The sequence below is a fragment of the Pelophylax lessonae genome (genome assembly GCF_965119305.1).
Source record: "Pelophylax lessonae genome assembly, chromosome: 9".
NCBI lineage: Eukaryota > Metazoa > Chordata > Amphibia > Anura > Ranidae > Pelophylax > Pelophylax lessonae.
The window spans coordinates 32,808,758-32,952,936 of NC_138776.1; the positions used below are offsets into that span (position 1 = coordinate 32,808,758).

At 44.4% G+C, this 144,179-nt stretch overlaps 3 protein-coding genes across 3 annotated transcripts in view; 2 read left to right on the forward strand and 1 right to left on the reverse strand.

Moving 5' to 3' along the window:
• Positions 1 to 2,293: 2,293 nt before the first annotated feature.
• On the reverse strand, positions 2,294 to 73,438 carry LOC309563289 (transient receptor potential cation channel subfamily V member 6-like; the record flags this gene model as incomplete). The annotated part of the gene is made up of 15 exons (XM_082267693.1): positions 2,294 to 2,756; positions 6,673 to 6,779; positions 6,936 to 7,204; positions 14,587 to 14,653; positions 14,899 to 15,064; positions 16,258 to 16,334; positions 16,955 to 17,041; positions 17,568 to 17,780; positions 20,166 to 20,312; positions 24,947 to 25,119; positions 26,017 to 26,115; positions 45,287 to 45,424; positions 54,722 to 54,844; positions 61,632 to 61,729; positions 73,371 to 73,438. The coding sequence occupies 15 exons, from the start codon at positions 73,436 to 73,438 to the stop codon at positions 2,294 to 2,296; spliced, it is 2,295 nt and encodes a 764-aa protein (XP_082123819.1).
• LOC309563290 (uncharacterized protein) lies at positions 64,762 to 66,099 on the forward strand (the record flags this gene model as incomplete). Its single annotated transcript, XM_082267694.1, has 3 exons — positions 64,762 to 65,008; positions 65,612 to 65,746; positions 65,825 to 66,099. The coding sequence occupies 3 exons, from the start codon at positions 64,762 to 64,764 to the stop codon at positions 66,097 to 66,099; spliced, it is 657 nt and encodes a 218-aa protein (XP_082123820.1).
• Positions 73,439 to 100,240: 26,802 nt separating the features above from the next.
• Positions 100,241 to 144,179, forward strand: part of LOC309563655 (transient receptor potential cation channel subfamily V member 6-like) — a gene marked incomplete at both ends in the record, with an annotated part of 65,027 nt that continues 21,088 nt past the window's right edge. Inside the window, 10 exons of the mRNA XM_082268229.1 lie at positions 100,241 to 100,332; positions 117,130 to 117,227; positions 118,851 to 118,973; positions 124,617 to 124,757; positions 128,505 to 128,603; positions 131,905 to 132,077; positions 136,730 to 136,873; positions 137,107 to 137,319; positions 140,380 to 140,466; positions 143,837 to 143,913. Of these exons, the coding sequence (XP_082124355.1) occupies positions 100,241 to 100,332; positions 117,130 to 117,227; positions 118,851 to 118,973; positions 124,617 to 124,757; positions 128,505 to 128,603; positions 131,905 to 132,077; positions 136,730 to 136,873; positions 137,107 to 137,319; positions 140,380 to 140,466; positions 143,837 to 143,913 (1,247 nt within the window). The remainder of the gene's footprint in view (positions 100,333 to 117,129; positions 117,228 to 118,850; positions 118,974 to 124,616; positions 124,758 to 128,504; positions 128,604 to 131,904; positions 132,078 to 136,729; positions 136,874 to 137,106; positions 137,320 to 140,379; positions 140,467 to 143,836; positions 143,914 to 144,179) is intronic.

The window sequence follows — 144,179 nt, forward strand, 5'->3', positions numbered from 1 at the left end:
ATTCGGCACTGCGTGACTTTAACGGACAATTGCGCGGTCGTGCGATGCTGTACCTAAAGAATTTGGCGTCCTTTTTTTCCCACAAACAGAGCTTTCTTTTGGTGGTATTTGATCACCTGTGCGATTTTTTGATCACGCGCTATAAACAAAAAAAGAGCGTCAATTTTGCAAAAATAGCAATATTTTTCACATTTTTTTATATGAAATTCCCCCCAAAAAAATGTAAAAATCAAAATTTTTTAACATTTTCGGCCAATTTGTTTTATGCTACCTATGTTTGGTAAAAAAAAATCGCAAAAAGCGTATTTTGATTGGTTTGCGCAAAAGTTATCGCGTTTACTAACAAAGGGAAAGATTTTTGTCATTTTTGTTGTTTTTTTTTTAACGCGTAATGGCGGCGATCTGCGATTTTTTTTGCGGTACTGCGACATTGGGGCGGACAGATCGGACCCTTGACTGACATTTTTGACACTTTTTGGGGTTACCAGTGACATTTCTACAGTAATCAGTGCTATATATATGCACTGTTACTGTAAAAATACACTGGTAGTGAAGGGGTTAACTTTATTTGGGAGGGAGGGGCTGTGTGTGTCCCTAGGGGCGTGCTTTCTACTGTGATTGGCTGTGGCTTGAGCTGTAAGGACACTGATCAACGGATCTACATAGTAGATCCATGTGATCAGTGTCTTTACAGCGAGGAGAATGACAGGTCGCTTGTTTACACAAGCTGCCTGACATTCTCCCTCTCCCCCGCCGATCGCCGAGTGGCCGGCGGACATCGGGTCCGCTGGTCACACGCGCGGGGGGGTCCGTGACCACGCGGGAGCGCGCCTCCGGCGGCGCGCGCTCGCTCCCTAGACCCTCACAAGCAAGCAACGTAGCCCTACGTTAGTTTGCCTGTGAGGGGCTGACCGCCGACGTAGATAGTCGTGCGGCGGTCGGCAAGTGGTTAAGTAGCAACATTTTTTAAAAAACTACTTGCAATACTTAAGTACAAAAAATTATGAATACTTTAGTACTTCTACTCAAGTCACTTTTTGATCGAGCACTTGTACTTTTACTCAAGTATGGGTTTTGAGTACTTTATACAACTCTGCTTAATTTGCAGATGTACACAGCCTTTTTAAGCAAGGCGTCGTGTCTGTGGTTCAGCACTACTTCCCCTGGAGATAAGCTGCCACAGGAGCAGTAGCTGTATGGAAAGACAATAGGACAGGATTAACCCTGACCTCAAGAAGAGGTATCCGATCTGACCAGGTTTAGGCCTGAAAGTGATATTAACCTTCTTAGCAGTATTCCCGAGCGTGGCTCGGGGTTAAATTTCAGAGCCAAAAGCGGTAACCCCGAGCCACACTCGGGGTACCGCCAGAAGCATGGCTGGATCCTGTAAAAGAGGTTTCTTACCTTGTCACCGGGATCCAGTGATGTATCTCAGCGGTGTGCGTTGGCGGATCTTCCTCCCGATCCTCTCTGTGCCCCGGCTTCTGTCTCCTGCGACGTGACGTTCACGGGGGGGGGTGGAACCGGCGGCAAATTCAAATGTAAAACACACCAAACACACTGATACCATACAAAATAAAATAAATTCACATTAGATTGCCCCCCAGTGCCCTTTCCTGCAGTTTTACTATACTTTTTATGTATATATATATATACGTGTATGTGTGTGTGTGTATATATATATATATATATATGTATATACGTGTGTGTGTGTGTATATATATATATATATATATATATATATATAATATATACTGTATATATATATATGTATACATACATACAAACTTATTTATAGTTTTTTATTATATTATAATTTATGATTTGTGTCTCAAACTTTATCATACCCGAGATGTTATAAAGAAGAACGCACAGTAAAAAAAAAATCATATGTAAATAGTTGGTTTGGGCTGCTCATTCACAAGAATTACATGCAAAATAATGGTACCGCTTTCAGCACCTAAAATCGGAAAGAATCATACCGCCAGGGAGGTTAAGAGACTGTGTGTATCTAGGCAGGATCCTGTGCAGCCCCAGCCCAAGTTCGGCAGAAATGCAAAAGCCAGGAGGCTGAAAATGTATGTTCTGTTGTTGTGATGCTCAAAACCTCTGCAAAGATACCCCAGTGAGTTGGTTTCAACTTTATTTTTTAAATAAAAGTGGCTCACAAGCCTTGAAAATCTACTTCCCTGGCTGGACTAGAGTTTATGCAAAACAACACATACTACATTTCAATGAAACCCCCACATTAGATACAAAGTATCTTTTAAATGACTCCAATGAAATTCAAATATTAGACATGGTGTATGTCCTCCTCCTTGTCACTGCGGATGACTTGAGAGGTTTGTACTTGTAATCGTTGTAAGGGAATTGACCTTAAGAATTTCCAGCCACGTCCACTGGCCTTCCTAACCACTGGCACTTCATGTTCTAAAGACTGAAGCCCAGGCCTAGACGGTTCCATGCTTCCTTGTGGTATGTTTAAGGGAGCCATATGTGAAGCACTTTGTATCCTCGCTGTGTCCTCATGAAGCAACCCACTTGGTGTTTGAGAAGTCTTTATTTGCTCGTATGAGGTACTCGGTGGTTCATCTGCCTCAGTCACCATCAATTTGGGCAGATGTGACTTTACAGTTTGGTCTTCCTTAAAGTCATTTAGTGTTTCCTTGTCCAAGTATTTGTTTTCTTCTTGCCCTTGGAAAGCTTCGACATAACGACGGATCTTCTGTTGGTTGAGGTCCTTTCTTACCACCACCCTATAGTACCAGAAGATAAGGTTAGAGTGTGTTGTGTTTTGAAGAAATTTGGTTAAGTAAAGCCCCGTACACACGTACCGATTGTCGGCCGTAAATATTCGGCCGACGACCGATCGGCCGATTGTAGGCTTGTTAGTATGATGCTTCCAACAGCCGACAGCGCATTTTCGGCCGAACAGAATCTGTCGTGCAGGCATTAAAATTTTTGTTGGCCAACACCAGAACGCCCGATTGTTCGCCAGTCAGTACAGATTTCGGCCAACAGACAGCAGATTTGCAGGACTGGGCATGCTCAGAAAAGAAAAAAGACAAGGAAAGTTAACCATCACATGACATCACTTCTGCAGTCGGCTGTTGTTGGCCTACAAAATTCGTGTGCAGTCTTTTGCACTTTTCAACAGACACGACAGCCCTGGACAAAAGACGGCCGATCGTTCGGCCGACGATCAGTACGTGTGTACGGGGCTTAATTCTACAATAATTCGTATAATCTGTTCTTATAGTGCACTTGTCTACAAGCAACTAAATATGTAATATCTCTGAGTATGGTTCTAAAACCAAGGCCATGTAGCAACCCATACCTATCAAACAATATGTTTTTATTTATTGGTGTATTGAATATATGTTTAGGCGTAGAGAGTGCAGAAACCCCTGGCACCGCAGCGAAAGCAAAGCTTTCAAAATCGAATACTCCCTCAATAAATCTTAAAAGGGGATTTCATGTCGTACCTATAGACTTAAATGACTGTAAAGTATTTTCTCTGGACTGAGCAATGATAATATTACAAATTCAAAAAATCCCCAACCACGGTTATAATGTGTGGATGTATGCAAACATGTGCGCCAACATCTGGAGTAACACCCAAAGAAGTCCTTCTAACAATGGCTTTGGAAAAGCAGAATATAGGGGCAAAACAGCATTATAGACAATATCACATTGTCATAATATCATGTCCAGAGATGTATAGTAACTAGGTAGAACTACTTCACTACTGTACTTAAGTACTGAAAGGCGGTATCTGTACTTTCCTAGAGTAGAATTTTTTTCTCCTACTTCCACTTTTACTTCACTACATTTTTTCAATGATTTCAATACTTCTACTCCGATATTTTTTTTTTGTGCTGCATAGTTACTCGTTACAATTATAAAGATTACCACTGCCAGAACAGTAGATGGCAGGTTTCATGAAGCTCAAAACATGTGTATTATCAGCGCATACGAAAATAAATGCTACTGTATGTATAAATAAAAGCTGCATTTGAAATAATAAAAAACAATACGATGTTCAAACTTTTGACTTCTTTTTTTAATAACTACATAACACAGTACTTGTACTTTTACTTTCAGTACTTGAGTAGCAATTTTTTTTTTCAAAACTACTGGTACTTTTACTTTCAGTACTTGAGTAGCAAAATTTTTAAAAAAACTACTTGCAATACTTAAGTACAAAAAATGTTGAATACTTTAGTACTTCTACTCAAGTCACTTTTTGATCGAGCACTTCCACTTCTACTCAAGTCACTTTTTGATCGAGCACTTGTACTTTTACTCAAGTATGGGTTTCGAGTACTTATACAACTCTGGGTTTCCGTCTGCTTATCGGTGCGGTATTTCTGCCCACAGTATGTCTATTGTTCGTAAATTGTGTGCATGCGCAGTAGACGCCGAAACCAAGGTCGGAGTCTCACGTGAGCACGGGGCTGACGTCCAGCAGAGGAAATGACGCAGCCCCGGCATAGACCCTACATTATTCCGGCAGCATCATTAGCTTGCCGGAAAATCAGGGTACACTGAGCATGCGCGGGTGACGTCATTGACCAGAACGATGTAAATAGAAAGAGAACGGCTGAAGTGACAGGCACTTTTTGATCGAGCACTTGTACTTTTACTCAAGTATGGGTTTCGAGTACTTTATACAACTCTGCTCATGTCCATGATGTACATCCGTAAGGTTTTATTGTAAAGACATTTGCGGAACACAGAAAGCATGGTATTAAAGAGAACCAGAGAGAAGCTGTATTATATCCATCACACTCCTTACAAGCTTGCTCAAACTTTGTGTATAGCAAATTAGTGAACTGATGGCACATCTATGCAATCATAGGAAAATAAGGATCTTTACCAGCACGCCTTGCAATTGGCCCAAGCAGCAGAAAGAATAAGAACAGGGATGAGAAGGTTTGTAGGTGCAACATTTACTAATACCAATCCCCTGTATCTTCTTTCTGCAGCAGCTGAATGCCAGCGGCAGGGAGAGGAGGAGTAGCCAGATTTCAGCTGCTGCAGGAGGACATTACAGGGATCAGTTCCAGGTAATGCCGCCCCTCCAGGGGTCAGCAAGGAAGGATGGGGGTCTACATGTCACTTGCCACAATCTACAGGTGAATTGAGATTGATGGGTTGCCAACCCTGGTTTACTGTTAAATGTGAATAAGGGGCCTAGATTATGTATAGCGCAATCAACATTTCTTTATTATGTGAGTTTACATACCTATGTATGTGGGGGTGGGGCAGGCTGAAAAATGTTCTTTTTTTTGGGGGGGGGGGTTTAAGAGCTTGGGTGTACCTTTTTTATACTTTTTTTCCACTTATCATTATTGCAATCACATAGGTGACCAACAGCCCACAGCATCTCTTTATTAAGTCATCAGGGGTCTATCAGGCCTTGATGTCTCCCCTGTACTCCACGCAGATCACATTCCATTTGCTTCTTCCCTGGCCACAGCGGCTAGGGAAAGTGACCGCACTAACTAGAAGTGATGAACGAAGATCCTTGGGAGATTGATGAATGGACATTTGCTAGTTTCTCTCCACTCTACCTGGTGACACCAACCATGATTGTTTCAGGCTGGTGGGTGGGATGGCCGCTGGATCACTTCCACCTGAAAGCCAAACGGCATGCAAAATTTATACACACACTCTTGGCTTCTGTAGCAGCCGGAGTGTGTAAAATTTCCTGCTCCCACCATTTGAAGAGTTAAAACACACTGAAGATCTCTGTTAAAAAGAAAACAGTCAGTGTGACGAGACCCTTGCTCACTCTGTCCGCTCTCCCGACACTCCTCTGTTTCTAGTGAGTCAGCTTGTAGATCGCAACGTCTGAAGGTTCGGTCAACCAAGGATCCGGGATCCGAACTACAGCTATGTGCCGTCCGGAATCCATTAGAACACACACCAGGCAGGCTGTATGTAAGTTCAAACAGGAAGACCATTTATTGGAAGAACACAGCACACTTTTATACAGAATTTGGAACATCCTGCCCCCAACAACCGCTTTCCTATTGGTCAATTGTAAAGTACCTGCAGTTCCCCTTCTGGTCCTCCTTAGCCATGCAAATGAGGAATTGAAAATGAGTCAGCAGTGATTGGTCAGATAGCTTGACCAGAAGGACTGCCATGTGCAAGAAGACAGAAGCCCCCAGGGGGCAATCAATGTACACAATAGCCAGACACAGAACAATGGTTCCCTAACGAGCCCTCAATACACATTACTCTGAGTGTCAATACATCTCTTAGCAGACAGCAGGCAAGTTCATTAGCACACCCGACAATAGGTGAATGGAGAGCCACTTTAGACAGTCTGTCTCCTTATTGAACTTCCTGGAATGACCATATTAGGAGTGGTACTTCCTGTCCAGAGACCTCATACTATACAGGGAATAACATCGTCATTTTACAAGGGAGACATTATTCCTGAATGTGACTGTCCCATTTGTAGTAGTCCAAACCATATTTTCAGTGTTCACCACCCTCCTGGCCACCCTGCATCCATAACAGATGCAGGATGACTTAAACATAAGAGAGCCCCATAAGGCTGGGCATGGTGCCCCCCGACCTCTCTAAAGGAATTTGGGGTCCACAACCCCCATGCCCAAAGTGACTCCCGTCACAGTCAGCTACAGCAATTGAACTCACCGCAAGTACCAATGGTCTCCTAATCCATATTTTCTACCACAAAAGCCTGATCGAGCCCAGAGGAAACGTGGGAGCTTTCTCTCCAGCCTCACTGTAGTTGCAGCAACCTGATAAAAAGAGAGGCAAGATAAATATGTCTTTATTATGATGGTGATTTAACTTGTACAATACACTTCGATTAGATTTAAAAAAAATAATAAAACAGGGCACATATGTATTATACTGTATTTCCAAAGATCCTTAGCTATCAATCCTTACAGTACCTGAGCTCTCCACAGCTCATCCCTCTCCTGTGCCACCCTCCAGTGAGTGTCTCCCACCATGGCGATTAGCAGATTCAGCATCATGAGGTTGGTAAGGATGGCGAAGGAAAAATATAAAATATGGAACATTTTCGGAAGGTTCACGGCATAGTTGTTGGGGGAGTTGAGGACATTGAGGAACAACTCAAAGGTACTGAAAATAGACATGAGGTAGTCGTAGAACCATCCAAACTGGTCAGGATCTTCTGTCTGGAAAATGATGTAAAATGCTGCCAGAAAGAAAACACAAAGAGAACGATGAACATGATGACTTGCATAAAAATATAGAAGAAGAAACTTCATTTTTATAAAAACTGTTTTACAATATGGGCTTACATGCATTCAGGTGCATCAATGCATGGGAGCCACATTGTGGGAACACGGGTTGCAGCAGTCTCAGCCAAGCTCAGGCTCCTGCGGGGTTAGATTGGTTTCTCTGCAATTTTCTACCTTACTCTTCTCTTCAATTTTTATTAGTGCTAACATGTATTTGGGGGTTTATGTATCTTTTCTATAAAGATTCCAGACACTGGGGCATGTCCCTTCATATAAATCACACTTTTTTATATTACCACCCTCACCTTTCTGCTTCTCCTAACCTCTGCAGACATATCCCCAAACCCTGGGCCTTCATCATTTACCTGTGCTCAACACACCACTTACCCTGCACCCTCACTCAGCACAATCTAGTTCCCATATCTCTTCCTCCCAAGACCAGACTCCCTTTCTTTTGCACCCTTTGGAACGTCCGCTCTATCTGTAATAAACTCACCTCTCTTCATAACCTTTTTATCGCTAACTCATTTAATCTACTCGCCATCACCGAAACTTGGCTTCACGAATCTGACACTACGTCTTCTGCTGCCCTAGCCCAAGGTGGTCTTCTATGGACTCACTCCCCCAGACACAATGGACGCAAGGGAGGGGGTGTTGGGATCCTTTTAGCCCCACATAGCACCTTTCAGGTACTTCACCCACCTCCCTCTCTGTCACTATCCTCATTTGAGGTACACTGCATTCGTCTTTTCTCCCCTGTTTCTCCAAGGATAGCTGTGATCTACCGCCCCCCCTGGACCAGTATCGACCTTTGACGACTTCTCTGCCTGGCTACCCTACTTTCTCTCTTCCGAAATCCCCACAATCATTCTCGGTGACTTCAATAACCCTATTAATACTAACACTCCTGCCACTTCCAAACTTCTCAATCTAACCTCCTCCTTTGACCTGAAGCAATGGATACATGCTTCTACTCACCCTGAAGGCAATATCCTTGACCTTGTTTTCTCCAACCTATGCACTCCGCACAACCTTTCAAACAATCCTTTCCCTCTCTCTGATTACTACCTTATTCGTTTCACTCTCTCCCTCTCCTCCACCTCACAAAAGTGAGTAAACCCCTAAGCAATGCTAGCAGCACTCATACGTCTATTTCCCAAAGACAACCTCTGGATATGATGCTGAGCACGTGCACACAAGTTCTTTGGCTGACCATGGTTAGGCCTGTTCTGCATGGAACCTGTTCTGTTAAACCACTGTATGGTCTTGGCCACCGTGCTGCAGCTCATATTCAAGGTCTTTGCAAACTTCTTAAAGTCTAGGCCAGGGGTGTCATACTCAATTGCATTGCGGGCCGCATCAGCATTATAGTTGCCCTCAAAGGGCCGGTTATATCTGTAGGATTAGATGTCCAGAGCACCCCACACCCCTTACACAATTACATGGGATTTCAAGAACCACCACCATCAGAAGTCCTTCCTTTCATCACAATGCACCCCCTTAGCTTGTGCTGCTGCCAGGAAAAGATGCAGGTGGATCTGGGAAGAAGTGCAGAGTCTGGAAGAGAACCAGAGGAGAGCTGGAGTCAGCTGAATGCTGAGACCAGGGGGGCAGAGACAAGGTGGAGAGGTGCAGGATCTGCAGGAGGAGTTCTGCCCTCCTCTCTGCTGCGGACTGCTGCAAGGGGGGGGCAAAGATGAGCCTTTCTGCAGCTGCACTGAGGAGTGCAGGATCTGGCAAAGGAGTCCTACCCTCTCTGCTGCCGACTATAGAGACAAGGTGGGTGCCGCAGCTGCAGGAGAGGTGCAAGGGCCACATGCAATGGCCTGGGGGGCCGCATTCGGCCCGCGGGCCTTGTGTTTGACACCTGTGGTCTAGGCCATTTTTATGTAGAGCAACAATTCTTTGTTTCAGATCCTCAGAAAGTTCTTTGCCATAAGGTGCCATGTTGAACTTCGAGTGACCAGTATGAGAGAGTGAGAGCGATAACACCAAATTTAACACACCTGCTCCCCATTCACACTTGAGACCTTGTAACACTAACGAGTCACATGACAAAGGGGAGGGAAAATGGCTAATTGGGCCCAATTTGAACATTTTCATTTAGGGGCGTACTCAATTTTGTTGCCAGCAGACATTAGACATTAATGGCTGTGTGTTGAGTTATTTTGAGGGGACAGCAAATTTTCACTGTTTTACAAGCTGTACACTCACTACTTTACATTGTAGCAAAGTGTCATTTCTTCAGTATTATCACATGAAAAAATATAATAAAATATTTATAAAAATGTTAGAGGTGTACTTTTGTGAGATACTGTAAATCTGATGTCTTTTAGACCCCAAATCTCTCTTCTGGCCTCCAATGAAGCCGATCAAACAGAGATCGGTCTAATCGGCTGCTTTCCTGGCCGTTAGCAGTCAGGTAAATAGAGAGGCGGAACCAGGAGTGATGAAAACCCAGGAGGCGGGTGTTTTATGCACTGGTCCAAATAATTTAGTGGAGGGGGGATTATGGTGTGGGTTGTTTTTCAAGGGTTGGGCTTGACCCCTTAGTTCCAGTGAAGGGAACTCTTAAGGTGTCAGCATACCAAGACATTTTGGACAATTTCACACTCCTAACTTTGTGACCTCTCCCTTTTCCAACATTACTGCGCACCAGTGCACAAAGCAAGGTCCATAAAGACATGGATGAGCAAGTTTGGGGTGAAGGAACTAGACTAGCCTGCACAGAGTCCTGACCTCAACCCAATAGAACACCTTTGGGATGAATTAGTGCACAGACTATGAGCCAGGCCTTCTCGTCAACATCAGTGCCTAACCTCACAAATGCGCTTCTGGAAGAATGGTCAAACATTCCCATAGACACACTCCTAAACCTTGTGGACAGCCTTCCCAGAAGAGTTAAAGCTGTTATAGCAAAGAGTGGGCCAACTCAATATTGAACCCTACGGACTAAGACTGGGATACCATTAAAGTTTATGTGCGTGTAAAGGCACGTGTCCCAATACTTTTGGTAATATAGTGTGTGTATGTAAGCACGTGTAAGGTGTTGGTTGTAATCACATAATATATTAGTAGATGGGTCACAAAAAAACAAAAACAAAAAAAATGTACAAAGGAAAAAAGAAAAAAAAAAAAAGAAAGAGAAAAAGAAGTGTGTCACTGGTATAAATTGTGTATAGTAATGGCATAGGAATTCCTGTGATAAACTTTCTGCTGTTAGGTGAGGGAATAATAGATAATACTCAACAGTCACTATATACGGCAGTATGCTACATATGATAAAATATGTAGAGAGACATAAAAAGAAAAAAGGGGGAGTCAAAGGTATTGTTGTCCCTTCCAGGCCAGTGGGGCTCCAAAACATATTAAACTGTCCCTAAGTCCCTGTTCAGACAGATTGATTCGCTCCTGCTGTCGTTCCTGTGGCATAGAAGATCTCCCAGAATAGCATTGGAAACTTTAAAGTTACCCACACAATTGGCTGGCCTAGCCTTCCCTAGCTTCTACCACTACTACCTGGCGTCTCAATTGGTGGTGGTTCATGATTGGCTGCATCCCTCCTCGCACAATGCCTGCACCACCACCGAGGCGGCCATTTTCACCTCTCTCGAATCCCTCCATAACATTGTCTATCGTAGGCAGGTTCCGTCTGGCCTTGGTACCTTCATGCCCTGGACTATTTTATCCCTCTTTCGCCTAGTGGTCCGGCGCTTCTCCTAACAGTCCACTTTGGTGCAATCCTGAGCTTCCTGAACTGCTGTCTTTCCCGCATTCTCAGTTTTGGATAACTAGGGGAGTTAAGTACCTCAACCACTTATATAGTACCCATGGGTTTAAGTCCTTTCAGCAACTCCGTGAGGAATTCGGGCTTCCCTCTTCGTCCTGGTTTTACTATCTCCAGGTCAGGCATGCCTTGCGGACTCAATTTGCTTCTCTTCAGACTCCTCTGTGCATGGCTCCCTGGAGAAACTGCTTCGGGACCCTGGCATTGCTAAATTGATTTCCCAATACTACTCCTTTTTGATGGTGGACTCTAACCCCAGATTTGCGAGGGCACAGACTCGCTGGACAGACTTGGGCATCGACCTTAGCGAGGATGAATGGACAGAGTTTTCCTCTACTTACCCTAAGTCCGTTCTGGCCTTCAGTGACTGCCTTATTCAGCTTAAGGTATTTCATCACAGTCATCTCACTCCTAGCCAGCTACACAAGTTGGGTTTGCGTCCCACCCCTGACTGTTTTCGGGGTTGTGGGATGCTGGCCGATTTTCTACATTGTTTTTGGTCCTGTCCGCTGGTTTCCAAGTTTTGGTCTGACGTTGACTCCTTTTTTCTCCACAGTTCTTGGTATCCCTGACATTCTTCATCCGAAAAATTGCTTACTGGGTGTGTTTGGGGACCTATCGGTTTCTGGGCACATGAAACGACTACTTCGCATCCTGTACTTCTATGCTAGCAAGGCAATTCTCCTGAGTTGAAAGGGGTCCACGAGACCTACTGTTACGACTTGGCTTCAACTGATCAATGGGTGTCTTCCTTTACATAAACTTACCTTTGATCTGAGAGGTCGCTCGCATGTATTCAATAAAATTTAGAATGGCTGGATTTCCAGTCCTCTCACTTTAACTCCTCCGAGTTTGGGGGAGCAGGGCTCCGATACTCCTCCTGATTGCCTCTGACACTTCCCACTGCCGTGATGGTGATGCTCATTGTACTGTATACGACTGTTTATTATGCTTTGCTTGTGACTATTTCTCTCTACACTGTAGTGATGTTCTTTCTACTGTACAGAATGTGATGGGGGGGGGGTGACCTGGAGTGCCAACATTAGTACTTGTATTGTTTAGTTACTTGTGACTGTGTTTTTATTGTTTTGTATTGTTGTTTGCTGTATTTGTTTGCAAAACCAATAAAAATATCTTTAGAAAAAAAATTAAGCTGATCACTAGGACATTTATAACATCAAGATATGATGTTGTAATTCTGCCATTATGTCCAGTGGACCGTGAGAGTTTATGGGTTAACAGCAAGGATTTTCAGTCTTCCAATCAGATGGAGAAATGGGTATACCAAGTTCTTTTTCCCATTTAGATAGAAATCATGAGGCCTGGGGAATGGGGATTAAGATCTTGAAGAAGCATTTTAAATAACATAAACAGTACATGGATTGGTTGCTGCTCCTGTAAGAGAAGACTCTCAAATCCAGAAAGGGATCTTTGAATGGCAGAGATCGATTTAAGAGAGTGAATAAATGTATAAAGCTGATGCGGTTGCAACCATAGAGACCTTCCAGGTACCAAAGCAGGAAGCAAAGATTATAGAAAGGGAAACTCATCAATAACCAATGTTTGACAGTCCTAGTATTGTCGGTTTTTTCAAAGTTAGAAAGAATTGAGACTGTAGTGCTGGAGGGAATTCAGGGTTAATTGGACCAATAAAAGTAGAGAAAATCCCTTTTACTAAGAAAATTGTCCCACAATTTAATTATTGAGGATATTAATATAGGCATATCTTCTGGTTTTGGATGGTATTCAGGGCATACCAAGGGCATTTAGGTCAGTTTTAAAGAAAAACTATCATATGTATACTACACATGAAACCTAGGAAGCTCAACTTTGTACATAACCCGTGCTTTTAATCTCTAAGGCCTCATTGATCTTCTGTGACATACAGGCTGGGTCCTTAGGATACCCCGTGCCATAAGTTGGACCCAGTATTGAGGTTCTGGGCGATAGTGAAAGAGCCTAAGCACACAAGCTCCTTCACTACAAGGGCCCTCCATCACCCTTGCTAAGTCACACAACTTCCCGACCGGCTGGTTGCCTATGCATTCAACACTAGTACTGTAGTTATTGGAAATGGCAATACAGCCTCCTCTACTTCACTTTACTGCACGTTAGACATATGTACTGCATCTTCTCTATCTCATCTTGTCCATGGGTGTGAACCCTGTCTTGTGATATGCCAAGCTTGCATGCATACCTTTAAGATTGTCCTGAAGTGGCGTCAGACCAGGCAAAGTTATATAACAACAAAATTATTTACTGAAGTTAGTTAAAGTGTTTGTAAAGTCAGAAGGTTTTTATCTTAATGCATTCTATGCATTAGGATAAAAAGCCTTCTGTGTGCAGCAGCCCCCCTCAGCCCCTCTAATACTTACCTGAGCCCTGTCTGAATCCAACGATGTTGCAGGAGTGTTTCGGCTGCCTTGGACTCCCCTCCTCATTGGCTGAGACAGCAGCGTGGCGCCATTGGCTCCTGCTGCTGTCAATCAAAGTCAGTCAGCCAATGTGGAGAGAAAGGGGGTGGGGCCAGGTGTCTGAATGGACACAGGGAGCTGTGGCTCAGCTCAGGTGCGCCCTTAGCAATCTGCTTGCTGTGAGGGCACTCAACAGGAGGGAGGGCCCAGGAACACCAAATTGGGACCTGAGAATAGGAGGATCTGGGCTGCTCTGTGCAAAACCACTACACAGAGCAGGTAAGTATAACATGTTGGTTATTTTTAACTAAAAAAAAGAGACTTTAGTTTCACTTTAAATATAACAAATGAACAGTTTAACATGCTACACATTCCTGTATGAGGCCTTCTAAGTTTCCCTTGGTGCCCATTAGGTATTTTCCTGGTGCCCCTGTCCCATGAGGTAGTCAAATTTTAAAAAGGAGTGAAAGTCCTTTAGAGTCCACAGATGAAAAACACACCCCTAGAACCCCCGACTGGGCTCCTATGAGGAGTGGTTAAGGGGCAAGAAATGAATCGTGCAGCGTACTTGTTCCTTTGATGGGGTACCCTGGAAACAAGCTTCCGGCCAACTTACTAACGCTGGCACTCCCGAGACATAGTTACTCCTCTTTTTATGTGTTTGCCCCACCAGAAGGTGGTACTTTCCAAAAAGCTTGGGAAAACTTGACCAGCAGTGTTAACCCTTACCTTTCAGAGAGTACTACTTCAGCAGGGCAATACAACAACGCAATAACTGCCATGCAGAAGTTCAACCAACTTAAAAACTATACAACATTTTAACAAACATAACAAGACTTTACAACCACCTGCTTACACACCTGCTGTGTCCAGGTTCACTCCATCTCTGTTGTAATCTTTACTTTATTTTATTTAGAATGTAAAAAGAGGAACCCGAATACCCAAAAGTAAGAAGGAACACCCAAAGCTAATAGGGAGATCTCACTGTCGAAATATTCAAGACATACAAGAACCATTTAAGAGCTGACTCACCAGACTCTACCTAAAGGTATAATAAAAGGATTGCATGTACTGATCATTTAGGCCTTTATATCTACTGTATAATTATAACTAATCTTCAGAACTCTTTACTTACCAGTTGTATATCCGAAAATGACCACAATCATCAGCCAGCAAAACCGTAGCAAGTCTCCAAAAATCATCTGCAGAGACAAGAGCAGGAATTTTTTCACACGCCCAATACATTGAACACATATCAGTTCATTTAATGGATGTATTGCAAATGAAAGCGCTACAGAAAAGGGAACAATTTCCTTTTGGCAAGAACTTTCCCAACATCTTATCAATTCACAATACAACATGGCACTTCAATTAAAATCATTCACATTGCTTGGTCCTTTTAGGTTGTACATGTCCAGCCCAAAGCCCCATTCCCAAGTCAACTTACTTTTTGGATCATGATGGTGAATGGTCCAAGCATTTGGAATCCACGTGCAAAATACATGACATAGCACCACCCCAGAACAAGTAATATGCACATTGGCACCACCTCGCGATCTATGTCTGTCACTCGGAGAACGAGGGTCACAAGCACAAAACAAGGGAAGGCGATTCTGTTGGCAAAAAAATATTTTAATTGCTTTGCTCATATACACAAAATACATATCAAACCCAAGAAACAAACATGACAAAAAATGCAGCTACTGGTTATTTAAAGTAGTTGTAAAGGTTCCTCTATGCCTATCAAATGACTCTGAAAAGCTATCTGCAGCACCACTGCTGAACACAACCCACTGAAACAAATGGGGTCACACGGACACTTTGTGCAATGCATGCGGTTAAGATGCAGTGGTGTAACATTTACAGGGTTAGAACAGGTTTACTGTAAGATACTGTGTATATTTGGTGTATTTACTTGTTACTATAACTAGTGATTAACTGTTCTTTATTGTTATTTCAACTAAGCCCTGGCTGTTTAAACAGGGCCTAGTTGATTAATACTTTTTTCAAGCCTTCTTCTTAAGTAAAGTCAAGGTAAAGAGTTAGAACCTATCTGCATTGTGTCAGTGAGTCATTTAAAGGTATACACAACATGTCTGAACCTAGAGCGTCAGGAGGGCTGGACAGTTCACAGGGTCAAAGCGGCACAGAAAAACATACAATTACAAGCAACCCCCAAGGGCGCAGTGCTACACAACAGGCCAGAAGAAGGTGACACAATGTGGTGGGGTTTTTGTAAAACAGGTAGGTGATTGTCCCATCAAGAAGAAGCTTGGTGATCCAGGGTCCAAATGGTGCCAACAGCTAGCCAATGTGGGCCCTCCTTAATGGCAGATCTTCTGATCATCACCTCATATCTTAAGCCTCGTACACACGCGTCAAAAATCGGCAGGGAATTTTCGTCCGACGACCGATTTGCCGATTTTCGGCTTGTTAGTATGATGCTTCCGACAACCGACTTCGACTTTTCGGCCGAAAAAAATCTGGTGTGCAGGCTATAAAATTTTGTCCGCCGTCAAAACATGGCCAATTTTCATGCAGTCAGTACAGATTTTGACAGGGAAAGATCTAAGGAGCAAGACTGGGCATGCTCAGAGAAGAAAGAACACAAAGAAAGCAATCCAACACATGACATCACTTCTGAAGTAGAATTTTGTCGGGCGAGAAAATTCGTGTGCAGTCTAGGCACATTCCAACCAACAGACACCACTCTGGACAAAAGACGGACGATCGGTTGGCCGATAATTGTTGCGTGTGTACGGGGCTTAAGGCTAGTTTACATAAAATTATTCCCTGTGGTTCTTACATGATAAGTGTGAACAGTCTTCCATGAATAGCTTGTGTTATGTTTTTTGGATCTCTTATCTGGAACAGGTCCGGAATCTAAAGAGTTTAGAAAAAACAACATAATATATTGGAGATAAACATGACTGCACCATTTTCTGGATAATAAACAACATTTTATTTTCTTCTAATTTCTTATTTCACCAAATGGCACAGGATCTGCCACATGCAGTTTGCAGTCCTCTGATGTGCGCACCCACTGCTCTGTCAGCAGTTGAAAAATGTTTCTTAGTAGCTATTCTTTATTGGACTACATTGAGGCCTTATTAAAATTTAAAAAATGTGTTTTCAATTTTTCTGTCGGGTCCTATGGGGTGAGGACTGTCACTACCCTTCCTGTTTCCCCTCCCCTCTCTATTTCCCCAGCCTGGGATCAGCCTCCTACTTGATGATGTAGGTATGTGAGGCACATTGTACATGCACTGCAAAGTCTGTGATGCCTGCCCATATGCCATGCACACTAATGTCATATGTCATACCGCAGGATGGGGCAGGATGGGGCGGATTGTTGCCATGTGAGTGGGGAAAAGGTGGGGAATTTTGGATGCGGGCTTTGGTGGGTGGGAGGACTGCTCTGGGAGTTCTTTTATTGTACTTCCTCACTCTATCCAAAAGTAAAAACAAAATGGCTTGGCATACACTTTAAATTCTTTGTTTACCTTTAGAAATAAAAGTATGATTGCCCCAATAACACTAATGATCTCTCCTGCCAGGCGGAGGTGGTCTTCAGAAGTGAGGTACGATTCCTGGTGAGATGAAGAAGAAAATATTGAGAAGGTAGGGGTGACAGTCCTGAAACTTGCCAACATTCCTTCATGTACCAAATGGTAGATTTTCTATCCATTGCGACTTTAAGGGCAAATGAACATCCAAGTGTATATCATGAACCATGTAGTTTTTATTTTTTTTTTATCAAAATACATAACATCACCTAAAATCATACAGCAGCTGACATATTGTACATCAGATGAAATACATTCTTTGCACAACTTGCAGTATACTGGTGCTTTCCCTGAAGGGATCATACATAAAATTTGTTGTACTTGATATGTCTGCACAGATCACCATATCAGGACAGGTCAGTCTCAAACAATGTCTACTACAGGGGTTATGGGTATACGGTATATACTCCTGAATAGGACGTAATTCAAAACGCTGCAGACCTGTCCCGATGCGGAGATCTGCGCAGACAAATCAAGTATAACAAATTTTAACATGTGTACAAAATATAAAAAAAATTGCCCCAATAGAAAAAGAGTTTACGTTTCTTACATTTAGAGGTTTTTGGATCAACAAGGTGATGTCCCTTGGATTAGTTATGTTGTCCAGTCTTGGTTTAAGGGGGCGGTTGGCACAGGCAAGAGAGACAACAATCATGTAAAGGATGTAGATAAAGGCCAATGTCCAGAAATATGGCCGACCAAACCTCTGCCATTTTCTGTTGACCAACTCCTGGACTGGAGAGAGATCCAAAATTCGACGAGCCTAAGAATATATAAAGTATTGAGTCAATAAGACGTGAAATATCAGCTACTACATGCTAGATAAGCAATAAAGAAAACAATGAATTTGATTGGCCCCAGTGTAAAGGGACAATTTTAAAGCATTATATTGGCAGGAGGGATAGAGTTAAAGTGTATGTAAAGATAACAGCAGTTGTGTCGCTGCTTGAGCTGGTCTCTATATAGCAGCTATAAGAACTGGCATATTCTTAGTAACAGTGTTGGGGCCTGTTGCTGCAGAACTGGATGTGCAGACTAGCCTGGAGCATGCCCCTTTTGGGCATTGGGCTCTGCATGGTAGGGCTTTCCAGATTGAGTATGTAGCTTAATTACAGAGTGGTTTCTAGGTGAAAAGCTGAAGTGCAGCCTCTGATAGGAACCTGTCTCTGCAGAATCAGAGAGTAAGGGTGGTGAAACTAAAGCATCAGGCTACATCACTGCTGCACCACGCTTTCAAAATCTTCCCTACTGCTAGTTGTACCCTAATAAGGGTTAAGGCTGATGACCCAGTGATGACATCATCTACTAGGTGCAGAGCTGCACATGTACTTTGCACTCTCATTCCTGCTATTAAGCCCAGAGGAATCATCATCCCACTGCTGCTTCTGCTCTTGAAGCTTTACGTGATCTCTGGTCTTCAGTACTGACCCACTGCCCACTTAGGGCGACCTGGGTTTGACTCACATTGGGCCAAATTGCCTACTACTGTGGGGTGCAACATGTGCATACAGAGAACAGTCCCACAGCCACGGATGACCTCAGCCACTACTCTTCCAAAGGTTCTGCGGATGTTTATCTGGTGACCCCAAGGGGTTCAGCACCTGTAATAGAGACCCCTATAGTTGTAAGGTCATCAATGACTAAATCTCCTGCAGTTCCATTGGGTAAGCGTGGACCTCTGTATCCACTATGGATTTCCTATCTGTGCCCAACTGCTGCAGCAATCTAACTGAAGATACTCCAAACCTGTCCTAGCTGTATCTTTAGCAGAGTCTCTGACCCTTATAAGTTCCCAACTCAAAACAAGCCTGAGGGCCCTGGTATCAGATCAGATTCAATGTCCCATTAGTCTACTACTGGAGAGGTTAGTTTTGAGCCACCTGCAAATTATGCAGATTTGTAAGGGGTTGTTTTAAACCTGACTGTTGCAGTAAATTCTAACCTACATCTGGAGGATCATCCTGCTGCCACAAGCCTTTGTTAATTTAGAGCTCCTACAACGGGTTACTTCCCCCATCTTTGGAGGGCTTCTCTAGCTGCTGTGTCCAAATACTTGGGAATTTTATCTAGTTGTCAAGAAGCGATAGTTGTTGGGATATCTTCCACAAAGAATAGGCTGATCTCCATTCACCTCCAGGTAGGTTTGGGGCTCTCCCTGTGACGGGTCAAGCGACTTGGTCCATATACTGGATGATGCAGACTGTGCAACTCTCAACAGCACTGTCACTACTAGAAAAAAGGTATCATTCATTGGATCTGCTTAACTGAGCATCTCCACTTTGAAGAGTATCTGAGCACCCCTCAGTTGCTGCCAGGCAAAAAGTATTTATTGCTGTATGGTCATGTGCTTCCCTGGACTACCAGCAGGCAGACTACACTAAAACATTGCTACAAACATCTCCTATGGGGGATAATGTAAGTCTAAAAGCCTTTTGTAGGACACCAGGTGATAGGTCTTCCTTCTGTGACTGAGTAGCAGTCTCTTGAGGAAGTTCCTTTAGATTCCATCCTCATTCCTGTTCCCAATCAGGTAAATTTTCTTGTGACCAACATTTCTAACACTTGCTCCTCAGGGGAGGCTATAGTGCTGCTCTGAGGCAGGTTGGATGATTCTTGGAATTATATGTTAGAGCACAGTAAAGCAGATTTGCAATGTTGCCTACCATATCCTAGGAACACTCTTTGGTGTTTGGATGGTAGGTACCCCACTCATCCTGCTTCTGTGCTCATGTACCAGAGAAGCACCCCCAAGGTGGGTCAAAAAGAACCACCCCAATCCATGCCATAGACTGATGGGTGGCACCTGGGACTTCTTAGTCAAAAGAGACCATCTAGATGTCTTGTCCGAAGTCCAGGCTTCTAGATACAGAATCATAGGTTTAAAAGGACTGAGAGTCCCCACGAGAAGGGGAGACTATGCTAGGGGATAGCATGGCAAGATTAGAACCCCCTGCCAGATTTTCATTGCTCTTTGTCCCTGCTGCAGATTTCCATTCTCGAACAGAGCCCCGGACATTAGTAAGAACATGAAAAATGTTCCAATCCTTACCCTATCCAAAACTAAAAAAAAAGTGATGCAGATGCTGTGTGGCTTTTACAGAGATCGAAAGGGGGTCACTCATGAACACACAAATATTTCCATACACACCTCTCTTTTTTTTGCAGAGACCACCAGATCCAGTACAGATTTAGGATCCCCCCATACATCGATCTCCGTCAGGTCATAAAGATAGCAACTAATGGGACCAAATGTCCACTGGAGTTGTCTCCTCTTCTGTACAATGTGCTGGAACATCTAGGGCGAACATAATTAAGTCAGGCTTATTCAATAAAGCAATGCAAAAAGCACTAAATGTACAAAATGATACCACTCAAAGCAACCATTCACAACTAACCTTATTATAGTCAGATCAATTAAAGATTTTTTCTTTTTTATACTGCATCTGTTCTGAGTGGCAGGCCCATGAAAATAAGGGGGGCATTAGGAGCACATGCCCTGGGCACAGTGTTGAGGTGGAGGAGGGGACCTGATAGCAGGGACTACAGTGTCACTCCTATCAGAAGGAGCAAGACCTGATTGCTGCTGGAGAGATGATTATGCTCTCTACTTCCCCAAATAGGAGCCTGCTGTGGATGAAAGAGGTGGTCACCCAAAGAGGACACTTCCATCCCAGTACGGCACCACTAGATAGTGAATGGTGAAGGCAGACTTCCCTTCTTTCTGTCTCCTCTTGTTATGTGGCATATCACATGACCAAAGATGGGAATCAGAAGAAGCCACCTTCATTTCCTGTGGATGTCATGTTGAAGGAGGTCTGTACTCAGGAAACTGAAAAGAAAAAATGCAGAGGGCGCACCAGCCTAGAACATTACCTTTAAAACTATTTATTGTTTAAAAACATATGTACATCATACTCACAAAAATGCATAAATAATAGGCACAAGGTACGATGATAAGTCCACCGAAAAAGTCCATTGGGCGTAGTTTTCTAGTACAGACTGTGATAAGATGTAGACCTTGAAATACAGCTTACGCATTTTGGGGGTGTCCCCCCTTCCTCAGAGCCTATCTTATCACGGTCTGTACTAGCGAACTACGTCCAGTGGACTTTTTCGGTGGACTTATCATCGTACTTTGTGCCCATTATTTATTTGTTTTTGTGAGTATGGTGTACATACATTTGTAAACAATAAATAGTTTTAAAGGTAATGCGCTAGGCTGGTGCGCCCTCTGCATTTATTGTTTTCTTTCAGTAACACCACCAATGATGGGACATGTTTTTCTTCCAGTGACACCTATGATGGCGAGACATTTTTTTGCTGCCAGTGACACAATTGATGCAGGGGCTTTTTTTCCTTTAAGTGACACCACCAACTCAAGGAAATAGTTTTCCTTCTCCACTGTTAGCCCCAGATTTGTACACCCATATTAACAGCTTAAGAACTGCCCCATATACATATACTGCGGCCTTAAGCATGAAATCACGTACCTGTACGTGATCTCCTTCTTCAGGTCTGGGGCACGCGCATGCACCGCCGGTGACCCGCTTCCGCTATGATTGGACACAGCAGGAGCCAATCAGCGGGTTCGGTGGACCCGATATTCGCCAGCATCCGACGATCTTTACCAAGACAGACAGAACAGCGATCTCCCAATGTAAACAAGGCAGATCGCCGTTTTGTCAGTGGGGAAGATGGAGATCCATAGAAACATAGAAACATAGAATGTGTCGGCAGATAAGAACCATTTGGCCCATCTAGTCTGCCCAATATATCCTGTGTTTTCTGCTAAGCATATGTATTCTTCATTTGTTTTATGTATGTTATTCATTTGTTTTATGTATGTGGTGACACTACTAAGAATTGGCTGCTAATCTTTGGCCCTGCTCACACTTTATATCTATTTTCTATCTATTACATCTGGTATATGGTCAAGCGCATTGGTTTCTTTACTTTCATCTCTAGGCAGGAACACGGATCTCTGTCTTCCCCCAGTCAGAGCACCTCCCCCACAGTTAGCAAGCACTCCCTAGGAACACATTTACCCCTTTAATCGCCCCTGATGTTAACCCCTTCCCTGCCAGTGTCATTAGTACAGTGACAGTGAATTTTTTTTAACACTAACCACTGTATTGGTGTGAGTGGTCATCAAAAAGTTTCATGGGGTGTCAGATTTGTCTGCCGCATTGTTGCAGTCACGCTAAAAATCGCTGATTTCTGCCGCTACTAGTGAAAAAAATTAAAAAAAATAAAAAATGTATCAAAAATATGTAGCAGAATACATACTGGCCTAAATTGATGAAGAAATTATTTTTTTTACATTTTTTATGGGATATGTTTTATAGCAAAAAGTAAAAAATTATGTTTTGTTTTTTTTTTTTTTCAAAATTGTTGGTCTTTTTTTGTTTATAGCACAAAAAACAAATAAACCCCCCGAAAAACAAAAAAACACAAATGTGATCAAAAACCACCAAAAGAAAACTCTATTTGCGGGGCTGAAGTGGTTAAACTCAGTTTGCAGAACCACAACTAATGGTACAATTTCAGCGCATGAGACAAAACATTTTGTGCATACCTCCTTTAGCCCCATCATGCATCATCTTCTCTCTTGACAATAAATGAACTTGTCCCCACACTGCCAAGTAATACTCCTGTTTGGTCCCTATGCATTCAGGAATGTATGCCTGGAATGCAGATGCGTTCTAGGTTTACATTCTTGAACCCATATAATGCAAAAAGCAAGTACCACTCAGCACTGTCCCTGCCCTGTCAAGCCGAAGCACACTTCAGGCTGCAAAAGACTTTGACAGGCTGCAGGCAGTGGGGCAAGACCCTGAACCAGTGCATCTGTGCATACTAAAATGTCGGCATAGGATACACAAGGGCTAGATGCGTTGTGTGCTAATAGCCGAAGCCAAAAATTATGCTGCCTCTCACAAAGCAAAATCATTGGGAATGTTTTTAAGTGTATTTGAAGCCCCTGCTCCTGTAATGTTTGGCAGCCAACTATGTCAGATTTATCAATGCAGAGACAGATTTTTCATACTAAAAAGACACACAGTTAAGCATTGGTCAGGGTCAGGCTGCATTCGGTCATAGAGCAAAATCTGTAGCTTATACGCTTGCGCAAGGCTGAAGGGAAGGCTGGAGGTCAGCTTTAATGTGGATAAAAAGAAAGTACCTTTGTTATTTGGATACATTGTCGACCAGGCTTTTTTTGGCACCTTTTGTTTACAAGTTTAAACAAGTATTTTTTGCTTGAAAAGAACTCCCAAATGTTATACATTTTTTTAAGCAGAGACCTTATGGAATAAAATGGTTATTGTTGCATTCCCCAATGTTGCACTGTATTTGCGCAGCAGATTTTTAAACGCAATTGTTTTGGGAAAAAAAATAATTTTAATTAATTAAAAAAAAAAAAAACACACAATATACAGTATCTTACAAAAGTGAGTACACTCCTCACATTTTTGTAAATATTTTTGTTATATTTTTTCATATTTTTTCATGTGACAACATTGAACACATGACACTTTGCTACAATGTAAAGTAGAGAGTGTACAGCTTGTATAACAGTGTAAATTTTCTGTCCCCTCAAAATAATTCAACAATCAGCCATTAATGTTGAAACCGCTGGCAACAAAAGTGAGTACACCCCTAAGTGGAAATGTCCAAATTGGACCCAAAGTGTCAATATTTTGTGTGGCCACCTTTTTTTTTCAGAACTGCCTAAATCGTCTTGGGCATGGAGTTCATCAGAGCTTCACAGGTTGCCACTGGAGTCCTCTTTCACTCCTCCATGACGACATTATGAAGCTGGTGGAGGTTAGAGACCTTACGCTCCTCCAACTTCTCATGCGCCCCTCAACTTCTGATGCCCCACAGATGCTCAATAGATTTTAGGTCATGCTTGGCTACTCCATCATCTTTACCCTCAGCTTCTTTAGCAAGGCAGTGGTCATCTTGGAAGTGTGTTTGGGGTCGTTATCATGTTGGAATATTGCCCTGTGGCTCAGTCTCCAAAGGGAGGGGATCATGCTCTGTTTCAGTATGTCACAGTACATGTTGGCATTCATGGTTCCCTCAATGAACTGTAGCCCCCCAGTGCCGGCAGCACTCATGCAGTCCCAAACCATGACACTCCTACCACCATGCTTGACTGTAGTCAAGACACACTTGTCTTTGTACTCTTCACCTGGTTGCCGCCGCACACGCTTGACACCATCTGAACCAAACACGTTTATCTTGGTCTCATTAAACCACAGGACATGGTTCCAGTAATCCATGTCCTTAGTCTGCTTGTCTTCAGCAAACTGTTTGCGGGCTTTCTTGTGCATCATCTTTAGAAGAGGCTTCCTTCTGGGATGACAGCCAAGCCATGCAGACCAATTTGATGCAGTGTGTGGCATATGGTCTGAACACTGACAGGCTGACCCCCCCAAGCATTCCAGCGGCTAATGAGGAAGTCAGCCGCCGGCTGCAGAAAACAAATACCAGGATTATGTCTGATATCTTCTGCCATAATCCCAGTAAACCCCTTGCTATATATATATTGCGGCCGGCAAGTGGTTAAAATACCAAAATGTTATACTGGTAAGATATTTTATTAGTAATATCTCTTCTCACATCAGGCTTCCAACTGCAAATGGTGTCTCTATGCCCAGTGAAGTGTAAACAGGTCATCCCTAAATCGCTGTGCAGCCCATTACTATATTTAAATTTGGTAATAATATTCCGAATATCTGCCTCTTGTGCTATAGGAATACTTTTTAATGGCAGAGGCCCATTAAACTCTCACCCCATTCTACAATCCTCCCCCATCAGGGTTATATTTTGCTGTTGACCATGCATCCACTCCACCATTTTTGCAACCCTATAATACAAAAACAATGAACATTTCTGCTCTGCAGGACCCTTCCGTATACATACCACGGTGTTACCTTCCCTTGCCGCCATCTTCAGTGGGGTCAGCCCATCATTGTTGGTGATCTCTTCTAAACCGGGCCCAAACTTCTCCTTGTGATGGCCCAAGATGAGGTCGTACATCTGACAGGCAGACATTTTGTTGGATTGTAAGGCCAGAATATGGAGGATGGTGTTCCCTGCATGAGAGGGAGAACAAAATTGGAAAACTGGGATTCTAAATGAATAGTTCAAATATTTGGGATATATACTGTACATTAACATAGTTATGGTGGGCCTTCACCCTAAATTACCCCTTGGTACCCAAGGGTAAAACAAGTTAAATGAAAGACAAAACCAGCTCAACTCACCAACCAGTCTAATTACCAACCAAATTAACCTATCCAACAGTATGCGTTAAGAACAGGGGTTTAGTTCCCCTTCACAGCACCCTGTATTACCTGCAGTCCTACCCCTTCTAAATTTATGAGAGTCTCCACAGTGGCAGCATTGCATTCTAATGGATAGATAAGGGGCAGGTGGGCCTGGAGGTAGCCCAAACCTCCCTCACTATAGCAGTGATCTACTGCTGCAAAGAGATCCAGGAAAAAGCTGCAACAAAGTAAGTGTCATGGTGTCACTCACAATGTCACATAATTTCCAATGTAAGTACATTGCAAAACCATTGTATATATATTGATCTGCAAGATCAAAATCCCAGGAGCTGATCATTTCTATTCTTGAGGATACCCAGCTGTCACTGACAGCTGACAGTTTTCAGCCTGCATCCCAGCTGGGACCTGAGAGTACTGCTGATTCCTGGTTCTTGGTACCCTCCTATCCTTTATAGCCAAGGAAGCTACCATTTTGGCCTCTCACATGTGATCAGTTATGACACCAGCCATTTAATAGCTCGCAGTTTGGTTGACAACAGAAGCAGCTGTGATAGTTATCATACACCGCATGCCTTGAATTTAACTGTTTTGGGTAACTTGCTAAATTGATGGGTTTAGGTCCACTTCAGGGATTCAAGAACAGAAAGACGTATAAGTAGTGACAGAATAAATTAATTTGTGCAGCAGAGTAATAAACCTCACCGTGGGAATCTTTGGCCTCTGCATCTGCTCCATGTTGCAGTAATATTCGGACCAGCTCTGCATTCCCCACGCAGGCAGCAAAGGAAAGAACGTGTTCTCCTGTCATATACAAATAAAGATCTCTTTACTTCCAAAATTTTAGATTATTACTGGTCTTATTAAAGTAGATGTAAACCCAACCACAAACATCCCATATAAGATGAACCATGTTAATGTAAATTCAGATTTCTTTAAATTTATTTATCATTTTTAATATATTTTTTTTAAATCTGCTGATTTAATTAAAATAATAGGTGCTTCTGCCATGAAGGTCCTCATTCAGATTTTTCCTTTTGTAGGCTGGCAGCGCTAAGCTCCAGTTTTCCAATTTACTTCCTGCATTGCCCCCCTGTCTCAGGCTTTCAATGGAGACTTTCAACACGCATTACACAGGTATGAACCACAGTTGGCACCATCAGGAAACCCTCCCTGGGAAATGCTATGCAGCCATTGCTGAGGTGCATGCAGGCAGGACGTGGCTACAAAGAAGATGTTGCAACAAAGGATGAAAAATGGTGAAAACTGTATTTTATTAAAAAAAATGGCAATGCACAATGCTTCGGCAAAATAAATAGTATTAAAACAGGGTTTACACCTAACTTAAATTTTTTAAAGAATTCACAACTTAATGTGTCAAACGCTGAACATTGGTGAAACCAAGTCCCTCCCTTGCTGTTCAACAGTAAAATGTCAGAGTTTTGGTGTGCAGTAGATAATCCAGTATTTGGCAGTTAAATTATAGGATTATGTCTTAGTGTTAAGAAGTGCTTGGCTAAACCTTTACTTGTGCTAGCTCCATGCACAAACTTTTGCAGGCTCCATGTATAGGCTAAACCTTGACTTTTATAGGCTCCATGTATAGGCTAATCTTTGACTTGTGTAGGCCCCATGTATTGGCTAAACTTGGACTTGTGCAGGCCCCATGTTTTATAGTTATATATTCGGTAAGGTTGAAAAAAGACACCAGTCCATCCAATTCCAACCTGTGGTGTGTGTGTCAACCACGTATTTATGTCAATAGTAAATCAAATAATCCCTGCATTTTGTGATTGTTAAGATGCCCATCTAATAGTTTTTTTAAACTATTGATGCTTCCTGTTGATACCACTGCTTGTGGAAGATAATTATACATCCCTACTGCTGCATACCCTCTACGCAGATTAAGGTTAAACTGCTTCTTTTCCAATTTTAGTGAATGGCCACATGTCTTTTTAAACTCCCTTTCACTGAATGCTAGGGTCAACAGTAATGTATTTGTATATTGCTATCATATCCCCTCTCAAGCATCTCCTCTCCAGAGAGAATAAGTTCAATGCTTGTAGTCTTTCCCCATAGCTGAGACCCTTTATTAGCTTTGTTACTCTTCTCTGAACTCTTTCCATTTCCAGCACATCCTTCTTGAGGACTGCTGCCCAGAACTGGATGGCGTACTCAACATGCTGGACAAGAGTCTTGTAGAGTGGGAAAATTATAATTTTATTTCTGGAGTAAATCGCCTCTTTTATTGCATGCTAATATTCTGTTGGCTTTGTTTGCAGTAGCTTGGCATTGCATGCCTTTGTTGAGCCTGTTATCTACTAGGACCCCCTGGCCCTTTTCCATCCTGTATTCCCCCAGAGGTTCTCCTTCTAGCGAGTAACTTGCGTTCGTATTTTTAGCAACCAAATGCATTACCTTACATATTTCAACATTAAACGTCATTTGCCATGTAGTTGCCCACAACATAGGCTAAACTTTGACTTTAGCAGGCCCCATGTATAGGCTAAATCCTTACTTGTGCCAGCTCCATGTACAGTAAAGGCTATACCTTCACATGTTCAGTCCCCATACCTAGGCTCAACTTCGACTTGTGCAGGCCCCATGTATATGCTAAACTTTGACTTGTGCAGGCCCCATGTATAGGCCAAACCTTCACTTGTGCAGGCCCCATGTATAGGCCAAACCTTCACTTGTGCAGGCCCATTGTATAGGCTAAACTGTGACTTGTGCTGACTCTGTGTATAGGCTAAACCTTGGCTTGTGACAGCTCCATGTATAATCTAAACCTTGACTTGTGACAGCTCCATATATAGGATAAATATTGACTTGTGCAAGCCCCATGTAGAGACTAAACTTTGACTTGTAAAGAACCCATGTATAGGCTAAACCTTAAAGTGGAATATCAGTCAAATTCTAACTAAGCCTAAATCTACTCCCACCCCCACTTTAAGACTATCTACCCTGTAAAAGAAAAAGAGTTTTATACATACCTATTTTGAAGCTGCTCCGGTTCTGTCTCATGAATGGGTCCCAGCGCTGGTTTCATGGTAGAGGAAAGGCAGCAACAACGGCTGCTGAGCCTGGGCAATGACGTCAGCCATAGGGTTACTATGGGGCAGCTGTTGTCGACTGTCCCTTCTCTAAACTGAATTTGGCGCTGGAAGTCGGTCATGTGACCAGACCAAAGCGTTTTTTTGTTTTTTTTTACAGTTGACTTGTGCAGACCCATGTATAGACTAAACCTTAATTTTTGCAGGTCCTAAGTATTGCCTAAACAAACCTAGGATCCATTAGAACTCCACATGGATCTAAAAAGTAGCACGGATATCTGTAAACCCTTATAATGAACTTCACATTTTTGTTCTCATTTGGTCAATTAAATACTCCATTGGAAGTTTTTTTAATTATCTTCTTTTGTTTTGGGGTAATGCAGCCACTATATCTAAAGACAGAAGTGCAGTAGAAGTAAGTGAAGGGTTTTATTTTGGAAACATAATCCCATACAATGAAATCTGCCCACATCTTACAGAGTTTTTCTTTTCTTTTTTCCATGGTGGCTAGACTTTCTGATAACTGATTGAGTGACAAAATATTTAGCTGCCTTTGTAGCCAATTCTATTTTTCTAAATTCCCCAAATTCCTGATACATTATACAATGTTGCATCCCCTATGTCATAGACCTGTGAAAACATCTGACATGCTTCAGTAAGAACAACATGCAGAACAACAACTAAATGTTAAATATTCTGTCATTTGGCAAAATCAGCAATTTCTTTTCAGCAAAATATTTTTGCTATATATTTTTTTTTTTTCGTACAAAATATGCTGACTCACCTCCAGATCAAAAGTCTTGAAGATTAAGGGCAATGAATGGCTTTAATCAGGACGGAGGGCTTCTAACAGGATTGTGTTTTACACGTAAAGCATACACCCAGTAAAAATGGATTTTTGTTTTGGATGGAGAAGGGTGGAAACCTCTGTCAGGCTTTTTTTTATGGTTCAGCTTGGACCAATGTAACCATTCATGGTATCATTTCTGGCCTATTCCAGCCCTCTGGAATCTGGAGATCACCGTAGTGGGCACCCCTACTCCAATGATCTCCACTAGCTTCGGGATTCTGTGCCAAGCGGCTGCCCTGTCACATTGTAAACCAAGAAGGTTGCATGGGCATCATTCAGAAAACGATTGGTACACTCTCTTTGGTTGCAAAGCGTTCTCAGATTGAATGAGGTGGGGAGGTAGGACGGTGATGTTACAATCTCTAGCTTGTCCAATCAGAGAATGTTTTGCATTCATTGGCAAAAAAGTGTTCTGTGAATGGTATCTGTGTTGAGGAGGTAACCTCCTGTGTTCACCATGTAACAGGTCAACAGCTCGGCTCGGAAACTGGAAGCTAGTGGAGATCAGTGTAGCGATGTCTACTACAGTGATTTCCAGATTCTAGGTGGATCGGCCAGGTATGATATATGCATAGTTACATACATTGGCCCATGAAAGACAATTGTAAGTACATAAAGATGTCCATACCTGTAGTCAGTCAAGAATAATACCAAATGAAAATCTTGAGAGTTCAAAATCTTTAATTGTCTTACTGGTGACAGCAAGAAAAGTAAAGGACATCCAACACATTTCAGAGGCCACAATATCTCTCTTCATAATGGGTGAGTGGAGCAGCACAATATTTTATGGACCTGAAAGTGCTCCTATGCAGATTGGTCAGCAGGCAGGGGATATTAGAGAGGACAATCAGTGGTCACGTTCACACCAAAATGACAAGGGACCCTGATCTACATAGGATCACTTTTGAATAAATCTATAGTATGTAATATTCTGCTCTTCCACCCAGCCCTAAAGAAGAGCATTTTGTGCCCCCCAAACATGTTGGCTGCCCTTTGCTTTTCTTGCTGTCACCAACCAAACAAATAAAGATTTTGGACTCATGATTTTCACTTAGCACTTTTATTGACACTTGGATTGCTCAGTTTAGTTGAACCCCCTCTTCTAAAGGGTCCCTCCTTTGTGGGGAACTGCCAAGCCCAAGTCATCAGACTCAAGTAATAACTTTGTCCACCTTTTAAAAAACAGTGAAAATTTATGTTCAGCGCCTCGCAATCACATTTTCTTTTTAATGTTCTCTGCGCCCCTAATGTGAAAGTTTCAACTTACCTCCTGTCCTAGTGACAACCTGCCATCCATGGTATTATCAGAAAAAATGATACAGTCATTAGTAAAAGCCTGAAAAAAAGCGTTTAGATTGTCAATTTTAAATGCAAGATAGTAATGGTGAATCTGTGGTCATGGAAGAACAAGAGAGTTAAACTCCGTCCCACTAAAGTAATATTTTATGTTATAGCAATTTGTGGGCTAATTTAGTTTCTGAATTCTTATTTCTCTGGGATAAGCAGGCAGGGAGTTTTGGAGGCACCCATTCAACTTTTGTGTCTTCCAGTTCCTCATGTTACATTATTTATGATATACTGTATATATAATATATGCTGGAGAATATAAGATGATAAAAATCCATTAGGGATTGTGGGAAACCCTTATAATGGGCACAGAAAGTGTGCAGACCCGGAAACTCAGCATAGGGATGGTGGGGGCCCTCATAATGGCTAAAGCAGGTATGCAGACTCAGGAAATCAGGATGGTGGGGAACCTGCATAATGGCAAGCGGTTGTTCAAATGCAGGAACTTAGTGCACGAATAGAGTTTCCTAAAGATGTTAGAGACTGTCAGGTTGGTTATCTCTCTATCATCTACTAAAACAGAAGTATACATTGTTTGTGGACTGACCCATGAATTATTTTTTCCATCAGTCATCCTCTTCTATTCCACAGGATGAAGTCAGAAGGATGAGTTTAGAATGCAGGGCTTTCATTACAAGTATGCTCACAGTATTTTTAGAAGCTGCTACAGGCATGTCAGGAGTAGGGATGGCCTTGCGGTTCGCGGCATTGTTCGCGGCGGCCGTATTAGTTTACATTGGGGAGAACTTTGACCCATGACACAGCCATCAGGTGGAACAGGACAGCCAATTGAGACATCTCAGCACATGGACATACCCCCTACCTTATAAACAGACCTGACCTGGCGGCCATTTCACATTCTGCTTTTTGTCAGTATAGGGAGTAGGGTTGAGCGGACACCTAGATGTCCGTGTTCGACGGGTTCGGCCGAACTTTAAAAAAAAGTCCGGGTCCGTGTCCCGGACTTTTACCGAACTTTTCCCGGACACCGAACCCCATTGAAGTCAATGGGGACCCGAACTTTAAGGCACTAAAATGGCTCTAAAACACCAATGGAAAGGGCTAGAGTGCTGCAAATGGCAGCAAAACGTAATTAAGAGCATGGCAAGTGCTCTGCAAACAAATGTGGATAGGGAAATAACTTAAAACAACAAAAAAAAAACAGAAAAATAAAACAATGTTCTTCATCTCTGAAGGACGAGGCCCATATGGAGTAGGAGGGAGGTTGAGGTGGTGGTGGATGTGGCGGTGTCATAGGCGTGCGCACAGGGTGTGCCGGGTGTACCTGGGCACACCCTAATCACCTAGGGCACATAGCATTATCGCTCTGTTTGCCAGTGAGGAGATGGGAAAGATCTCCCTCGGACCTGCTCTGCTCTATTTCTCTTTGCCAGCAGGGAGAGTAATGTATCGGGGCCATGTACATGTAGGCAAACACATGCATGTGTATTTCAACTTTGGGGTGCACACCCTAATGCAATAGGCTGCGCACACCTATGGGCGGTGTAGGTGGAAGCGGCGGTGGAGGAGGACCAGGGCCGGATTAAGAGCATCATGGTCTTGGTGCTGAGGATTTTGAAGGGCCTTAAGGGCCGTGCCTTGGCATGCACCCAGAGGAGGAAGGGTGCAGCCATGCATGCCTAATTCAACATGGGATGCTGTCTCTGAAGCCCATAAACACATCCATGCATCGGCAACTGTCCCTCCTTGTCAGGCCTTCGCGCTGTGTGGGGAGGTTCTGAGGGAGCTGCCTGGGGAAGCGAGCATAGAAGCCAGACTTCTGTGTTTACAAGTGACAGAAGAGCGGTCACAGTGAATATGGCCAACCCGGGGCCTGTATAAAAGGTAGGGGCCTGGAGCTGCAGCTCCAATAGCCCCTACGTTAATCTGGCCCTGAGGAGGAGGACGAGGTAGCCAACACTGCTTCTTTTCACAAATTTTAAATGAGGGTACACCCCAAAAGAGTGAGAAAGAGCAAAAATGGAACAATGGGTGGGTAAGGTCGGTATCCATTGCTATTCTGCACAAGGTACAGAAAAGTCCCGTGGGATCCATGCCTGGTTCATTTTAATGAACGTGAGCTTGTCCACATTGTCTCTGGACAGGCGGCTGCGCTTGTCTGTTATAACGCCCCCAGCCGTGCTAAATACCCGTTCAGATAATACACTGGCTGCAGGGCACGCCAGCACCTCCAAGGCGTAAAGGGCAAGCTCAGGCCATGTGCCCAATTTGGAGACCCAGAAGTTGAAGGGGGCAGACCCCTCATTCACTACATGTAGGCGTGTGCACACATACTGCTCCACCATGTTGGTAAAATGCTGCCTCCTGCTAAGACGTTCCATCTGAGCTGCTGGTGCTGCTGTTTGTTGTGGCGTGCTGACAAAGCTTTTCCACATTTCGGCCATGCTAACCCTGCCTTCTGAGGTGCTGGTGGTGCCCTGGTTGCGTTGGCGACCTCCTCCTCCTCCTCCTCCTCCTCCTCCTCCTCCTCCTCTGCCTTGTGCTTCCACTGTGGCCCCGCTGTCAGATGGGAATGCCAGCAGCATTGCATCTACCAGCGTGCGCTTGTACTCGCGCATCTTGCGATCGCGCTCCAGTGAGTGAATTAAGGACGGTACGTTGTCCTTGTAACGGGGATCCAGCAGCGTGGCCACCCAGTAATCAGCACAAGTTAGAATGTGGGCAACTCGGCGGTCGTTGTGGAGACACTGCAGCATGTAATCGCTCATGTGTGCCAGGCTGCCCAGAGGCGACGAAAGGCTGTCCTCTGTGGGAGGTGTATCGTCCGTGTCCTCTGTATCCCCCCAGCCACGCACCAGTGATGGCCATGAGCTGGCCTGGGTGCCACCCTGCTGTGAACATGGTTCCATCTCCTCCTCCATCTCCTCCTCCTCATCCTCCAGAACTGTGCCCCTGCTGGACAATTGTGTCTCTGGCATTTGTGTGTGCAGGAACCCACCCTCGGAGCCCCTTGCGAATGACTGCCCTGAAAGCCTTTGAAATGTTACCTCTTCATCTTCCTCCTCCTCCTCCTCATCCTGTGCCACATCCTCTTCCATCATCGCCCGAATTGTTTTTTCAAGGAGGCATAGAAGTGGGATAGTTAAGCTGAGAACGGCGTCATTGCCACTGGCCATGTTGGTGGAGTACTCAAAACAGCGTAACAAGGCACACAGGTCTCGCATGGAGGCCCAGTTATTGGTGGTGAAGTGGTGCTGTTCCGCAGAGCGACTCACGCGTGCGTGCTGCAGCTGAAACTCCACTATGGCCTGCTGCTGCTCGCACAGTCTTTGCAGCATGTGCAAGGTGGAGTTCCACCTTGTGGGCACGTCACATATGAGGCGGTGAGCGGGAAGGCCGAAGTTACGCTGCAGCGCTGCCAGGCGAGCAGCAGCAGGGTGAGAACGCCGAAAGTGCGCACAGACGGCCCGCACTTTCTGCAGCAGCTCTGACATATCGGGGTAGTTTTTAAGGAACCTCTGCACCACCAAATTCAGCACATGCGCCAGGCAAGGGATGTGCGTCAAACCGGCTAGGCCCAGAGCTGCTATGAGATTTCGCCCATTATCAAAGCTTCAGAAGTATGAGATGAACCCCAAAAACTTGGAAAGGTGGATCTCACATGTACCGACACAGACTATTCCGCAATTTAATTGATCCCCAAAGGTTTTTATTGAATAGCGGAATAGGAAATATGATCAAAAAAAAGTGTATGTTTTTCACACGTACAGAAGCACACTAGGCCCCAATTACTATTGTTTGTACCCCTAAAAGGACGGATGAGGAGGAGGAGGATGAAACAGGCAGCACCCTCAAATCTTCAGAAGTATGAGATTGTGTTCACTGTACCCCACAAAGATTGTGTTCACTGCACCCCAAAAGGATTGTCTTCACTGCACCCCACAAAGATTGTGTTCACTGTAATCCACAAAGATTGTGTTCACTGTACCCCCCAAAGATTTTGTTCACTGCACCCCACAAAGATTGTGTTCACTGTACCCCACAAAGATTTTGTTCACTGCACCCCACAAGGATTGTCTTCACTGCACCCCACAAGGATTGTCTTCACTGCACCCCACAAAGATTGTGTTCACTGTACCCCACAAAGATTGTGTTCACTGCACCCCAAAAGGATTGTCTTCACTGCACCCCACAAAGATTGTGTTCACTGTACCCCACAAAGATTGTGCTCACTGTACCCCCCAAAGATTTTGTTCACTGCACCCCACAAGGATTGTCTTCACTGCACCCCACAAGGATTGTCTTCACTGCACCCCACAAAGATTGTGTTCACTGTACCCCACAAAGATTGTGTTCACTGCACCCCAAAAGGATTGTCTTCACTGCACCCCACAAAGATTGTGTTCACTGTACCCCACAAGGATTGTCTTCACTGCACCCCACAAGGATTGTCTTCACTGCACCCCACAAAGATTGTGTTCACTGTACCCCACAAAGATTGTGTTCACTGCACCACAAAAGGATTGTCTTCACTGCACCCCACAAATATTGTGTTCACTGTACCCCACAAGGATTGTCTTCACTGCACCCCACAAGGATTGTCTTCACTGCACCCCACAAAGATTGTGTTCACTGTACCCCACAAAGATTGTGTTCACTGCACCACAAAAGGATTGTCTTCACTGCACCCCACAAAGATTGTGTTCACTGTACCCCACAAAGATTGTGTTCACTGTACCCCACAAAGATTTTGTTCACTGCACCCCACAAAGATTGTGTTCACTGTACCCCACAAAGATTGTGTTCACTGCACCCCACAAGGATTGTCTTCACTGCACCCCACAAGGATTGTCTTCACTGCACCCCACAAAGATTTTGTTCACTGCACCCCACAAAGATTGTGTTCACTGTACCCCACAAAGATTGTGTTCACTGCACCCCAAAAGGATTGTCTTCACTGCACCCCACAAAGATTGTGTTCACTGTACCCCACAAAGATTTTGTTCACTGTACCCCACAAAGATTGTGTTCACTGTACCCCACAAAGATTTTGATCACTGCACCCCACAAGGATTGTCTTCACTGCACCCCACAAGGATTGTCTTCACTGCACCCCACAAAGATTGTGTTCACTGTACCCCACAAAGATTGTGTTCACTGCACCCCAAAAGGATTGTCTTCACTGCACCCCACAAAGATTGTGTTCACTGTAATCCACAAAGATTGTGTTCACTGTACCCCACAAAGATTTTGTTCACTGTACCCCACAAAGATTGTGTTCACTGTGCCCCACAAAGATTTTGTTCACTGCACCCCACAAAGATTGTGTTCACTGCACCCCAAAAGGATTGTCTTCACTGCACCCCACAAAGATTGTGTTCACTGTACCCCACAAGGATTGTCTTCACTGCACCCCACAAAGATTGTGTTCACTGTACCCCACAAAGATTGTGTTCACTGTACCCCACAAAGATTTTGTTCACTGCACCCCACAAAGATTGTGTTCACTGCACCCCAAAAGGATTGTCTTCACTGCACCCCACAAAGATTGTGTTCACTGTACCCCACAAGGATTGTCTTCACTGCACCCCACAAGGATTGTCTTCACTGCACCCCACAAAGATTGTGTTCACTGTACCCCACAAAGATTGTGTTCACTGTACCCCCCAAAGATTTTGTTCACTGCACCCCACAAGGATTGTCTTCACTGCACCCCACAAAGATTGTGTTCACTGTACCCCACAAAGATTGTGTTCACTGTACCCCCCAAAGATTTTGTTCACTGCACCCCACAAGGATTGTCTTCACTGCACCCCACAAGGATTGTCTTCACTGTACCCCACAAAGATTGTGTTCACTGTACCCCACAAAGATTTTGTTCACTGCACCCCACAAAGATTGTGTTCACTGCACCCCAAAAGGATTGTCTTCACTGCACCCCACAAATATTGTGTTCACTGTACCCCACAAGGATTGTCTTCACTGCACCCCACAAGGATTGTCTTCACTGCACCCCACAATGATTGTGTTCACTGTACCCCACAAAGATTGTGTTCACTGCACCACAAAAGGATTGTCTTCACTGCACCCCACAAAGATTGTGTTCACTGTACCCCACAAAGATTGTGTTCACTGTACCCCACAAAGATTTTGTTCACTGCACCCCACAAAGATTGTGTTCACTGTACCCCACAAAGATTGTGTTCACTGCACCCCACAAGGATTGTCTTCACTGCACCCCACAAGGATTGTCTTCACTGCACCCCACAAAGATTTTGTTCACTGCACCCCACAAAGATTGTGTTCACTGTACCCCACAAAGATTGTGTTCACTGCACCCCAAAAGGATTGTCTTCACTGCACCCCACAAAGATTGTGTTCACTGTACCCCACAAAGATTTTGTTCACTGTACCCCACAAAGATTGTGTTCACTGTACCCCACAAAGATTTTGATCACTGCACCCCACAAGGATTGTCTTCACTGCACCCCACAAGGATTGTCTTCACTGCACCCCACAAAGATTGTGTTCACTGTACCCCACAAAGATTGTGTTCACTGCACCCCAAAAGGATTGTCTTCACTGCACCCCACAAAGATTGTGTTCACTGTAATCCACAAAGATTGTGTTCACTGTACCCCACAAAGATTTTGTTCACTGTACCCCACAAAGATTGTGTTCACTGTGCCCCACAAAGATTTTGTTCACTGCACCCCACAAAGATTGTGTTCACTGCACCCCAAAAGGATTGTCTTCACTGCACCCCACAAAGATTGTGTTCACTGTACCCCACAAGGATTGTCTTCACTGCACCCCACAAAGATTGTGTTCACTGTACCCCACAAAGATTGTGTTCACTGTACCCCACAAAGATTTTGTTCACTGCACCCCACAAAGATTGTGTTCACTGCACCCCAAAAGGATTGTCTTCACTGCACCCCACAAAGATTGTGTTCACTGTACCCCACAAGGATTGTCTTCACTGCACCCCACAAGGATTGTCTTCACTGCACCCCACAAAGATTGTGTTCACTGTACCCCACAAAGATTGTGTTCACTGTACCCCCCAAAGATTTTGTTCACTGCACCCCACAAGGATTGTCTTCACTGCACCCCACAAGGATTGTCTTCACTGCACCCCACAAAGATTGTGTTCACTGTACCCCACAAAGATTGTGTTCACTGTACCCCCCAAAGATTTTGTTCACTGCACCCCACAAGGATTGTCTTCACTGCACCCCACAAGGATTGTCTTCACTGTACCCCACAAAGATTGTGTTCACTGTACCCCACAAAGATTGTGTTCACTGTACCCCACAAAGATTTTGTTCACTGCACCCCACAAAGATTGTGTTCACTGCACCCCAAAAGGATTGTCTTCACTGCACCCCACAAAGATTGTGTTCACTGTACCCCACAAGGATTGTCTTCACTGCACCCCACAAGGATTGCCTTCACTGCACCCCACAAAGATTGTGTTCACTGTACCCCACAAAGATTGTGTTCACTGCACCCCAAAAGGATTGTCTTCACTGCACCCCACAAAGATTGTGTTCACTGTACCCCACAAAGATTGTGTTCACTGTACCCCCCAAAGATTTTGTTCACTGCACCCCACAAGGATTGTCTTCACTGCACCCCACAAGGATTGTCTTCACTGCACCCCACAAAGATTGTGTTCACTGTACCCCACAAAGATTGTGTTCACTGTACCCCCCCAAAGATTTTGTTCACTGCACCCCACAAGGATTGTCTTCACTGCACCCCACAAAGATTGTGTTCACTGTACCCCACAAAGATTGTGTTCACTGTACCCCACAAAGATTTTGTTCACTGCACCCCACAAAGATTGTGTTCACTGCACCCCAAAAGGATTGTCTTCACTGCACCCCACAAAGATTGTGTTCACTGTACCCCACAAGGATTGTCTTCACTGCACCCCACAAGGATTGTCTTCACTGCACCCCACAAAGATTGTGTTCACTGTACCCCACAAAGATTTTGTTCACTGCACCCCAAAAGGATTGTGTTCACTGCACCCCAAAACGATTGTGTTCACTGCAGCCCACACACAGAAAAATGGATGTGGATCACTGACACCTGCCTATCTCCTATCCCACACCACACAGCAATATCGATTGTAGTTTGTAGAACACACTGACCCTATAATTCAGCAGACTCTATCCCTAAAATGCCTACAACTCGCCCTGCCTAAACACTCCGACCTGACCCTAATTTCTATCCGGACACCAATTCGTTTTCCCTGCCTGTCTTTCCCTAATCAGCAGCCAGCACGTATGTGTGCTCTGTCCCTAAGCTAAGCAGCAGAATGACGCCGCTGCGGCTGCCTCGAACTTATAAAGACTTGGTCACATGCTTCAGACGGCCAATCACAGCTACTCATACATTTGCAGGCATGGCTGGGATAGCTTAAGGCACACCAGTTAAACGATTGTTGATTGGCTGTTGAAAGCCCGCCATGAAAAGAGCGCCAAAACATGCAAAACCCGGAAATAAAACGACCGAACACGGATTTTTTACCCGAACATACAGTAAAGTGTCCGTGTCCGTGTTCGGGTAACAAAAATCCAATTATTCGGTACGAACACGAATAATACAGTCCGTGTTCGCTCAACACTAATAGGGAGAGGTTTGCTGTGTGCACCAGGGACAGATTGTCAGTGACACAAATCGCTCTGTTAAGGTCCACAAAAGTCCTTTTAAGGACTAGTATTTGGTATAGGTGTACTATTCTTTGGTGTGCAGTGCACTATATAGGGGTGTAATACACTTATAATATACTTTCTAATATAGAAAGCATATTATAGTGGATTTGTATTGCGCACTGTGCAGCATTGTGACTGGTGTGGTGAGCGTTTCTGCAGCAATACTACATTTACAAACAGTAACAAAAGCACTTTTAAAAGTATTATAACTGGTGTGATAGACCAGTGGCCCCCCTAAATGACAGATTGAAGCGAGGTGTTATCTGAGTATACTTTTATAAGTGTATTTGTGTCCTGCAAAAATATTGCCTCTTTTGCTGCATTATCTCTGCTAAACACAGTGCCAAACTTACTGGCTAATTTTTTGTACAACTGGTGTGATAGACCAGTGGCCCCCCAATACCACAGATTGAAGTGGGGTGTTATCTGAGTATACTTTTATAAGTGTATTTGTGTCCTGCAAAAGTATTGCCTGTTTTGCTGTGTTAACTCTGCCACACACAGTGCCAAACTTGCTGGCCAATTTTTTGTACAACTGTTGTGATAGACCATTGGCCGCCCAATACCACAGATTGAAGCGGGTGTTATCTGAGTATAATTTTATAAGAGTATTTGTGTCCTACAAAAATATTGCCTCTTTTGCTGAGTTAACTCTGCTACACACAGAGCCAAACTTACTGGCCAATTTTTTGTACAACTGGTGTGATAGACCAGTGGCCCCCCCAATACCACAGATTGAAGTGGGGTGTTATCTGAGTATATTTTTATAAGTGTATTTGTGTCCTGCAACAATATTGCCTCTTTTGCTGCGTTAACTCTGCTACACACAGTGCCAAACTTACTGGCCAATTTTTTGTACAACTGTTGTGATAGACCAGTGGCCCCCCAATACCACAGATTGAAGCGGCGTGTTATATACCTTGTTCCACATAAACTGCGCTTCTCTAGAGACTTTTGTCACAGGGTAATTTAAAAAATGACAGGCAGAGGAAGAGGCAGGCCCTTACGCAGGGGTGGTAGGGGTAGGGCAGGAGCAGTAGGCCGGAGCCAAAGTGTGAAGTTTCAGAAGGTGCGTTCGATTACGTCAAAGGATGCACCAGACTTGGTTGAGTGGCTCACTCAGCCTTCCTCTTCTGCACCTTCCTCCTCCTCTCTATCTGCACCCTCTTCACTCTCTGCTGTGTGCACCCTCAAAGACACCACCACCAACACCATCACCACCATATACCCTCCGCTTGAGTCACTGGAATTATATTCCAATCCATCACAAGACATTTTCGATGCGCAGCCATTGTTGGCATCGGATCAGGAAGAGGAGGTAGCAACAGCCGCCACTCAGCAGTCTGACGACAGTACCCAGATCAGCCCGAGGAGGTTGGTCCCCTCTGTTGCTGCCTACTCCTAGATTTCTAATGTTAATGGTGGGGAAGGTGACATCACACGTGCGCCCACAATAGAGGTAGAGGAGGGGAGTTCAGAGGGAGAGACGGACCAGCAGATAGGGAGGAGTAGCAGGCAGAAGTTACATTGCACAGGAGGGACAAAGCAGACTGCTAATGTATCAGGAGTGAGCCATCAACCATGTACAGTCACATCTGGCGCTCCCAGGACGCCGGCACATGGCTCCGCAGTGTGGGCTTTTTTAAATGTGTCTGTTGCTGACAATAGTGTTGCCATGTGCAGCCTTTGCAGTCGACCCATAAGTCGCGGTAAGCCCAACACTCACCTAGGGACAACCGCCTTAAGAAGGCACCTGGACTTCCATCACTGAGCCCAGTGGGAGCCACACCTTCAGAACCCACAAAGCCACACTCCATGCTCTCCCCGTCCAGCCTCTTCTCCTTCTCCTCACAATTGTCCTCCACTCCACCTTCCATCATGCCATCCTCACGTTGTTCTGGAAAAAGGCAGGCTTCCGTGGCCCAAATGTTGGAGCGTAAAAAAAAAATGATTAAGCCGGATAACCCTCTTGCCCAACGGTTGACTGCTGGCTTGCCGGAACTGATAGCCCGCCAACTACTGCCATATCAACTGGTGGAGTCAGAGACCTTTTGGAAATTTGTGACCATTGGAACACCACAATGGAAGGTCCCAGGCAGGAAATATTTTTTACAGAAGGGCATTTTAAAGCTGTATGGCCATGTTCAGCTGCAAGTGAATGTATCTCTGGCACACAGTGTCAGTGCCAAGATACATCTGACCACAGACACATGGTCTAGCAAACACAGGCAGGGAAGGTATATAACTTTTACTGCCCACTGGGTGAACTTTCTGACGGCCGTCAAGCATGTAACCCGCGGCACCCGTGTAGATTTGGTTTTATCGCCATGGATTGCATGCAGGCCTGCCTCTTCTTCTCCTCCTCCTACTCCATCCTCCCTCTCCTCCTCGGCTGACTCCTCCTTTTCCGCTGCTACCGTCTCTTCCGCTGCACCACCCAAGATCCCCAGAACCTATTTTACATGCCAGGTGAGACGTTGCCATGCTGTGCTGCGTCTGTTGTGCCTGGAAGCCAAGAGCCACACTGGTCCTGCACTCCTTTCAGCTCTGCGTTCACAGGCAGATCAGTGGATGACACCGCTGAATTTGACAGTTGGTAAAGTGGTGTGCAACAACGGTGCCAATCTGCTGAGCGCGCTGAAACAGGGCAAAATTACACACTTGCTATGCATGGCACACGTCCTGAACTTGGTCGTGCAGCAATTCATTGCCAAATACCCTGGGGTCCAGGACGTCTTGCGGAAGGCCAGGAAAATCTCAGGCCATTTCAGAACATCTTACACAGCCATGAGATTCAGTAGCGACACAACCTGCCCCTCAGGCGTCTTATTTGCGACGCGATGGAACTCAACCTTGTATATGCTTGATAGGCTGCTCCAGCAGAAACATGCAGTTAACGACTACCTGTACGAACTCTGCGGCAGGACAGGTTCTGGGGAGCTTGGGTTTTTTTCACCTTGCCAGTGGCTGCTTATGCGCGACGCATGCAGACTTCTGCGGCCATTTGATGAGATCACCAAACTGATCAGTCACGGCCAGGGCGCCATCAGTGACATCGTACCTTACGCCTTCTTTCTGGAGCATGCATTGCGTCATGTCATTGATCAAGCGGTCAAGGAGCAGGAGCAGGAAGATGAGGAAGTCCCAATGTTGGATGAATTCCCAGGGGATGCTACTCCATCTGAGACAAGTCAACAACAGGAGTCTGAAGAGGAGTTGGAGGAGGATAGTGCCAGGGCGGATGAGGAGGAGCAAGAAGAGCATGCTTTAAACCTTTCTGGGATCGCTGGTGTTGTCCGTGGATGGGGGGAGGAGAACGAGGACGACATTATCCTGGATGATGAGCTGGAGCCAGGCCACTACACATTTTCCAGTTCAGTGCGAATGGGGGCCTTCCTGCTCCAGTGTTTTAAGGGGGACCCCCCTATAAAAAGCATAAAGGGCAAGGACCAGTACTGGATGGCAACGTACTTAGACACCCGGTACAAACAAAAAAATGGCGGAAATGTTACCACCATCACAGAGGGCGGTCAGAATTCAGCACTTCCAGGCCTTGCTTCGAGAAATGCTGCATTCTGCTTTTGCATGCGCTGGCAGAGGAATTTCCACTCACAGAGAAACAGTTGTGGGTAGCAATCCAACAGCGCCTGCAAGAAGAGGGCGGTTTGAAGATGTGTTGGTCACTTCAGATATGAAATCATTCTTTCAGCCGACCCAGCGACAGCTGTACTCCTGATCCAGGATCAGGAAACGCCTAGACCGACAGGTGTCAGACTACATCGGGTTAACGGCCGATGTGGGCGCTCTGAGGAGTGATGAACCCCTGGACTACTGGGTGGGAAGGCTTGACCTCTGGCCAGAGCTTGCACAATTTGCAATGGAACTGTTGGCTTGCCCCCCATCCAGTGTCCTGTCCGAAAGGACGTTCCGCGCAGCTCATGACAGTGTTGAATACCTCACATTTGTAAAAATGAATGAGGTATGGATCTCTGAGGAATTCAACACATGTGACCAGTAGACCATGTTTGATTACAATTCCTCATGACAGGCCAAACATATCTGCCAGACCGCCATCCACTCACAACAATTCATGGTCCTTGTCTTCGGTAAATACAGCGGCATAAAAGGCATTTCATGTCCATTGAATGTCTAATTTTTGGGGCCTTTCATGGCCGAAAATTATTTTTTCTGTCAATGCCTAATGTACATCCAGCCACAGAATAGAACGTTCTTAGCTGTCAGGTAAACGCATGTGGGCTAATTTGTGGGGCCTATACTGGCCGACACTTACTTCTGTATCCTGTGAATGCCTAATGTACCTTCAGCCACAGAATACAACGTTCTTAGCTGTCAGGTAGACCCATGTGGGCTCATTTTTGGGGCCTGGAATGGCCGACACTTACTTCTGTATCCTGTGAATGCCTAATGTACCTTCAGCCACAGAATACAACGCTCTTATCTGTCAGGTAAACCCATGTGGGCTAATTTGTGGGGCCTATACTGGCCGACACTTACTTCTGTATCCTGTGAATGCCTAATGTACCTTCAGCCACAGAATACAACGTTCTTAGCTGTCAGGTAGACCCATGTGGGCTCATTTTTGGGGCCTGGAATGGCCGACACTTACTTCTGTATCCTGTGAATGCCTAATGTACCTTCAGCCACAGAATACAACGTTCTTAGCTGTCAGGTAGACCCATGTGGGCTCATTTTTGGGGCCTGGAATGGCTGACACTTACTTCTGTATCCTGTGAATGCCTAATGTACCTTCAGCCACAGAATACAATGTTCTTAGCTGTCAGGTAAATGCATGTGGGCTAATTTTTGGGGCCTGTACTGGCCGACACTTACTTCTGTATGCTGTGAATGCCTAATGTACCTTCAGCAACAGAATACAACATTCTTAGCTGTCAGGTAAATGCATGTGGGCTAATTTTTGGGGCCTGTACTGGCCGACACTTACTTCTTTATCCTGTGAATGCCTCATTTTTCAGACTGGAATTGAAAATCAATGGGTCTGTAAACGTTCCGCCAAATTGTGGAAGGGATGCGGACCCATTTTACAGATGTGTGAATGGACCCTATATGTATTTGACATGTTTTTACAGGCTGCTGTCAGTTCTGGCTGATTTAGGAAAAAAATAAAATTTAGGGCAGCTTTTCCAATAGCAATACTTCTGTTATGACAGTGTCCATGTGGTGGGACTATTTGTGCACAGCTAGTAAGTATTTTGTGGCTGCAAATATGACCTAAAGGTTTTTATAGGTCGCCTCCCATTAAAGTCAATGGGGCCCGCCGTGAACATTTGAGAAAGTTTGTGGCTAACGTTTGCGAACCGCCTTCACTAGTCAGGAGCATATTCGCTCCTGCTCTGTCATAGCTGCTGGTTTCAGCATCCTGGTTTTGGCTATGGCATTCTCCTTGTTTGTCTGTCCACCTGCAAGGTGATTGATTGTGGCCATTCTATGGGTGGAAACCGAACCTGATTTCAGTCAAACCTGCAGGCTTATGCTTGTGATAGAGTATGTAATACCTGATCAAGCTGCCTGTTTGTCTTCCCTACTCTGCTAGATTGGATTTCCCTGTGTATGACCATGGATCGGATAATGACTATTCTCTGAACTCTGCCTGCCTTGTACCTGGACTTTCATTGAACCACACTGCCTGTCTGCCAACCGCAGGTACCTGTTTGCTTTGCTCAGTTTGCACCAGCCCTGGCGTAGTGGCCAGGCACTATAGCATTGTGTATAAGTCGTGGGGGCCACCGAGTATTGGTAGGCCTGCTTGCCATATAGGAAAGGGGGCTGCTATAGGTGAAGAACACAGTAGCCAGCTATAGTGTCTGACCACATACGTTAAGGGTAAGCATGACAGGATACAGATATAACAAATCATTATTTATGGTATATTTTTTAGACCAAAAGGGAGCAAAAAAAAAAAAGTTCAATGTTAGGGTTTACATAGTTTTTGGATCGCTGTCCATCCATAAATGAAATATCAGTCTCGGGCAGAAAACAGGAAAGCATACGCAACTCACCAAAATAGAAGGAGTTAGATTTGAGCTGGAAGTACGTTCCGACTGCCCTTGGCACAGATACATTGGCACCATTCTGTATCAGCTCTTGCACAACTGCCAGATTCTGATGCATTACAGCAATGTGCAGCGCTGTCTGACCTGCCAAGACACAAGAAAGGGGAAAGCTATGAACACAAAAGGACTGATATCCTATTCTTCAGACCTGTCAGTGAGTATTTGGTGGATTTCCTTGCAGGGAAATTACATTTAAAACTTCAGACAACACATTTTTCCCTAGTTTTGGAGAGGTTGGGGTTGGTTTAAAAGTCGCTTCATTTTGTTGTCTGTGTCCCCCATTGAAAACATTTTCCCTAATTTCTTGTCCCAGAAATATGTTAAATAAAGAGGCATTACTATAGATCACGGGGTCCAATAGGAACATGTTGATGGGCCACCTAGTGAGTTTCTTACTGTCTTTGATCTTAACGTTAGGATGGGCCACCCCAGTAACCTCCCTACTTTCTTTGATCTTAACATTAAGTATGCCTAAATCAAGGACAGGTAGATTGAAGACCTTCCTTGGCTTCCTGTGTATGGGCAGAAGGCCTTTAGCAAGGATCTACAGGAATACTAAACAACAAGGTTGCTTGATGCCCCAGTGCAGTAGTTCCAGACAAGATCCATCAGAGGCTGAATACTCACCTGATCCAAACACTACAGGGTCATGGGTTTTCCCAGGACAAGATTTAGAAAGGAGACCTGTCAGAGCTGTTACTCCTTCTCTCTACCACTGCCAGTCCTCTACCAAAGCCAGTGTCCATACTTATGCAGCTGTATGATGACTTGTTGGGCCTCCTTTGATTACCAGCAAACAATCACTTAGTATACAGTTCACACATTCATCCTTACTCTCAATGGCTTGTTGCTCAATAAGCAGTCCATGGGTGTTGGTTTTTAGTATTTATTTGTGGAACTTGGATGGGAGAAGGGAATAGTAGGATATTCTGACTGGAACTATATACATTGGATAAGGACAACTCTCACTTGGACTCATCAGGTTGCTTGTGGAAGCAGTCTCACTACTTAAACCATACTGCCACATATATGGAAAGGGTTAAGTGTCCTTGCTCTTTCTCCAGCAATAGACTTGGTGATCTACTTTATCTTCAGGATAATCTCTAGCATCCCCTTTACTGACACCCATCCACTGACTCTTCTAGCTGCAGGGGTGGCCCCCCTCAGGTCAGGCCACTTAAAACAGATCTGTACTCACTGTAGTGCAGAATCAGAGCCTTCCAGTGTCTCCCCTCCCACTCAGCTTTACATGACCTTTGGGTTCGGTTCCTCTCTAGCTCTTTAGGCCGACCACCTGAGGCCGCATGGCACCTCTACAGAGGAGGAGGCAGCAGCCCCCTCCCTCCAAGACTTCTCTCTCCAGCTGAAAGACCCCGAGCACATGTGCTCCTGGCATTTATACAGTATCCCAGCATGCACAGATGCATTTTCCTCTGCCAAATCACCAGGGCTGTACCAAATGCCTGTGCACACATTTGTAAGGTTTCCTCCCACTGTCTAATATGCCTCCCTATTGAACCAGTGTGAAACACTCTGCAGACAGACTGAGATGCACCTGAGCTCATTGAGAACACCTCACTAGCAAATCCTGCTCTCTAGTGGGCAGAGAATAATATATATGTACCTGCAATCCCTCTGGTAAGCAGAAAGGATACAAAACTCTACTCTCCCTCTAGCACTTACCTAGGAGGGTGCTATATCCACCCCCTGCCAAACTGAGCCATGTCCTCACTGGCTCTGGGCATCCTCCCCTACAAAAATACCTATAGAATATGTACATGGAGTATCCCAGATTTACAGGACCTCCAGATTCAGGTCCTCTCTAGCTCTTTAGGCCTTCAGGTTGACCATCTGAGGCCGCATGGCACCTCTACAGGGGAGGAGGCAGCCGCCCCCTCCCTCCAGGACTCCGCTGAAAGACCACAAGCACATGTGCTCCTGGCATTTATACAATATCCCAGCATGGACCAAGGCACTTTCCTCTGCCAATCACCAGGGCTGTACCAAATGCCTGTGCACTCATTTCTCAGGTTTTCTCCCACTGTCCAATATGCCTCCCTATTGGACCAGTGTGAAACACTCTTCAGACAGACTGAGTTGCCCCTGAGCACATTGAGCAGACCTCACTAGCAGATCCTGCTCTCTGGTAGGCAGAGAACAATAAAGATTTACCCTTCAATCCCTCTGGTAAGCAGAAAGGATTCAAAATTATACTCTGTCTCTAGCACCTACCTAGGAGGGTGCTACACTTACTTCTGGTTCCCCAGGTATAGCTCGCTGGAATGAGGAGGCTTAGTCTGCTTCTTTTTGGAAGTGTTCTTTATTCCTGCAACAGACATCATAGTCCATTACTTCATGGTTCGATCAGACATGGGTGGTTGGATACAGTGCCCACTCCTGGGTTTTCTCTTTTAAGGAAAAACAATCTTTGGAGCACAGGTGGAACGTAAATCGGCATTGCTGCTCTTTTAAACAAGCTTTTACTGATCGTCAACACTAAAAGTGTAATTTTTCAGTGTGTAATTCAATAAACCTTTTGCACTGCACTATGAGAGGCATTTGCTTTTCCTTCCTGTTTCTCTGTATGAGATCGAATCTGGAATCATGAAGGTTTAATTATTACTGATGGCTGATGTGACCAGCTTCTTAGCCTGGCCTAAGGACCATTGAGAGTGGTATCCCTAGATCACAAACTTGCTTTTTGTGACTACCTGTAATGGGGTCATACAGTTCTGGTGAGAGGGATGTGTGCCTAAATGTTAGTGAAAGAAGACACAGAAATATTCACATATTGGTGTTTGGAATTTATAAGATTTATTTTATGCTTGGTTGGAGACACCTGGTGGCTGTTTATGGACACTGTGCTTATAATTGTTATTTTATTGAGTTGTATTGCACTTGTTTATGCACTTTATTGATTTATACTTTTTTTGGGCACCTCCTAATTTTTACTGTTTTTAAGAGAAAGCTTTTTTTCCAATATGTTATTTCAAATTCAAAATGGGAGGGTCTGGTTCATTATAACCTGTTGATGCACTCATGATGAAGAAAGCTGTAGGATCTGCCTCCCTTTAGAAGTATTTTACCCATGGGTAGTATTAAGAGATAGAAATGGAAAAACTGGGAAAAAAACAGGTTTCTTTCCATTTTTTTTTTCCAGAAGTGGAAATATGTTCTTTTACAATGATAAATAATATATCTATGTCATTGGATTCAAACTATATAACACAAAGAACTTAATGAAAGATTTCTGAGACTTTATGTAAAGTCTTAAATTATTGCAAGTTCTAACAGCTGAACACCATCAAATCTTGGAACATAATTCAAGTAACACTGTAGTCACTGGAGTTCTCAAACAAGTGAAATATGCATTTTAACCACTAGGGGACACTGCAGGGTAAACGCTCTGGTTTTCTTGTGGGCTCCATCTTGTATCTGTTACATCTGGGTGATTGTTGGGATACAGTATGTAAAATTTTCTATCCTCTCAGGCTTTAAAGTGGAGCTCCACCCAGAAAGGGATGTTCTACTGTAAGGCCTCCTCCCCTGTTCCTACATAGTTACATAGTTAGGGAGGTCAAAAAAAGACATCAGTCCATCCAGTTCAACCTATGATGTGTGTGTGTGTGTGTTTGATGTTAACCGTACATTGTATACCCCTGTATGTTTTGGTCTTTAAGGTGCCCATCTAATCGTTTTTTAAATCTATCGATGCTCCCCGCTGATACTACTGCTTGTGGAAGAGAATTCCACAACCCCACTGCTCTGACAGTAAATAACCCCCTACGTATTTTAAGGTTAAACCGTTTTTCTTCTAGTTTTAGTGAGTGGCCACGTGTCTTATTGTATTCCCTTTCTCTGAAAAGTTTGTTCCTTTATGCTAGGGTCACCAGTACAGTACTTGTACATTGATATCATATCCCCCCTCAATCGTCTCTTCTCAAAAGAGAATAAGTTCAGTGCTTGTAGTCTTTCCTCATAGCTGAAGTCCTCCATTCCCCTAATTATTTAATTATTTTTGTTGCCCTTCTCTGGACTTTCTCCAGTTCCAGCACATCCTTTCTGAGGACCGGTGCCCAGAACTGGACAGCATACTCCAGATGTGGCCAGACCAGGGACTTGTAGAGTGAGAGAATAATCTCTTTATTTCTGGAGTGAATCCCCTTTTTTATACACGCCAGTATTCCGTTTGCTTTGCTTGCAGCAGCTTGGCATTGCATGCCACTGCCAAGCCTGTTGTCCATCAGTACCCCCAGGTCCTTTTCCATCCTAGACTCTGGCACCCAAGTGCATTACTTTACATTTTTCAACATTAAACCTCATCTGCCATGTAGTTGCCCACCCCATTATTTTGTTCAGGTCCACTTGTAAGGTTTCCACATCCTGCATAGAAGATATTGGCATGCTTAGTTTAGTATCATCTGCAAATACGGAGATTGTACTAGATATCCCCTCCTCTAGATCATTTATGAATACATTAAACAGGATTGGTCCCGGGACAGAACCTTGGGGGACCCCACTTTCCACACCCGCCCAATCCGAGTACTCCCCATTAATCACCACCCTCTGGACTCTCCCCTGGAGCCAGTTCTCTATCCAGGTACTCACCCTATGGTCCATACCTACCTTCCTTAGTTTGTACAGTAAGCGTTTGTGGGGAACTGTGCCAGGAGCATTTCTTTGCTCCTGGTGAAGAAATGGCACTGTTGGGGAGTGGGGGGCGAGCGAGTACCTGATTTTGACAGGTACCCGGCCCCCAATTCCACTTCGATCGCCTAGGGGATAAAAAGCAGGAGTTCTCCTCCCCCCACCTCCCTTTCCCCAGTCTTCCAGGACATGCGACAGGTCCCAGAAGACTATGGGACTATTCACAAGGTGCAGCGCCACTTGCGCACGCACAGTGGGCAGCCGGCTGTGAAGCCGCAAGCTATCACAGCCAGGTGCCCACAGTTAACATGCCGGCATGGGAGACAGACGACAAGAGGAAAGAACGGCTGGGGTGAGCCCACCACTGGATCATGGGAAAAGTGAGTGGCTGTTTGTTTATAGTCAGCAGCTACAGTTTTTGTAGCTGCTGACTTTTCATTTTTACACAGGAGCTGGAGCTCCTCATTATTTGACAGGTAAGAGGGTACATTCGTCTGTCAAATGAGTTTATCTTACTTAACCTTTAAATGACTCCTACTAATGTTCTCCACCATCACAACATAATGTTTCCCCATAGTCTGGTCAGTAAATAGTTTTTTCTTTTCCTCCTCACAGTAAAATTAGGAGATCAACATCTAGAGTTTAGAAACATTTCCACACTGCAATTTATGCTGAGAGCGAAGCTGCAATTTACAATTATTGTGAGAAGTAATATTCTTTTCCATATGCTACAAGGATGGCAAAACACATTCTGGCATGCCAGAGGTGCCCTAAAAATATTTATGGATGAAATAATGAGAACCAGAATGAAAGTACAAGGAGCTTTTCTAATGTAGGGCAAAAGGGGCAGCTGCCCTGGGCCCAGCCATTGTTGTGGGGCCCAAAATAGCTGCCGTTTGAGCCCACACTGCCTAAAAATAGTTAATAAGTGGATTTCGGAGGGCCCAAGAAAATGTTTGCACAGGGTCCAATCAATTTAAAAGATGGCAATGCTCCAGAGTTCTCATTCCAGAAACACTCTTTCTGCTGATAGATCAGCATCATCACAAATTGTTTTTTCACCAGCAGCATCTTCATGTAAGGAAGTGTTACAAACCACGGCCTCCCAAAAATACACAATCCCTACAGTTATAGAGACAATGACACCTGAAAAACAGGAGAACATTCATCAAGCTATATACTACAGTATGTGCTTCTGGACCAGGATTGATCGATAACTGAAAAAGCATATTGGCAGGAAGCTTTTACATTATTATGAGGGAAAGGGGTGTGGTTACCTGTTCCAATGTATAGGTGAAATATTTGTAACATATACAATCCTTGTTATTCGTCTTGTAATAAAAAAAATAACAATTTAAAAAGCAAGTTTTGTTTATTTACTGAATAAGCTATACTTTTATTTCAAGCATAATACTTTTATATAAACTGTATTTCACCTTCCCAGTGTAACAAAATGACTTTCAATTTCTCCACACTGATTTATTTATTTATCTATTTCCAAAAAAATTAATTTTCTTCTGGAAAAAAACAGGGGAAAAAGTGTTTTTTTTTTTTTTTTTTTTGCACATGGCTTCAACATTTCCAGAGATTTTGCATCTCTAGGAGTATCTCACCAAAACTGAAAATCCTATTGCAGGGGATGACTAAATTTGGCTTGTATCATAGTGCAGAGCAGTACTCTGTACTACATAGTACATCGGATAAATTCAGTTAGCCAATCACACAAGCAGGAAATGACATTTCAAGGGGCGTTCTGTACACCAACTGTATAGAAAATGCTTCCAGGTTGCCATATTGTGTTGAATTGTACAGAAAATTACAGCACTGCAGATTGAAAAGGAAAGGTAATTTTTAATATCATTAAACTACAATATGGCTTTTGTAGCAGTTGCTATGCATATACATTTTATTTCATTTGCAATTTTTTTCCCACAAAAATGAAGTTACCCTTTAAACATTAGGCTTTTACAACTGTAGGTAAGGAGTAAAGCTACCTAACTTCCTAAAAAGCAGACTAATTCATAATATTGTGCAATATTGCACATTTATTGATTTTAAGAAAATACAGTTTTCATTTTTTTTTTTTTTTTTAACCGTAACGAAGAAAGAAATTCTATATAAAACCACAAAAAGCTCACTATGTTAAATTTTGCATAGGCCCTTGCATAATTAACACACACCTCATCTTTTTTTTTTAACTTTGTACATAAGAGGGAACAAGGATGGTGATCTATCATCTCCAGCAGGCATGTTCCAGGATCACCAAACGAAGGCAACAAGGATGGTGATCCATCATCCCCAGCAGGCATGTTCCAGGATCACCAAAATATAGGAACTATAGGTAAAAAGCAGCATAGTCGACCCATGCAGTAGAGCAACTCCTGGATAAAAAAACTTAGCTACAGAGCCAGTAGGCAATGCTTCAAGTTATTACTACGGCCTTCCAGCTGTTGCTGAACTACACGTCCCATGAGACATTGGAAAACTCTGCCATTCACAGACATTACTAGGCATGATGGGAATTGTAGTTCCTGAAAAACTGGAGGGCCGAAGTTTGGAGACCCTTGGTTTAGCTCAAGGTTTTAATTTTAAATTGTGACTTAAACGTACTCTTAATGGTTCCTTTAACCATTTCCTGCAAACCAACGTACCTGTACGTCGGCTTGAAGAAATGGTTGTACCGGGGTGATGCCTGCAGCTAGAGGCATCACCCCGGTACCATTTTTTAGAACCAGCGGTTGGCTTTCGGGAGATAACAACACATGCGGCTCAGCAGCCGCTCGGCCGTTATCCCAGCGAGCGGGAGGGGATGTTTCCTCCCCTCCTGGCGCCTTCCGCGGCGCTGCCCAGGTCTCTTGTGTCCACTGGGAGACCCGAGCAACCAGCTGGCACGTCCAGTGTCGAAGTCCTCAACGAAGCTGGATTCAGCTGCGATCCGGTCTCCAATCATGTAACCCGGAAGCGATGTCACAACGTCACTTCCGGTTTCGGCTTCTAATGGCGCCGATTTAAAAAAGTGTCAGTATTCAAAAATTCAGATTTCGGCATTTTGAATACTTTGAAGTGCAGTGGAGGGGTCTGGGGTCCTATCACTGCCTATTACTGTCACAAGGGATATTTACATTCCTTGTGACAGCAGTTAACCACTTAAGCCCCAGAGGATTTGGCTGCTAAAAGACCAGGGCCTATTTTGCGATTCGGCACTGCGTGACTTTAACGGACAATTGCGCGGACGTGCGACGCTGTACCCAAATGAAATTTACGTCCTTTTTTCCCACAAATAGAGCTTTCTTTTGGTGGTATTTGATCACCTGTGCGATTTTTACTTTTTGCGCTATAAACAAAAAAAGAGCGACAATTTTGAAAAAATAATATTTTTCACATTTTTTTATATGAAATCCCCCCCCCCCCAAAAAAAAAGTAAAAATCAAAATATTTTAACATTTTAGGCCAATTTGTTTTCTGCTACATATTTTTGGTGAAAAAAATCGCAATAAGTGTATTTTGATTGGTTTGCGAAAAGTTATTGCGTTTACTAACTAAGGGAAAGATTTACTGTATGTCATTTTTATTGTTTTTTTTTAACTAGTAATGGCGGGACTGCGACATTGCGGCGGACAGATCGGTCCCCTGACTGACATTTTTGACACTTTTGGGGGTACCAGTGACATTACTACAGTAATCAGTGCTATAAATATGCACTGTTACTGTAAAAATGACACTGGCAGGGAAGGGGTTAACTTTATTAGTGATCAAAGGGTTAAGTGTGTCCCTAGGGGTGTGATTCTAACTGTCAAGGGGCGTGGCTTGTGATGTAACCACAGAGACATACGATCCTACAAAGCAGGATCGTATGATCTCTGCAGTTACACCAGGGAGAATGCCTTTCTCCTTCTCCAGCGGGAGATCGCGAGTGGCCGGTGGAAATCGGAGCCGGCGGTCACTCGCGCGGGGATGTTAGTGAATGAGCAGGGGCGGGAGTGCGCCTCGGGCGGCGCGCGCTCGCCTCCTAGAGGCTTGTGGGTAAGCGACGTACTCCTACGTCGCTTTGCCCAGTAGGGGCTGCACGGCACAGTAAATAGTCGTGCGGCGGTCGGGAAGTTTTTTTTACAACAGTGTTAAAAATAAAATAAAATAAATAGGAAGAAAAAAAAAATTTAATGCGCCCCCGTCCCCGTGAGCTTGCGCACAAAAGAAAACACATTAGTAAGTCGCGCTCGCAAATGAAAATGGTGTTCAAATCACACATGTGAGATAGCGCCGTGATCATCAGAGCGAGAGCAATAATTTTAGCAAAAGACCTTGTCTGTAACTCTGAACTGGTAACCGTTAACCATTTTTAAAGCATCGCCAATGGAGATTTTTAAGTACCGTCGTTTGTCGCCATTCCACTATTGTGCACAATTTAAAACCATAACATGTTAGGTATCTATTTACTTGGCGTGACATCATCTTTTACAATATGCAAAAGAAAATTGGGCTAACTTCACTGAATTGAAAAAAAGGAAACCGTAAAATGTATTTTTTGAAAAAAAAATTGCGTTTGAAAGACCGCTGCACAAATACCGCGTGACAAAAATATTGCAACAACGCCGTTTTATTCTCCAGAATCTTTGCTAAAAAAATATATAGTATAATGTTTGGGGTTTCTAAGTAATTTTCTACCAAAAAATACTGATTTTAACTTGTAAACAATGTGTTCAAAATAGGCTTAGTCCTTTAGTGGTTAATTACCTTTGTAAAGGTCCGAAGTCATGCGCTGGTTGACGAGCTCTGGTGTATGTTCCAGCAGAATCTTTACAGACTCCAGGTTATCGTGGAGCACGGCGAGATGTAGCGCAGTCTCTCCAATGGCACCTAGTAGAAAGCCCATCATTGTTAGACGGTGAGAGGAGTTTGAGAAGCTGTGTATGGCAACTTTTTCAACTTTTTTTCAAAGCGATAGAAGCTGATTGGTTGTATTGCACACCTGCTCCAGATTCTGCCTGCTCCAGTTTTGATAAACCCCCTTCCAATGTTTTATAATCTTATTGACATATAAAATGCAATGGGCAAGTTTTATAATCTTGAAGAACTTAAAGTGGTTGTAAAGGCTCAAAGTTTTTCACCTTAATGCATTCTATGCATTAAGATGAAATACCTTCTGTGCTGCAGCTCCCCCCAGACCCCCCTTTTTCTTACCTGAGCCCAATCCTATGTGCACAAGCTCCAGCCACTGTCTCTCTTCTCATTCAAAAGAATTGATAGCAGCAGGAGCCATTGCCTCCGGCTGCTGTCAATCAAATCCAGTGAAATGCCAGCGGGAGGGCGGGGCCGACTCCCGCTGTCTGTGTCAATGGATGCAGCAGCTGAACTCAAGAGCGAGCCCATACAGGTGAACCCAGGGAAAGCAGCTTCCCGATGAAGAGGAGGGGCCTAGAGCGCCAGCCGAGAACCTCAGAATAAGAGGATCAAGGTTGCTCTGTGCAAAACGATTGCACAGAGCAGGTAAGTATAGGCATGTTTGTTATTTGTATTTTTTTTTTTAAACAAGGGTTTACAACCCCTTTAATAGCAATAATAAACATTGCATTTTTTGTTCCATCTCATTTCAGTTTATAATTACCGTATTTAACCACAGTACTTCAGGCTGTAAGAATCTGGTACAGATGGGGATTTCCATTTAAACTGCAGGTGGCACACAATGGCACCACGTAAAATGTCACCACAATTCTTGAAGGAAAAGATCTACTTGTCAAATTGGGCCTCTTAGGCTAAGAAAATTTACCCAGGATGCCTTCCACCCCACGCCCGTCATCTATTTGGGCTACTCCTTTTCCTCAGAGGGACCGTCGGAGACAAATGGCGCTTTTCCACTGCATGGAACTGAACGGTTCGGCTCGCTTTTGTGCTTTTCCACTGCTGGTACCGCATGGTATGGTGTAGGAACGGTTCGGTACGGTATGGTACGGCGACGCTTTTCCACTGCATGGAACCGAACGGTACGGCTCTCAAAAACAGTACCACCTCGATTGTGGTTCCAAGAGGTACCATACCCGGTACCATATCCCACAATCCTTTGCATGCAGTCACTACTAGCCACTGATTGGTCAGAGAATCCCACCCACCCCGTTGTTATCCCACCCACTTAACTTTAGTACTACTTTAGTGGAAAAGCAAACCATACCGTACCGTACCGAACCGTTCCAACACCGTACCATGCGGTACCAGCAGTGGAAAAGCAAACCGGGCCAAGCAGGGCCGAGTAGAGCCGAGCCGGTACTTGCAGTGGAAAAGTGCCAAAAGACACGATCTCAGAGATCCGTCCACCTAATATAATTTCTTTGGAATTTGGATCTATTCCTACATCCAACTTTTCAGTTGAGTATTATGTCTGTAGGCATGTCACCATAAAGTTATTGAAGACTTTAGTATCTCGTAGCTGCAACCAAGTCTAGCTGTGCCCGCCTAGATGACCCTCTACTTTTCACACACAGCAGCCTAGAGATTAGGCCTTTGCTTGCCTGTTCTGGAGCAAGTGCCGAGGCTTTCTCACCAGTCGCGATTAGTCATTTCAACATTTTCTAACCTCCCTTTTTTTATCCTTTATATATAGTTGTGTTTTTACACCTCGGACTATTAGTGAGAGTTTTGGACTTTTTAATCCCCCTGCACCAAAGAAGAAATTCAAACCATGATAGCTTCCTTAAAGCCCTCTAAGGCTCCAGGCCCAGATGGTTTTTCGGCCTCATATTATAAAAAAACTCTCTAGCCACCTAGTCCCCAGCGTGAAGAACCTATTTAACTATATCCTTAAAGGTCACACCTTCCCTTATAATATGCTTATTTATTTATTTATTATTTATTTATTTCAGGTTCTTATATAGCGCTGTCAATTTAACGCAGTGCTTTACATATACATTGCACATTCACATCAGTCCCTGCCCTCAAGGAGCTTACAACCTAAGATCCCTAACTCACATTCATACATACATAGTAGGGCCAATTTGCTTATGGCAACTATGTCCCTGATCCCCAAGCCAAACAAAGACCCCACTCTCCCGCATCGCCCTTTCTCAGTTATCAACAATGACCTTAAAATATTTGGCCGTCTCCTGGCTGATAGGCTGTCCTCCATCATCACCACACTAATATTCCCAGATCAAACTGGATTTATCCCAACCAGACAGATCACGGACAACATTCCATTAGCTTCTAACATCAAGACGCTGGCCTATTTTCCCGTAGAGTGCTATTGCTGAGCCTTGATATCCATAAGGCTTTCAATAGTGTCCTTTGGCTTTACTTGGAATCTATCCTTACAAAATTTGGATTTCAGGGAGCGTTTGTGCATGGCTTCAGGGCTCTGTATCATCACCTGTGCACACGTATTAAACTTTCAGGTTGTAACCCTGAATACTTCACTCTTGGCCGTGGAATGAGGCAGGGCTGTCCCCTCTCGTATTTGCATTGGCTATTAAACCCCTGGCTCGCTCTATCTGTTTGGATCCTTACTTTAGGGGTTATGTGAAAGAAGACCAAGAGTTTAAGTTGAGCATGTATGCTGATGATGTTCTTTTATTTTTAACAGACCCAGTGGTCTCTTTACCTAACCTGGTCATTACTTTACACATTTTCCAAGATTTATCAGGCCTGGGGGTTAATCTCTCTAAATGTACTGCTCTTCCAGTCAATTTGCTGGGCAATTAACTGGCCCAATCTCCTACCAAGATGTACTATTTCAACTACCCACAGGTGTTCTACCGTATCAGGCAATTAATTTGCACTTGGACCCCGTACCACATCTCCTTCTTGGGAAGTGTTCAAGGCTGTGACGAAATTACGAAACTACACTTCCGAAATTACTTTTTTATTTTAGAGCCCTCCCCTTGTATGTCTCTCGACAGACAATAGGGATGTTACAAAGAGAAGTGAATAGGTTCATATGGTCTGATAAGAAACCCCATTTGGGCAAATTGTTGGTGTACAGACCTTGGGCTTTGGGCAAGCTGGGCTTGCCTAAACTATGGATTTACTATCTATCTAACTATGGATTTACTATCTATCTGCCAGGCTGGTTCAACTGGCGCAATGGCATGCCCAGCCGGCCCATATTTCGTGGCTCCATTTTGAAAACACCTCCATAGACCCATACTACCTTCCAGGTTGGATCTAGTCCACCCAAAAGACCTTTCCCCTCCTAATGCAGTGGTATGTCAATCACTCCATTTATGGTCCCAATAAAAATTCTCTCGAAATTCTCACTGGTACCTCTTAAACCTAGACTGGCCTCCTTGCTGGGAGACCCTAGATTACCTCTAGCCTTTCAATCCCCTGAGACTTCTCTAGATAGAGTGAGAATGGGATTGTCTACTTAGAGTCTTTGTCAAAGGGCGCCCTCTTTTTGCACTTTCTCCTCCCTCCAGCAGAGCTATGCTCTCCCCAGATCAGAGTTCTATAAGTATTTGCAGATCAGACATTTTTCTCCACACGCTTCTCCCTGGAGGCGACAGGCACAGAATTCACCTTTGAACATATGTACATATCCTCCTCTAGGGATAAAGGTACAATTTTTATTATGTACGGATTTCTTATTGAGAAGGATCTCCCCGCCCAGTCATTGGCGATGCTTGGATGGGAGCAGGAGACGGGCCAAGAGATTTCCTCTGAGGATTGGCTGGATATGATTTTAAATATGCATAGATGCACAAAGTCTATGGTGATTAAGGAAACAGTTGTAAAGCTCCATACCAGGTGTTATTAAACGGCAAAGCTTCACAGATTTTTCCCCTCAGTCCCAAAAAAAAATTTTGTTCCAGAGGTTGCCCACATAGAGGTACACTCCTACACACTTTCTGGAGTTGTAGGGCGATAAAGCAGATTTAGCAGAGTGTGTCTGCCAAAGTCGCCCTTATCACGGGAATGCAAGTGACTTTGACCTAACAAATGTGTCTATCTTTTGCGGAATTACCTGAGGTCCCTCCCCCAAATCAAAAATTAGCCCATACTCTATTTAACGCTGTCCACTGGGTGATAGCACTACACTGATGCATCCCGCAGGCACCATGGGTTCAAGTTCTAAACCAAATGGATACCATCCAGCTTATGGAAAGAGTGCACCATACTATTATGGACACTATGCCAGTATATTATAGGAAATGGGAATCTTGGTCCGCTTACGGTTTTGTGGGCATATGAATACATAAGATACAACAGACTCGTAATGCCATACAGATACTCTTGGTACCGTTGAGGATTTTATCCTTCCTATTTTTCTTTTTTTTTTTTTTTCTAATTTCTTGTTTTCTCTCCCTACTGTTTTGGATATAGATAAAAAATGGCCTCTTTGTTACAAGGTTATATGATGGACTTAGTGTACTATATCCCAAAAGGGATGTTGGCCATAGTTATTATTTATATTTGTACTAATGATGGAAATAAGCAATGTATGTACCTGTTCCATCTTGTAATTTATGTTTCTTTATATAAATCAATAAAAATCATTGGTAAGAAAAAAAAATAATAATTAGCATATTCATCGGCGTATAACACACACTTTTGCTCCCTGAAAATCGGGTGCAAATAGTGGGTGCATGTTATATGCCGATGTTTGCATTTGGCTGCCTCAGAGGGGAGGGGAATGGGGGGGGGGCGAGTGCTGTCAGATTACATAGAGCTCAAATCTCCTGTTTACTCAGCGACCCCTGTAATATGAAGTCCCGTCTCCTGGACCGGCATTGGACAGGTTTTCTGCCTATGTGTAATCTGGCATGAGGCTACAGGGGGGCACAGATCAGGCTGCAACAATGATGAGGCTGCAGAGGGGGCACTTATCAGGCTGCAACAATGGTGAGGCTGCAGAGGGGGCACGGATCAGGCTGCAACAATAATGAGGCTGCAGAGGGGGCAAAGATCAGGCTGCAACAATGAAAAGACTGCAGAGGGGGCACGGAACAGGCTGCAACAACGGGGAGGCTGCAGAGGGGGCACGGATCAGGCTGCAACAATGGTGAGGGTACAGTGGGGGCACAGATCAGGCTGCAACAATAGTGAGGCTGCAGATGGGGCACTGATCAGGCTGCAACAATGATAAGACTGCAGAGGGGGCACTAATCAGGCAGCAATAATGGTGAGGCTGCAGAGGGGGCACGGAACAGGCTGAAACAATGATGAGGCTGCAGAGGGGGCACGGATCAGGCTGCAACAATAGTGAGGCTGCAGAGGGGGCACGGATCAGGCTGCAACAATGGTGAGGCTGCAGAGGGGGCACTAATCAAGCTGCAACAATGGTGAGGCTACAGAGGGGCATGGATCAGGCTGCAGCAATGGTGAGGCTGCAGATGGGCACTGATAAGGCTGCATTGATGGGCTCTGACCTCTATTTTGCTTCAAAGTTCTTTAAATAAAATGTACGTTTTTTTTTTCCCTCAAAACTTCCCTCTTAAAATTAGGGTGCCTGCTATACGCTTGTGCGTGTTATACGCCGATAAATTTGGTATATACAGTACGTGAGATTTGAACTGACCCAGCCTTTTCTTGGATGGAGAAAACCAAAGTGTAAATCTGTTAAAAGTTCACCTTTTTTATGTGTATTATTGTTCTTACTTTAAAGTTTATGTCAATCCAAAATCTATGCATGTTTGGCATCATGACTTGTTGTGTACTGTACAGTTTCTCTAAATGCCTTAGTCCACCTTTTGCAAAAAGTAGCAACATTGATCTAATGATCAATATGCATTTCCTATTTCTTGCAATGAAGCTTGCAGAGCAATGAATTAATGAACACTATGGGGTTGATTTACTAAAGGCAAATAGACTGTGAACTGTGCAAGTGCAGTTGCTCCAGAGTTTAGTAAATGAGTAAAGGTTTCACTTTGCAAAGAATACCCAATCACATGCAATGAAAATAAAAAAAATAGCATTTTTGCTTGCACATGATTGGATTCTGCTCATTTACTAAGCCCTGGACCAACTGCACTTGCAAAGGACACAGTTTTTTGCATTTAGTAAATCCACCCCTATTTACAAGGTCTTGCAGTAGTCAATATTTTTCATTCAAAAAGTGTATTCCTGTAATTAAAATATGCTTAGGCCAAAGACCGTACAAAGAGCAGCATAGAAGGTGCTGCAACACATAGCACACACTTAGACCTCTTTCACATGGGTGTGTGGCTGGGCTGGAGAAGGTAAAAACAAGGGGCTGAGCCATGGCTGTATCATCCCAGAAAGAGCTGTTCACATGACGTGTCCGTGATGCTTTGTGGCCACTGCAAATTTAACACAGCATGTCAAACTGCCAGATGGTATGACCTCTCAAACTTGACTATTCAAGTCAATGGGACCCTTCTGTTACTATGAACTAAATGTCTGACTTGCAGTTGCAGAGCATTAGTCCCATAAAAATTGCCAAAAAAAAAGGGGCATTCAGAAGGCTACAGCGTCGCCACCTGAATGGCTGAAATGAGCTCCTAAGTTGCACTCTGCAGATCACTTTTCAGAAAATGCGTTAGTGTAAACTCAGTCTTAGAAATCCCTTTTCACCCATGTGATCACACTAAGTGGATAACACAAACACATACAGTACAAGTAACTATGGATTGTCGCTCTTTGTAGATTGCCATGTCAATTTTCTGGTCTTAATAAATAACCAGAAGGAAGTACTTACCTCTTATAAGTGGGTCAGTGGTCTCCAAGGCCAGCAGCTTCTTTAGAGCCTTTGTGCGATTTCTCTGTGCATACCTAAGGAGGGGCAGCTCCTGGATCCTGCGAGAACAGATTGTGTTATTTGTGTGCACTGGATATCTATGGTCGCTAAAAAGTATAGTAAAAAGTATAGAAAGGAAATGTACATAGTAGCAGACAATATTTTTATTGGGTTAAAACATTTTAGTCTCAACTTTTTTTTTTTACCCTGGAGGAACCCTTATAATAAATTTCAGGTCTTGGGGAAACCCTGCTAAAATATTATAATTTGAACTCACAATTCAGTATTGTGATCTGTAAGTTGTAGAACGTTTTAAATAAAAGACTAAAAAGAATGTGTTCCATCGAATGTAGTTATTACCCCCGGCAGAACTCTGGTCTGTACAACAAAATATATTCAGTAAGAACTTGAAAATGAATATAAATAACAGAAAAAAAATGTGGTATATCCTAACATTAGTGATGAAAATGCCCCCTTACATTGGTCGTCATTGTAAAATTTACCCCTAGCATTGGTGGCCATTGGCCAATAGAAAATTTCCTGTAGCTTTAGAGGTCAGTGTAGCTGTTACCCCTTATGTTGGTGGTCATTGGAAAATTGTCCCCTAGCATTGGTGGTCAGTGGGAAATTACCTCTTTTGCCTTTGTGTCTAGGAATAGAAGTTACTGTGGGAGGGTACCAGAACCAAAATAATTACTAAGTAGAAATAACTACTACAGTGCCTTGAAAAAGTATTCATACCTCTTGACATTTTCCACATTTTGTCATGTTAAAATCAAAAACATAAGTGTATTTTATTGAGATTTTATGTGATAGACCAACACAAAGTGGCACCTAATTGTGAAGTGGAAGAAAAATGATAAATGGTTTTCTACATTTTTTTACAAATAAATATGTGAAAAGTGTGGATGCATTTGTATTCAGCCCCTCTGAGTCGATACTTTGTAGAAACACACCTTTCGCTGCAATTACAGCTACAAGTCATTTTGGGCATGTCTCTTCCAGCTTTGTACATCTAGAGCAGTGACGGCGAACCTTGGCACCTCAGATGTTTTGGAACTACATTTCCCATGATGCTCATGCACTCTCCAGTGTAGTTGAGCATCATGGAAAATGTAGTTCCAAAACATCTGGTGTGCCAAGGTTCGCCATCACTGATCTAGAGAGTGACATTTTTGCCAATTCTTCTTTGCAAAATAGCTCAAGCTCTGTAAGATTGGATGGAGAGCGTCCATAAACAGCAATTTTTAAGTCTTGCTACAGATTCTCAATTGGATTTAGGTCTGGACTTTAACTGGGCCATTCTAACACATGAATATGCTTTGATCTAAACCATTCCATGGTAGCTCTGGCTGTATGTTTAGGGTTATTGTCCTGCTGCAAGGTGAACCTCCGCCCTAAGGCTCAAGTCTTTTGCAGATTCTAACAGGTTTTCTTCTAAGATTGCCCTGTATTTGGCTCCATCCATCTTCCCATTAACTCTGACCAGCTTCCCTGTCCCTGCTGAAGAAAAGCATCCCCACAACATGATGCTGCCACCACTATGTTTCAAGGTGGCGGTGGTGTGTTCAGGGTAATGTGCAGTGTTTGTTTTCTACCACACATAGCGTTTTCCTTTTAGGCCAAAAAGTTACATTTTTGTCTCTTCTGACCAGAGCACCTTCTTCCACATGTTTGCTGTGTCCCCTACATGGCTTCTAGCAAACTGCAAATGGGACTTCTTATGGCTTTCTTTCAACAATGGCGTTCTTCTTGCCACTCTTCCATAAAGGTCAGATTTGTGGAGTGCACGACTAATAGTTGTCCTGTGGACAGATTCTCCCACCTGAGCTGTGAATCTCTGCAGCTCCTCCAGAGTTACCATGGGCCTCTTGGCTGCTTCTCTGATTAATGCTCTCCTTGCCCGGCCGGTCAGTTTAGGTGGAGGGCCATGTCTTGGTAGGTTTTCCGTGGGACCATACTCTTTCCATTTTCGGATGTTAGATTGAACAGTGCTCCGAGAGATGTTCAAAGCCTAGGATATTTTTTTATAACCTAACCCCGCTTTAAACCTCTGCACAACTTTATCCCTGACCGGTCGGGTGTGTGCTTGGACCTAATGATGCTGTTTGTTCACTAAGGTTCTCTGAAAAAGAGCTTCACAGAACAGCTGTATTTATACTGAGATTAAATCACACACAGGTGGACTCTATTTACTAATTAGGGGACTTCTGAAGGCAACTGGTTTAACTAGATTTTAATTAGGGGAATCAAAGTAAAAGGGGCTGAATATAAATAAGTCAAAAATACAAAAAAATGACCGCGCTTGCGTCCAAAGGGAAAGGACAGCAGCCAGCACAACACTTGAACCAGTGTAAACAATGTATAGATATAGAAATGTGCAGCGCTCATAGGTAATTAACATATGATAATCAGTGAAAATTCATAACATTGTGAAAAATACATATACAAACATATAATAATTTAAAAAACAACAGCAAATAAGGGCAAAAAGTCCTTTTGAATGAAGTGAAAAATCTTCAAACGTGTATTCCAGAAGTGAATAACTGAAAATTTGCTGTGACACCATCCACCACCAATATATATAAGGAGGCTTACCGGAGTGAGTGGACTCAGTTTGGCATATGCCTAGTGAGTCAACTCATGCATTGGTGTATATACACCCGATAGGCCAAGGAGGACAACAATGCCTCGTTTCCACTGAGCGGAACGGTTCGGATCGGTTCGGTACGGTACGCTATTTTTGGTGTTTCCATTATGAAAGTGGCCCATACAACCGAACCAAACCGCACCATTCGTGGTCCTCCTTCAGATGTAGGGCCATAGGAAATGGTACGGTACGGTTAGGGCGGAGCTACTGGTGTCACACGATACATTCCACTGATTGGTGGACAGGAAAACGTCACTGCTGTCGTCAAACGGAAGCGCAGCTCAGTCCAGATATAGGAGAAGGATGCCTGCAAATAACAGCAGGGTCTGGTCAACTCAGGAACTATCCACTTTCCTTACTATAATTGCGGACAGTGTTATTCAGAGTGAGCTTGATGGATCAGTGAGGAATGAAAAGGTGTATAAAGATATTTCCCAGCGGATGGCAGCCGAGGGATTTGAACGGACGTCGGGTCAGTGTAGGGCAAAGCTTAAGAAGCTTAAAGGCCAATATAAAAAAATTAAGGATGCCAACAGCTGTAGTGGAAACAGTCGAAGTACTTGGAAGTGGTACGATGCCATGGACGCCATTTACGGGCATAGGCCAGCAAACCAAGGCAGGGAAGGAGGTCTGGACTCTGCATCTTCATCTGCATCTGCACTTCTCGAATCCATGATAGATCCTGTTGGTAAGTTTTATTTTTTTTCCTGCTTGGCATTGGCTTTCCCTATGCTAACCATTTAAAAAAAATAACTGCACAAAACCATTAACTCTGCACCAAAAATGTAATTGTATTTGTGCAGTGGACTGAAAGAAAATGTTAGGGAGTAGCGCTGCACTGTTTTGTATAATTAATGAAAAATGCGTGACTGGTGTTTTGCTTAATTAGTATGGGCTTGATAATATCAATGGGGGCTGAATATGCATAAAAATACTATTAAAGGCTATCATGCATGATTTCAAGCAGCCACAGTGCACTTTAACCAAGTAAAGTTAATCTCAGAATGGATAGGGAAATGTACTGTCTGTATAAACCAGCCCCTATTTTTGAGAAAAAAGACAACTGTAGAAAAGATAATGGAGATTTCTGATGCTCTCATTGTACCTTAGCCTTTAAACTGATATAGTTCCATTATTTTTTATTTAAATACCTGGACAGAAGAGTATAGGCATCTAATTTTTTTACCCACTGTGCATCCCATTGTTTACTACCTGATGATAACTGCCATAAGATAGTACACTGTGTCTTCTTCTCGTTTGTGTCTAAAACCCTTGATATGTGCATTTTCAGATACTGTGGATGGACTCTCCAATGATACCTCTAACTTTTCAGACGATGGTCCATTGACATCTTTCAGCAGCACCAGTACGATTGTGTCAACACCAAGCCTACCACAGAGTACGCCAAATGCACCACGTCACACAGGTAAGACATTATGATCAGAGTGAAAGTTATAATTGTGCATTTTCTTAAATCAATATTCTGGTATTTTGTATATTCCCGGTGAAAGGAGACGGTTGCAGCTGGATCTGCGCACAGTTATTGATGATATGAGGGCAGTAGAGGAAAGACAACAGGAAAGGATGGAGACCCTTTCTGAGCGGTGGTTTCAGGCACTGCGTCAGGATGCCCAGGAAGCTATGCGCCAGGAGGCTGAGATTGCCCGGCAGCAGATGGAGCAGTTGTCTACCTTCAACCAGGCCTTCCTTGGTGTCCTAGGGCAGCTTGTTCAAGTGCTGGGAGCCAGTCGTGATCCCAGGCCACCGCCAAGGCAATAGTGCCTGTCAGCCAGCACAGGACCTGTACCCTTTGTTTTTTGGTAATTTTTCAGTTTTGTTTTGTAAAAATGTTTTATTTTTTTGAATTCTTACTTGTAAGAAAATATAGAAAGAATATTTTTGTTGCTGAATAAAAGAGATTTTATAAGAGACTTTGGGTGTGTCTGATTCATTAATGTAAAACTTTATTAAAACTTTAAAACAATCATGGTAAAAAATTAGGTGTTGAGGTGACGCATCAGAGCCTGACGTATTTCATTGCACTCATCTTCAATATCCTGTGCTATTACCCTTACTGGCTCTTCTGCAGACGTATTCCAATCCTGGTGGAAGTCTTCTCCATGACTTTCACAAAGATTGTGAAGAGCACAGCAAGTAAGCACCATGGATTTGACAAGTTGAATGTCACTGTCATTCCTCTTCATAAGACACCGCCACCTACCTTTAAGTCTTCCAAAAGCATTTTCAACTACGACCCGTGCCCTGGATGTTTTCTTGTTGTAGGTTTGTTGTTCTTGTGTCAGGCGGCCATTGTCAGGAAATGGTTTCAGGAGCCAATTTTGTAAAGGGTAGGCAGAGTCCCCGAGCACATAATAGCCAACATTCACCCCCCAAATGTTCTTAGTGGAAAGAGGGTACAGCCCTCCCTGCCCAACCCAATCCCAAAATGTGGACAATCGTAGAACCCGAGCATCATGCAAACTCCCAGGTTTTCCAACATTCACACTCCAGAATAGTCCTTTTCCATCCACCACTCCCTGGAGGATGATGGAATGCCAGCCCTTTCTGTTGAAGTAGTCAGTGTGGTATTCTTGTGGTGCTATTATTGGTATGTGTGACCCATCAATAGCACCAACACACTGTGGAAGACCCCACCTGTTTTCAAAGTACTCAGCCATGTCTTTAAGCTTTTCCCTGTCTGGAAAATGAACAATTTCAGGAGCTAGCAATGTGCAGACAGCCTTACAGAAGTCCTGCACACAACGGCACACTGATGATTTACTGACACCAAAAAGATGACCTATACTTCTGTATTCACTGTTGGTAGCCAGCTTCCACAGTGCAATGGCTACTCTTTTCCTCACTGGCAAACTGGCTCGGAAGTTTGTGCTTTGCTTCTCCATCGCTGGACGTAGCCTTGCACAAAGGTATGAAAAGGTTTCCTCCGACATTCGGAAATTGTGCACCCACTGTGTGTGTGTGAATCCTGGGACGGTCACATCCCACCACTCATTGGCACGGGGGAGAGCCCAAATGACTGGTCGGCGGCGCTGCTTTGACAAAAGGAGAAGCATCTTTAAAAGAAGAAAACACAGATGTTACCATGTCACAAATAATAAAAACATATTAATACAACATACTATATTTTACAAGGTCAGATAGCATCATGTATAAAAGTGAGCAATGAGTACACATTGCAAGTATTACACCTTATACATAAATAAAAAAATACAGAATCTGCAAAGATCTAATATAAGATGGGAAGGATATACAGTACATTATGTATTCAACAACATACATGTTGCACACGTATGTAAACATGCACATTTGAAGTATTACACCTTATACATAAATACTCATTATACTACTAATGATTTGTTATGCATTTGATTTAATACTTCAAATGTGCATGTTTACATACGTGTGCAACATGAATGTTGTTAAGTACATATGTACTGTATATCCTTCCCATCTTATATTAGATTTTGTCATATTCTGTATTATTTTACTTTTTAATACGGGTAGAAATAAATGACAATTGGCATAATGTTGCTTACCCTATAACGCTGCCGTCTTTGTCTTTGCCGCACAAAGGTGTACTTCTCCTCCTGACTCAAGACCCAAGCCAAAAGTTTTCTTCTCTTTTCTGCTGTGTTTCGCTTTGCCGCTCGTAACCTTCTCTCACACTGTGTGGCATGTATTTTGATTACTAAGAACCAAAAGCTAAGTAGAGCAAAGACGAGCTGCTGGATGACCTCCATTGTTGTTGTTGTTGTTGTTGTAGCGTCACGTCTGTTGTCGCACTAGTGTGATGCCACGCCGCAACGCTAGGCATTTGGTGTACGCCCCGCATGGACCCTAGAGGTCCGACTTCCAGTGGAAATGCTCAACTGAATAGACCGGACCATTATCAGCCTGCCGATCTGTCCCGATCCGAACCGTTCCGCTCAATGGAAACGAGGCACAAGTGGCCCTTCACACCAGTTACCTTTTGTATTTTCTTTGGAAAAATCACAAAAGCATTCGTGATCCAAATGAATACAGAGAATGTAGACCTGAAGATGAATACTCTCCCATGACAGATGAATCATCCAAGAAAGGAAACAAAAGGCTCCACATAGTGTAAAACCATAAGCAAAGGGTATTTATTAAAAGTTCAGAAAACTTACAGTGAGGTAGATAAAAAGCGCTTAAATCCGGATCTATAAATAGCATCAACAAGTAGTATAATGGACAGAAGTCAACCCAACGCTTCATCTGCTTAGACATCATCTAGGTTATGCTACTGTCAATGCTACTGCAGTTTAAATAGTGAATATGAACCCAATCAAGACAGACGACAAGTGACACCGTTTACCTGTGAAGGGGAATTCACTTCCTGTATCTTGCCAAGATGGCACCCAGGCATGTGTTCCAAGCCTTGTTTTCACTACGAGGCTAGTATGTGTATTACAGGGGAATTCACTTCCTGTATCTTGCCAAGATGGCGACCAGGCGTGTTTTCCAAGCCTCGTTATCACTACAAGGCTAGTATATGTAAAAAAACAGAAATCCACTCCATACTCCAAGCCTCACTCTGAGTGTAAGGCCTGTATATGATACTTGGACACTTCCTGTAAGTTAGGAGGTGAGGAAAGCGCCTCTTGAGTGTGGTAAACGATTTATTAACAATAAATAAAGTAGTAACTCACATAATAGTAAGTGGATTCACATGTCCAAATGTCATGCTCCCAGGGGCAGATGTAGATGTATGCAGTTCCTGGCAGTGTCCAACAGCCTGGGAGGACTCGAGAGGCCCGCTCTTGCGTCTTCCGGGTGGACAAATGTGGAGAAGCTTGTGCGGTGGCCGTCGGCGTCTGACGTCACGGAGGTAAGAAAGGGCAGTGTGGGCAGGCTGGGCTCACAATGCGTTTCGGAGCGGCCGGCGGCGTCTGACGTCACGGAGGTAAGAAAGGGCTGTGTGGGCAGGCTGGGCTCACAACGCGTTTCAGAGCATGCTCCGAAACGCGTTGTGAGCCCAGCCTGCCCACACTGCCCTTTCTTACCTCCGTGACGTCAGATGCCGCCGGCCGCCGCACAAGCTTTCCCGCATTCGTCCACCTGGAAGACGCAAGAGCGGGCCTCTCAAGTCCTCCCGGGCTGTCGGACACTGCCAGGAACTGCATACATCTACATCTGCCCCCGGAGCGTGACGTTTGGACATGTGAATCCACTTACTATTATGTGAGTTACTACTTTATTTATTGTTAATAAATCGTTTACCACACTCAAGAGGCGCTTTCCTCTCCTCCTAATTTTCCATACAGAGTTGGCTTCACTCCTCCGGTCAGCTGCCCTGAGTGCTCACCTATCCATCCATCCCTGGATCCACCCTGGACCCCATCTTCCCCCACTGGATTTCAGGATAATCCACTACCATCTCTCTTCCAGGGACTTGCACATGGACTCTTAATCCCCTCCTTGTGCCTACAATTTATGGATTATTGTGTGATGCCTTACTGTATCCTGTTTACATACCCCGGGTACACCACTTGGCATTAACCCCTACTTGCAGCAGCTACCCCCATTGCACTACCTCTGAGCGCCAACACACCTCCTTTATTTTTTAACTTCCTGTAAGTTGGACACTTCCTGTAAGACCAAAATGACATAAAGACGTGTACAGCCTTGTTGGGTATTACAGAAACATAGAATAAAAATGCACGCCACACTTTTCAGATACAGTAAAACCTTGGATAGCGAGCAATGTGATTGTGAAACTACAAACTGTCCATCCAAAAATGGCAGCCTCCACAAGGGGATTAGAAGCAAAATCCAGCAGGAGCTACAGAGTATAAAAGAGAAGAGAGGTGCCTCTAAGTGTAGCAATATAGTTACATTTAAAGAAGGTTTAACATAGACCATCCTCCTCACTGCTGTCAGACTGAAATCATGACTACCCTGCAGTAGAGCGATCTGAAAGCCAGGCTTGAAGCGCTCTTGGAGCGCAGCGTGGAAGGGATGGTGGTGTGGAGGACGGTCTATGTGGACAGCTTTACCCCAGATGCCTGCATACTTAGATGTTCCTTTTTTATTCATCAACCAGTTGAGTTGCTAAATGTTGTACCTTCAATAAATGTAACCATATTGCTACATTTAGAGGCGCCTCTCTTCTCTTTTATACTCAGTTGGGACATGAAGCTACTTGTAAATCAAGACATCGCTTGTTTATCAATTCATAATGTATAAAACAATTTTGCTTGTCTTGCAAAATGCTCTCAAACCAAGTTACTCTCAATCCAAGGTTTTACTGTACTTAATTTTAAATCATTTTGAATTTTTTTTTATCATTTTCCTGACACTTCACAATTATGTGCCACTTGGTGTTGGTCTATCACATAAAATCCCAATAAAATAAATTTATGTTTTTTGGTGTAACATGACAACATGTGGAAAATTTCAAGGGATATAAATACTTTTTCAAGGCACTGTAAGTAGTAAAAAAAGATATAACAGAGTTTTGAGGTACCCCAATAACACATCTAACATTGATTTACTACAATTTTTTTATTAATATCATTTAAAATACATAAACACCAAAATATAAAAGACAATGCTTCCAAAATAAAATTGCTGTATGTCACATATTTACCCTCCTTCCAGCACCACTTAGCAACATATACTGTTTAGCTATACCATTACATTAGCTCCTAGGCCACGACCATTTTTTCTTTCATGACTATAAATTATTAATAATTTACATGATTTATTATTTAAAGTAATTATAAGAAAACTTGTCATGAGTCATGACTTATTAGCCAATAATTACTAAGTGCTGTGGAGAGGGTAAATACTGTATGTGATTAAAGGATTACATCACTTATGTTTTGGAAGCACTGTCTTTTATATTTTGGTTTTCGTGTATTTTAAATGGTTAGAATAAAAAAAAAAAGATGATCTTAACCTTCCTAGCGGTATTCCCGAGTGTGACTCGGGGTTAGATTTTAGAGCAAAAAGCGGTAACCCCGAGTCACACTCAGGGTAGCGCTAGGAAGATCGATGGATCCTGGTAGAGGTTTTACTTACCTTTTCTCCGGGATCCAGCGAAGACTGCGAGCGGTATGCGGCGGCGGAGCTCTCTCCCGATCGTCTGCGAGCCCCGGCTTCCGTCTACGGCGACGTGACGTCCGCCGGGGGGTGGAACCGGCGGCAAATTCGAATGTAAAACACACCAAACACACTGATACCATTCAAAATAAAAAAAAATCACATTACATTGCCCCCCAGTGCCCTTTCCTGCAGTTTTACTGTACTTTTTATGTAAATATATGTATATATATATATATACATATATATATATATATATATATATATATATATATACAGTATATATATATATATATATATATATATATATATATATATATATATATATATATATACGTATATATATATATATGTACATATATATATATATACATATATATACATATATATATATATATATATATATATATATATATATATATATATATATATATATATACATAATTCTTGTGAATGAGCAGCCCAAACCAACTGTATACATATTATATATATATATATATATATATATATATATATATATATATATATATATATATACATAATATATGTATACATATATATATATATATATAATATATATATATAATAAATGTATACAGTTGGTTTGGGCTGCTCATTCACAAGATTTACATGCAAAATAATGGTACCGCTTTCAGCACCTAAAATCCAAAAGAATCATACCGCCAGGGAGGTTAAAGCACATCCCCAGGAAACCTAAAAATTCTCCCTTGCAGTGGGGCTGTTCCTGCATTGCAACGGTTGACTTCTGGTTTCTGTCTAGTAGGGCATTTGGTAATGAAAATTTACTTACCAGGCTCCAGTAGACTGGCCCTCACAGTGTCCTCTCCAATGCTACGGTGGTCTAAGGTCCTGTTATCATCAAGACTGATGCGTAGCCCTGAATTGGACGTAAGGACGCAGGGGGACAATCCACTGGAGGAGTGGCATCTGCCGAGAAAGTGCAGGATTAGGTAAGTAAAGATTGCTTTCACTCTTTCCTAGAATAAACAAGCGTTTTTTTTTTTTAAGTTTATGGGCTTTAAACATATGTTAAAGTCTGTAATACTCTTTTTGATACCCTGCCTTAGTAGCCAGTGTAGATGTAAACCCTTACATTGGTAGTCAGTGGAAAATTGCCCCTAGAGAAGATCTTTTTGGATTGGACAGTATTGAAATGGACACTAGGATTAAAACTGTTAGCACGGTTGGACTAAGGGCTTCTTTTTCAAAAATTAGCCCCTAGCCTTGGTGACCAGTGTAGCTTGGAAATCAATTTGTTACTGTTCATTGATCGAGAAACTGGTAGCAAACTCAGGAGGAACCAGTTATTGTCTCATCTAGAAGAGGTTGTACTTGTTTTTGTTTTGTTTTTGGGAGAAGACAGAGAAAAGAGTTGCCTCGAGCAGCAATTAATCTAGATATGCCCCTGATGGTCAGGATGAACGCCAAGCAATTTGCATTTCTAGAAAGAAGGGTAATATAGCCTAGAAGTCTTTCTAATGGTGAAGTGGAAGTAATCTTATGTTGCATCAAAGTGGAATTCCGAGCTTATACTAACTAATCTTAAAACTGCTCCCCATGCTAGTTACCCTGTGGAAGAAAGATGCCTATACTTACCTATTCTCAGGCAGTTCTGGTCTGGTCATGTGATCTCCTTGTATCGTTCAGTGCAGGCTACAGTGGAGAGGAGAGAGCTCTCTGACAATGGCTGGAATACCTGAGCAGTGACATCACCCATAAGTTTACTATGGGCCATCTCTTTTTCCTCTCCCCTGAAGCCGCAGTTGGATGACATAGGGGAGTCAATGATGTGACCAGACCTGAGAAGGCTAAGAATGAGTATACATATCTTTCTTCCACAGGGTAGTTAGTATATGTTTTAGAAGAAGGTTAGAGCAGTTTTAAGATTAGAAATTAGAAAATTAGAAATAGAAATGAACTTTAATTGAATTTTAAAAAAATACCTTTTTTGCTGCTGTAAATTGATCCCACATGGGCTTTCCTCTTGCCTATCTTTCCAACTTAGGACCATCTTGACTCTCAAGCCCCAGATTCCTTTTAAACCTTTGAAGAGCTCAGTCTCATAGGTGCATTGGCAATGTGTTCCACCCAACAAAGAGATCTCAGTCACTCCTGGACAGACAGTTTACCTTGGAAACAATGGGCACCTTACACCACCTCCCCTCTCATCTAGTTGGCTGCGGGAAGTGTTTCCAACTAGAAATGTACTGTGGGCAAACTCCTGGAGACGGTGTGAATCAATGTCAGTCCTCTTGGCTTCTGGGCTTTTCTTTGGATTCCTTTTAATGGATGTAGAGAGCCACCTGTTGGGTTAGAGCATCAAGCCAATCACTGAAGGCTCCCGAAAACAAGACCATGTAACCATAATGTTTCGCATTAAATGTAGTAACCAAATAACAAAGCAACAATGGCAGCTACTCTAGACAGCAAAAAAAAAAAAAGGTACACATGGACAAAGCAATACACAAAACAATACAAAGTTAATCCTCAGGGCATAATCAAGCTGCCCAGCAAGAAAACCTAACTAATCTTTTTCAGCTACTCAGGCTAAAAACCTATGTTTTGAGATCCATAGACATAGGCAATGCTTCAAGGCCAGTCAAAATCACAGCAAAAAAATTGCGGTAACACTATCTGACTTCCCTACTATGGGTAACATATTGTGTATATAGCAATATACTGTACAAGCAGAGGCAACCCTTTCCTCCTCAAAGTAGAACAAAAGCTAACATTTTTGGATAGACTGGAGAGTGATTAGAACTTGTGTCTATTCTTTATTGCGGTCTGTGTTCCCGTTAAGGAGATTCACTCTCTCTGTTTGTCCTGGTTACAAATAACACCAAATAAAAGAAAATCCCAAATTTTAAATTCTCCCCAGAATAGGAATAGAAGGGAAATCTTCCAATGGGGAAGCTAGATCTGGTATCCCTGGTGGCAACCGGAAATAGGCAATGGGCTCCAGGACTCCAGCCTGCATCTGCAGAATGCTGGGATTTAGTGGAAATCTGGAGATGGTCCCACAGAACCCGAGACAGTTTGGAGGTATGATTTACCCAGGATCGTTTAAAAACTATTTTGCACAGAGTGGCCATTTTCCTCTGCTTTAGCAGTCCCCACTAGCACTGTCTGCATCTTCTTCCTGCGAGTGCCCCCACACCAAGCCGTGCTCTATGGGGTTACTTGTGCAGGTGGTTCTCTCAACGCGGGTTGTGAACATCTGTAGACACACACAGTGCAGCTCGGCCACGCCTCCCCTCCTCACAGGATCTGACTGACAGCAGCAGGAGCCAATGGCTTCTGCTGCTGCCAGTGAAACCTGAGAATCCAGGAAGACAGGGGAGCAGGGCTGCCAGCAGGGACAGCACTGGATCATGAGAGGTGTCAGGTAAGTGTTTAAAGGGTACATCCAGAGCAAGTAGCAGGACAATTTTTACCCTATTGCAAAGAATGCATTAAAGGAGTTGAAAAGGCAGAAGGTTTTTTTATCTTAATGCATTCTATGCATTAAGATAAAAAGCCTTCTGTGTGTAGCAGCCCCCTACAGTCCCCTAACACTTACCTGAAGTCCCTCTCTGTCCAGCGATGTCCACGAGTGTCTCAGCCAACCGAGATACTCATTCCTGATTGGCTGAGACACAGCAGCGGCGTCATTGGCTCCCACTGCTGTCAATCAAAGTCATCTAGCCAATCAGGGTGAAAGGGGCCGGGGCCTGGCCGGGGCCTGGCCGGGGCTCCGTGTCTGAACGGACACAGGGAGCTGTGACTCAGCTCAAGTGCCCCCATAGCAAGCTGCTATCTGTGAGGAAACTGAACAGGAGGGAGGGGCCAGGAGCAATAAAGGAGGGACCCGAGAAGAGGAGGATCCAGGCCACTCTGTGCAAAACCAACTGCATAGAGGAGGTAAGTATAACATGTTTATTATTTTTATAGGAAAAAAAATTAGACTTTACAATCACTTTAAGGTAAAAAATGATTTGACCTTATAACCACTTTAACCACTTTACTACCGAAGGATTTTGCTGTCTTACGTCTGGGCCACTTTTTGGAATTCGGCACTGTACGACTTTAACTGACAATTGCGCGGTCATGCAACGCCGTACCCAAACAAAATTTACGTCCTTTTTTTTCCCACAAACAGAGCTTTCTTTTGGTGGCATTTGATCACCTGCGCGATTTTTACTTTTTGCGCTATAAACAAAAAAAGAGCGACAATTTTGAAAAAATAACAATATTTTTCAATTTTTTTATATGAAATCCCCCCCAAAAAATGTAAAAATCAAAATTTTTTATCATTTTAGGCCAATTTGTTTTCTGCTACATATTTTTGGTAAAAAAAATTGCAATAAGCGTATTTTGATTGGTTTGCGCAAAAGTTATTGCGTTTACTAACTAAGGGAAAGATTTCTGTCATTTTTGGTGTTTTTTTTTTTAAACGCGTAATGGCGGCGATCTGCAATTTTTTTTGCGGGACTGCGACATTGTGGCGGACAGATCGGACCCTTGACTGACATTTTTGACACTTTTGGGGGTACCAGTGACATTAATACAGTAATCAGTGCCATAAATATGCACTGTTACTGCAAAAATGACACTGGCAGGGAAGGGGTTAATTTTTATTGGTGATCAAGAGGTTAATGTTTGCCTGGTGCTTACTAACGTGTGTGGGGGGAGGGGACTGTGTGACACAGGGACAGATCGCAGGTTCAGCTATGCTGAACCCTGCAATCTGACCCTGCCTGTCACTTAGGAGATCTGCCCGCTTTGTTTACACAAGCGGGCGGATCTCCATCCTCGATTCCCCGACGATCGGGGAAGAGCGGCGGTGATCACCGCCGCTCCTCCCCTGGTCCGACTCCCGCTGTGACTGAATACAGCGGGAGCGAGCCTCCGGCAGCATGCGCGAGCCGCCGAGAGAGGGGAATGTCTGGCGACGTAGGTCTACGTCATCAGACGTTATCGAACCACTTTGCCGCAGTAGAGGCTCAGTGAGCACGCAGCGGTAAAGTGGTTAAACTCAATGACACATTTTGTTACATTTGCCAGCTGCTACAGTTAGCTGTGGGACCCCAATCGAGTTTTGCTATGGGGTTCCATAATTCATAGATACATTCCATTCAGAACAAAAAAAAAAAAAAACGTTTTGGGTATAAATACGTTTTAAGTTCAATCTCTAGCATGAACTTAATATTATCTATGCAGCAAGTCGCAACATGACGCAACGTTATATCATGACCTGTGACCCTATTCATGATTCAACCAACTTGTCAAAGCATTTCAATAGTTTGTGGGTTGGCTCTGGGCTGCCCTTTCTGCAGTCTGTGATTACTGCTTCTTAGGATACCGGTAAATTCAAGTATGTTAAACATATACTCTAAAGTATTTCCTTAATTTTTCTTACCTGTTAATAATTAGAAGATCATTGTTTGATTTAGGATCTGCATTCAAACAAACAGCAAATGGAAATTTTAACAATTTTTGTAGTTATTGTTAGGTTAATTACAATTACATCTGAAATATTTTAACGAGCAATCAACTACCTTATGACACAAGACAGCTAATACCTTAAGAGCGGAGAGGAAAGGAAGAGATTCACCTACCTTGTTGGTCCTGGTAGCAGGCAACGTTTTGCAGTTTATTTTTGCAATCCTTAGACTTTATTGTAATCCTTTTCCTCTAGTTTTTGGCAGAAATCTTTCTGTGATTTTTGTCATCTGCCCCCTGTATAAAATGACTTTGTCAGACCCTGTTGTCTGCAAACATTTTTTTTTACAGATAGAATAGACAGAAACCTGCCAGACAAGTTACATTGGGAGGAATGTTTGAATGTAACCACAAACACAACATAAGAGATGAGCTAACTTCAAACAAAAGTTCTCCCCCTTCACTAATTATTTTCTCACTTTTATCAATGGAGCCAGCTTTCTGCCTTTTAACCCCTACTTGTCGCTGTTTATTGATGACATCCAGGGAGCAGCTCACCAAGACAGGCCATTGGTCAGTTGTAGTGCGACTAAAAAACAATTAATGAGCACAGTAGATTTTATATATATAAAGATGATTTTATTTCCACTTGTTCAGGGTTAATTATGTGTATCAGTGATTTTCTTACCTAAAAGCCATTAGCCACCTATCCACGAAGTGCCACTGAATTCAGATTAAACCCTAAAGCTTGACATAGATGGATCAAAATAATCTGGATCAGCAGGGACGGATGAATTTGATTCATGTGTGGCCTTTCATTTAAAAACATTTATTGGTTAAGAGGTTAAGAGCATCAAATAAAGCCAATGCATTCTGGGGGAAAGGCCTCCCCCTTCCCCAGGACTTGAGCAGTGGATGTTGGTAAAAATTACGATGAGATGTAATAGAAAACCAATGGTAGGCCTCCGCATATCACCCACAGATGGATGGGCTGGTCAAAAGGTTCAATAAAACATTTTGTTTTCCATCTGAGATATACCTCAATCCTCTACTGGATTTTCTCCATTTGAGTTGGTGTACGGGCAAGGACCATGAAGGTTGCTTGATCTGCTAAAAGAAACAAGGGAATGGGAATCTTCTCCACATACATTAAGACTGTGCTAGAGGATATCACCAAACTGGGAGATAGAATTGCTAAGGTGATGCTTTTGGTTAAGGAGCATATTCAGGAGGCACAAGAAGCTCAGAGGAGGGTGTACAACTGGTTCCGCCTGACGAAGTGGCTGTGTTTATATCCACGGTGAAGAGTAATTCCTGGCGTGGGCTGTTCGAAAATGATAAAAGAAAGCTTGATTAGGTAAATTATAAAGTACACCAACCTGGAAAGTGAAAGCCTTACCAAATCTACCATATGAATTTATTAAAACCTTGGAAAGACAGATAGTTTCCCTAGTAGAGGTTGGTGCCGAGTCCCCTGTAGGGGTGGACTTAGTTCCAGTTGCCACCACCTTATCCAAGCCACAAATTCAGCAGATAGCGTACAGTGCCAGGACAAGGTTCTCTGGCACCCAAGGAAGGGATGCCAAGGGACCCGCCTCTAACTAAACAGAGACAGATGATTACACATCTTCAGGTATAACCACTGGGACGATGCAGGGTGCACAAATAATAGCTGACCGGCAGTAGACTTAGAACATTTGTGGTCCATGGAAAATTAAAACGGTGTTGGAAGAGGTATTTCAAGAACCTGTTATGTAAAATTAGTTGGTCACATTAAGCGGGCCTTTTTCTGAAGTGTTGAAGACATTTTACAGCTCAACCAAACCACTTCTTCAACTAAGAAATGTCATCAGCATTATAGATCAATTCAACTTGAATGTAACCAACTAACTACTACTAGATATTATATTGAAATGTAATATGTTTACATGCAAAGTTAAAAGAAAAGGAGAAAGAAGTGAATTAGTTAAAAAAGAAAATTGAGGTTACCCCCATTGCTTTATACAGCTGACGATGTGTAATAGATATATCCCTATCGCATGATATGCAATGTTGGCACTTTATCCCACAACACCTTAATCCTATATTTATTTCTTGCATCTATCCTATCTATTGATATGTGATTGGATATTTTTTTTAGGCTCAATAAAACAAATGACGTATTAAAAAAAAAAAAAAAAGGCTTTACCAAGCTCTAACACAGTGTTTCTCAACTCCGGTCCTGAGGGCACACTAACAGGCCAGATTTTAAGTATTACCTTGGGGAGATGCAGACTAGAATACTGCAATCACTGAGCAGCAAATGATATCACCTGTGATGGGGAAGGGGAGGGGGATTTCCCCCGTTACATGTTGGCTGTATTGCATGTTCTAAACTGATACATGCTTGAAAAAGACTTTTAAGTGATAGGTGCTCCATAATAGCAACTGCAGAATGAATTGTCCAACTCAAATTTAACATGTTTGCATGCAAAGTAAAAAAAAAAAGAGGGGATGAAAAAAATGAAAAAATAAATATTTGGGGTTATAACCCCTATGGCTTTATACAGCAGACAATGTGTACCAGTTATAGCCTTATCACATGATAGAATATCATCAAAAAGTTAATTTATTTCAGTCATCCATTTCAAAAAGTGAAACTTATGTATTTTTTATGAATGCATTACACACAGAGTAATATATTTTAAGCATTTCTTTCTTTTAAGTTTGATGATTATGGCTTACAGCTAGTGAAAACCCAACTTTTGGTTCTTTTGGTAGTGTGGGCGGTGCCAAGTCCTCCTGGAAAAAGAAACCAGCATCTCCATAAAGCTGGTCAGCAGAGGGAAGCATGAAGTGCTCTAGAATTTCCTGCTAGAGGGCTGCCCTGACTTTGGACTTGATAAAACACAGGGGACCAACACCAGTAGATGACATGGCTCCCCAAATCATCACCGACTGTGGAAACTTCACACTGGACCTCATGCAACTTGGATTCTGTGCCTCTCCACTCATCCTCCAGACTCTGAGACCTTGATTTCCAAATGAAATGAAACATTTTCCACAGTCACTGATAAATTGGGAATGGCCATGTCAACTGCTGGTGTTGGTCAACTGTGCTTTATCAAGTTCAAAGTCAGCACAGCCCTCTACCAGGAAATTCTAGAGCACTTCATGCTTCCCTCTGCTAATTTCATTTTCCAGCAGGACTTGGCACCTGCCCATACTGCCAAAAGTACCGATACCTGTTTAATAACCATGGTGTCGCTGCTTCATTGACCAGCAAACTCGCCTGACCTTAACCCTATAGAGAATCTGTGGGGTATTGTCAAGAGGAAAATGGGAGACACCAGACCCAACAATGCAGATGAGTTGAAAGCCACTATCAAAGCAACCTGTGCTTCCATAACACCTCAGCAGTGCTGCAGGCTGATTGCCTCCATGCCACGCCGCATTAATACAGTCATTCATGCATAAAGAGCCCCAACCAAGTATTGAGTGCATACTATACTGTACATGGACATCATTTTCAGTAAGCCAACATTTCTGTATTAAAAATCCTTTTTTTATTGGTCTTATGTAATATTCTAATTTTCTGGGATACTGAATTTTGGGTTTACACTAGCTGTAATCCATAATCATCAAAATTAAAATAAAGAAATGCTTGAAATATATCACTGTGTGTAATGCATCTATATAATATATGAGTTTCACTTTCTGAATTGCTGAAATAAATTAACTTTTGAATGATATTCTAATTCTATGAGATGCACCTGTATATTACTGTTATGTCTCATTGCTTTTTGAAAATCTAATAAAAATGATTGAAATAGAAAAGTATGAGCTCTATAATCCGATCCACCTTCTTCCTCCATAAAACATGAAAAGACATCAACAAAAAAAATGTTAGTTCAAAAGGAAGCCGTTGACAATTACAAGTCTTATGTACAGTGCTGAGTCAGTACTGCCGGAGGCTCTGGGTGAATGTGAGCTTTGCAGAAGGTAATAGTAAACATTTAATCCTTTTAAGCGTGCCACTACCAAGCAGTCTGTTCAAATGTTCTGGATTTTAGATAACCGCAATGTGCTGGTATATTGACATTTTTTTTTTAAAGGTTCAAAAATGCGACAACACAAGCAGCATTCCTTGACCTCTTTTGTAAAAGGTTATGTGCAGGTTAAAAGATTTGGCAAGGCCCCCCATCTGAGCCTTTCTTCCCTCACTCTCCCTTTCTTCTCTCTTTCTTCCTATCTAACGTCCTCTCCTCTTGTTTCTTCCCCCAACCTCCCTCCCCCCCTCTTCCCCTCCCCCCCCACCCTGATGCTCCCCTGTTCCCCCCAAGCCACAAACCCAACCCCCCGCCCACGGGCTGGAACACTTACTTCCACTGATCCCCTCTGTGGGTTTCTTCGGAATTGTCCACCCCAAGACGGCCTACACAATTTTTATGGTTGGCCACTTTGCCCGGATACAGCGTGTTCCCCCCTGGGGGTGTCCGGACATGGGGGGATCCACCACTGCCCTTGAAGGTGCCTTATCCATTGCACACCCAACCGTGGTGGAGGTCGCAAAGGTTTTTTGCTTACGTGTTCTCCCCACGGCCCTGCACCAAGAGTATGGGGACCGAGATTGTCCTCACCTTACTAAACGGTTTACAATGCCTGACTTGTGATGATCTTGTATACTCCTGTACTTCACTGTATGATTGTGTCGTGATTTGTTCACTCAACCCTGTTCACTGTGCGTACTGTTGCTGTTTCCCTTGTTTTTCTTCTTTTTTTTTTTTTTTTTGATGCACTTTGTACTGCCTAAAAGTGATGTTCACTTGTTAGGTCATTCCATTTTACCTCAATAAAATGTTTTGGAAAAAAAAAAAAAGATTTGGCAAGACTTCAGCAAACCCAAAAGTCAGTCCCCGTTCACACTGGGGCGACCTGTCAGGCGACCTGGTCGCCTGACAGGTCGCCGTAAGTCGCCTGGCATAGAGAAGCTGTGGACCCGTTCTAATAGGAGCGACACAAGTCGCTCCGACTTAGAAAAAGGGTCCGGAGCTTCTTTGGGGCGACCTGGAGCGACCTGCATTGACTTCAATGTTATGATGTCTGTGCCGGCCGCTCCGAGGTCGCGGTGCGAGCAGCGCGCCGCGACCTGTGAGGTCGCCCCGGGAAGTCGGATCGCCCCAGTGTGAACGGGGCCTTAGTCTCAACATTTTAGCTACAATTGATGGCTTCAGACAAATAAATTGTGCCTTTGGGTGTGGCCCAGTCACAGCCCAGACAATAACCCCATAGAGATGCTGTGGAATGATCTCAAGAGAGCCGTCTACACAAGATATCCTACAAATGGGTCTGAGCTGAAGCAGTTTTTAAAGCGGAATAGTCAAAAATTCCTCCTGAACGTTGTGCAGGTTCGATCTAGAGCTACCCAATGCACTTGCTTGAGATCATTGCTGCCAAAAGAGGTTCGACGAGCTATCACCTGTAAGGATTAATTTACTTTTTCTCCAGCACTGTCAATGTTTAATGGGTGTGTTCAATAAAGTCACAAGAAATTAGAATTGTTTGTTATCAGCTTAAGCACCTATGTTGTGCCTTTCATGAGGATCAGATCCCATTTTATGACAAATTACTGCAGGAAATTAATTCTTTTTAAGGGATTCACATACTTTATCTTGCCATTGTATCATTTATTGGTCATTATTGACAGGACGTTTTTTCTCAGAAAAGAGGTGCAGGTACTCCTCTCTTCCAAGTCACCCCTTGCCTCCAAGCACTGTCCCTTGATTCCACCCCCTAATTTCTTTGGAAGTCGTTAATAATAACAAGAAAAGCAGTAAAATATATCCCCTGCAGCCAGCAAGCCCCCCCCCCCCCCCCGAGCAACAAAAGATCTACCCCAGGAATAATGGCCTCCTACTAGCAACAGTAGACCATCCAGCAGCCAGCAACAATAGACCCCTCCCTTAACAGTAGATTCCTCTCAGCCGCAGTTGACCCCCTCCCCCCTTTACAATATAGGACCCACAGAAACAATTTCTCCCCCTTAAACAATAGGCATCCTTAGCAACAATAGATCCCCCGGCAGCCAGCATTATTACACCCTTCAGCAACCAGCAACAATAGACCCCTCCCTCAACAGTAGATTCCCCTGCCAAGCAGCATTAGATCCCCCAGCAGCCAGCATCAATGGACCCTCAGCATACCCCAGCACCCCTTGCCATTTCATGCAATACATTCAGTGCTCCCGGATCCGGAACTGGGATCCCCCACGTTCCAGCTGAAAAAAACGTCCTGATTATTGATATTACCACTGCAATTCTTTTTAGAATTCACGTTTTGCATGCCTAGGCATTTTTCAGGCAGTAGCTTTAAATACCCAACATCAGTACCTGACCTCACAAATACGCCTTTGGAAAAATGGTCAAACATTCCCATAGACACTCATAAACATTGTGGACAGCCTTCCCAGAAGAGTTGAAGTTATCTTGGTTGATGATAGACTAGGCAACAGCATGCAATGTCAAGCGGCAGCTGCCAAAGCCAGCAGAATATTAGCATGCATAAAGAAAGGGATGTATTCCAGAGATAAGACTATAATCCTTCCACTTTATAAAACTCTGGTCCGACCTCATCTGGAGTATTCTGTCCAGTTCTGGTCGCCAGTCCTCAGGAGGGATGTGTTGGAGCTGGAGAGAGTCCAGAGAAGGGCAACTAAACTGATTAGGGGATTGGAGGACCTTAATTATGAAGAGCATCTGCAATCGCTCGATTTATTCTCCCTGGAGAAGAGACGCCTGAGGGGGGACATGATAGCAATTTATAAATATCTCAATGGGGATCTCAGCTTAGAAAAAAAGCTGTTCAGTCGAAGGGATTGCATGAGGACAAGAGGGCATACAATGCGATTAGAGGAGAAGCGTTTTAACCTGAGGCAACGTGGGCGGTTCTTTACTGTTAGGGCTACAAGATTGTGGAATTCTCTACCACAAGAGGTGGTCTCTGCGGGAAGTATGGTTGCTTTCAAAAGACTCTTAGACTTACATCTCAAGGATCAGGACATTCAGGGCTATGTGAGATGATTACAGCCACACACACCTACACAGGTTGAACTGGATGGACTATTGTCTTTATTCAACCTCACCTACTATGTAACTATGTATGTATGTTATAGCTGCATAGGGTGGGCCATTTCAATATTGAACCCCATGGACTAAGACTGGGATGCCATTAAAGTTTATGTGCATGTAAAGGCAGGCGCCCCAATACTTTTGTAATATAGTGTATGTCATAACCTATTTCATGTCATCAAATTATACAGACATGAAACCTAAATCGTAAAATATTAATGAAAAGATAAATCTATCGATATAGCTTCTCATCTTAGCATACTTATACTATATATCCACTACCTGGATGAATCATCAAAATGTCTAAATTTAATTAAAATTAATGAAAGTGTTTGCATTTGCTGTAGCTCCTCAGTGATAGTGTTCAGTAGTCTATAAAAGAAAGATTGTGTGATTAGGGCTATGAGATTGGCGTGCATTTCCTGGAGAATGTTAAGCTCTGAAAGGGTAATTATATTCTGTAGGAAAATCCTGAATTTAAAAGCCATGTTTAAAGTTTTGCACTTTTTCATGCCATTGGGCGGCTGGGCCGGACTCTCGTCAACCTGGGTGGACGTCACATGATGGCCTTCTGGATTACGCTTTGCGCACGCCCACCGGGTCGCTCTGTGGCGCGATCTGTTACTGGCTGTGTGACAGATCACTGTACAAGCCCGCTGCCAGTACCATGTGATGGCTGTAACCAATCACTGCGGGTCACATGACAGTTGTAAATTATGAATGGTTTCCCTTTAAGCCATCCATTGTGTACAGTTGTGTTGCTAGTTGTGAGTGATCACAGTGATCCCATGGTACAGACTGGACCAATCACAGCTAATCACAACAAAGCAACCTGAATGAATCGATTTCATTCAGTAAAATGCTTTCTTATAGCAATGAAATTCATTGCTTTAAGCAAACATAAAGTGTAAAAGATAAAATACCGATCACTTCCCCAGAGTAGTACAATGTTACTATGGTAACATTATATTGCTCTGGTCACAGTGTGTTAACCACTTGCCGACCGCCGCAAGTACATATACTGCGGCAGTCAGCCCCCCTGGGCAAAGTGACATATCGGTACGTCACTCGCCCGTGAGCCAATAGGGGGCGAGCGCGCCGCTGGAGGCGCGCTCCCGCCCCCGCTCGCTCACTGCCATCACCGCGCGAGTGACCGGCAGCTCCGATGTCCGTCGGCCACTCGCGATCTCCCGCTGGAGAGGGAGAAAGACAGACGGCTAATGTAAACAAAGCCGCCTGTCATTCTCCCTGGTGTAACTGCAGAGATCATGCGATCCTGCTATGTAGGATCGCATGTCTCTGTGGTTACAGCACTAGCCACGCCCCTCTACAGTTATAATCACGCCCCTAGGGACACATTTAACCCCTGGATGTCTAATAAAGTTAACCCTTTCCCTGCCAGTGTCATTTTTACAGTAACAATGCATATTTTTAGCACTGATTACTGTAGTAATGTCACTGGTACCCCCAAAAGTATCAAAAATGTCAGTCAAGGGTCCGATCTGTCCGCCGCAATGTCGCAGTTCCGCAAAAAAAATCGCAGATCGCCGCCATTACTCGTTAAAAAAAAAAACAATAAAAATGACATAAATCTTTCCCGTAGTTAGTAAACGCAATAACTTTTGCGCAAACCAATCAAAATACACATATTGCGATTTTTTCCCAAAAATATGTAGCAGAAAACAAATTGGCCTAAAATGTTAAAAAATTTTGATTTTTACATTTTTTTGGGGGGGAATTTCATATAAAAAAAATGTGAAAAATATTGTTATTTTTTCAAAATTGTCGCTCTTTTTTTGTGTATAGCGCAAAAAGGAAAAATCGCACAGGTGATCAAATACGATCAAAAAAAAGCTCTGTTTGTGGGAAAAAAAGGACATCAATTTCATTTGGGTACAACGTCGCACGACCGCGCAATTGTCCGTTAAACTCACGCAGTGCCGAATCACAAAATAGGGTCTGGTCTTTAAGCAGCCAAATCCTCCGGGGCTTAAGTGGTTAAACAAAATTGTAAGAAAAAGAAAACAAATATTATAAAAAAATGTAAAAAATGTAACTGTCACCAGTCAGTGTCCCTGATCACCACCACACCAGTTACATGGTGATGCTGTACTGCAATGGCAACAGTATATATGTATATATATATATATATATATATATATATATATATATATATATATATTTTTTTTTTTTTTTCTAATTTTTCAAACAATTACAACAAAAAAACTACAACTTCAAAAACAAATTTGCCATGCCTCTTATTGAATACCTTGAACTGTCTACATTCCAAAAAGGGGTGTTTTGGGGGATATCTGTACTGTCCTACTGTCCTGTCCCAGACTCAAGAAATGAGATAGGCCATCAGTACATGAGGATTGATAAATTTTCAGATATATACCATAGTTTGCAGACTGAATAACTTTCCTACAGACTAAATACAATACACTGATTTGGGGTATTTTTACTGAAGAAATGTAGCAGAATACATTCTGGCCTAAATTTATGAAAAACAATTATTTTTTTTTGCAAAATTTTCAAACAGAAATTAAGAAAAATATGTTATTTTTTTCAGAATTTTTGTTCTTTTTTAGTTTCTTTAGCAAAAAAATAAAAAAAAACTGAATAAATATCACCAAAAGAAAACTAGCTGTGTGAAAAAAATTATAAAAATGTCATATGGGTACAAGGATGCATGGCCGCGCATTCAAAGTGTGACAGCGCTAAAGGCTGAAAATGGGTCAGGACAGGAAGGGGGTAAAAGTGCCCGGTATTGGTTAATATCATGTAAGCATATTTTTATTTTTGTAATTTTATTGACCTCTTGGTCCTTATTAAAGCATTTCCTGGAAAATGGATGGATGTTTAGAAGGTAGACCAGAGAGAAGGGGAGCGACATCTGGTGGCCGCACTTGTACTTACATCTTACATTATATGACCCACCAATTTCTCAGGAGCTTATTATTTGGTGAGAATCCAGTTTTTATGTGGTGTACAGCATGGAGATGATATCCAATGGTGGGAAGAAATGGCTGCATGGAATTGTGAGCATTTTGGTTCATGAACACTCATTTATGGACATAAGAACTATATAAAACAATTATATTTATTTTGAAGTGGGATTACGGATTTGAAATCACAACAGAGCACTGGTATATTTTTAATCATATATATACTGGTTTATGGACTGCTCAGTCAAGTGTTTTTGAACTCCTAAATCTTTATTTCAACTACCAGAAACCAACCATTTGTTTTGCAAAAAAAAATTCACTTTTCTCACAGAAAGAAAAACAATGAAACTAAGGATTGCCCAACATCTGGCAGGTTAAACGAGTTGACAAAGTTAGCCTGGAGGTTGGGTCAACTAATTCGATTTATTGAACTAGTACAGCAAGAACTCCAGGTTCCACCACTGGCCATTTGCTGCAGGTTGTAAATGACAAAGTAATTCTATCTCAACGTTTGATAAACTATAAGATCATTCATTCCTTATAATGAATAATTGCAGTGATGTTGTAGTATTTACTTACAGTATATTCCAATCAAGGACACTGCGGCTTATATAACCAAACATAGGATGTTAGAAATCTCATTCTTTGAAGAGTGCTTTTAGAAAAAAACACTATCTACTGCATACTGTATTATTTACCAATCCCAAATGATAAACAGCGCTTTGAAAAAGTATTCATACCCCTTAAAATGTTGCACATTTTTTCATGTTGCAACCAAAAACGTAAATGTATTTTATTGGGATTTTCTTTTGATAAGACCAACACAAAGTGGCACATAATTGTGAAGTGGAAGGAAGATGATAAATGATTTTTAACATTTTTTATAAATAAATATGTGAAAAGTGTGGCGTGCATTTCTATTCAACCCCTTTTACTCTGATACCCCTAACTAAAATCTAGTGGAACCAATTGCCTTCAGAAGTCATTTAATTAGTAAATGGAGTCCACCTGTGTGAAAGTTAACATCAGTATAAATACAGCTGTTCTGTGAAGCCATCAAGGTTTGTTAGAGAACCTTAAGCCCCGTACACACGCACCGATTATCGGCCGACCGATCGTCCATCTTTTGTCCAGAGTGGTGTTTTGTTGGTTGGAATGTGCCTAGACTGCACACGAATTTTCTCGCCCAACAAAATTCTACTTCATAAGTGATGTCATGTGTTGGTTTGCTTTCTTTGTGTTCTTTCTTCTCTGAGCATGCCTAGTCTTGCTCATTAGATTTTTCCCTGTCGAAAATCTGTACTGACTGCACGTAAATCGGCCGTGTTTTGACGGCGGACAAAAATTTTATAGCATGCACACCAGATTTTTTTCGGCCGAAAAGTCGGAATTGGTTGTCAGAAGCATCATACTAACAAGCCGAAAATCGGCAGGTCGGTCGTTGGACGAAAATTCCCTGCCGATTTTCGATGCGTGTGTACGAGGCTTTAGTGAACAAACAGCATAATGAAGGACAAGGAACACACTAAACAGGTCAGGTATAAAGCTGTGGAGAAGTTAAAAGCAGGGATAGGTTATAAAAAAAAATATCCCAATCTTTAAACATCTCATGGAGCACTGTTCAATCAATCATCTGAAAATAGAAAGAGTAGGGGACGTGGCCTGGAGCGGCATGCTGTAGGACGTGAGTGAGCAGAGCTCCGTCAGCCTACGATCCTTTCCTCACTGATCCTGCACCCCGAGATCCTTATCTGGGCTCCCCGCACTTGCCGTTCCTCCCTGGACACCCTGCAGCATGTCCCCGGCCAAAGAAATCAGCGGACACCCTCGCCAAACTGGAAAAATATCGCCATAATGACAAAGACTCCTCTTCTCAAGATGGCGCTGAGGCGGGAGCGGAGGTGAGTGCGGCGGGAGCTGAGACAGCAAAGGTTCTGGAAGCTATTTCCCAGTGCCAGGCATCCCTCACCTCCTTAGTTCACCAGGACTTGAAGTTGAGGGAGAGGGTCACAGAGGCTGAGCACAGGATCAGCGGTGTGGAGGACTCCCTGCCCCCCCCTGCAAAATACCTCGGACCGTCTCCAGCTTCAAGTGAGCCAGCTCATGCTTAAGCAGAATAATATGTAGAACAGGCTACATCGCTGCATTATCAGGCTTATAGGCTTGCCTGAGGGGGCTGAGGGTCAAACCCATCAGACTTTCTGGAACAACTTCTGATCAGCACATATGGCTGGGATGCTTTCTCCCCCCACTTTCATGGTGGAATGCGCCCATCGCCTGTTGGGCAGACCACCGCCCCAGGGGCACCTCCACGCACCTTCATAGTCAAAATTCCTCAATTTCAGGGACAGGGACCCTCTCCTTAGGCTAAACAGGGAGAAGGGCAACATCCCCTTTGGAAATGGTTGGATCGCCATCTTCCCCGACTTTTCTGCTGAGGTGCAGAGAAAGCGCAAAACCTTTATTGAGGCCAAAAGCAGACTTCGTGTAAAACACACAAAATATACCATGTTGTTTCCGGCCCGCCTTCGGGTGGAGGGTGAAGATAGAGTGCATTTTTTTGATGACCCCGAAGCTGCTATCTCCTGGCTGGAACGCCTGGAGGCCCGGGGTTAATTGAGCCTCATGCCTCCCTCCTTTACAATGTCTACTGATGCGCTACCTCTGTACCTCCTGGTCCCTGGATTTCTTCCTTTCTCTGCACTGATGTCTCCCTGGAACTGCACCCTTACAACTCTCCTGCCTGGACTGGGATCTCCGTCATGAATGCCACTCCGCCTGGATGTCATACACGGTTCCAGCATCTCCCAGTGAGTTCTGCACTTTTCCACTTTCATTGCCGGGTACAGACTGTATTTGCCCCTGCATTCCTTTCCCCCCTTTTTTTGCCTTTACCCGGACACTGAGTTTCTTCTCCTTAGAAGCCAATGGAGCACTCTGCCTATTCTTTCTTTTACCCGGAAATCTTTTGGTACTACAAGTGTGACTAGCTACCCAGCGAAGTTTTGTCTATGATAGGGCACACATGCCAACCACCCTTCTGCTGCCGGTCTAGGTGGTAGAGGTCAATGTTCCATTTGGCCTTTTTCTCCTCACAGTTTCTTGTTTTTGGTGTTTTTAATTTTTTGGTTTTCATGGCACTGTCTTCTGTGTGGTTGGGATTGGGTACCATAAGCCTGCACAAGTTGGGGTAGGTGCAGGGCGGGGGGGGGGGGGTAAATTTACTTTGTTGATGCCAACTGTTTTGTCCTCATGGGAATATGTGAAGTTTATTACCGAGTCTGTTGTGCTTTTATATGCAATGTCTGCTGGGAATATGATCTTTTGCTTTGGTACCTGGACTTTTGTTTGAGCCTATGCTGACCTGTTATTGCGTGGGTCGAACGGCACCCCGGGAGCTCCTACATATTACATTTATTTTTGGTCCTCATGTCGCAGCTTAAATTCTTGACCTGGAATGTTTGAGGCCTCAGAGATAAGCTTAAGAGATCTGCTGTGTTTATCATACTCAGACACCAGAGGGCAGATGTCATAGTCTTGGTGGAGACCCATCTGGAGGGTAGTCTCCAGCGGGCATTGAGGCGTCCCTGGATAGGCTGGACGTTCCACTCTATGTTTACCTCCCACTCTTGGGGAGTAGCAGTCCTAGTCGCCAAATCTGTGCATTTCGAGCTCCGGGTGTCCCCAGTAGACCCATTGGGAAGGTATGTGTTCCTTGATGTCCTGTTATATGGTGAACCCTATTTACTTCTGGCATTCTATGTACCACCCCCTTTATATCTTCGATCCTAATGGAGGGCCTGGACTTCATGATGTTGCACCCCCGTGTTCCAGTGATCTGGCTCGGGGACTTTAACAACACCTCTGCCCGCCACTACCAGGTTTGCTAGGCTGGTGGCGGAGTTTAACTTAATTGACACCTGGAGGGCCAAATACTCCTCTCTGCGAGCCTACTTGTCCTACTCCTCCACTCATCATTCCATGTCCCGCATAGATCTTATCCTCATTTCCCCCACGCTATTCTATGGCTACTGAACGCGGGCTTCTCTGCTAGGAGTCTGTCAGATCACAATCCCTACTGGGTGACGATTGCACTTCAGCATGGGCGCCCTCCACCGGCCTGGCGGCTTAACCCAAGCTGACTCACCCTCATCCCTGAGGGGGGGGGGGGACCTGGTTGCCATCTGGCAACTATTTTTTGTTGACAATGGCGATACTGCCTCCCGTTTGGCGGTTTGGGAAGCCTTTAAACCTAAAGCAAAATCAGCTCTCACCTCCACTATCAATAAAATCAAATCTGACTCCGCGCGGGCTTATGTCCGGGCCACCAGACCCTGACCACTCCTGAGCAGGCCTTCGTGGCTGACCTGACACCTTCTGGGGCTGTACAACTCAAACTCTTAACTAGCGTAGTGGCAAAGCTAGACTATGAGAAGGCCAGGAGGAACCTCTTTTTTCAAAAACAGAAGCTGTACGAACACGGGGAGAGGGCAGGTAAACTTTTGGCTTATTTAGTGCACAGCGATGACAGGCCCCCGGTGGTGATAACCCTACGCCCTCCCGGGGGGACTCATATAACGGAACCCTAAGCTAGTGGTGGAGCGCTTTAAGGATTTCTTTCAAGATCTCTACACCTCTACTGCCCCAGTGGACGACTCCCCTGTGTCCTCTTTCCTGACCTCGACTGACCTTCCTCAATTGACGGCTGAGCAACTGGCATTACTGGAGGCCCTGCTGACATAGTTGAAGCTATAGCTAAGTTCCCTAGGTCCAAGTCACCGGGTTACCAATATAATTTTACTCTTTATACTCGGATGTACTGGTACCCCAATTATTGACATTATTTGAACAGGCCTTTGAAACCTCCACCTCTCCTCCTTCCATTCGGGAGGCCTTAATTGTACTGATACCTAAATGCGGCAAAGACCCCCGTCACCCAGCGTCATACCGCCCCATCTCCCTCTTACAGGACAAGTTATCCTATCCCTGATCCACACCGACCAATTGGGATTCATGCCGGGCAGAAACAAGTCCTTCAACCTGAGGCGTCTGTTTATGAACCTGCAAGCTTGCCATGACAACTCTAGTACTAGAGTTGTGGTGTCCTTGGACACTGCAAAGGCGTTTGATTCGGTTGAATGGGGGTTCCTTTGGCGCTGCCTGGAGGGGTATGGGTTTTGCCCTATCTTCATCCAATGGGTGCGGGTCCTGTACCAGGTACCTGTGGCTAGGGTCTTAGTAAACGGGTGAACGCCGGATAGTTTTCCCCTTACTAGGCACGGATGCCCCTTATCCCCTCTCCTATACGCGCTGGTGGCGGAACCGCTCGCGATAGCAATACGGACACACCCTGGTATACAATGCCTCCGAGTTGGTTCTTTGGAGGAGAAAATCAGGATGTATGCCGATGACAACCAGCTGTATCTGGCTGACCCGGGTACTTCCTTGTCTACCGCCCTGTCTTTGATTGAGCAATTTGTCCGATTCTCGGGCCTTAAAATTAATTGGGACAAGTCTCAAATATTGCCCATAGACGATGTCTCTCCTTCCCTATCTGTCCAGATCTTCCCCTGCAGAGAGTAGATCATATTAAATATCTCGGAATTCAGGTTACCAACTCACCGTCAGACTATATACCTGACAATATACAACCCTTGTTTGCTCTGGTCAATTTTATTTATATGCTCTGGCACTCCCCGGTTTACCTCCCCCTCAAGTACTTCCTGCAGCTGGAATCCATTCTTAAGCCCTTTATATGGGGACCTAGCAGACACAAGCTTTCTTGGCGTAAACTTAAAAACCCCACTGATCTGGGCGGGTTGGCACTTCCTGACTTTAATTTGTATTATCTGGCGTCAAAGCTTTCCCAGTTTTTCCACCTGAACAACTCAGACAGGGAGAGGTCCCTGGCCCTTCTGGCTCCCTCCTGGGCTCATGCATCCACAGATCCTTTGTCAATTGTTACAATGGGACTCCATGGGGCTGAGACCTGTGGAGGTAGTACATCCATGCTCTTCCACTATAAACGAATCTGGGACGTGGTGTCCGACAAACTGGATCTTCCCTCGCTTCATAAGCATACGCCGCTATGGCATAATGCTCGGCTTCCCGAGTTCGCTTCTATCCCAGATGCACATGCATGGGCCCAGTTTGGAATCTGTTTCCTTTCTCACGTACTCACGAATGGCACACTCAAGACCTTTGATGCACTGAAATGTCAGTATGCACTGCCTAGCCATGTTTTTTCGTTACTTGCAGATTCGCCATGCATTTCACTCGCAATTCCCGCAGCCTGTGCATGATATTGCCCCGATCTCAATACTGGAGGTGGTCAGGGGCTCAGACCCTAAACACCTAATCTCGAACCTCTATAATGTACTACATCTACCAGCTTCTACGGTTCTAGCCTATGCCCCTAAGACCAAATGGGAGGGGGATGTGGGTGCCCCGGAGGACGAGGAGTGGGGTGATGCACTTGATACATGTAAATTGGTTTCTCCCAAGCTGTCAGACCACCTCCCCCAAATGTACATCCTTCACCGTGCCTATCTCACTCCTATTATGACGGCCAGGTACAGAAGCGACGCTTCTGAACTCTGCCCCATATGCCAGTTGGAGCGGGGTACCTTTTATCAACTGCTCTGGAGCTGCCCAGAACTACAGGGATTTTGGACGCAGGATGTCAGATTTCTGCATGACACTAAGGGTTCCCCTCTGAAGTTGCTCCCCAAGCCGCGCTTGCTGGGGATATTCCCCAACACCATTTTGTCTAGACAAAATTACTACCCTCTTCTTGCATGAGACACTATTTCTGGCTAGGAAAGCGATTGCACGACAATGGATGCGTGACAAACCTCCCCGCCCTTCATGACTGGCTCAGAGAGGTCAACAACATGCTACCCTACAAAAAGTTAATATATCCTTCTCATATACAGTACCGCTTTACAGAACTCTCACCTTAATTTAATTGCGTATCTCTCCCAATAATAAACTTACAAAGACCCTCAAACATAAGTAGAAAAACGTGTTACAAATCACAAATCAGCCATAATTAGCTTTACCTTTCTGTCTTAATTCAGGTAACACTGCCACATTTACTACAGAGAAAACAAAATGCATTAAACATCTTCATACAAGCAACATTTCCTCATCGTTAGTTAGCTAACACAACACATAGAGCTCAACGCATACACACATATCTTACGTTTCTGCAGTTTTACAATCTGAACGGTCAGCTCATCATTTTTAATATTCAAACAAGTCTCATTGCTCTGAAACATCTATAATCCAAAGATCAAAGCTTTTTTTACTATTACAAATTGAGGCTTCCTGAAGATACAACAGTTTAATTTGTATATCAGACTCTTGCTCAATTTATCAAACAAAAACAAAATCGCAAGCCGGTGTCCAGTCATGGGTACCTTTGTCCAGTCAAACCCTGAGTCCTAAGTCATATCCCAAGATTCCATCAATTAATATATCATTTAGTTCAGGTGTATCCATGGGTTTAATTACTACATCATTTTCCATTATAATATATGGAAATTGTATCACTGGTCCTACTTTCTGCCCTGATTGTAATGTAATAGGGGAATACAACACTGTGGAGTCAGGTGATAAGGTACTTGCCACACCCTTATGTTCCCTTGGAATTTCTTCTGGGCAGGACGTGAACAGGGGCAGGACTTGCTTCTCTGGGCATAGACGCAGTACAATTTGGTCTTGGAGTACCCAAACAAAGAGGACAAAATTGTCCCCTTTTGAAGAACTATATGGTAGGCCCCCACCTATCATAAAAGACATCAAGGGAGACTTACACCAGATGGGGGGGGGGGGGTGGCGAACCATGAACTGTTACAGAAATTAGGGGAGAGTATGCAAGACATTGGGAAATGGGTCCAGAAAAAACTCCCCATAAGCCTGTCCAACCCAGTCCATCCCTTTGTGCCAGGAGATACAGTATGGGTGAAAGAGTGGAACACAACCACCTTAAGGCAAAGATGGTGGGGTCCTTATACTGTTCTACTTTCAACCCCCACAGCCATTAGGGTGGTCGTGGTGACCACCTGGATACACCACTCCAGGGTAAATCGAGCTGTTGACCACACAGACTCCTGGCTAAGTACAGTAGACCCTCAGGACGCGTTAAAGCTAAAACTGATCAGAGAAATTACAGGGAAAAACTCCTGCCCTGCTCCTGACACATACCCTGAAGCTGTCAGGCCTGCGCACAGCAGAAGATAGTTGGACTGCAGCCCTGCTCCCAACACATACCTGGAAGCTGTTGGGTCAATGCACAGTGGAAAAAAAGGACATCTGATATCTGTTAGCTCTGCTCCAGTCACACCCAGAAGCTGACTTGTCAAAGCACAGCCGAAACTGGGAATGTTCACTGATATAATGTTTGTTAAAAATGCTTTAATACGATTACTGGTAGCCATAGTAATAATACTGGCCATACCTTTAAGGGGGGAGAGCAAATCATGTGAGACCCGTGTATCAAAACTACTAAAGTGGACCCAAAGGAACTAAGCTGCATACCAGTATTTACCAGAATAGGTTTGCTTTAGACCACCTGCTAGCTGCAGGGGGAGGGGTGTGTGGTAAATTCAATCTGAGTAATTGTTGTCTAAAAATTACTGACAGGATGAGAAAGCTAGCTCACGTACCCGTACAGACCTGGGATGGGGTTAATGCTAGATGTTAGTTTGGCGATTGGTTCCCAAATGCAAGTGAGTTAAAAGCCATGTTGGGGGTAGCAATGGCAATGCATTTTCCTTCCTTGCCTAATTCCTTTTGTGCTTACAATGATCTGAGGTTTCATTGAGGCCACTGTAGAGAGGAAGGCAGTGGCCCATGTAATGGCCATGTGGAAGTGCCAACCATTAGCTCCCTGGGATGAACCAGAACTACCATAACTCCTTCCCATGTCCCAGAGGTTTCTCCTCTGAATTCAGTACTTTGCAATGATGCTATGTGATGCTTAAGCTCCGTAAACACGCAACGATTATCGGCCGACCGATCGTCCGTCTTTTGTCCAGAGTTGTGTTTTGTTGGTTGGAATGTGCCTAGACTGCACACAAATTTTCTCGCCCAACAAAATTCTACTTCAGAAGTGATGTCATGTGTTGGTTTGCTTTCTTTGTGTTCTTTCTTCACTGAGCATGCCCAGACTTGCTCATCAGATTTTTCCCTGTCGAAATCTGTACTGACTGCACAAAAATCGGCCGTTGTGTTGACGGCCAACAAAAATTTTATAGTCTGCACACCAGATTTTTTTTTCGGCCGAAAAGTCTAGTTGGTTGTCGGAAGCATCATACTAACAAGCCGAAAATCTGCAGATCGGTCGTCAGATGAAAATTCCTGGCCAATTTTCGACGCGTGTGTACGGGGCTTTAGTCTCCGCTCAAACTCTGGCAACAATAGCATCAAATGGGGAATGTGGCATCACCTGCAAAGCCTTCTAAAATGGCAGATAAATAGCAAAACAATCCCAGTAGAACTACAAGGACAAAATAACTGCAAAGCTTAGACCCCCCTTCTCTCTATCTCTTTCTCTCTGTTCTCCTGTAACTAATGAGAATACAGATAAGTGTGAAACCGGGAATGTTTATTGCCATAGATAAGATGTTACAGGGAACATCTGTTTAGAGAAAAATATTTATTGCTTGCACTAGTTTAGGAAAATATGTATCTGTGACGCAACTGCTGTTATATATGTAATGTACACGCTTATTTGGTCACTTGGCAAACTGACTTGAGTCGTTGCTAAGTAGGGTTTCCATCTGTCCAGATTTGACGGATCGGATCAGATGTCAGCGGACATGTCTCCGCTGACATCCGATGCCCCATAGAGATGCATGGGGTGTCCGTTCAGATCTGCCAAAAAAAACTGACAGACGGATCTGAACGGTCCGCCTGTCTGAAAGCGGCCTTAGCTTCTAGGAGCAGAAAAAAATGTTTTTGTAGAGTTTCTTGGAGCATTTTTCCAGCAGAAAAAAAAAAAACGCTGAATGCTCCTAATTGTTTCTAAATGCTACTAAAACTGATTTTTTTGAGGTTTTTATTTTATTCGTGTATTGCGTAAACGCTAATAAAATACTAATGCTCCTAAAAGCTACTAAGATGCTACTAGAAGCTGGGCCAAAAATGCTATTGTTAGCATTTTTCATCCAGCGCTTTTTTTGAGCGTATAAAAAAACGCTAGGTCTCCAGTGGCCGAAGCTGTATGCAGGAGAGGACCGACAATAGTTGTAAAATGGCTGAGAAGTGACGTCACCTAAAAAGAGCTGATTCTGGGACCAGACGGGATCGACTGCAAAATAGGTAAGTATAGCTATTTTTGCTTTACAGGGTTAAATAGATTAGGTTTAGAATGTGGCAGAGAGCAGGTTTAGCGTTAGTTAGGTTTTGCCTGCATTTCTACTTTAAACCTCCTCCCACTCCCCTTCCCCAGCAGGCAGTTTCAGGGGAGAGAAGTCCTCAACAACAGCTGCAATCCATATGCAGTGACATCACCCATAGAGTTACTATGGGGGCATTTGTTGTCGGCTGTCCCTCCTCTCCCTTATAGCCACTGCTGGGAGCTGATAACCTGACCGGACCAGAGTGCCCTTAGAATAGGCAGGGCTTTTTTCTCTGAAAATAGGTGCAGGAACTCAACCACGACCCCCTATCCCCCCCCCCCCCAACACACACCCTCCAAACTGCATCAGATAGTGGCTGTGGTCAAATTTCACTAACAGTGGGAGGATCTTAAAGAGGCACCAAATGCCAGGAGTGCATTAGATACCAAGTGCAGAGTTGGGGTGGGGGTTATACACAGAGTGTAGAGTTCAGGAGTGTGCTACATGCAGAATTTGGGGGTTCGTTATGTACATAGTGTAGAGTTCAGGAGTGCATCCAGACTACAGAGGTCAGCCTTTTTCCACAGCTGCATCCCCTATACACATCTCACTTTCATCCCTCTTCAACTCTGACCTCCGCATGCAATGTCACCTCCACTGCCCCATCTTCTCCACCCCTCCTCCTTAACCACTTGCCGACTGCCTAACGCCGATCTACGTCGGCAGTCAGCCCCTCACAGGCAAAGTGACGTAGGGCTACATCACTAGCTTGTGAGGGTCTAGGGAGCGAGCGCGCGCCCCCGGAGGCGCGCCCCCGCTCCCGCGTGGTCACGGACCCCCCCGCGCGTGTGACCAGCGGACCCGATGTCCGCCGGCCACTCTGCGATCGGCGGGGGAGAGGGAGAATGTCAGGCAGCTTGTGTAAACAAGCCACCTGTCATTCTCCTCGCTGTAAAGACACTGATCAAACGGATCTAGTATGTAGATCCGTTGATCAGTGTCCTTACAGCTCAAGCCACAGCCAATCACAGTAGAAAGCACGCCCCTAGGGACACACACAGCCCCTCCCTTCCAAATAAAGTTAACCCCTTCACAACCAGTGTATTTTTACAGTAACAGTGCATATGTATAGCACTGATTACTGTAGAAATGTCACTGGTAACCCCAAAAGTGTCACAAATGTCAGTCAAGGGTCCGATCTGTCCGCCCCAATGTCGCAGTACCGCAAAAAAAATCGCAGATCGCCGCCATTACGCGTTAAAAAAAAAAACAACAAAAATGACAAAAATCTTTCCCTTTGTTAGTAAACGCGATAACTTTTGCGCAAACCAATCAAAATACGCTTTTTGCGATTTTTTTTTACCAAACATAGGTAGCATAAAACAAATTGGCTGAAAATTTTAAAAAATTTTGATTTTTACTTTTTTTTTGGGGGGAATTTCATATAAAAAAATGTGAAAAATATTGTTATTTTTGCAAAATTGACGCTTTTTTTTGTTTATAGCGCGTGATCAAAAAATCGCACAGGTGATCAAATACCACCAAAAGAAAGCTCTGTTTGTGGGAAAAAAAGGACGTCAAATTTGTTTAGGTACAGCGTCGCACGACCGCGCAATTGTCCGTTAAAGTCACGCAGTGCCGAATCGCAAAATACCCCCTGGTCAGGAAGGGGGTAAAATCTTCCGGGGCTTAAGTGGTTAAAAGCTTCACCATCTTCTACATCCACATCTTACTTTTGTTTCTTTATTAAGCTGAAGCACTCATCCGGCTCTATTACCTCCCCGTATACTGTAGGGAGCTCCACCTCTCTCACTTGCATGGAGATCATCCAGTAGGGGTGTAGGCATCTGCACTGCACCCCGGGCACCTGCATCTCTCTTGTCCCCATCTTGAACTCAGTAGGAGTCACTCAGGAGATCAGATGTGTGGAAGCTGTTGAGAGACAAGCTGTACTTCTGTATTTACAAGTGATAGTGGTGAGCGGGGAGCAGGGGGCCTGAGCCAGAGGTGGTGGAATTGAGTTCCACCAAGTTCCAGCTGAAAGAAAGCCCGAGAATAGGTAAGTATACACATCTTCCTTTCACAGTGTAGTTAGGAGGGTGGAGGGTGGGAGCAGGTTTTAGCTTAATCAAAAAAAGCCTTTAAAGTGGAGTTCCAGCCTATTTTTCAACTTTAGTAATTCCTGGAGTGCTCGCTATTCTGATCAACAATTGGGCATTTTCAATTTTTTTCGGGGGTCCCTTACCTTATTTTCAGGGCATTTTTGATTGTGCTTCTTCCTTCTCGCCCCTCTGTGGCCACGGCCACCGACATCACTTCCGCCTTTGCATTGCATCCTGGGAGCTGTTTGTCATCACTCCCAGGAGGCTGGAATCAGGAAGAACTCCCAGAAAACTCCCTGGAATCAGGAAGAAGGACGCAGCAGATTACACTGTGGCTTCAGATGCCCACATCCAAGATGGCCGCGCCCAGACAGTGTTTTTAAAAGTAAGATTTTTACTAAAATCCAATACCATACACCTTGTAAGTATGAGAATAGCGGTTCTGTAAAGGGCGATGGATTAGTATTATAGGAGTATTTTTAGTTAAAAAAGGTATTTGAGGCCGGAACTCCACTTTAAGTGGACTCTATGTAGATTATTTTTGGAAAATAAGGATATTGTTTAGTGTCACTTAAGATGTAAATAGTTCTTCAATTCCATTTTAGATTCTTATCTTTATTACGCAATTGAATAGAATTTCCTGTGGTTTACATTCCTGACACAAAAGGTTGATGCTAGAAAACATGACCCAGTTCAGACTAGGTTAAATCTGAGCAGAGGAACTGGTCTGGTGAGGCTGGGGGCTGGAAGTGCTCAGGTGAGACGTTGGACAGGTACGAGGAATGAGAAAACAGCTATAACGTCTGTTGCTATGTCTTTTGCTATTCATTTCTTTAGACACCAACATATAATGCCACTTCAAATGGTTCACAACGGATGACACTTCAGAGATGCTACATAGGATCACACAGGACATCAGGACATGGACTATGAACCGTCAGCAGTTGGATGAGGAGAAGACAGAGCTGGTCCAATGGAAGAGGTACGGTGATGGGAATATTCTTGGTGTCACCCTAGGAGATTCAGCTTCCTATCTAAATCTGTATCAGTGTTTAAAGGGAGAGATTTTAGATTTGAAACGGCATCCCCAAGAAATGTTAACTTTGGAGTGGATTTTCCCAAAAAGTACTGTACCGTAGCCTTTCACATTTCTGTATGTCATGCCCAAAGGGAAATTGTCACTTTGGTCATTCAGAGCAAGCAAGGTTTACTTACAAATCTCAAGCACCTCACTACTTCTGCTGCATTAGACCCCTTGTCTTGCAGGGCTTCCACATATGGTGGAGCATGTGGACTACCCACCATGTGAGAGGGCTCAGCCTGGAGTGGCCTATCGCCAGGCATGGACTCTGTGACACTGGGGGGGGGGGGGGGCAAGTGACATCATCCAATTCCTTAAGCTTTGACACTAGACCTTACTTAACCACTTAAGCCCCGGAAGATTTTACCCCCTTCCTGACCAGGGGGTTTTTTGCGATTTTTTACTGCGTGAATTTAATGGACAATTGCGCGGTCGTGCGGCGCTGTACCTAAACAAATTTCACTTCCTTTTTTCCCCACAGACAGAGCTTTCTTTTGGTGGTATTTGATCACCTGTGCGATTTTTTGATCATGCGCTATAAACAAAAAAAGAGCGTAAATTTTGCAAAAATTACAATATTTTTCACATTTTTATTTATGAAATTCCCCCCCAAAAAAAGTAAAAATCTAAATTTTTTAACATTTTCGGCCAATTTGTTTTATGCTACATATGTTTGGTAAAAAAAATCGCAAAAAGAGTATTTTGATTGGTTTGCGCAAAAGTTATTGTGTTTACTAACAAAGGGAACGATTTTTGCCATTTTTGGTGTTTTTTTTTTTAACGAGTAATGGCGGCGATCTGCGATTTTTTTTGCGGGACTGCGACATTGCGGTGGACAGATCGGACCCTTGACTGACATTTTTGACACTTTTGGGGGTACCAGTGACATTACTGCAGTAATCAGTGCTATACATATGCACCGTTACTGTAAAAATGACACTGGCAGGGAAGGGGTTAACTGTATTGGAGAGGGAGGGGTTAAGTGTGTCCTAGGGGCGTGTTTCTAACTGTGATGGGACATGTGTACTATTGTAAAAACAGAGATCAACGGTTCTGCATAGTAGAACCGTCTGATCTCCATTTTTACACAGGGGAGAATGACAGGCGGCTTGTTTACATAAGCCGCCTGACTTTCTCCCTCTCTACCGACGATCGTAGTGTGACCGGCGGACATCGGGTCCGCCGGTCACACGCGCGGACTCCTCTGTGAACGAGCCGGGGCGGGTGCGCGCCTCAGCGGGCGCGCGCTCGCCCGCTATTGGCTCCCAAGCCGGTCACGTCACTCTGCCTGGCCGGGGCTGACTGCCGCAGTAAATATACTGTGCGCAGTCGGCAAACGGTTAAGGTGAAGTCTTGCAGCAGATAGGTGGCAAAGAAGCATTAATTAGTGAGGCGGAGGGGCTTTTAAAAGACATGGTCACTTTAACCCTTTCACTGCCAGGGCCGTTTTTGCATCCACTTTCTTTCTTGCTCATACGTTCACATTGGTGTGACTTGACATGCAATTTGATCGTTCGAAATCATATGACAATTCTCACCCTATTTGTGCCTATGGAACCATTCAAATCGGGGTTACCCTGACTCGCACTTATTTGAAAAAAGGTTCCTGCACTGTTTTTGGCGATTTCATGTGAGACTTGCATTGACATCTGCATATGAAATCACACAGATGTCGGCAAGACGCACATGAAATCGCACTGACCGGCGGCTTTGGAATCGCGCTGAAGTATGTGAACGGGTGCTAAAAAGAATCAAAAGAAAAAAGTCCCTAAACCAATAGCAACTAAGTGCCGGTTCACACTACTGCGGGTGCGCTGATCGCATGTAATTCGGAGCGCACTGCTCCTTCATTACATGCGATCTCCTGTGCGGATGCGAATTTAGCCATACACTTTGTATAGCTGAAATTGGCACTGCACCCGCACAAAAGACGCACAGGACCCTTTTTTTCAGCCGCATCAGGATCGGATCGCACAGTGGTTCACACTTGTGCGATCCGATCCTGTGCGAACTGTCAGATCTCACTGCAATATGCGATCAAACTGGGGGTGTCGTTAACATTTAATTGACACCCCCTGCGTATCGCATATGGCAGTGTGAACTGCCTCTTGTGCGGATGCGATGTGGTAGCAGGCTGCGAATTCGCAGCCTTCCCGCATCGCACAAGTGTGAACCGGCACTAATGTAGGATTTTTTAGGTACCACACCAAAAGATGCTTTAAAATTTGTAAGTTTTATGCAAAACATTGGATAAAAATTATTGAAAAGAAGACCCCCAAAGGGGCAGGGCAGCAGAGATAGTTAGAAATATGCTACTGTGTTTGTCATATTGCAGATTATTAATCAAATTGATTAAATTATTATAACATAAAAGCATGGTAAAACAATAATACAACGAGGGACAAAGAAAATTGTCCCCGGTGTAATATTGAATCAAGGATGCCAACACACAGAAATCTTCTACGTGTTTCGCAGGACAAAGCTTGCTTCTTCAGGGTTAGACCACTGTTGTGTCTACATTTGTCAAAGACAAAAATAAAATATATTATCTTGCTTCAGATGCATACATTATTCTTGTATCATTGTGGATTATTAGAGACAGGTCCTCTTACACAGTGCCAGCCTTTGGGGTGTGCAAGCTGTGTGGCCGCACAGGGAGCCATGGGCAACAGGGGCGCCATGCGGCCATCACATCTCGCAGTCAATTACTCACAGAACGAGACTTGTCCGAGTCACAACAGGCGCTGCCAGGGCAAGTCCCCCTGCCCTGGGTCTGGCTGAAGATCAACGCAACATCGCGGCACCTGAGAAAAAAAATGGCCGTGGCCAGCCTGACAGGTATACTGTGCATGTGCCGCCACCGCTCGGGAAAGCCGGTACATGCTCGGCTATTCTCGGGCAGATAGCGCATGCGCGGTGACGCATTGGTGCCAGGCGGCGCCATTTTTAAATGCAAGGCGCCTCACCAAACGGTAAGTGAGACCCCTACGCAGCCCCTGCATCTCCTCAGGAGATGCAGTGCTGCAGGCATGGTACAGGAGATTCTCCAGGAGAATCTCCTGTACCATGCCCACAGCACTGCCTCTCCTGTACCATGCCCACAGCTCTGCATGTACCATGCCCACAGCCCTGCATCTCATACACCATGCCCGCAGCCCCTGCACTTGCACCAGTTAAGCCGCTTGATTCTTTGTGTATGTTTAGGTGACCAGGGGCGAGGGGCAAGGATGGGGGGGGGGCGCCACAAGATTAGCTTGCACAGGGCGCAACACCTAAGACCGGCCCTGCTTTTACACCTACTGAGAACATTCAACATGTATGTTTAGAAGAATAAATGGTTTCCACAAGTGCCACTTCGAATCAACTGGACCCCCATTTGATCTTCACATTATTGATAGGACAGGGAAGGGTTTCACCAAGAAATATTTCACTACCAAAGAAAAAAAGGGAGTACAGGAAGTTACCATCTAAACAAAAGTATATGTGCTGCCATTTTTCCTCTTTAGAGCTATGTGTGGCTGATGGAATAAACATACTATATACAGTGGGAGGGAATAATATATATATACTGTATTAGAATATCATGTTCCTTATAAAGAGTCGTCCCATCTTTCATCCTATATCCTTTGCTGGTATTTACCATGGGAAACAAAGCTAAAGGAAACCTCCAGTTCAACTCACCAACTAAGGTGCCCACGTGTTCTGGATAGCCCAGGACTGTCCCGCAATCGATATGCCTGTCCTGGGCACCTTCATTCCAGGACAATACAGTATCCCGTAATAAAATAAAGGGCACAGCCACCCTACTAACTACATTGCTGGAACTGGTTGCTAGGGCCGCCCCTGCCTGGCGTCTAGCAACTAACGACGTCACAGACTCTCAGAGTGAGGCTGGGAGTGAGGCCCGCGCCTAGTGCTGCACTACTGTCTTCACCCACCTCTTCCTTCTCCGGCACCATGCGACCCAATTTAACATGGGAAATAAAACCAAAATAAAATTTCCAGTTCAACTCAACAACTAATGTGCCCACGTGTTCTGGATTGCTGGGACTGTCCTGCAATTGACACGTCTATCCTGGGTACCGGGATCCTTCATTCTGGGACAGTACTGTGTCCCAGAATGAAATAGAGAAAACAGCCACCCTACTAAGTACATTGCCGGAACTGGTTGCTGGGGCTACCCCCCCCCCCCCCCCCCGGCGTCCAGCAACCAGTGACGTCACAGACTCTCAGAGTGAGGCCAGGAGCGAGGCCCATGCCTAGTGCTGCACTGCTGTCTTCGCCCACCTCGCCACCTCCTCCTTCTCCGGCACCATGCGACTTAGGGACCTCACCCACCAGAGGGGATAGAAGGTGAGAGAATAGTAATGAAGAAGGTGACACAAGTGGGGGGCAGTAATGTAGGTGACAAGTGAAGGAATATGAAGGTGACACAGGGAAACTGGGGGGATAGTAATGAAGGTGAAACAGGGGAACTGAGGGACAGTAATGAAGGTGACACAGAGAAGTGAGGGAATAGTAATGAAAGAGACAAATAGGGAACTGAGGGGACAGTAATGAATGTGACACAGGGAATTGAGAGAATAATAATGAAGGTGACACAGGTAACTGAAGGGACACTAAAAAAGTTGACACACAGGGAAGTGAGGAGACACTAATGAAGGCAACACAGAGAACTGAGGGGACAATAATAAAGGAGACACACAGGGAACTGAGAGAACAGTAATGAAAGTGACACAGGGAACTGAGAAAATAATAATGAATGTGACAAAGGGAACTGAAGGGACACTAATAAAGGTGACACATGGGGAACTGAGGAGACACTAATGAAGGTGACACAGGGAACTGATGGGACAATAATAAAAGATGACACACAGGGAACTGAAAGAACAGTAATGAAGGTGACACAGGGAACCAAGGGGACAATAATAAAGATGACACACAGGGAACTGAAGGAACAGTAATGAAGTAGAACTGCACATGTTAAACCACCTGTCCAAACTGGTTACCACTCTTGTTTTTCTATTGGCCATTGTTGGTATTTAACATGGGGCTGGCGGCAACTCGGGCCTGGCTACTCCGGGCAGGAACCTGGCCTCTTCACTCGCGGCCTCGCAACTCCAGGCAGCAACTGTGGGATGGCTGGCAGGCAACTCTGAGCTGGCTGTGGGCTGGCAACTCGGGGCTGGCTGGTGCTCAACTGCAAGCTGGCTGTGGGCTGGCAACAATGTAATAAGATGTGTTGACTGTGGAGGCCATTGGAGTACAGTGACTGGATCTGGTGAGTGTGGAGGCCATTGGAGTACAGTGACCTCATTGTCATGGTGAAGAAACCAGTGGTGAGATGATTGGAGCTTTGTGACATGGTGCATTATCCTGCTGGAAGGAGCCATCAGAAGATGGGGACACTGTAGTCATAAAGGGATGGACATGGTCAGCAACAATACTCAGGTAGGCCGTGGCATATAAACGATACTCAATTGGTACTAAGGGGCCCAAAGTGGTCCAAGAAAATATCCCCCCCACCATTACACCACCACCATCAGCCTGATTTCATGTTGTTTACTGCAGAAATCGAGACTCAGACTAGGCAACATATTTCCAATCTTCTATTCTCCAATTTTGGTGATCCTGTGGGAATTGTAGCCTCAGCTTCCTGTTCTTAGCTGACAGGAGTGGCACCCGGTGTGATCTTCTGCTGCTATGGCCCATCTGCTTCAAAGTTCAAAGTGTTGTGCGTTCAAATATGGTATTCTGCAAACCTTGGATGTATTGAGTGGCTATTTGAGTTACTGTTACCTTTCTATCATCTGGAATGAGTCTGCCCATTCTCCTCTGACCTCTGACATCAACAAGGCATTTTCCTCCACACAACTGCCGCTCTCTGGATATTTTCTCTTTTTTGGACCATTCTCAGATCAGCAGTTTTTAACCACTTAAGCCCCGGAGGATTTGGCTGCTAAACGACCAGAGGGTATTTTGCGATTCGGCACTGCGTGACTTTAACGGACAATTGCGCGGTCGTGCGACGCTGTACCTAAACGAATTTGGCGTCCTTTTTTTCCCACAAACAGAGCTTTCTTTTGGCGGTATTTGATCACCTGTGCGATTTTTTGATCACGCGCTATAAACAAAAAAAGAGCGTAAATTTTGCAAAAATAGCAATATTTTTCCCTTTTTTTTATATGAAATTCCCCCAAAAAAAAATGTAAAAATCAAAATTTTTTAATATTTTCGGCCAATTTGTTTTATGCTACCTATGTTTGGTAAAAAAAATCGCAAAAAGCGTATTTTGATTGGTTTGCGCAAAAGTTATTGCGTTTACTAACAAAGGGAAAGATTTTTGTAATTTTTGTTGTTTTTTTTTTAACGCGTAATGGCGGCGATCTGCGATTTTTTTTGCGGTACTGCAACATTGCGGCGGACAGATCGGACCCTTGACTGACATTTTTGACACTTTTGGGGTTACCAGTGACATTTCTACAGTAATCAGTGCTATATATATGCACTGTTACTGTAAAAATACACTGGTAGTGAAGGGGTTAACTTTATTTGAGAGGGAGGGGCTGTGTGTGTCCCTAGGGGCGTGATTCTAACTGTGATTGGCTGTGGCTTCAACTGTATGCAGAGTGATCAATGGATCTACATAGTAGATCCATGTGATCATCTCTCATACAGAGAGGAGAATGACAGGCAGCTTGTTTACACAAGCTGCCTGACTTTCTCCCTCTCCCCCGCCGATCGCAGAGTGGCCGGCGGCGATCGGGTCCGCCGGTCACACGCGCGGGGGGGTCCGTGACCACGCGGGAGCGGGAGCGCGCCTCCGGCGGCGCGCGCTCGCTCCCTAAACCCTCACAGGCGAGCGACGTAGACCTACGTCACTTTGCCTGTGAGGGGCTGACCGCCGCCGTAGATAGTCGTGCGGCGGTCGGCAAGTGGTTAAAATACTCAGACCAGCCCGTATGGCACCAACAACCATGCCACTTTTAAAGTCACTTAAATCCCCTTTCTTCCCCAAGTCATCTTCACCACATCTAGATGCCTAAATGCAGTGAGTTGCTGTCGTGTGATTGGCTGATTAGCAATTCGTGTTACCAAGCAATTGAACAGGTGTACCTAATAAAGTGGCCGGTGAGTGTAAGTATAAGTGACAAATCAATATTATAAGGATTGTCCTATATTCATAGATGGGACTCTTATTGTATATTCTTCATTTTTTTTTTTTTGCCCCCATAAGAACAGCCCCCCAAGGGAAACATATTATGAAATCCAGGCAGCCATATTAAAAGTATAGATGAAGCAAAATAAATACTTAGCTTTGCAAACAAGGAGAAAAAAAAAAAAAAAAAGAACGGGAGAGTAGAACAGATCCAACAGCAAGCAGAGCTCTATGTGTGTTTCATCGATGTGACGACTTCTCTCTTGTAAGGGGGAAATAATGTTTTTTTCTTTCTACTGCTGCTTATATTATTATGTGATAAGACTTGTCACTATTTTATTGAGTTTTTTGGATTAAGAGGAGTACTATAAGTACAGAGTGAAGGTATAGCATAACATAATATAATGCTGATAGGAGGAGAGAAAGATGAAAGATGAGCTCTTCAGCCGGCTGCTTCTCATATCACTGTCCAATCACAGGCTTTGGGAAGGCCAAGACCTGAAAATTTCACCTAAAGTGTTTCTAAACCCACAACAGTAAAATCAGTCTGTCTAGGCAGTAAAGCATGCTTGTTATACTCACTGTGGAACCTAAGGGGTTAATCCTCCGCATTGTATAAAAAAAACTATTTGATCCGGTCTTCTCCAAATCCTCCCCTTCTTTCACTGTCCCCGATCCATCTCCTGATAGTACAGAGCCTTGCAGGCACTCTGCAGATGATCAGTTTGATGTGTATTGCTAGAGAGTTTTTTTTTTTTTTAAATTTTGGACGGGTGCATGTGATCAGCACAGGGCCAATCAGCACTGTCCAGACAAAGGGTCAGGAGTCATGCAGCTTCATAGGACAGTCAGAGGAGAATGAAAACGCCTCCTACAAGCTTTAACCAGACACTGATAGAAGTCACAAGACTGCTATATACTGCTGATGAGAAAAGGTATTTTATTTACTAAAATAACGGAATTTTTGTAAAATCTTACCTGTAAAATTCCTTTCTCTGAGTCCTCCGACAGTCGCCGCCTCTTCATATTCGTCACATATGGGGTATTAGACTTTGCTCCGAAGGAGTAGCTAGGCAACAGAATATGTTAACATTAAAGCTTTTAACATATCCCACCCTCAAGGGGTGGTCCCCTCAGTCAATAGCCTCCTACTTCCTGCAACCATATCTCAGTTTTAGTGGAATAGCAGTAGAGTATACAACCAAACCCCAAAAGAGGGGCGGGGGCGGCGACTGTCGGAGGACTCAGAGAAAGGAATTTTACAGGTAAGATTTTACAAAAATTCCGTTTTCTCTTACGTCCTCCGACAGTCGCCGCCTCTTCATATTCGTCACATATGGGGACGTCCCAAAGCAGTGCAAACATGAGGGGTGGGAAACGCATCCGCGCCGAAAAGGCAACGCAGTCTCCGCATCAAAGAAAGGAAACTTACCAAAGGAAGAAAACCAGCTGGGCAACAGGAAAAACAAGTGCTCAACAGGAGCAACAACCCAGGAAAAGACAAATAACCAGGGGATAAAACACTTATCCCAACAGCCAGAGGTCCCCAACAAGGGACCCTAGGGAATTGCCGCACTAAGAACCTTGCGGCCAAAGGAAGCATCCGCCGATGCCTGAACATCTACTTTGTAGAATTTTGTGAAAGTGTGCACGGTCGACCAAGTCGCCGCCATACACACCTGGGCTACAGAAGCCCCATGACGACAGGCCCAAGACGTACTCAGAGATCTAGTAGAGTGCGCCTTCACAGGCACAGGGGGAACCTTCCCCTGCAAAGCATAGGCCTGTTCAATGGTCTGCCTGATCCATTTGGCGATGGTAGAGGCCGACGCCGCCATGCATCCGAGGACCCTCTGGAAGAACAAACAAGGAGTCCGTCTTTCGAAAAGACTCAGTCGATTTAAGGTAAACCCTTATCGCCCGAACAACATCCAGAGAATGTAATCTCACCTCCTTTGGATGTTTAGGCTTCGCGCACAGCGAAGGCAAGACAATATCCTCATTAAGATGGAATTCCGAAACTCGTTTCGGAAGAAAAGAAGGATTAGGTCGCAAGACCACCTTATCCAAATGAACAACCAGATACGGAGACTTGCAGGACAAAGCTGCCAGCTCCGACACTCTGCGAGCCGAAGTGATCGCCACCAAAAAGGCGACCTTTTTGGACAACATAGACAACGAGATCTCCCTGATCTGTTCAAAAGGAGCACGTTGCAACACAGACAGAACGAGATTCAAGTCCCAAGGGGGCAAAGGATCCCTCCTAGGAGGAACCAGATGCCGCACACCCTGAACAAAAGTGCCAACCAAGGAGTTGGAAGCCACGGGACGTTGAAACAGAACGGCCAGCGCAGACACCTGACCCTTTATCGTAGCCAGCGCCAAACGCTGATCGACACCCGTTTGAAGGAAGGACAGCACTCGGTGAAAACCCCCTGGACTCACACCAGGCAAAATAGGCCTTCCAAGTACGGTAATAAACCTTCCCCGAGGAAGACTTCCTCGCGTTGATCAAAGTATGAACGACCTCTGGGGAGAGACCCTTCTCCTTCAGGACCTCGGTCTCAACAGCCAGGCCGTCAAAGCCAGTGACTGTAAAGCAGGATGGTATATCGGTCCTTGAGACAGGAGATCGTCTCGAAGAGGCAGACGCCACGGGGCGTCGACCGCCAGATTCACGAGGTCTGCGTACCAGGACCGGCGAGGCCAGTCCGGTGCCACAAGAATCACCGTGCTGCGTTCCGAGTGTAACCTGCGAAGGAACCTGGACAGCAACTGAATCGGTGGAAACGCGTACATCAGCCTGTACTGATGCCACGGGGCCACTAACGCGTCCGACGCGTCTGCCCGAGGGTCGCGCGTCCTTGCCACGAACCTTCTCACCTTGTTGTTGAGACGAGACGCGAACAGGTCCACATCTGGAAGACCCCACTTCGCGCACAACATCTGGAAGACAGCCGGGTGGAGAGACCATTCCCCCTGATCCAGGGTCTGGCGACTCAGATAGTCCGCCTGCCAGTTCTCCACCCCCGGAATGTGAACCGCCGTTATCGCCGGGACATGAGTCTCGGCCCAAGACAGAATGTCGGCCACTTTTCGAGCCGCTCGGGCACTCCTGGTGCCCCCTTGGAGGTTGATGTAGGCCACCGCCGTGGCATTGTCCGTCTGCACCCGAACCGGGCAGCCCTGCAGCCGGTCCGTCCAGCGATGAAGACAGAGATTTATCGCACGCAATTCCAGAATGTTGATCGGAAGGGAAGACTCCCCCTCCGACCAAGTTCCCTGGGCGGACAGAACGCCCAGAACACCACCCCAGCCCGACAGGCTGGCATCCGTGGTGATCACCGTCCACGAGATAGGACGAAACGACTTGCCCCCGGACACCATCGGGGACTGGAGCCACCACAGAAGGTCTCTTCTGGTGCGATGACTCAACGAGATTTGAAGATCCAGAGATTGAGGTCGCCCGTCCCACATGGACAGGATCTCCGCTTGGAGACCCCGCGTGTGAAACTGGGCGAAGGGAATCGCCTCGAAGGCCGAGACCATCAATCCCAGACATCTCATGCACGTCCGCAGAGACTAGTGCGGAACGTCCCTGAGGGACCTGACTTCCTCCCGAAGAGTCCTGAGTTTGTCTTCCGGCAGGAAGACCTTCTCCTGCACCGAGTCCAGAATCATTCCCAGGTAGGGAAGACGAACCGACGGACTCAGTGTCGACTTTGGAAAATTTATCGTCCAACCAAACTCCTGCAGAGTTTGCATCGTGACAGACAGGTCCTTCTCCAGACCCTGGCTGGTCGCAGACCGAACCAGAATGTCGTCCAGATACCCCAGGACAGAAATGCCCTGGGCCCTCAATAATGCCAGAACCGGTGCAAGCACCTTGGTGAAGACCCGCGGAGCCGAGGCGAGACCAAAAGGCAACGCCACGAACTGGTAGTGATCCTCCGCAATGGCAAATCGAAGGTACCTCTGGTGACCCTCGAAAATGGGGATGTGAAGATACGCATCCTTCAAATCGATGGAGGCCATGAATTCCCCCGGAACCAGGGCAGCCACCACCGACCGCAGGGATTCCATGCGGAACTTGCGAACCCGCACAGAGCGGTTCAGAGCCTTCAAGTCCAGAATTGGACGAACCTTGCCCTCCTTTCTGGGCACAGTGAACAGATTGGAATAAAACCCCCGAAATCTGTCCCGATGAGGCACCGGAACTACCACTCCCTGAGCCCTCAGGTCCCGCACCGCCAGGTGCAGGTCCCGTAAACGCTCTGGAGACAGTTGAAGATTTGAGGGAAAAAATCTGCCCTCCGGCCGAGAGAGAAACTCGATCTTGTAACCAGAACGAACGATCTCCTGAACCCATCTGTCCCGCACGCGGGCCAACCAGGGCTGAAGAAAACCGAGCAAGCGTTCCCCCACCCCAAAACTGGGTGAGGGCGCCCCTTCAGGCCGCACTGTTATGGGCTGCGGATCTGGATTGACCGGACTTCTGTTTTCCAGACCAGGGCTTCTTCTGAGAGCCTTGACCTTTGAACGGTTTGCCCTTGTAGTGCGACCGAAAGGCACGAAAGGACCCCTGAGGGGGCCGAAAATTAGCCTGCTTCTTCCCAGAAGCCCCCTTAGCCTTGGGGAAATGGGGCAAGAGAGTGCTCTTACCTCCGGTGATCCCCTTAATCAACACATCCAAGGACTCCCCAAAAAGGCGAGACCCATCATAAGGCAGATTGGCTAAGGTCTTACGTGAAGACTGGTCCACCGACCAACATTTCAACCAAACCAGGCGGCGAGACAACACTGCCACGCTGTGCACACGTGCAGCCAACGGGACTAGGTCCAAGTCCGCATCACACAGATACATGACACCCTGGTGGATTTGATCCACCATATCCAGGGTCGCCGGCGAGGCCGAATCGGCCACTAGGACGCGCCTAAGCATCTGCGTCCAACTTGCGACCGCCTGGGCCGCCATGAGAGAGGCAAACAGAGCCTTAAGCATAGAACCCGTAACAGAATAAGTATGACGGGCAAGAGACTCCAATCTCCTATCCGTGGCATCACGGAACACAGGGGAATCCGCTGCAGGAATCGCAGTGGATTTGTTTAAAACCGCAATTGCGTGATCCACTGGGGGTGGCACACACCACCTTTCATCAGTGGAAGGCGAGAAAGGATAACGCAGCTTGAACCTACTTGGTACAGCAAAAGGTTTGCGTAGATTGCGCCATTGTTCCTTAACAGCGCGCTGAAAATCATCATTGCAGGGAAAAACCTGCGACGTCCTGCGTTTTCTCTGCGTCCCATAAGCCGCCAAGGCAGCGGGGGGACACACTTCATCCTGCAAACGCAGCGTTTGTTTTATGGAAGCAATCAATTCATCCATGATTGCAAGCTCTTCAGGCGAGCCAGGGGGAGAATTATCAACCCCTTCAACTTCAGCCTCCACCTCGGACCCCACTAGATCCAGGGAGGAGTGGGACCCCGATAAGGAGGCCCCCGCCATAACAACCCCATCACCCTCACCCTCAGAATCAGAGGAAAGAGCAACTCTGGGTCTTTTAGTAGATTGAGCAGCCACCAGCATCTGCACCTGAGCAGCAAGGCCAGCCACAATAGTGGCTAAATCCCCCCCTGGGGGGGAAACAGCGGTCCCCTGGCTTTCCACCAAGGCGGTAGGAAATTTGCCCTCCTGAGAATCCATTGCCCCTATAACAAATGCCGGATAATAAAGGGTTAACTGCCCCTTTAACAAGCGCGGCGAGCGCAGCCCACCGCACCACACACAAGCACAAGGAGACCCCCACAGGGACAATAAAACTGACACAGGCAATGGATACGAAGGATATAACCTGAGGAGACCCTCGCCGCTGCTGCTGCCTCGATCGGTGTTCCTGGAGAAGAGGAAGTGATGCTGCCAGGGCGCCCTATGAAAGCCTATGGGAGGCTACAAGAATATGGCCGCCATGCATGTAGAACATGCGGCCGGAGCAAGTGTAGGCAAAATGGCGCCGTTTGGCGCCGAAACCGCCGCTCCACAGTACAGTAATGCACACATGTCTGTATATAAAAAAACATGTCAGATCGCCGCAGCGATCGCTGTATAATGCCCAAACATGCCACAAAACATGCCCCACAGCACACAGCTTCTCACACTGACAAGGCTGACACACACAGTGTCACACAGCTACCCCCCCCCTTGCAGCCCACAGCATGCAGCCGAGAGATAGGGAGACAAACAGTGTAAATAGAGGCAGGTTACACAGTCCCAGACTGACACCCCCCCAGACAGACAGGTCCCCACATAAATACACTTACCTCACAGTGGCGTGGGGGACCCGCACAGGCGAACAAGCCGCTGCACATGAGGCAGGGAGAGTCGCATACAAGACGCACAGAATGGGGGTTAAGAAACCGCACAGCGTCCAGTGAGGTAGCCACCTCACCAATCATCCCTGCACCGAACAGGGATGGGTCGTTCACTGTGCCAGGAGCGTTACCTGGCTGAACGCTCGATGGCAGGCTGGGAAGCCACTGACCACGACCTGCGACCAGGGGGATCAGCCCGAGACCCAGCCCGCATGATCCTCTTCATCCGAAGAACTAACTAATGCTGACAAAAAGAACAGCTAAGTAAAGGTAGAGAGAAAACTCAAACAAAAAATCAAAAAAGAAGAAAGAGTCTGGGGCACAAGGCCCCAGCACAGAGAGAGCCAGCCACTCCTGACAAGCTAGACATTGAAACTGAGATATGGTTGCAGGAAGTAGGAGGGTATTGACTGAGGGGACCACCCCTTGAGGGTGGGATATGTTAAAAGCTTTAATGTTAACATATTCTGTTGCCTAGCTACTCCTTCGGAGCAAAGTCTAATACCCCATATGTGACGAATATGAAGAGGCGGCGACTGTCGGAGGACGTAAGAGAAAATTGCATTTCCATGTTCTGTGTACTGTGGGAGATCAGGTATAGAGAATGCAGGCTCCTGGGTTTAGTAACACTTTAACTGCAATAAATATACAAAAAAAAAAAATCACCCCCCCCCCCTGGACAGACATGACCTTTTCCGATCTGTGGGCTGCTAATGTTGTTCTTCGGGTTTTCTTTTCATTTGAAATATATGTTCTGATAATCCCCTAAAAGGGTTTATAAATGTATTCAACGATGGGAATAAAGCTCTCATAGTAACTGCCCACAATTACATTTTGGAAGTACTTTGTGTTTTATTGTTTTTTTCAATGTGATACTTTTGATTTAGGATTCATGAAATAGGACTTTAAGCCCCCGTTCACATAGGGGCGATCCGACTTCGGGTGGCGACCTCCGAGGTCGCGGTGCGAGCAGCGCGCAGCGACCTCGGAGCGGCCGCCACAGACTTCATAACATTGAAGTCTATGGCGGTCGCCTCCGGGTCGCCCCAAAGAAGCTCCGGACCCTTTTTCTAAGTCGGAGCGACTTGTGTCGCTCCTATTAGAACGGGTCCGCAGCTTCCCTATGGAAGGCGACCTGTGAGGCGACCAGGTCGCCTCACAGGTCGCCCTAGTGTGAACGGGGGCTAAAGGTTGCCACCAGTAATCACATAAGGAAACACAAATACTCAGCAGATAAAATATATTAAATGTATTATGACAACATAGTAAAAATATTTTATATTAACCACTTAAGGACCGCCCGCCCCAGTTTTAATGCCGCAGGCTGGCTCTCCTGCACGAACCAACGTAGCCCTACGTCAATCGCGCGCCTGCTGCTAGGGGGCGAGCGCGCGCCGAAGGCGGTGTGCTCCCGCCCCCACTTGGCAGTGGGGACTCCGATGCACAGGGGAGGTGGCTCTGATTGCCGTCTGCCACCCGCGATCGCTCCCCGCTGAGAGAGAAGAACAGTCAGCTGACCGTTCTTCTCTCTTGAATGATCATAGAGTGCCTGTGATCCTTCTATATAGGATCACTGGTCTCTGTGATCATTTCAAAAGCCACGCCCCCCCACAGTTAGAATCACTCCCCTAGGCTTACATTTAACCCCTTGATCACCCACTGTGTTAACCCCTTCCCTGCCAGTGTCATTATTACAGTAACAGTGCATATTGTTAGCACTGATTACTGTAGTAATGTCACTGGTCCCCCCAGAAGTGTCAAAAATATCAGTTAGGGGTCCGATCTGTCAGCCGCAATGTCGCAGTTCCGCTAAAAATTGCAGATTGCCGTCATTACTATTAAAAAAAAACCAATAAAAATTACATGAATCTTTCCCATAGTTAGTAGACGCGATAACTTTTGCGCAAACCAATCAAAATACGCTTATTGCAAATTTTTTTACCAAAAATATGTAGCAGAAAACAAATTGGCCTAAAAATTTGATTTTTAATATTTTTTTTGGAAAGATTATATAGCAGAAAGTGCAAAAAATATTGTTTTTTTTCAGAATTTTTTTGTTTAGAGCGCAAAATATAAAAATCGCAAAGGTGATCACATACCACCAAAAGGTGATCACATACCACCAAAAGGTGATCACATACCACCAAAAGAAAGCTCTATTTGTGGGAAAAAAGGACATCACATTTATTAAGGTACAGCATCGCACCACCATGCAATTGTCCGTTAAAATAACGCAGCGCCGAATCGCAAAAAATGGCCTGGTCATTAAGAGGCAAATCCAGAAGTGGTTAAAGCAGTGGCAACCCATATCACACAAGAGAGAAGCCATAATACGGTGAACCCCCAAGTTTGGAGGGGGCGATATGTTATTTGTTGGATAGAAATTTACCCACCATCTGAGGCTGCTCTGAAAGTGTATATGACCCCAGGACGAGACTCCTATTGTTTCTGGCTATATAGAGCGTTTGGTGTATACATCCCCCTCTGGAACTGATGTGTGTGGGACCTTTCCTATGTTATCGTATTTGTTCGGGTGCTTCATGTACCTTTTTTTTTCCCCTATGGCAGGGGTGTCCAAACTATGGCCCTCAAGCTGTTCAGGAACTACATGTCCCATAAGGCATTGTAAATCTCTGACATTCACAGACATGACTAGGCATGATGGGAATTGTAGTTCCTGAACAGCTGGAGGGCCATAGTTTGAAGACCCCTGCCCTATGGGATCTGGTACCAATAGGAGCTCCTGAGGAAGCTATATGCGAAACGCGTTGAGATCCATTGGCGTATGATGCTTGAGACCCCTGTTCGGCCCGGACTTTAAGACCATCCCAGACCCTGTGTGTTTTTCCATCACATACCAGATCACAGTCGGATACGGGCATGTAACAGGTTTCTGTGTTAAGCCTACCTACCTCATTTGGGAGATATTGTTTTGTATCTGTCATACACCTTTGTTACATGATACGTTTTTAATACAAAATATTTTTACAATGTTGTCATAATATATTTTATATATTTTATCTGCTGAGTATCTGTGTTTCCTTATGGGATTACTATTGTTGGCAACCATTAAAGTCCTATTTCTTTCTAATGTTTTTCTTTGTCCAGTACCCATTGGATGTGGTGCCACATATTTCTGAGTCACGTCTCAAATTTGTTATATTTACCAGGATTCATGACATCCCGCTTCTTCGGGCCGCAAAAGAAAATGATATCCAACAACTGAAAGAGCTTCTGGAAGATGAAGAATGTGACCCATTTCAAAGGGGTGAGTGATGCGATTCTACAGAGCAGAGGCACAGGAGGCTCGGCTTAAAGCTGAACTCCGGACACGAAAACATTGAGACGAGAACACCAACATCAACATCAAAATTACAAGCTGTCTTGCAGATGTAGCTGTTAGGCTTCATTCACACCTGAGCGTAATGTCTTTGAGCGTTTTCCCAGTGTTTTTTTGCGCATTTTTATGCACGATTTTGGCACATTTTTATGCGCAACTTTTTTATACAGCATTTTGGGCTTTGGTATTTTTTTATAATCCAAAAGAGAAAACCGGCACGCAGTCATGTTGGAACAGGGAGGGGCCATCCCCAAACTGTTCCCACAAAGTTGGGAGCATGAAATTGTCCAAAATGTCTTGGTATGCTGACGCCTTAAGAGTTCCCTTCACTGGAACTAGGGGGCCAATCCCAACCCCTGAAAACATCCCCACACCATAATCCCCCCCCCCCTCCACCAAAGGTCCATAAAGACATGGATGAGCGAGTTTGAGTTGGAGGAACTTGACTGGCCTCAGGGCCGGTACAAGGGGTGAGAAGGAGGGGAGGCTGCCCTGGGCACTGTGATATTATATGAGATGGGGAGGCACCACAAATAGATTGGGGGGAGGGGATCTTTGTTGGGTGGGGGAATTTTGGGGGCAGCAGTGGGTAAGAAGGGTTCTAAGAGGGAAAGTTTTGGGGGGGGGGGGGTTTTGCTAGAAAAGGTGATTTGGGGGGATTTGTATTGGGAGGGGGGATGAGGGAAGCTGATTTGCGCTAGGAGGGGGGTTTTGTGCTAGGAGGGGGGATTTGTGCTAGGAGGGGGGATTTGTGCTGGGAAGGGGGATTTGGTGTGGGGAGTGAGAGGATGTGTACCCAAGGGGGGTGGGATTTGAGGAGTAGAGGATTAGTGCTATGAGGAGTGTTTTTTTTGTTGGAGGGGAAGGGGGGATGTGTGCTGGGGGGATTTGGGGAGAAGGAGGATTTGAGCTGGAAGGGAGGATGGAGGGGGGAGTTAAAAATTTGTGCTGAGAGAGGGGATTTTAGCAGGGGGTGGATTTGTTCTGGAAGGAGGGGAGATTTATGCTTTGGGGGTAAGAATGCATATTAGTGCTCAGTTTTTTTTTGGATTGGATTTTTTCTGGATTGGATTTTTGCTAACACATAATGCTCCATCTTGGGGAGCGGGGCGCAGTTTGGCATGTTCGACCTGGGCTCTAGATGGCCTTGTCCCGGCAATGACTGGCTTGCACAGAGTCCTGACCTAAACCCAACAGATCCCCTTTGGGATGCATTAAAGCTGAGACTGCAAACCAGGCCTTCTTGTCCACATCAGTGCCTGACCTAACAAATGCTCTTCTGGAAGAATGGTCAAACATTCCCATAGACACACTCCTAAACCTTGTGGACAGCCTTCCCAGAGAGTTGAAGCTGTTATAGCTACAAAGGGTGGGCCAACTCAATATTGAACCCTACAGACTAAGACTGGGATGCCATTAAAGTTTATGTGCGTGTAAAGGCAGGCGTCCCAATACTTTTGCCAATATTGTGTTACATTATGCCAGGTCTACTTTAAAAAAGCCTGATTATGTTTATTTCAAGGATATATATATCTATTTTCTTTCACACAGGCGCTAAGGGAGAGACGGCTCTACATGTGGCCGTCCAGTACGAGAACCTGGAGGCTGTAAAGATTCTGCTAGATGAGGCGCCTGAACTGATTAACCAGCCTATGACCTTTGACCTTTATCGCGGTAAGCCAACCTGTGGGAGTCCTGGTCCCGTAGGTGAATAATAGTCTGTAGACTAGTCCTGTAGATATATGTGGCTGGTTGTGGCAGCAATAACCACAATGCAATGCAGTTCACCACAAGCCCAGCAGAAGAAAGCCAAACCCGATTCCCCTGATGATGCGCTGTGATACGAAACACATTGGGCGGGACCAGAACTTGTGACATCATCACATCCACCCATACCGGTTGTTGGCAAGGTGTCTGCTTTTTTATCGTTTTTTTATCAATGTGACTACCTTTTTACTTTATATAACTAGACAGGGCAGCCATCAGAAATTTTGGGGCCCCTTACACAGCTTTAGGCCTGGCCCGCCGGGCCTGACCACCAAGTTATATCCTCCTCATCTGCCCGGGCCTATGAATGCAAATGATTGAATGCTAGGAAGCCAGGCAGTCCTAGCAACCAATATTTCTGACAGCGGCGCCCAGCGGGAGGCTAGGAGTCAGGAGCCAGTGCAGTGGGTGGCACCAGCGAGAGTTGGGACTAGTTGCCAGTGTGGGGGAGGAAAGGAAAAAAGGGGAGGTGTCAACTTAGAGCCCGGGCATTACTGGGGGCTGGCCCCCTCAGGACCCCCGGGCCCCCTACATCTGTATGGGTTGTACCCCCCTGATGGCGGCCCTGTAACTAGACCTCCAAAAGAGTTATCCCCCCTTCCTGACCGGCCCATTTTTTGTGATTCGGCACTGCGTTACTTTAACTGAAAATTGCGCGGTCATGTGACGCTGTACCCAAATAAAATTGATGTCCTTTTTTTCCCATAAATAGAGCTTTCTTTCAGTGGTATTTGATCACCTGTGTGATTTTTATTTTTTGCACTATAAACGAAAAATGACTGACAATTTTGAAAAAAAAAAAAAACAATATTTTTTACTTCCTGCTATAAAACATTCCCAATAAAAATAATTGAAAATTCAGATTTCTTCTTAAATTTTGGCCAATATGTATTCTGCTACATATTTTTGGTAAAAAAAAATCCCAATAAGCGTTTATTGATTGACTTCAAACGTATTATTTTAATTTTTGTAGTTATGGCGACAACCAGTGATTTATGATTTTTAACCTGCAATATTGTGGCGCTATTCTGACGCTAACTGACACTTTTGACACTTTTTGGGGACCAGTGACACTAATGCAGTGATCAGTGGTAAAAAATATGCACTGTCACTGTACTAATGATACTGGTTGGGAGGGGGTTAAACATCAAGGGCGATCAAAGTGTTAACTGTGCGCTTAGCCTGTGTTTTAGTATAGTGTGGGAGGTGCTTTTACTAGGGGAAGACATGGATACTAGTCCCTCCTTTGCAGGGACACGGTATTCATTCCTTCCCCCCTGTCAGAATGGCAATCAGCCTTGCTAACGTAGGCAGATCGCTGTTCTGTCTCTGTGCTGATTGATCTGTGGGTGCTGGCAGGCATCAAGACCGCGTTAACTGCCGCTGGGCTCCCGCTGTGTGTGAACACAGTGGGAGTGAGCCGCTGGAGGTGCGCATGTGCACCCCTACCCAGAAGAAACAGATTACGTATATATACGCTAGTGCCACCTGCAGAGGAGAAAATAGACTGTGCCTGCTTACATGCATAAGAGGGTGGTCTGTAGAGTGGTCCTGTAGCTGTATAAGTGGCGCTAACACTCCACCAGTTAGCGTACCTCGGTTATATCACTCCCAGTAATATAATGGGGCCCCACCGAGCACATAGCACAGACGTCATACGTGCTCCACTTAAAGCAGAGTTCCGCCTCCCCCTCCACCCCCTCCAAAAATTAAAAGTCAGCAGCTACACATACTGTAGCTGCTGACTTTTAATATTAGGACACTTACCTGTCCTGGAGTCCAGCGATGTCGGCACCACAGCCCATCGGCTGTCAGATGCTGCTGCCACCATTGCCGGTAAGGGAACCCGGCAGTAAAGCCTTGCGGCTTCACGGGCGGGTCCCTACTGCGCATGCGCGAAGCGTGTTGTGCATTCCTATTGGCTCTACGGCAGGGCAGGGAGGAGGGGGCCAAACTCCCGAGGGACGGCGCAGCGACGCTGTATCCCGGAAGTGGGGAAGGGTACCTGTCAAAAACAGGTACCCATTCCCCCCTCGCCCCTGAAAGGTGCCAAATGTGGCACCGGAGGTGGGGAAGAAGCAAAACAGCGGAAGTTCCACTTTTGGGTGGAACTCCGCTTTAACTCTTCTCTTCCTGTACCACATGACCAGGCCTAGATCTTTGCAGCACTAGTCCACTCTTGGTGATTGACAGAGACGAACAGCTAGGAAGGGAGTCTAAGCACCGGCCCCCTTTCTACTGGAAAACCTGTCGCCTATCAGGTACCATGCCAATGAATGGATGCTGTTTCTCCTTGTAGTTACTCATGAGCCCTTAAATAACCCAGCCAGGTTATAGCCAGACCGCTAATCCTAATTTTTATGGACAGCATACTGACAGCATTGGTACCAGCTGATTGGCGAAAAGACTACATGATACCAAAATATTCAGAAAGGGGCAGAGATATATTGCTGAATACTACAGGCCTGTCAGCCTAATATCGGTAGTGTGTAAACTATTTGAGGGGATGATAAGGGACTAAAGTACATTTAGTATTTTAGACTCACATACTATTTGGTTTATAGCGCAGAATATCCCTTTCTTTTATGATAAGGGACCATATCCAAGAATTTGATGATGAAAACAGTATCATTAGCAGTAATCAGCATGCCTTTACCAAAGGTTGCTCTTGCCAAACCAACCAATTCTATGAGGAAGTGAGCTGCCATCTGGACAGGGGAAGGCCGGTGGATGTGGTGTATCTGGATTTTGCAAAGGCATTTGATACTCCCCCCCCACAAACGCTTAATCTACAAACTGAGGTCAGTGGGTATAGACCATAGGGTTTGTTCCTGGATCAAAAACTGGCTGGGGTGGGGGAGTTCAAAAGATGGTGAGTGATACATAACATGTACTCAGAATGGTCTAGAGTAGTTGGTAAGGTACCCTAAGGCTCTGTACTGGGATCAATTCTGTTAAATGTATTTAAGAATAATATAGAGGATGGGATAAATAGCTCAATCCCAGTGTTTGCTGATGACACAAAAATATGTAGGACAGCCGAATATACTGTAGAAACTGTGCAAGAGGACCTGAACAAATAATGGAGTAGGCTACTGGATGGCAAATGAAGTTTAACATTAGTAAATGTGAAGTAATACACTTGGGTGGTAAAAATATAAATGCAAGTTACTCATTAGAGGGAGAACTCCTAGGGGATTCCAGGACGGAGAAGGATCTGTGGGTCCCAGTAGAAACCACTATATAAAACTCTGGTTTGGCCGCATCTGAGGTATTCTGTCCAGTTCTGGTCACCAATCCTCAGAAAGAATGTGCTGGAGCTGGAGAGAGTCCAGAGAAGGGTAACAAAATTATTAACCTTCCTAGCGGTATTCCCGAACGTGACTCGGGGTTAGATTTTAGAGCCAAAAGCGGTAACCCCGAGCCACACTCGGGGTACCGCTAGGAAGATCGCTGGATCCTGGTAGAGGTTTTACTTACCTTTTCTCAGGGATCCAGCGAAGAATGCGGGCGGTATGCGGCGGCGGAGCTTCCTCCCGATCGTCTGCGAGCCCCGGCTTCCGTCTCCGGCGACGTGACGGTCGCAGGGGGGTGGAACCGGCGGCAAATTCAAATGTAAAACACACCAAACACACTGATACCATTCAAAATAAAAAAATGTCACATTACATTGCCCCCCAGTGCCCTCTCCTGCAGTTTTACTGTACTTTTTATGTAAATATATATATATATATATATATATATATATATATATACATATATATATATATATATATATATATATATATATATATATATATATATATATATATATATATAATAATAAGCTCCCCTTAACCTCCCTGGCGGTATGATTATTTTGGATTTTAGGTGCTGAAGCGGTACCATTATTTTGCATGCAATTCTTGTGAATGAGCAGCCCAAACCAACTGTATACATTTATTATATACATATATATATATATATATATATATATATATTGGGCAGACTAGATGGGCCAAATGGTTCTTATCTGCCGACACATTCTATGTTTCTATGTTTCTATTATATATATATATATATATATATATGTATGTATGTATACCGGTAGATGTAATCTCTCAAGACGCTGTACCGGTGTAACGTTAGAAAACCATACCTCGTGAAAATTCCATACCCACGTCACTTCCTGTGAGGAACAGCTGAGCAGCGTAGCAGTGCGCATGCTCACAGCCCGTGGATACGTCATTGAACAGCTGAGGATCTGACAAGTGCGTATGCTCGGAGGGTATGAAATTATCACGGTAGTGTGTGCAACGTTACACCGCCTCAGCTGTTGTGGCGGTTACATTAAAACAGCTGTGCTGTAATATGAGTCATCTCCGCTCCTATCCCTGTCACTTCCCTGATCTCGGCTAGTAAATGTAAAAGCGGCGGCGGTGGTATGAAATCTAAATGACCTAAATGAGATGTATATTTTCATACACCCGCCGCCGCTTTTACATTTACTAGCCGAGATCAGGGAAGTGACAGGGATAGGAGCGGAGATGACTCATATTGCAGCCGAGCTGTTTTAATGTAACCGCCGCAACAGCTGAGGCGGTGTAACGTTACACACACTACCGTGATAATTTCATACCCTCCGAGCATGCGCACTAGTAAGCTCCTCAGCTGTTCAATGACGTAGGTGCTGACGTAGGCGAACCGGAAGTGGCGAGGGTATGGATTTTTTACGGGTATGGTTTTTTCACGGAACACCGGTATACCATATGTACCGTAGCTTCAGCTACATACAGTGTGCCGCGCTGAGCCAATCAGGGAGAGCGATGTATTCTATTATTGAATGCAAAGCCTGCTCGGAGTAACATCAGCCCACCTCTCTGACTCTGCCAATCCGAGCAGGCTTTGCATTCAATAATAGAATACATCGCTCACTGTGATTGGCTCAGCGTGGTATACTGTATGTAGCCGAAGCTGCGGTACATACGGTATACCGGTACAGGATTCTCGCACAGCCAGCGTCTTGGGATTACATCTACTGGTAATACTTAGGGTACCTTGGAGATATTATGAGAGATTACATGTATTACAGTACTTGGGGTACCTTGGAGATCTATGAGAAATCTGATGTTTTTCAATGGTGTTGCCTTGCTTCGGAAGGGGGGGGGGGGGGAGGTAGTTTTATACGGCGAGTATAGCCCAAAGCCTAGGTTTTAACTTGAAAATTAGGGGTCGTCTTATACGCTGGAAATTATGGTAATAATATTAGAAAAGCCAGTTGTTACATAAAAAAATAAGGGAGGGGTATAGGGGAAGTTTGGGACTTTGCGTGAAGTGTGTGGAGACAATTGGTGCATAAACAAGTAAAATTACATAAGGCGGGTCTCTATAAAAGCAATTTTATTAATGATATACAGTAAGCATTAGGAATGGAGGCACTTTGTCCTGGATGGGCAGTACCTCATATAAAGCCCCAATTATTTAAATTAATCGGTATATTATTAGTATTGTTGTTGCTGTTTTTATTGTATTATTGTTAATATTGTTTGATATCTTCAATTTCCTCTTCAGGTCAGACTGCCTTACACATCGCTGCCATCAACCAGAACATGAACCTAGTTAGGGCTCTGATCCACAGAGGGGCCGATGTCAGATCTCCAAAAGCCACCGGAAGTTTCTTTGCGCTGGACCCCAAACACCTGTTTTATTTTGGTGGGTTTTTCATCAGGTGATCTAATATTTTCAGGATTCACCTCTAAAGGGGAACTCTGTGGTATAGCTGTTATCAAACTTACTTTATATATACACAGTATACACACATTATATATCTATATACTGTATATACTGTATATATATATACACACAGTGTATATAGAGGACAGTAGCAGGTAAAGATCTGCAATAAAGTTTACTGAAATCATTGTGATATACACTATGTTTTCAAAAGTATTGGGACACCTTCCTTTACATGCACATGAACGTTAATGGTATCCCAATCTGTAGGGTTCAATGTTGAGTTGGCCCAACCTTTGCAGCTATAACAGCTTCAATTCTTCTGGGAAGGCTGTCCACAAGGTTTAGGAGAGTGTCTATGGGAATTTTTGACCATTCTTCCAGATCGGGTCTTCTCTTATTTTTTACTTCTTTCTCCAGGAGAGTACCAGAAGCACATTTGTGAGGTCAGGCACTGATGTGGATGAGAAGGCCTGGCTCACAGTCTCCGCACTAATTCATCCCAAAGGTGTTCTATCAGGTTGAGGTCAGTCAAGTTCCTCCACCCCAAACTCGCTCATCTATGTCTTTATGGACCTTGCCTTTTGCACTGGTCCAAATCATTTGGTGGAGGGGGGATTATGCTGTGGGGTTGCCTTTCAGGGGTTGAGCTTGGCCCCTTGGTTCTAGTGAAGGGTACTATTAAAGCGTCAGCATACCAAGACATTTTGAGCGCTTTCCTGCTTCCAATTTTGTAGGAACGGTTTGGGGATGGCCCCTTTCTGTTTCCAGTAACCCATGTCCTTAGTCTGCTTGTCTTCAGCGGGCTTTCTTGTGCATCATCTTTAGAAGAGGCTTCCTTCTGGGATGACAGCCATGAGACCAATTTGATGCAGTGTGCGGCGTATGGTCTGAGCACTGACAGCCTGACCCCCAACCCCTTCAACCTCTGCAGCAATGCTGGCAGCACTCTCTATTACGTCTATGTCTATTTCCCAAAGACAACCTCTGGATATGACGCTAAGCATGTGCACTCAACTTCTTTGGTCGACCATGGTGAGCCCTGTCCTGTTAACCTGCTGTATGGTCTTGGCCACCGTGCTGCAGCTCAGTTTTAGGGTATTGGCAATCTTTCTATAGCCTAGGCCAACTTTATGTAGAGCAACAATTCTTTTTTCAGATCCTCAGAGAGTTCTTTGCCATGAGGTGCCATGTTGAACTTCCAGTGACCAGTATGAGAGAGTGAGAGCGATAACACCAAATTTAACACACCTGCTCCCCATTCACACCTGGGACCTTGTAACACTAACGAGTCACATGACACCGGGGAGGGAAAATGGCTAATTGGGCCCAATTTGGACATTTTCACTTAGGGGTGTACTCAATTTTGTTGCCAGCGGTTTAGACATTAATGGCTGTGTGTTGAGTTATTTTGAGGGGACCGCAAATTTACACTGTTATACAAGCTGTACACTAACTACTTTACATTGTAACAACGGGCCTAATTCACTAAGAATTTGGACTAGAGCTGCTCACTTCTCCAAAACTAACTCCAAGCTAAACTCATTAGCATCTTAACCACTTAAGCCCCGGAGCATTTGGCTGCTAAAAGACCAGGGGGTATTTTGCGATTCGGCACTGCGTGACTTTAACGGACAATTGCGCGGTCGTGCGACGCTGTACCTAAACGAATTTGACGTCCTTTTTTTCCCACAAACAGAGCTTTCTTTTGGTGGTATTTAATCACCTGTGCGATTTTTTGATCACGCGCTATAAACAAAAAAAGAGCGTCAATTTTGCAAAAATAACAATATTTTTCACATTTTTTTATATGAAATTCCCCAAAAAAAAAAAAAGTAAAAATCAAAATTTTTTAACATTTTCGGCCAATTTGTTTTATGCTACATATGTTTGGTAAAAAGAAATCGCAAAAGCGTATTTTGATTGGTTTGCGCAAACGTTATTGCGTTTACTAACAAAGGGAAAGATTTTTGTCATTTTTGTTGTTTTTTTTTTTTTAAAGCGTAATGGCGGCGATCTGCGATTTTTTTTTTTGCGGTACTGCGACATTGGGGCGGACAGATCGGACCCTTGACTGACATTTTTTACACTTTTGGGGTTACCAGTGACATTTCTACAGTAATCAGTGCTATATATATGCACTGTTACTGTAAAAATACACTGGCAGTGAAGGGGTTAACTTTTTTTGAGAGGGAGGGGCTGTGTGTGTCCCTAGGGGCGTGATTCTAACTGTGATTGGCTGTCTGTTGAGCTGTAGTTACACTGATCAACGGTCCTACATAGTAGAACCGTATGATCAGTGTTTCTACACAGGGGAGAATGACAGGCGGCTTGTTTACACAAGCCGCCTGCCTTTCTCCCTCTCCCCCGACGGTTAATTAGGTGAAGCTGCCACAGTTAAAACTTCAGCTAGGTGCTTTAGTGAGTGTCATTTCTTCAGTGTTGTCACATGAAAAGATATAATACAAAAATGTGAGGGGTGTACTCACTTTTGTGAGATACTGTATGTTCTGCTATTGGTACTAAGCAGGAATTTGATCCTGAACAATGAATAGTGTACAGTACATGGGTTGCTGGAGTGAGTGCATGTAGAGAGAAAGTGACTGAGAGGGACTGGGGGAGATCAGAGTTCAAAAAGGTCATCTTTTATTAAAAGGAATGTCAATTGTTTATGATACATAGCGCTTTGGAAAATTAAATGTCATTCATTTGGGGTTTACATGTACTTAAATTTTCCTCAACAAAACTCTGATTTCATTTTAAAGTGTATCTAAACCCAAAACAAAAATTAATTATTGTGGCTTACTAATGGCAGGAATGTGGTGGCTGGATTAGGCTTGAATTCCTCTCTTTTCACCTGGTGATTCTACCAGTAGCAGATTTCCTATCCTATGGTGATCACACTCACTGTACTGTGTCTATGGAGCAGCAATATTGTCAACCTAGAACAGGACGTATTAGAATGATAGAACATCCCCCCCCCCACCTTCCACATCTCCATTACATAGAGGGGAAATGTTCTGTAGCTTATAAAGGTAAATTGGGCAGGGCTGATTCCATTACTTGAGATATCACTTCAAGTGCACAGGAACATAGGCGTGCATAGGGGGCGTGCCAGGTGTATCTGGGCACACTCTAATCACTCTGTGACAATTCCCCCTACTGCCTGGGCTCCCCACCCCCCCGTGCCCCCCCCCCCAATGCTGCTGCCTCCCCTCCTCCCCTCTCCCCTCGGCTGCTGCAGGAGTTGTTTCAGGATGGAAAGCAGGGGAAAGGGCTAGCCAATATGTAATTTACCAGCCCCTTCTTTTTCTAAATGTACACAGTAAATACACCCACTCAATGTGTACATTCATGACTGAAGCATTGCAAACTGTGTTTTCTATGCTTCTTTGTGTGAATGAACAGGAAGCCGCCCAGCACAGAGCACTTCCCATTCATTCACTGTCCAGTGCAGCTGAGGCTGCAGAGAAAGGCATGAGTGTTTGAGCTTTGGGGGGCATACCCTGATGCAATAGGCTGCAGAAACCTATGCACAGGGAGCTATGCTTACTGGATTTCTATAAGGATCAACAGGTATTTTTCAAAAAAAGAGATCTAACAAAACGTTATCAATGGTATGTTGTACATTTTGCAAATTGTAATTTTTGTCCAATGTGTGTCCAGTAGGTCAATTGGGCAGCCAATCACTGTTGAATTGTAATTTTTGTCTAATGTGCTTTGCAGGTGAACATATCCTGACCTTTGCTGCTTGTGTAGGTGATGCAGAAATTGTCAAACTCCTTCTAGATAATGGAGCTGATCTGCGGGCCCAGGATTGTTGGGGTAAGTATATTGTTTTTTAAGCTCTGCTCTGGGGGTTTTTTGTATATTATATTCCTCTAGCAATATTAAGAAAATTCCCAGCTGCTCACCTTGTATCTCTGGTACTGTCCCTTGCAGTAAAGCTTCTTCACCACAAGATGTCCTCAGTCTGATGGGTTGAGTGGCACATAACATACTGTGGGGCATGCTGTGAGTGCAGAGCATCAAGGACCTCCCCTGAGGAGGCATAACTATGATTAATCTGCACTCACAGTGTATTGATGCAGAGAGCGGTGCTGACACTTGCTTTCTGCTTGCTCCACTGCTAGAAGAAGATCCAAAGAGGAAGATGCCCCAGCGTGCCTCTTAACAAGCCTGAAGCTATCCAATAAATGTGCATTTGAAAAAAAAGGCATAACATACACAATAAGGGGGGTCAAGATCACAATCACAGATAGGGTAAACCTGTTTGATCATCACTGAGATACCATCCAGCAAACACTGCAACTTTGTTACCATAGGAAAGTAAACTCAAGTTGCCTTATTCTGAGTACTGTGTAATCAGCTGCAATCCGAATTCAAAGACTACCTCACAAGGTCACTGCGAGTTTATTCTGAGCCCTGTGCTGTGATATACCCTTAGTCTATGCTTTATGAGTATAATGTACCTGGTGGTGGAGCCTGAAGCATTGAGAAAGGCCTCTCTTACAGCCCTGGCTCTGGAGTCCCTGGTAAGGTGACTGGGAACGCCAGGGTGGCACAAGTGCCTGGTGAGTCTCTCGCTGGCAGGTGCTAGTGTGCGTCTGGCATGCAGGGACAACAAGAAGGGTAACACTGGTAGAAGGACTGGAGCTAGAGGAGAGTGCAGGAAGGCAGGTGCAAGATGGGCACAAGACAGAGCCAGGCGGTCCAGGTCTGCAACTAGCGGGCAGAGCAGGTACAAATGCTAGGCAGGAGAGTAGTCAAGAATCAGGCCTGAGTCGGTAACAGCCAGACAGATAAGCAGATGGAGCAAACAGAAGCTTAACCACTTGACGACTGCTCACAGTATATTTACTGCGGCAGTCGGCCCCGGCCAGGCAGAGTGACGTAGGTCTACGTCGCTCGCCTGTCACTCCTTCTAGAGCCAATAGCGGGCGAGCGGGCGAGCGCGCGCCCGCAGAGGCGCGCGCCCGCCTCGGCTCGTTCACGGAGGAGTGCGGGAGTGTGACTGGCGGACCCGATGTCCGCCGCTCACACTACAATCGCCGGTACAGCGGGAGAAAGACAGAGCGGCTTATGTAAACAAGCCGCCTGTCAGTTCTCCCTGTGTAAAAATGAAGATCAGACGGTTCTACTATGTAGAACCGTTGATCTTTGTTTTTACACCAATAGCAATGTCCCACTACAGTTAGAAGCACGCCCCTAGGACACACTTAACCCCTCCCTGTCCAATACAGTTAACCCCCTTCCCTGCCAGTGTCATTTTTGCAGTAACAGTGCATATATATAGCACTGATTACTGCAGTAATGTCACTGGTACCCCCAAAAGTGTCAAAAATGTCAGTCAAGGGTCCGATCTGTCCGCCCCAATGTCGCAGTACCGCAAAAAAAATCGCAGATCGCCGCCATTACTCGTTAAAAAAAACCACCAAAAATGACAAAAATCTTTCCCTTTGTTAGTAAACGCGATAACTTTTGCGCAAACCAATCAAAATACACTTTTTGCGATTTTTTTTTACCAAACATATGTAGCGTAAAACAAATTGGCGGAAAATGTTAAAAAAGTTTGATTTTTACATTTTTTTGGGGGGGAATTTCATATAAAAAAAAGTGAAAAATATTGTTATTTTTGCAAAAATTACGCTTTTTTTTTGTTTATAGCGCGTGATCAAAAAATCGCAGAGGTGATCAAATACCACCAAAAGAAAGCTCTGTTTGTGGGAAAAAAAGGACGTGAAATTTGTTTAGGTACAGCATCGCACGACCGCGCAATTGTCCGTTAAAATCACGCAGTAAAAAATCGCAAAAAACCCCCTGGTCTTTTAGCAGGAAAATCCTCCGGTGGTAAAGTGGTTAATTAGCTAAGATTCCTTTTGCATTAACATTTTTCACTATTATAAAAAATGCAATACATTTGAAATACAGTAAAAACATATTGCAATTAATACAGTAAGTATTTACCAGTTGATGTTGTCCAATCAGCTCATTCCATTTCTCTTTGTTGGTTGGGCTAGCAAGGATGACTCAGAGTACATAAGTAATCTCTTGAAATACCAAATAACACGTTACCAATATAGCCAATCTCCCAAAATAAAAGAAAAAGAGCCGGTTCACACTACTCCGACTTGGGACACGACTTGTGTGCCCTCAAGTCGCCCCAAGTCATCACGAATTCAATGTAAATGAATGAGAGCCGTCTTAATATGCACTACTGAAGTCGCTCCGACTATAGAAAAGGTTCCTGTACTACTTCAAGGCGACCTCTATCCGACTTGTGCACATAGACTTCAATGGGAGTCGCCTCTAAGTCAGATCCTTATCTTATTTCAAGCGACTTGTTATCAGGCTTTCCAGGAAGAAGAAAAAGATTAGCCAGGCATTCCCCACAGACAAAGTCGCCTATCATTTAAGTCTCTTCAAAGTAGTGCACAAGTCTCTTCCAAGTCTCTTCCAAGTCGCTTGCAAGTCTCTAAACAAGTCTCAAAGTCACGCTAAAAAGTCGCTCCTTCATGAGGCGACTTTCTGGTCGCGGTAGTGTGAACCGGCTCTAACAGAACTTATGAAAATACGATTCGATTCGGCATAACGAATATATCCTCTACCAAAATAACTAAAAAGATCTGAAAACGAATCCTTCTAACATACGAAAGAAAATTATTTAATTACCGAATGGAACTGAAAAAGGAAATTAAACACATTTTTCCATTGTGCACATCTCTAGATATCACTAGTAGCCCACTCTTCACACTCCTGCACATGTTGGACAGCAATGGCACCAAAATAGGCAAAATAATCCCTGAAACCCTATACAGGGAACATGGGCCAATTTTAAGGCATGGCGTACTCGCACATTGCAGAATCTGCATCCCCAGCATTGCTTTCAGTGCCGTCATTACTTCCAATTATCAAAAACTAGGACCTCCCCTCCGGAGAGGAGAGCTCTACAGCAAATCCTCAAGCCAAGCAACCCTCCATGCTCCATGACCTGCCAGAGAAATATAAGATAACGCAAAAGAAAAAGTTTATAAATTTGTTTTTAAAAAATTGCATGCAGTTAATTTCATGAATGTATACTGTTTTTAATCAAACCGTTTACCTTTTGTGTTTATGATCCCAATAGGTAATACCGTCCTGCACATTCTCGTTCTACAACCCAATGCAAATCTTTCGTGTCAAATGTTTGACTTCCTGTTGTCCCAGGATTTTAAACCTCATGATAAGCCTCTGAATGAGATCACCAACAGACAGGGACTCTCCCCGCTGAAGTTGGCTGCTGTTGAAGGAAATGTGGTGGTGGGTAATCGCTCTGTTTTAGAAGGGACCTGTATTGTGGAAGTTGTGCCCAAAAAAGACAGACAGAAGGAAAAGTCATCAGTATTGTCTTCGGGGGTCTACCTGCATGTGGGAGGGTGCAGCATGGTGTTGTGGCAATAACTCACACACAGTCCAGTTGCAAATAGAAAGGACTTGTATCGTAGTCAAAACACAACAACAACCCCTGCGAAATGCAGCCCAACCGGGAACATTCACAGGTGAACAGCAGATGGTAGCAGTGCAGATCTCAGGCAAACTGACAGTGTCTGTCATGAGGGGCAGAATGCGGCCAGGCCATTCGAGCCCAAGCGGGGAGGTTTCCAGAAGAAGTAGCAGATACCTACTCTTTACCTACTGCTATTATTGTCCCTGACAGACGGGTGACCTTTCTCTACAGTACCTATACACTAAATGTGCAACAAACTCAGGAGCCAAGGTCTTAAATAGATCCTGCCTGATCCAAGATGGCCACCAGAGTCACATGTCAGCATCCAACCAGATCGCTGCCCCTGTGATCCAGGAAACCATAGAGGAATAGGTTCCTCTTGACTTCCGTTCCCCCTGCACTGCCACTGCAGTTGAACGCTACCTGCAGTGGAGAAAATAGACTACACCTGCCTACATGCAACTGATCTTATTCCCAATACTGTCTTAACCATACCTTGTTCTGCAATGAGTCAATGTGTGTAAGTGGCTGTTTTGGCAGATAATCAGGGCTTTGTTTCCTTGTGTCAGACTTGTCCAACCCCTTGATGATTGATTGGTTTGCTAATGTTCAAGAAGTAGCATAAGGAATAAAAAAAGCTCAAATCTACAGAATAAAACAGGGGGGTCCTTGCACTGTAGGTTCTCAGGTACCGCTGCCTCTCCATCAAAGAGAACAGTAAGTGGCACAACAGGGACATCTTAAAATCTCACTCCAAATCTGGTGAAACAAGCAGTCAGAGGCAGCAGTGCCTTAGATCTTACACAGCAGATATGTAAATAGATTGTTGTAGGCACAGGAGAGCTTAGGTACCCTCATCAGGAAGTGCTCTGCTATTTTTCAGGAGGAAAAAACATAAACATTGTAGGGCACTGCTTAGGCAAAATTAACATTGTAGATTTTCCTATATTATAACATAGCAATTTTTCACCTTTTTAGTTGAATGGATTCGGCTGGGGATGTCATCAATGGATTTGTCCCTTGAGGGCAGGAGACTTGGTAAACATGGTGGCAAGCCACAGCCAGGTGTCTTCCGCTGTTAGCCTTCATCTCAATCCAGTGATGTTACATGAGAGCTTTGGCTGTCCGGGTCTCTCCCTACGGCTTGGCCGAGCCACGGCACCGTGTCTGAATATACACACCAAGGTTAGGCTTGGTTGCCCACATAGCAAGCTGCTTGCTGTGGGGGCACTTGGCAGGAGGGAGGGACCAGGAGCACCAGCGAAGGACCCGAGAACAGAAGGATCTGCAAAACCACTGCACAAAGCAGGAAGTATAACATGTTTGTTATTTTTAAAATATATATATACAGTATCTCACAAAAGTGAGTACACCCCTCACATTTTTGTAAATATTTGACAACACTGAAGAATTTGCCACATTTGAAAGTATTGAGTGTACAGCTTGTATATATTGTATAACAGTGTACATTTGCTGTCCCCTCAAAAAAGCTCAACACACAGCCATTAATGTCTAAACCGCTGGCAACAAAAGTAAGTACACCCTGAAGTAAAAATGTCCAAATTGGGCCCAAAGTGTCAATATTTTGTGTGGCCACCATTATTTTCCAGCACTGCCTGAACCCTCTCGGACATGGAGTTCACCAGAGCTTCACAGGTTGCCACTGGAGTCCTCTTCCACTCCTCCATGATGACATCACGGAGCTGGTGGATGTTAGAGATCTTGCGCTCCTCCATCTTCTGTTTGAGGATGCCTCACAGATACTCAATAGGGTTTAGGTCTGGAGACATGCTTGGCCAGTCCATAACCTTTACCCTCAGCTTCTTTAGAAAGGCAGTGGTTGTCTTTGAGGTGTGTTTGGGGTCCTTATGTTGAAATACTGCCCTCAGGCCCTGTCTTCGACAGGAGGGGATCATGCTCTGCTTCAGTATGTCACAGTACATGCTGGCATTCATGATTCCCTCAATGAACTGTAGCTCCCCAGTGCCGGCAGCACTCATGCAGCCCCAGACCATGACACTCCCACCACCATGCTTGACTGTAGGCAAGACACATTTGTCTTTGTACTCCTCACCTGGTTGCCGCCACACTGGCTTGACACCATCTGAACCAAATACGTTTATCTTGGTCTCGTAAGACCACAGGACATGGTTCCAGTAATACATGTCCTTAGTTTGCTTGTCTTCAGCAACGAAACGTCAGACGCCGGCGCACCACCCACCCTGCCATCGTTCCCCTGCCGCCTTGTGGACCGAACGGGACACCATAGCCCAGCATGCTATGCTTCAACTAAAAGGCGGAGAGACTCACTTCCGGGTTCCGGAACAATATGCATCACTGCGGGAGGAATGAGATATTATGAGGCGGAGACTTAGCCGGATATCCAAGTGAAGGATGCCAAGTATGCCAGCATACCTCTAAAGTGGACACCAAGCCTGAGTATCTCTTGGAAGAGCGGTCGGTAGAGGGGTCGGTGACACCGGAGCAGACTACACAAGGAGCTGACACCGGTAAGACTTTTCTTTGCCTACATTTCAATGGGACAGCTGTCTGGCCACCACGGATCAGTGCACAGTCTGCCACAAACCCCCTGACCCTTTACTGCAAGCCCTAGGTGTCACTACCCACCCCGCTGAGTAGGCTCCATGGCCTCCCCTAAGTGGAACTGCTCTATGTAGACTTCATGGCTGTATAGCTCCCCCAACTAATTTGTCCCCATCATCTCTCTCCCTTGTCCCTGACTACCCAGTGAGTGCGCTCAAGGGTGTACATACCGGAATGCTGCTTGATTACATGTAACATGAATACATCGGATTCAGCATGACACCACTGACCCATGATGACATTTGAGCTCTTATGCTAAAGCCACCAATGTGCACCAACTTTACCTAACTTATATGAATTGGACACTAGCCTTCAGTGAACTGTGATGCCTTCATTACATGTTTATCTTTCCAGTTATCGGCATGATTCCTTGTCCCCAGAGCTACTTGCCAATTTTGCACAGATAGCTATAGCACAATGGTTTATTATTTCCAGCTGGCTACTATGACACTGTTCCTGCTATCTTGGCAATATATGACACTTTGATGTCTTGGGTTGGATGAAGTGATCCTAGGATTCAGCCTATAGATCGCTCCCCACCTTCTACATCGGTGTCCACAGGGGCTGCAGGGTGGGTGGGGCTTCGGCTAGGGTAGTGCTGCTACACAGCTATTCTACCCACACAGGTCCTCAGGGTCTTGTTCACACTATGGATGACTTATGCTAGTGTACTTAGCAATTTTATCCCATTTTCTGCATTTTCTATTTTGTATTTGCATTTCCACCACATTAATAAAGTATCTTTTATGCACCTATTACCTAGTGAGCCCGGTGTTTGCAACCATTCTGAGATGGTCTCTTCCCTCTCATATCCTTTTGTTTAGTAGTATACTCCCCGGTTGCCTGAGGTTCCCGATTATACTTAACCGTATAGGTTCAAGTTTGTCAGAAGACCCTCCGAGACTGACGGGTCTGACGATCCCACCCTTTTTCCAGGTTTTACCTCTATTTGCACATCTTTATGAGTAGCAACAATTCTTTTTTCAGATCCTCAGAGAGTTCTTTGCCATGAGGTGCTATGTTGAACTTCCAGTGACCAGTATGAGAGAGTGAGAGCGATAACACCAAATTTAACACACCTGCTCCCCATTCACACCTGAGACCTTGTAACACTAAGGAGTCACATGACACTGGGGAGGCAAAATGGCTAATTGGGCACAAGTTGGACATGTTTACCCACTTTTCTTGCCAGCAGTCTAGACATTAATGGCTATGTTGAGTTTTTTTGAGGGGACAGCAAATTTATACTGTTATACAAGCTGTACACTTTACATTGTAGCAAAGTGTCATTTCTTCAGTGTTGTCACATGAAAAGATATAATAAAATATTTTAAAAAATGTGGGGGTGTGCTCACTTTTGTTAAATAATATATACAGTATATATATATACTGTATATATATTCGTCTCCTGACAACACTAGAGTGAAAATTTTCACATTATACATGTAGACCAAATGTGTCAAACACAAGGCCCACGGGCCAAATCTGGCCCTCCAGGCCATTTCATGTGGCCCTCACACCTCTCCTTGAGCTGCAGTAAAGCTCCAGCCCTCCTTTGAGCCTCCTGCAGACCTGCACTTTCTTCTTCCCAGCTCTGCTACCAGCTTCTTCCCAGCAGCAGCACAAGGTAAGGGGGTGCACTTTGATGTAAGGGAGGGTGGACTCTTAACATCTGATATAAGGGATTTGGGATGCTCTGGACATCTAGTATTACAGATGCAACTGGCCCTTTGAGGGTAATCATAATGCTGATGCGGCCCTCGATGAAGTTGAGTTTGACACCCCTGAATTGTAGACAGTATTAAAACCAGAGACTCTTGCTTGAGTTGAGTTTTAATGGTCAATACAATTTTCCTGGCAGATGTTCCAGCACCTGATTCAGAAGAAACGAACAACCCAATGGACATTTGGCCCAGTTACTACTGTGATGTATGACATGTTGGAGATCGATACATGCGAAGGACAATCCATACTAGAGTTGATTGCATCATCAAACAAGAGCCAGGCGAGTAATAAAAAAATATATTTTAATACACTATACATTTGGTTCTGCATAGTGCAAGTGATGGCTGGTTGATGCAGAGACAGGGGTAGGCTCCTGCCCCAACTGACCCAAACCCCCCCTCCCTCCAGCACATTGTCAAAGTTGGGTGCCTCTTCCCAATGAACTAACTGTTCAATTTGTTGCATTAATCCAGTCCATAATAAAATCAGATTTTTTGTTTTTTTCTTTTTTAGGCTAACAAAATATTAAACATCTCCCCTATAAAGGAGCTGTTATTGAAGAAGTGGCAAAAAACCGGGCGCCCATACATATGGCTCTTAGCAATAATCTATCTGATATACATGATTTGTGTGTCCCTCTGCTGCGCCAACCGACCTATCAAACCACGAGAAGACAATAACACAAATCCAATGGACATCACCCTGTTTGTCCAGAAAACCCTACAGGTAAGACAGTCCAGATATCCTCGTCTGAATTTTATGTGTACAAAGCAAAGAACAATCAACTAGATCGCCAATGTGAATATTTGTTGTATGAAACCAGTACTGAAATAAATACATGCTGCTGACATCATCCTGAAAAAGCTAGTTGTCTGGCTGCAGGGGATGTGGCTAAGTTCAAGTTTTAGGAAAATGTAATGATTGACTACCTTATTGTGACATCAGTTTAAAAGGCCAAAGCTTATTGATTCCCTTAGGTCTATGTGTTAATTCACCCAACTTGGCCATGTTTAATCAAAGGACAGGCAACTTCTTGTTCTAGGTCACACAGCATTCAGTGCATGCCTTGCCATTTCCGCGTTGCATCCAGGGCCATCTTTAATATCGATATGACCCTGGGCAAACATGTTCTTGGGCCCTCCCAGATCCACTTATTAAATATTTGCAGGCAGTGTTGGCTCAAGGGGCAGCTACTTTGGGCCCCACAACAATGACTGGGCCCGGGGCAGCTGCCCCTTTTGCCCTGCCTTAAAGACAGCCCTGGTTGAATCAGAAATATAGAAGTGCCAATGTGATGAAAGGCTACATGGTGAGCATTGCCTGTTTGTGTCAGATCTGATTACTGTTAAGCTCTCACCTGCAGAGCACTAGATTCCCAGGGATTGTGGGATATATAGTTTCTTCACTGAAAGTGTCAGTTCTCACACTACAGACAAAGGTCATGCATTATTCTGTGCAGTGGCAAGTCACATGCCTCATATTCAAACACAAACAGAGACTTTTGACACCAGAATGTGAAGATTTTCTCTTCTGTACTATAGCCTGTGTGTAAAGAGCAACAAATGGCACCATGAAACTACATGAACATCTTATGCAGGAGAAAAGCACAAGGTGCATGTAAGAAGGTTTATAATGCCTTTAACCACTTCAGCCCCGGAAGGATTTGCCCCCTTTCTGACCAGGCCCTATTTTGCGATTTGGCACTGCATTATTTTAACGGACAATTGCGCGGTCATGCGAAGCTGTACCCAAACAAAATTTACATCCCATTTTTGACACAAATAGAGCTTTCTTTTGGTTGTATTTGATCACCTGTGGGATTTTTAATTTTTGCGCTATAAACAGAAAAAAAAAACGGCAATTTTGAAAAAAAAAAAACAATATTTTTCAAATTCTGCTATATGACATTCCCAAAAAAAAATGTAAAAATCAAAATTTTTTAACATTTTAGGCCAATTTGTTTTCTGCTACATACTTTTGGTAAAAAAAAATTGCAATAAATGTATTTTGATTGGTTTGCGCAAAAGTTATTGTGTCTACTAACTACGGGAAAGATTTATGTCATTTTTATTGTTTTCTTTTTTTTTTTACTAGTAATGGCAGCGATCTGCGATTTTTTGCGAGACTGCGACATTGCAGTGGACAGATCGGACCCCTAACTGACATTTTTGACACTTTTAGGGGGACCAGTGACATTACTACAGTAATCAGTGCTAAAAATATTCAATGTCACTGTAATAATGACACTGGCAGGGAAAGGGTTAATACTGGGGATGATCAAGGGGTTAAATGTATGCCTCATACTTACTGACGTGTGAGGGGGTTTCTGTGACAGACAGGAAGCTGAAACTGCGATCTCTGCTTCTGTCACTGAGAAGATCCGCCTGTTTTGTTTACATAAGCAGGCGGGTCTTCTCACCGTTTTCCCAGACGATCGTGGGACGGCAGCGGCAATCGGGCCCTTTACGCTCATTGTGGGGCCCTTTATTATGGTCCTGCAGCGGGTCCCTTTCACAAGTTCTGCAGTGGGCCCCCTTCCTGCCATCTTGGGGCCTCCCCAAGGTGGTGGAATGCCAGAGCCCGGTTGCAAGTGTGACCTTTGCGATCCTGGAAGTTCACCCACTGGTGTCAGTAGTTTTTATTTTTTGGTACTTTAATTGGATTATTTAATTTTTATTATTTTTTTTTATTTTTTTTACAATGTCACTGACTATGACTCTGTCCATTCAGAAAAGGAAGGAGCTGGTAAATTACATATTTACCAACCCCTTCCTGGTTCTCTATTGTGACACATCCCCTGCAGCAGCTGGCAGGAGAGGGGAGGGAGCACAGTGGTGGGGGGGGGACCAGAGGAGCACACAGGGGCACAAAGACAGCAGAACACAAGTGAACTGGATAGGAGGAGTGGTGGGGGCAGCATACATGGGAAGCAATCTCCTCCATTTTCCTCCTGCAGCTACAGGAGGAAAAGGAGGACAGTGATTTCTCTACACGCTGTCCCCGCCACCATCCTATTCAGGTGTACAGGGGAGCTGCACAGGCCCCCTGGAGTATGGGGCCTGGTTGCAATTGCAACCCCTGTAGTTACGCCCCTGGAGAATTCTACAAATGCTGAGTTGAACTAGTACGTGGTCTTTTGTTGATGGGCCTTGGGCTTCTATCGATGGGCGAATGCATTCCGCTGTAGTTTCAGTTCGAGATGCTTCTATGATCATTCAACAATTAACTGACAGCTGAAGGTCCTTCTGACCTGCAGCTGCCCTACTTCAAGCTGCTTTTGCATTTGCATTCTCATTGACTTGTATGGGGGCTCTGATGCAAACAATCCCCAAACTAGTCTGCGAACTGGCCACTTCACTTGAGTTCTAAAGCAAACTGGTTCACTTGTTTTTAAAAACAACCATCAAAGCTACAATATTAGTCCCTTCAGTGCAATACCAGCTTCCTTTATCCATCACTATTATTTTTAGTGTTGCTCAGAAAGTCAAATCAAAATCATGGTGTCCTAATTCCTTAATTAGAATAGACAAACGATTGCAAAGTTCAGCTACAACAAAATGCATCTTTGGCACAGCCTTGGGAAATAGAGCAGAGACACAGGTAGCTATGGGAAGGTAAAGCCATCGGATTCTTCAAGGGTCAACAGCTGATCCAACCCATGATTGCCCATTCACAACTGATGTTGGTCTTGGATTGTGCTATATTTTTGTGAATTGCTGAATACAGATACAATTGTACTGACTGATTTTTTTTTTAACCATTACTCTATTTTCTTGCTCAACAAAGGAATCTTATATCACCTCCACAGACTACCTAAGACTGGTTGGTGAGATCTTATCTGTGATTGGAGCATGTATCATTTTGCTGCTTGAGGTGAGATTGCAGAATTCACACAAATGAATTTCCATATGTTGCTTTGAAAGCATTTCCGTAAGGTATTGATAGCTGCTGTGTACATAAAAGTAGAAAGATTTTGATATCAACATGGAGGCAGAAAAGTTTCTAGGGAAAGTGTGCAATGATATATACAGTGGGTACGGAAAGTATTCAGACCCCCTTAAATTTTTCACTCTTTGTTATATTGCAGCCATTTGCTAAAATCATTTAGGTTCATTCTTCTTCCTCATGAATGTACACATAGCACCCCATACTGACAGAAAAACACAGAATTGTTGACATTGTTGCAGATTTATTAAAAAAGAAAAACTGAAATATCACATGGTCCTAAGTATTCAGACCCTTTGCTGTGACACTCATATATTTAACTCAGGTGCTTTCCATTTCTTCTGATCATCCTTGAGATGGTTCTACACCTTCTTTTGAGTCCAGCTGTGTTTGATTATACTGATTGGACTTGATTAGGAAAGCCACACACCTGTCTATATAAGACCTTCCAGATCACAATGCATGTCAGAGCAAATGAGAATCATGAGGTCAAAGGAACTGCCTGAAGAGCTCAGAGACAGAATTGTGGCAAGGCACAGATCTGGCCAAGGTTACAAAAAGATTTCTGCTGCACTTAAGGTTCCTAAGAGCACAGTGGCCTCCATAATCCTCAAATGGAAGACGTTTGGGACGACCAGAACCCTTCCTAGAGCTGGCCGTCTGGCCAAACTGAGCTATCGGGGGAGAAGAGCCTTGGTGAGAGAGGTAAAGAAGAACCCAAAGATCACTGTGGCTGAGCTCCAGAGATGCAGTCAGGAGATGGGAGAAAGTTGTAGAAAGTCAACCATCACTGCAGCCCTCCACCAGTCGGGGCTTTATGGCAGAGTGGCCCGACGGAAGCCTCTCCTCAGTGTAAGACACATGAAAGCCCGCATGGAGTTTGCTAAAAAACACCTGAAGGACTCCAAGATGGTGAGAAATAAGATTCTCTGGTCTGATGAGACCAAAATAGAACTTTTTGGCCTTAATTCTAAGCGGTATGTGTGGAGAAAAACCAGGCACTGCTCATCACCTGTCCAATACAGTCCCAACAGTGAAGCATGGTGGTGGCAGCATCATGCTGTGGGGGTGTTTTTCAGCTACAGGGACAGGACGACTGGTTGCAATCGAGGGAAAGATGAATGCGGCCAAGTACAGGGATATCCTGGACAAAAACCTTCTCCAGAGTGCTCTGGACCTCAGACTGGGCCGAAGGTTTACCTTCCAACAAGACAATGACCCTAAGCACACAGCTAAAATAACGAAGGAGTGGCTTCACAACAACTCCGTGACTGTTCTTGAATGGCCCAGCCAGAGCCCTGACTTAAACCCAATTGAGCATCTCTGGAGAGACCTAAAAATGGCTGTCCACCAACGTTTACCATCCAACCTGACAGAACTGGAGAGGATCTGCAAGGAGGAATGGCAGAGGATCCCCAAATGCAGGTGTGAAAGACTTGTTGCATCTTTCCCAAAAAGACTCCTGGCTGTATTAGATCAAAAGGGGGCTTCTACTAAATACTGAGCAAAGGGTCTGAATACTTATGACCATGTGATATTTCAGTTTTTCTTTTTTAATAAATCTGCAACAATGTCAACAATTCTGTGTTTTTCTGTCAGTATGGGGTGCTATGTGTACATTCATGAGGAAGAAGAATGAACTTAAATGATTTTAGCAAATGGCTGCAATATAACAAAGAGTGAAAAATTTAAGGGGGTCTGAATACTTTCCGTACCCACTGTATGACCTTACCAAGGATGCAATCAGTATAAAAGGGGCACTCGAGGGAAAGGGGAGGCGATAGCATTAGACAGGCATAGGAATAGAAGGAAAGGTGATGATGGGGGGATATTTGGAGGGGTAAGAGAAGAGGTGATACAGAGGGAACACTTGAGGGGAAGGAGTGGTGATGGTACAGGGGGTGCTGAAAAGAAAGAAAAGCAATGGTATGGGGGCACTTGAGGGGTAGGAAAAGAAAAGTAAAGAAAGGTGTTGGAATGAAAGGAGAGGCAATGGTGCAGGGGGATGCAGGAGGAGAAAGAGAGGTGATGGTACAGATGGGAAACCGGAGGGAAAGGCCAGCAAAGGTACAGAGGGATTCTGGAGTGAAAGAAGAGGTGATGGTAAAGAATGTAAAGAAGAGGCAATAAGTAGTGGTAAGGTGATGTTCAGTAGAGGCATAAGAGAAAGGAGAGGTGATGATACAGGTGGACAATGCAGTAGAAGGAGAGGTGAAGGTACGAGGAGGCATTGGAGGGGAAGGAGAGGTGATGGTACAGGGGTTACTGGAATAGAAGGAGAAGAAGAGCTAGAGGGTATTGGAGTGGAAGGGAAGGCAATGGTGTAGGGGAATGCTGTAAGGAAAGAAGAGACAATGCTAAAGGAGAAGCACTGGTACAGGGGGGGTCACTGAAAAGAAAGAAAAGCAATGGTATGGGGAACACTTAAGGGGAAAGGAGAAGAAGGTACAGAGGGCAACTGAAAGGACAAGAGTGTAAATGGTACAAGGTGAAGCTGAATGGGAAGTAGAAGCACTGATACAGCGTAATGCTAGAGGGTAAGGAGAGGGTGGATATTGGAGGGGAAGAATAGGCAATAGTTTGGAGGGAACACTGGAAGAGAAGGATAGGTGATGGTAGAGGGAAACACTGGAGGGAGCAGAGAGTTGATGGCAACTCTGGAGGAAAAGGAGAGGACCTGGTACATGAGGAGGGTCGCTGGAGAGGAAGGAGAGGCAAAAGTACAGAGGGGTGTTAGAGGGAGAGAGAATCAATGGTAAAGGGGGTCACTGGGTGAAAGAAGAGAAGGCATTGACATAAGGGGGGCACTGTAGGTAAAGTGGAGGAATGGCACTAGGGGGACAGTGGAGGGAAAGGCGAAGTAATGGTACAGAGGGATGCTGGAGAGAAAGGAAGGAATATGGTAAAGCAAAGGGGAGGGGTATTGAAGAGAAAAAAATAGAGGGCATAAATTAGAGAGAAGGAAGAGAAAATGAAATGGGTTGCTAAAGTGGAAGGAGAGAAAATGGTAGAGAGGGTGCATTGGAGGAACTGGTATTGGGGATGCTGAAAGTGAAAGGAGAGGAAACATGAGGACATTGAAGAGGAAGGAAAAAACAAGGTACAGGGAAACACTGTAGGGGAAGGAGAGGAAACAGCACATAGACACTGTAGCAGAAAGACAAAAAATGTTACAGGGGGAATGCTGGACGGGAAGAAGGGACAAAACAAACATATAGGCTCAGTACATGTTGGGGAGCTCAAGAGGGACCACATGAATCCGAGATTCCCTTAAGCCGTCTTCACTTCTCCCTTTCAGATATCACAGGCCAAGAAAGTTGGAGTAAGGTGCTTCATCGGCCGTATAATATGGAAGGATCCATTCCATTTGATGAGGTTAGATATTTTTGTCATTGTTGACCATGTTTGGGTTTTTGATTGTTTTCATTCTTTTTTACACAAGACTGTAGCATATATGCAAAAGCTGTACAGTCGCAGCTGAATCCAAAATATGTCATAACTGTGGCCACTCACTGGTACCTTTTAAAACCATAGCTCAACTTTTTGGAAACATGCTTGAAAAAAAAGGAAAGTAATGCAGCTACCACATCTAAGGGCAGCCAAGCTGCAATATATTACATTTTAAATCTTAGGTTTAGCTC